This window comes from Cebidichthys violaceus, unplaced genomic scaffold (genome assembly GCF_023349555.1).
Source record: "Cebidichthys violaceus isolate CVI_PGR_0920_01 unplaced genomic scaffold, fCebVio1.0.p SCAF_6, whole genome shotgun sequence".
Lineage (NCBI taxonomy): Eukaryota > Metazoa > Chordata > Actinopteri > Perciformes > Stichaeidae > Cebidichthys > Cebidichthys violaceus.
In genome coordinates this window covers 17,708,219-17,852,397 of record NW_027176816.1, presented here as the reverse complement: position 1 = coordinate 17,852,397, position 144,179 = coordinate 17,708,219, and the positions used below count along the sequence as shown (strand labels likewise).

At 41.4% G+C, this 144,179-nt stretch overlaps 5 protein-coding genes across 7 annotated transcripts in view; 2 read left to right on the top strand and 3 right to left on the bottom strand.

The window, feature by feature from the left end:
• The window catches only part of ntsr1 (neurotensin receptor 1 (high affinity)), a 34,360-nt gene extending 11,761 nt beyond the window's left edge, over positions 1-22,599 (top strand). Inside the window, exons 2-4 of the mRNA XM_068733844.1 lie at positions 7,390-7,591; positions 15,333-15,417; positions 22,309-22,599. Of these exons, the coding sequence (XP_068589945.1) occupies positions 7,390-7,591; positions 15,333-15,417; positions 22,309-22,564 (543 nt within the window). The 3' untranslated portion in view covers positions 22,565-22,599. The remainder of the gene's footprint in view (positions 1-7,389; positions 7,592-15,332; positions 15,418-22,308) is intronic.
• A 50,677-nt stretch (positions 22,600-73,276) lies between these two features.
• On the top strand, positions 73,277-100,995 carry snphb (syntaphilin b). 3 transcript variants are annotated; one of them, XM_068733764.1, is made up of 6 exons: positions 73,277-73,421; positions 83,747-83,866; positions 89,887-90,066; positions 90,658-90,765; positions 91,191-91,337; positions 91,514-100,995. In XM_068733764.1, the coding sequence occupies exons 2-6, from the start codon at positions 83,817-83,819 to the stop codon at positions 93,753-93,755; spliced, it is 2,727 nt and encodes a 908-aa protein (XP_068589865.1). In that variant the 5' UTR covers positions 73,277-73,421; positions 83,747-83,816; the 3' UTR covers positions 93,756-100,995. The 3 variants fall into 3 exon arrangements, with proteins under 3 accessions (XP_068589865.1, XP_068589867.1, XP_068589868.1); XM_068733766.1 differs by having other exon boundaries at positions 73,277-73,547; XM_068733767.1 differs by lacking the exon at positions 73,277-73,421 and adding an exon at positions 73,819-73,869.
• On the bottom strand, positions 99,559-115,106 carry sdcbp2 (syndecan binding protein (syntenin) 2). The gene is made up of 9 exons (XM_068733768.1): positions 114,940-115,106; positions 112,285-112,336; positions 110,909-111,005; positions 106,394-106,494; positions 105,311-105,475; positions 103,991-104,166; positions 103,426-103,597; positions 102,250-102,341; positions 99,559-101,452 (listed from the first exon to the last, which is right to left on the bottom strand). Exons 2-9 carry the CDS (start codon positions 112,333-112,335, stop codon positions 101,398-101,400), a joined length of 909 nt encoding a protein of 302 aa, XP_068589869.1. The 5' UTR covers position 112,336; positions 114,940-115,106; the 3' UTR covers positions 99,559-101,397.
• A 2,335-nt stretch (positions 115,107-117,441) lies between these two features.
• On the bottom strand, positions 117,442-124,611 carry fkbp1ab (FKBP prolyl isomerase 1Ab). The gene is made up of 5 exons (XM_068733230.1): positions 124,394-124,611; positions 124,150-124,197; positions 121,126-121,238; positions 120,307-120,491; positions 117,442-118,841 (listed from the first exon to the last, which is right to left on the bottom strand). Exons 1-4 carry the CDS (start codon positions 124,428-124,430, stop codon positions 120,363-120,365), a joined length of 327 nt encoding a protein of 108 aa, XP_068589331.1. The 5' UTR covers positions 124,431-124,611; the 3' UTR covers positions 117,442-118,841; positions 120,307-120,362.
• A 2,856-nt stretch (positions 124,612-127,467) lies between these two features.
• On the bottom strand, positions 127,468-135,238 carry nsfl1c (NSFL1 (p97) cofactor (p47)). Its single transcript, XM_068733431.1, has 9 exons — positions 135,041-135,238; positions 134,169-134,269; positions 133,912-133,989; positions 131,936-132,101; positions 131,706-131,801; positions 130,836-130,945; positions 130,422-130,559; positions 129,314-129,484; positions 127,468-128,762 (listed from the first exon to the last, which is right to left on the bottom strand). The coding sequence occupies exons 1-9, from the start codon at positions 135,140-135,142 to the stop codon at positions 128,600-128,602; spliced, it is 1,125 nt and encodes a 374-aa protein (XP_068589532.1). The 5' UTR covers positions 135,143-135,238; the 3' UTR covers positions 127,468-128,599.
• Between the last annotated feature and the right edge of the window lie 8,941 nt (positions 135,239-144,179).

The window sequence follows — 144,179 nt, the reverse complement described above, 5'->3', positions numbered from 1 at the left end:
TTCTCTGGAAGACAATAATACTCTCACTGCTGCCAACATGCATCTGGAAATGCTCTTCTCTCCAATTGTTTCCCAATAGAATCTCAGCTCTATGGGTCAAGGATTTTGAGCTCCAATGTTGCTCGCCCGACCAAGTGTATATCTGTGTATTCAGCTTTGTAACTGCAAAGGACTGTTTCAGATTTGTGTAATCCCAAAAAGTTCACTATAGATGAGATTGAATGTGTATACATGAAGAAAAGTGTGATTTATCTAGCAATCATCATTAACTCAGTGTATATGAGTAAGACATGTAAGACTTCACCCATGATTGTGAAATCAAATGTTTTGAATCAAGTGAGGTTTTGATAAAATTGATATATTTTATCAATATATATATTTTAATAATATATATTTTAATATAATTAATATTAATGGTTGTTATAATGAAATGTTTAGGAATAAGACATGAAAGAGTATACAAGTTGACCAAGATAAATGTAAGGATTTATCACTCTGTGAATTTATGTTTGTGAAATGAGGAAATGAAGGAGCTGATTGAAAGTCCGCAGAGGTCCAAGCGGCCGCAGATGGCTGGTAAAAAGGGAAGTACCAGAATTAAAGTAGTTGTTTTTAATTAACAGATCAGGAGAGCATTAGTTCATGACCGAGGTCCTGAGCAGATGACCTAAGGCTGGTGTATTCAATTAAATGCATTGAGGACCAGTTAGAGAGAATTTCCTCACGCAAAGGTCTGAACATCACAATAATGTCTAACTTGAGTTTTAATTTAGTCCCATATATATTGATGTACAGTTGTATCAACGTCTGTATGTAGTCAACAACTGACTGTCAAATCAAATAAAGAAAGTCAATAATCCGTCAACCATATTTGTTGTCAGATTTCAAATTGAACTGGATGAATTATAAATAATAAATAATACATAATCTAACAATAGATACATATTCTTCTCTCTTAATTAATTAATTTAACTCAATTATCTTTGCCCTGCAGCTTTAAATTCAGTTAATTCAGGGTGAAGTGATGTCAATCAAAAAAGCCACAATATTATATTCTCATCTTCTAAAAAGAGAAATTTGTGTTCAGGGACTTTATCTGGGGTTAAAACCATTCTTTTCAGCCTCATTCCTCTCTCTGTTAATGCCATTGTTGGGCAGTGAATTAATGTGTTAGGATTCTGATCATTTTTGGCTCGTAGGTTTATTTTCTGGATGTGAGTGGTGACGTTTGCTCAAAAGAGTTGTGTTTTGTCTCTTAGCGGTGCTTCACCTTGCTGCTTTTAATAATCGCCACAGTCTCTGAACATGAGACATACTGGTTTTCAACTGCTTTTGTTAAGAATGAAGATATAATAGTCTATCATTATTAGTTAAAGGCTGTAATTAAGCTGTCCACATTTCTCTTTTTGAAATAACTTTTCTGACTCACATATTTCTCCTGTTGGGTCTCTCTCCAGTTTGTGAGAATATCTCCCTGGAGTTGTGACGCTTATCAGAATGCACATATCTGATTGGCTGAGTATCATCATGTGATGTGATGTGATTTACAACCCATGTAATTGGTCGGTGTGTTTCCTGGACTGCTGAACGAATGCCGTAAAGACTAGAAAAGCTGCGCCGGTTTAAATAGAAGCGCTCCGTCAAAATTAAGTAATTCTCAATCATCTATCGGTTGTAGGTCCAGGTCCAGATACAATGGCGTCTGGGGCCGGACCTGGACCGCGGTCCACCTATTACTGAACCCTGACCTAAGGCATGAACTTGTGAGAAATGGGGTTGATGTTCAGGTCAAGTGTTTTGTTTGTTTTAGGCAATCATGTCACCTGGTCTGCCTCATGCTTACTGATGAGCTATTGTAGGATGACCAAATAGAAATAGTAAGAGATGAATAAGAGCCCTAGATTTTAGATTAGTAACCGAGACCTCAAGTGCTGGGGGACACTATGTTTCTTTGAACTGTGATTGAAGATTAAATTTGGGGATTTTTGGACTTTTTGCTTGCAGCCTTGTTCTTTATAATCCGATGAGGTTGTGAGGAGAACAGCAATAGGAAAATAACAGAGTTTAATTCAGTTGAATCAATTCTGAATTGATTGCATTTACAACATCTGATTGATGTCACTGTTTTGGTGCTGGAAGGCTCTGGATTTCTGAAAAAAAGTAATCCATCTGCATTGAAGGAAACGCTTCTTTGTATTCATTATAATTAAAGTGAAACGGGTTTCATTAAAGTGTCAACTCGTCTCTCTGCAGTAATGTGAAAACACAGATTATGTGGCTAAATCAGGTTCCTAGACCAAAGCTCTTGTCGGATGTTCTAAACTCAAAAAGTAAATTACCCTGCTGCAAAATTATCCCTGGAGCTTAAATAAGGAAGCTGTCATTAGCTTAAGTGTTTCACATCAAGTCACTTCAGGTTCTACTGGAAAGGATGAATCACATTTGCACTGGTCTATTTTGATTAGAAACTGTGACTAAGTAGGCATACCAATTATATGTGGGGGCTGGTCCAAAGTCTTGAGTGTGAGTTTCAGGGTAACGACAGAAATAATAACGCTACCGTATCCAAACGGACAGCTCACAGGCGTGGAAGCGAGTCTGTTGACACTGACCAAACATCCACCACCGTCTCCCCTGAGAGTTGTCAAACCGATAGAAACTGAAATCTGAGCTGTGCAGGGAAAGAAATCCAAAGGGTGTGAAGCACAGTGATCAAAACACACCGTACCAGGGGCAGATGGAGCTATACATAGGTGTGTGTGTGTGTGTGTGTGTGTGTGTGTGTGTGTGTGTGTGTGTGTGTGTGTATAGCACATGCAAGTTTACCAGCTAACAATTGAGTGAGATATGTCAGCCAGACATAACAACGAAAACAAGGCGTGCACAAGGAAACACATACAAAATAAACAGACTCGTCTGTCTCCCTCCTCCAAACTAACAAGACTGAAACGGTTCCCAATTAAAAAGTTTAACAGCGATTCGATAAAAAACCCGCGGTGCATGAAGGCTGAGGAGACAGACGCTTGCAAACATGTAGACTTTGTTTGCCCTCATCTCCAGTAACTGTTTGGCCGAGTGCTGCGTCATTATGTGACATCTCATCAAAAGAGCTGACATGCCTTTGCCAGCACTGTGTGCTTCATTCATTGTTCAAACGGAATCAGCAGTGTGTACCTTACGTCTCCATCTGTGTTGAGTTCAGGGCCGTCCAGGTTGTGAAGGTGGCGGTGATGAAAACAAAATGAAGATAATTAATTATTGCTTCCAGTGTTTCAATTTATGGCACACGTTGCTGTTTACCGAGTAAATGAGTGGAGAGTTGGATTTCAGTTCCAGTTACCTGCTCTAATGGATTTTCCGGCTGGACATTTTTTTGCCCAAAGGCAGATGATGTGAGCCGCTCAACATGTGAGGTACTAAATTTGTACCAGCCGTCTTGTTTGTTATGAGCTGCAGCTCCCTCAACCCCCCGTTCAGCAGGCAAATCACGTTTCCGGTTGCAGCATCTCAGGTTTTACACCTACACATTAAAATGTGAGCAGAGCGTGTTATAGCTCCTGCTGTTGTGATAGCGCATAATAATCACATCGACATTGAAAACAGCATTCAGCAAGCTTTCTAACTTGACTGACAGTATTGGACAAGTAACTTGAAAAATGTCAAGAATTTCTTATTACATATTACTCACTGAACAAGATTCATAGAAATTCCGTTTAATACAGAGCCATGTTTTTCAAAAATTTTTACAGTTGGAAATACATAAAAAATCTGCCATCCTTCACTTTGCTCCTTTAGGCCCTCTCCTCACTGCTGCTTATCAGTCCAAATCACTGGTGCCTTCAGCAAATCTAAGCTGCTGTCATATTTCTCGGCACAGCACAGTAATCAATGAAGAACTTTGACAAGTGTTTCTTTTCAAGGTGGACTGAAACATTATTGTCACTCAGAAAGCTCCATTTACAGATCTATTGGAACAGAAGGTATGCTGTCGTGGGTCAAGGATAGTGGGGATGTTACATCTAATGTATGATGTGACCAGGTCAAAGAATCTGGACGATAGTCATCAAGGCTGACTGAAACATGGTTCCTTCCTAAGATCCCCAACAATGTCATTACTATAAATGGGTGCAATGTTTTTTAGATGTGATCGAAAAAGTAAGGGAGGCAGAGTTCTGATCTGTGTAAAACACCTCATGCTCAAAGCTCTAGAAATATGTATATATTGTTTTGGACCTCACACACTAAAATCCAAAATTATAACAACAAGGATTTGCCAATCTCTGGAATTGATCATATTTTCTCCATTACCAATCCTGTACTGGAAAGCGTCTCACAATTTTGTAATGTTATTGCTGAGAGACATGCCCATTATGAAAAACACAGAATACAAGTAACAGATACAGTCCCCACAACTCTCCAATGCCATCCACAACAGAGACAAAGGCTAGATCAGATGCCTCCCTTGAGGACAGATGAACCTTTTGTTAACAAAGAAACATCTGCACCAGCATGATTAGGTAGTCAGCTCTGTGCCCGCGATGGTTCCGCTAAATTTAATATAGCATGGTCACACCTCCCACCTCAAGTTAAACAAGCATCTGGTCACATAACCTGTAGATCATGTCGTTGTCTTATTTTCAGTTTGAGGTGTCCGGTTTTACAGTTTTACAGATGTCTCAATTGTTTTTTTTTAACAATGGTGGTCTATAGCAGCGGCCCCCAACCTTTTTTTGCGCCATGGACCGGTTTCATGTAAGACAATGTTTTCACGGACCAGCCTTCAAGGTGTGGCGGATAAACACGACGAAATAAAATGATACGACCGGCATGAAAACAAATATAAAATGCATAAAAAATACAGCTCACCATAACGCCGAATCAGTGCAAAGAAGCTCTTCAAAGACATTTGTTTTTTACTCATTTTCGCTAGCTTGTGGGCTTAATTTTTGAGGTAACGTATCACGTGACCGAGACAAGCATCTTGACATGTGACAAGAGGCACAGGCGGATGTAACCGGGAGAGAATCCGGTCATTTTTCAAAATAAAACAATCTTTCAGACTCTGATAATCAATAAAATGGAAATAATATAAGTTATTTATTCTTTCTGTGCGGCCCGGTACCGAAGGACCCACGGACCGGTACCTTAATAAGTCAAATTAGTTTTTGAAGACAAACTTGAATCATCAGGGAACGATGATACATTTGCACAAAAAAAAGCAGTCTGCATAGAGTAATAAAGGAGTGTGTGATAAAGTACATGGGATTGATGTTTGAGAATTGTGGGATTTCACTGGTATCGTGACATCCCCATTCTACACTGTAACAATCTAAGACAGAGATTCTTTTTTCTCTGATCCCAGCTTGCGTTGATTTCCTTCTCTGACAGCATCGATTCTCCTTTGTGTCATATCCCTGAACCCCACCAATCCAGATGTGAAAATGAAATAAAGATTGGTTGCCAAAAAACAAATGCACCCCTATAGCACAAACGCTTACCTGCACAAACCTCATTCCCAGCAAGTGATGCCCAACCCCTGATTTACCACATTCTGTTTGCTTTAAAATGTATTGGTGTTCTTATCAGGGGGGGAACCTGCCAGCCTCTCTGTCACATCCCAGAGGAAAGACAAGTGCAACAACCGTTAGTCGTAAATCTCTGGTGGCAGGGAGGTGAATGAGAAAAATGGGTTCTTAACACTCGATAAGAGTTATATATTGGACACAATCAATGCTCTGGCAGCGGTCAGCAAAGTCCTGTCGTCTTTGTGACCCTCCAACATTAATTTTCAAGATTGTGTAACCTTACACCCCTTTGTATTTTCCTTCTGTATACATAAAAGTTATCGTTAAAATTTTCACACTTTCTCCTCCAATCATTCTTGCAAAATATCTCTATTTCCTTGCACTTCAGTCCCAATTATCCACAATAGCTTTGCCAGTTTCTTTGGCTGCTTCTTGTGTTTTATTATATTTTCCTTTCCACCCAAGCTGAGGTTTCGCCTCACTCTGAAGCCGGGGTTTGCCTCGCTGCGTCTCTTCTGCTCTTCTTTTCAGCTTTAATCAGTCAACAATGTCTAGGAGGCAGGGGACCCTCAGGAGTCAGCCAGCCTGTTCGTTAAAGCCATTAACATTTTTCATCTGTGATTATCCCTTGGAAAAACGACGGCACTGCGTGTGTGTGTGTGTGTGTGTGTGTGTGTGTGTGTGTGTGTGTGTGTGTGTGTGTGTGTGTGTGTGTGTGTGTGTGTGTGTGTGTGTGTGTGTGTGTGTGTGTGTGTGTGTGTGTGTGTGTGTGTGTGTAGTAGGAGGAGAGGGAATGCTGCAGGGATGAACTGATGTAAGAGCCGTTGGTTACATTGATTAAGCAAGTATCTACACAAATGAACACCCCACACATCCCTCCACGTTTCCTCTCTTCATTGTCCTCTCACGCTGGCTCCACACAGTCACACGGTAGCTCCACTGGGAAGTCAGCTGTCATAACGGATGTCTAACAGCACCTCCTCGCTTCTTTTCTTTTTTGTTTCCCCCTCCCGGCTCTCGCTCCATTCTTCTCTCTCATTAATCTTCGCTGCTCACTTTATCGTCCCTCTTTTATGTTCCAGCAGCGACGCAGCTGAGTGTGACGGAAATTGTTTGAGCAAAACTTTCCATGCTGAATTTGATCAAAGCACTCATGAAATGCAATTTCATCTAGTGTTTTCTCTGTGTTTCTCAAAGGAACTCTTGAATTGTCGAATTGCTTAAAAAAAATGTGTGGGAAGCCAAAATGTTTTTATCGTTCTTTTGCCGGGGAAAACAAAGCGAGGGCACTATTGATGTGTTCATACGCCTGCTAAATTGATTTAATCAAAGGAGGACTACAGTGGTTGCAAAAAGGTTTCGAAAAGCACAAAAAGTGGCCAGCTCAATTAGTTTTGGTGCACCTCAGATTTTGAGTGTAATTGATTCATCCGACTTTCACCAAGTTCGCCTTCACCTCTCATGCCCTTTCATCCTAAACCGTTGTCCTCCACCACTCTATAAATATTTTCGAATAGATTTGTCATGATTGGACAAATCAGCTGCTTTCATGTAATCAGAATTATTTGCATATAATATGTTTGTTTACTCCTTCCCACTTCTTCAAAAAGCTAAAGTTAAAAAGAGCTTGGGTTTTCTGTTGTTGTGGCCACTTAAAAATGAAGCTGTGCACACATGTGAGTATAGCATACACGAAGCAAGCAGAAATTTCATTTTTTGGAAAATAAAAACAAATCTTAGAATGTGATGTGCTTTTTCTGCTTTGTCTGTCAAAGCACTTTGTAATCTCTGTTTTTAAAGCTGCTATATCAATAAAGTTATTATTATCATTATGTTTTAAATTCTATCTGTCCTCCCCTAACAGGTAAACGCGTTTCTGTCCTTTGTGATACCGATGGTGGCCATATCTGCACTGAACGGGGTCATAGCCAATCAGCTGCTGCGGATGTTCCGCGAGGCAGAGCAGGAAAACCGTGTCTGCGTCGTTGGGGGAAATCCCACCATGCTGAATGTCACCGTGGAGCCCAACCGCGCTCAGTCGCTGCGCCATGGGGTTCTCGTTCTCCGTAAGTGCACACCCTCCCACTTTACACACAAACATACATACATGTGCTTCCATATTTCCATACACAGAAGGAGAAATGGTTATTTGAGTTGAACTTTATGCCAAAGATCTGCATGGGCGGCTGGTTCTGAAAGGTGACAATGAGAAAGTGCCTTAAACTTGCATTCCTGGTAGCAAATAAAGTCGTATTGTTTTGAAGTCAATGAAAAAATGAAGCTACTTGTGGCTTGATTTATTACCTCAGGAAACGTTGTAAACATGAGTTGTCGAGACAAATTAAGACAGCGAAGGCCAAAATGCAGAAACTCAAGGCTACATAACGGCAGTACACAAACCAATGGGTGATGTCACGGTGACTAGGTCCACTTCTTATATACAGTCTATGGTTAATAAGTACATCCACAATCTATAGGTACTAAGGGCCACTGTCACTCATGAGAATTAGATCTAATTATTACAAAAAGAAAGTTGATATTTTGAGAAAAAAGTCATAATACAATAGATTGCTTTGGGTCATTATGATGCGTATAGGTTGATTGTATCAAAGAAAGATATAGCCATGTATAGTTACATTTTCCTTTATTTCTTTAGACTGTTATCAATGTATTGTGTTCGTGACTCATCTATTCAATATTTAAGTAACTTTTGTAATTGTTACAGTTCTCAGTTTCACCCTTTCTGTGTCAATAAAGTGAGGTACGACGATCTACGACGATCCCAGTCCCTTTTGCCTGATGGTGGAAGCTCAGATTGCACAGGGTTACATGCATGCAGGAAAAGACATTAGGTGATCCATCATGGTGTCAGTGATCCTCACTTCACTTACTCCAACTGAGTGAATGCATCGTATCCCTCACTGCTATCTAGCCAGTGATGTAGTGGTACATCAAACCAACCAACACTATTATTTAAAATGCTGATTTATTTTGCTTAAAACCAATATATACACAAAGCTGACTGCCAACCTCCCTCTCAAATTTTGACTCAAATCATACCGCTACAATGTTTAAAATTACTAGATTTTCGTACATATAGATATATATCAATGGCATATACCATTAATATGAACGGCATACCACTTTGATTCAATGGCATATACCACTAATATGAACGGCATACCACTTTGATTCAATGGCATATACCACTGATATGAACTTTCAAGCGGCCCCTGCCTTTAGGAAACGCTATATGCCGTTAGAAAAGGAGTGGCATACCACTCCAGGCATCAGTATATACCGCTGAACCACAGTGGTATACCATCGATCTCGGCGTCACTCCAAATCTCTGCTGCTGGCAGCACAGATTTTCCTGTACAGTCTCACAGAGTCACTAGTGTGGCTGTCGGCATGTACCAAATACATCCATAGCAAGTAGGAGTTTTAGTGTAGGCCTGTGGCATAATCAGCCTAATTGATGCGCCTGAGCAATCAGCTTGCACACCTGGTATTAATGACTGCTGTTGTCCTAATAAACGTTTTAAAGTAAACCAACAGCTTGAAAGTGCACAACCTAATACTCTGTCCGTTTGGGAGAATAACTCTACTTTTAGTATGTGATGGTATGATGTAAATATTGTATACTGTTTCTTTTCAACTGTGAGAATCACAGCAAATGCACGTCTCCGTATTTTAGCCCCCGTCTCTTGTTTAACCAAGGGCATGTGTAATAAACTCTCGCAGAGCTCAGTTTGACATTTCTGCCATTTCATTAGGGACTTGTAATGAAATGGGTAACGTCTTTCTTTAATGGTTCTGCTGTCATTGATCTGAACTATGTAGCATATCACATTGATTGAATTGAAAGCATAAATGGGTCAAAATGAATGTGGTGGCCAGATGGGTCCAGTTATGTCTCTCATACTCCCAGTCACAGCAATCGATGCTGAAATCTGTCCTGATGCCTGAGGAGCTGTGTTGCACTTCAGTGTCAATCTGATTAGATTGATAATGCCATGCAATTTCAATTACGGGAACAGGATTCTTGAAATGATTTCTCATACTCTCGCTGTGATTGCCATCTTTATCACACAGATGTAATGTAGAGACTGACTAATCCTCACTGTCATGTGCTTCACATTATGTACTCAACAATTATGAAAGCTGACTGAGACATTGACCAGAATGGGGCACAGATCACCCCTCTCGACAGGCCATCCCTCTCTTTCGCTGTCCTTCTTTAACTCAATTAGACCGGCTCTTTAATGTGTGTGTGTGTGTGTGTGTGTGTGTGTGTGTGTGTGTGTGTGTGTGTGTGTGTGTGTGTGTGTGTGTGTGTGTGTGTGTGTGTGTGTGTGTTTTCCTAACTTTTAAGTTTGGGGACACGTTGCAGCCTAAAAAACTATTTATTGGGGATGGCTTGTCCAGTTTGGGACAAAAACTGTGTCCCCATTTGGGAAAAGCTGATTTTGAGGTCATTGGTAGGGTTAGGGTTAGGCAAGTGGTGGTTATTGTTAGGGTAAGTTTTCACGAAATGAATGGAACTCAAAGTTATACCCAAAGGTGACCTAAGTAAATGTGTGTGTGTGTGTGTGTGTGTGTGTGTGTGTGTGTGTGTAACTTCAAAATGTTTTATATGATTATAGATTAGATAAAGTAAACTTGTTGCTAATACTGCAGTCTGTGATATAAGTGCATGCAGCCAATTTACTTTTGATTGTAGTTAAAACATAATTCTCATTTAAAGTTGCATGCCTATTTTTTATAATATTGGTATCACAGATACATGTCTAAATACTAATAACATTAAAGTTTAACTATCCATTTTTGAAAGAAACAAAGTTTTGTGGTTAAAAAAAGACTCATTAGGTGAAATAATAGGTGCATGCAGCTCCATTATATAGAGAAGTCCCCTTTTTGATAGGTAGACTTCACTCAAAGAAGTTCCCTCTTTGATAGGTAGACGTCACTCAAAGATGCAAGTCCCCTCTTGGCAATTCCTTTAAAAAAAATTAAAAAGCACATTTGAAGTAATATACTTTTTAAAGACCTTAAAAGTAAATTTTCTATTCCATTTTAGTATTTTTAAAATGACCAGAAACACAAGTTCCCTCTTGGTTAGTATACTGCAACGGTGCACTGTTGGCAAGGTAGACGTGTATGTGTGTGTGTGTGTGTGTGTGTGTGTGTGTGTGTGTGTGTGCATGCACTTGTGCACCTATCCAAAAGTGGACCAGAGGACATTTGGAGGACATTTGGAGACACTGTTGATCATGTTTTAATATAAAGGTGTAAAACCTCAACTGTAGTGAATGTCCTTCCTAGATTTAAACTTGACATTGAAATGAAAAGAAGAGCTAACCAGAAGACAAGGGAATGTCAAACATTCATCTATGAAAGTAAGGATCTAACAGCAGACTTTTACCAGACCTTTTTAAAATGATAAAACAAAAGAAGTCCCCCAAACAATTTTCACAAGCACTGTATTTCAATCATATTTGAAATGTACAGAATGAAAGCCAATAAGCACATTTCCCAAAATGTAGAACCAATCCTGTTAATTTTTGCCTTGGAAATTGTCATTTCTGTTAATAGAGTTGAACAAGTTGGCCTCACTCAAATCCGTAAATGGACAATTCAATTGTCTTATTAAGCTTGAATTCCAAAGCATCTATATTACAATATGCATGTTCATTTTCAATTTTTCATTCAGTGTTACTCACCCAAACACTTTGTGCATCCTTGAGGTCAGAGACCGATCTTTTGAATCCCACATTGTTTACTACGATGCCACTGTCCATCGCCGATGGCTGACACTCATCGATCCACTGAGCCCAGCGCTGACTTTCCATCGGGACTTACTTCTTAATTTGTGTTTTAGAACAAAGGTAAAACATTTTAGAGTTGAAGTTGTGGGAGTGTCATGTTTCAGTCATCACTAGCAGTCCATGGTTCCATGACTCATACGTAAGAATATTCAAAAAAGGATGGATTGCCAGGGTTTCGGAAATACTGTCTGATAAATGGCGTGTGTGTGTGTGTGTGAGTGTAATGAACGACTGACAATGACAAATCACGATGGCCAGAGCCGTAAGGACAGAGCTGCCACGCTGGAATTGACTCTGGTCAAATGAGATGTCTGGCTGCCGCTGACCTTTTGATGGACGGAATGCGTGCAGCGCAAAGACACACGCATTATTGGAACTGGCTCCATCCTCTTCCACTGCTTTCACAGCTTGAGTGCGTCTGGGTATTTAAGCATTCCTTTACTGTACAATGCGTGTAAAATTAAAAAGTCCTTGTAACGTGGAGTTTGTTTGCTTTGAATTCTGGGAATGACAACAGGGTTCTTTTAAGAAGCTGCTATGAAACCAGCAGCCAAAAATGACAGCAGCAGCCTTTTCCAACATGGACTTCCAACGCATATTCAAAAAGTTTGTGACTGAAGCACTACTCTACATGTTTAACGTGCTGCAGCAAGGATGTGCAGCTTGACAAATGGAACCGATGCAACACATAATGTACATATTTTGAATAAGCCTCACCCCAATTTAAAAAATAAATAACCAAGTCCTATCGACTGCCGCAGGAGAGCGGGCCGTGTTGTGGAGCAAGATGGACAAAGAGAAGATGTTTTAAAATGTTTCTTTTGGTGCCATTACTAGTCGATCATCAAATTACAGCCCAGATGTGTCGGGACACGTTGATGTGGTCCAACAAACTAACCACCGATGGAGAGCATTCTTCTTGCTTAAGACTTAATGGGGGAGCAACACCTATCTAAATGTCAGTTCTGTTATACTAGTGGCATATACATATGTTCTACAGTATGAAATGGTATGACTATACTAATGTTATATGATTAATATAGTTATTTATATATTATTCTAACACAAAATGATTATGTTAATATTAACATTATACATCTTATTTGATGTTATAATGTACAAGTAAACTAATTTGGTCAAGCCAAATACTTTACAGCAGGTCAAAGTGGCACTGAGGATAAATAAGTGCATCATCATAAACTCAATTTATGTGATGAAATCAATATAAGTATATAAATCCTCCAAGAGAGAATCTTTCAAGCTCTCTCTGTCTTCTTTGTCCATCTCTGTCCTCTGTGGCTTGTTCCATTCAAACTAGACTAAACATATCCTATGGTTTTAATGACTTTATAGATTGCCTTTGGATATTTCCTGGCTAGGTGTTTTCAAGACTGTGGCCAGGAAGCAGTTTATTTATTCAGAGCCTCTGTCTTTATCTGGGAGATCCCTGGTTTTATGCTACCGGATCTTTCCAGTGAGTAATAGGCAAGGTATTTAAAGTCCACAGGTCAAAGTTGTGGCGGGTCATTTACCACGTTTCTACTGAAGTTTCCGTCAATATGAAGATCAATTTGGTATCACAAATAAATAAACATTCAATCAATGTCCAGTTAGTTTGCAATCATGAGAATACAATTTTTATTGTCCTTTATTCTAACTTGCTTTGTGAGGTGATTAATGCTACCACAGTACAAGCAAATAATCTCCATGGAAACTATAATTTTATAGCATTTTTCCAAAACTAAGAAAACCTTCTAAGGCAGTGATTCTAAACTGGTGGGTCGCGACCCACTTGTGGGACCCGTTTTCAGTGGGTCGTGGACCTTTGCCTGAAAAAAAAAAAAAGGGCTTTTATTTTGAAGGGGATTTTTTATGCAGCGGAGTTATTCACACTCCTTAACAGTATTTGGCATTAATGCCTTGTAATGCTAATAGACACCCACCATTTCACAGTATAGAAGAACACCCACAAAGTTTGTTTTCATGCTAATTGAGCAAAACGCAAGTACAATACCGACTACATGAGATATGGATTTTCTTACATTGAGGACAAAAGAGGACAAAAACCTCAGTGTGTTTTGTGCAGCGAGGTTCTGGCACAAGAAAGCATGAAGCCGTCAAAACTGAAGCGCCGTTTGCGGATGAACTGAAAACTCTATGTCTGTCAAATGACACTATAAGTAGGTGAATTAAAGACATGTCGGATGACATCAAACAACAGACCACAGCTCGAATTAAGGCAAGCGGTCATTTTGCATTACAAATAGACGAATCTACAGACAAACAAACAAAGCAGTTTTACTGGTTTACGTGAAACATGTTGGACGGGGACTGACAGGAACAAGAGAGCTCTCTACTACTACGACTGCAGAGGACATCTTCAGCTCAGGTTCAAACTGCACCATCTTTTCATTGAATAAATTTGAGAAGTTGAAAATTTGGGTCGCGGCTTGTCATTAACGGGTGATGGTGGGTTCCACAGCCAGACCAGTTGAGAACCACTGTTCTAAGGGATTCTGTGCAACACCCTTGAGTAAGTCTCTCAGCTATGGAGAGAGTAAAAACCCGTCCTCCAACGCAGTTTACCACGTTGTCATCCAATAACACGAGTATGGTAGATTTATATGAAAGAAAAGAAAAGAAAAAATCAGAGAACCCACAAAGAAACCCAACAGTGCTGCTTGAATAAACTATTGATTTGTGCCAACTCAAATGGCTTATTTATGAACCTTTTGAAACTCTCTGATGCTTGTTTTGTACTATTTTTGATGTGTTTTCATTTTTGTGTAAATCTGGTTCTGTTTGAGTGATATATTATTCATATTCGAACGATAAAAAATCACACATATGATCGAAGCTCAGTATGTTCAGTGGCGGCAAGATCTCCAGAAATCTTTTTAAAGATCCTTTAAGAAAAATATAAACAGGTGCTCTTTATAACTTCAGATCATGTCTAATGTTTTCTTCAGTATCAATTGTCTGGGTCCAGAATCCAACCTCTCCACTGAGTTCGAGTCCACTTTAACAAGTTGACAATTCTGTCTGATATACAGTTTAGTAATTTGGGTGATTGTTGTCAAACGGAACACAAACAGAAAGATTTTCCCGATGCAGATCGATGATTACAACCATTAACATTTACCCGGCTTTTATTTCGGGTTAAAGTGAGTCTAATGGCACACATATTATGGAAGATATCAAGGTACTTTAAAACCCATAGCAACCCAATTGCTGCAATTTGTGTCAAAACATCACACGCCTTCGTATTGGAGTTATAAGACAGACAAATGTGAGCGCACAGACATGATAGAGATATTATTAGATTCAGTGTGAGGTTTCTCTGCATCAAAGCAATCAGTTGGATGTCTGTACATCCATGGGTACATTGCTACTGTGCATACTTTTATACACCAATTTGCTGGTGGGTTCTCAGTTTTGTCTGATTTAGTAACATGGTTAAGATATAATGTTATTTATTATGGTATGTTGGCGGTTGAATCTGTACATATGAGTACAGATGGCTGTGGAAAAACATTTAACAAAATTGAAGGAATCTAGACTAACTTACTTCTGGTATTAATGCATTTTGTTGTGACACAAACAGATATCTACAATTTCACTGTTTTCAGCCTTCACATTTCAAATGCAATTAAATAATCATTTTAAAATGATTTCCCTGTGATTTGCTGGGGTAATTTATCCACATTGTCACTGGGTTGTTGAGCATGATTGCATGGTGCCACATACTTTCCATCAAACACTTAAAGCTGTCATTATTGTGTATGTCCTTGTGTCCGCAATACAAATCTACATGTCTGTTATTTGTTCAAGCCGGGTTCTTAAATATGCACATCATAACCTGCGTGCACAATTTTGCAAATGTTCCCTTTCTGTATGTTTCTGTGTTTTATTGCTCTATCTGTAGCACTATATCCATCCTCTTGGCCTCTGACGCTGTCTCTCTCCCTTGTGTGTTTAGGAGCGGTGGTTATAGCCTTTGTGGTCTGCTGGCTGCCCTATCACGCTCGCCGCCTCATGTTTTGCTACGTCTCCGACTGGTCAGAGTGAGTAACGATCCTCCTCCGCCTCTCACGCGAGGGAACCTCCAGGAGTTTTGGTTGCTCTGTGCAGAAACACACCAATGCTGCATACACAGTGCACGTACACCAACACAGACTTTCACATGCATGCACATTACTTTGACATATGCAGAGACTGTAGCACGCACACACGCTAATATTGGCTATAGTCGTCATTTACAGGGTCATTAGTTAAGAGCGTCTGACAAAGAGGAGCAGGACAGATACATCTTCCTGATTAGATTGCCTTCATTAACATTCTCATCCTCTCTCTCTCTCTGACACACACACACACACACACACACACACACACACACACACACACACACACACACACACACACACACACACACACACACACACACCTGTCTCCCTCTCTTTTCTTTTTTCCTAAAACAATTAGTTCTTCCAAACTACATATTGTTGTCCCTAATTAAATCAAACACACCATTTCAGTAAATGAGTGTTAGTGCTGGGAAAGCCTCGTATTCTCCTCTATATGAAGGATGAACAAATGTGGCAAAATGACGAGAAGAGACGTTGACTTGGATTTGCAACCCAGCGGGAAGTGTTTTAATGAGCACATGGCACCATTCAACAAAATCCAACACTTATAGTCTAAATTCATCCCCCTTAAGTCACTTTCCACCAATCAAACCAGTCGGTTGAACCACGAACAAAGCACATCTGGTTTCCTCATCATGTCATGTTCTCATGTCTTCGTCTGGGTCAAGATAACCTTTTGGCGGAACACACGATTCCTGTACGGGAATGTTTGGAAACAAATTGGAGATCACAATTTGTCTGGCGCGCCTTTATCACTCTCTAAGAATGTTTTTATGAAACCAACTGTGTTCAACATAAGTTATAGAAACTGTTTTCTTATGAGACCAAATGTGTTCAGTTCAATCCTAAGTTATATAATGATTTTCTTCAACACAAACAGCAGTTTTTAAGGTTTCCACAGTTCCTCTCTGTCATTGTGGCTTATGGGCAGAAGCATTGTATGGTTTTTTTAATCATATTTAGTCAACCTCTTCCTGTTTTGTTTTGCTTTTTTATTAAGTCAAGTACATATTGGATTTTTCTTCACTTTATCGCTGAGTAATATTCATGTCCTCGTGACAAAACCAACATCTAAAAAGAAATGCATTGCTGTGCAAAGTAAATGTTAAATTAATATAAAAGAAAAATGCCCCCAATGTCAAAACGTTTGTTTGTCGTCGAAAGTTTGCCAATTCTTTCTCAAAAGCCCCACAAGCGTTGTGTCATGCATAATTATATGCATGTTAATAATAAAAACATTCAGTCTCATTTACCTTGAGGCAACCAAACTGTAATATGACTCAAATTAGTGTCTTATTCATAATCAATTGGTATGATTGCTGTTTCACATCATTAAGCAACTAGTTGCCATCCCCTGATATCACACACAAGCATCCGTTTGTCTTCAATATAAGCAGATTATGCTAATACTCTGTTGGTGTGTGTTTTCTGCATCATGCCTGCAGTGGAGGCATTATTTAGAGGCAAGCGCTGTTATTATTCAGTGTACAGCATCAGCACGGCTTTTAAAATGGCACGAGTCAAATCGACAGCTGTATAAAAACCTTCTTCAGATGTAAAAGTTACCAGCCGCGACAGCGACGCTGCTATTGTTTTCACCGTGTGAGCGAGTGTGTCATAATGTGGTCCTGGAGACACCTACTGTAGCGGGAACTACCAGAGAAGTGGTTTTGTGTAATTTTCCAGTTGTTTATATGTCTGACTGCCTGTGTGTCAGTCACAAAACTTAACAGGCGTGTAGTTGAGATCAAGATGAAGGCTGGGTTTGAAGCTTGGCTTGATGCGAGGGCGCTGGAAGTAGAAAGGGAGTAGAAAGCTCGGCAGGGGGCATTTTGCTTCAAGGCTGGTGTGAATCTATCGGATGGTCTCTAGTTTTAGAAAAAAAAAAATTTGGCCTGGTAAAAAGTAGCAGGGACATCCAGATTATTGTGCTCGTCTGTTTGAGATGTCCTCAGTTATAAATTCAGTTAGACCTAAGACAGGCAGAGACAGCGAAGGAGTGGATGTGGTGTGGGACTAAAGCGGCGTCCTGTGCACCTGTACCCGTTTCCCTCCCCCAACAAGGAGACAGGACACCAGAGATAGGTTTCCCTTCATTGAGTAGTGACGTATTAACAATTAAAAAGTCCTGCAATGTGTCACTTCCGTCACTGTGTGTGTGTGTGTGTGTGTGTGTGTGTGTGTGTGTTTTGTGTGAAGACTGGCCCCTAACTACAAATAGCAGATACTGATTGCAGGATTGACAGACACAGGGCTCCCATTTCCTAAATCAGTGGTGCAATGCGCAAATATCAGCGAAAAAATAAGTATTTTGTGGGGGTCTCAGGGCACATTGACAGACTTTAGCTGGTTTTGTGCCAAGAAGCACCCAGTGCAGATGAATGTGGATTGGAAGTAGGAGGTATCTGTTAGTGTTGAAGGGACTTGAAGCAGTCCTGACCAGTGAAAATATTTGTCTTTTCTTTCCTGGTAAGAGCAGTTCTCTCTGATAAATCGGCCCTTAGTGGATCTGCCTCAAGAGGAAATTGACTTATGTGCAGGAAGCACAAACTCAGAATGTACAAATGCTGCACGTGTCGTGTCATTATAATGAAAAATGTAGGGTTTTACTATCACAATAAAAAATGTACCAGAGCAAAGACTAGCATCTTCGTCATCATCTGTCATCCAGCATAAGCAGAGCTCACAGAATTACCTTAGTATATGTAATGAAAAGGTCAACTATTTCTGTTGGCCCTTTCAGGCCTACCCCTCATTCATCTTTGATGGTGTCTCTATGTACAGACAGACACGCACATCATTGACTTTCCGCACACTTCAGTGAACCTTGTCCACTGCAACAGCAGAACAGATCGATACACCAGATTCTAGTAACTGAGATGCTGCTTGGGAGTATCTACACTATGTGTGAGGACATTAATGTGTTATGACTTAGAACCTTTCATTTTCCCCTCAGTGTGCATTGTTTCCAGGTTTTAAGTTGTCTTATCTTAGCCGCTTGTTTCTGTGCTAAATACCCAATATATTTAGTATCCATTCATCCTTACTTTGCCAGTACACATAAATAAAAACAACACAGTAAGATCTCATAAGAACCATTTTGTTTGCTCTGGTGATCCAGCAATGCAACACTTAAAGTGGAACTGAAATTACTATATACCTCATATCATGTGTACATGTTATTTGTTTTGCATTGCTGTTTGAACGGCAGATTGGGCAAACCGGAGAAACGATTGGTGTTCTGCAGTGAAACTGTTGTTTTTTTAAAAGGTTGCACTGCAAGAATTATAGATTGAAGCAGAAATATTTTGTTGGATGAAAACATGTGAATTTTAGAGATGATTACATCTATCTTTTTTCAATAAAATTTGACTTTTGGACTTTACCACACTGTAGGTATAGGAAGTGTTTGGACAGAAACAGTCCTACACAGTCACCACTGAAATCTTATTCTACAAATCTTATTATACTAATAATATTAGTGAAACCTAATCTTTATCTACAATTGTGCAGAAATTCCGGTATTAAAACAGAATAAAGAGACATGCAAAAAAAAATATTTTTTTTAATAGCTGCTCAGCTTTTAAATGTTGATTTGAAATTTGAATGTCAACATTATGAATGAAGTTTCAAAGCTTCCAACTATTTGGTGCAGTCCTTATCTTTTATGATGAGTCTCATATTCTGTTGAAGGATTAGGAGAGCACTCCGTTTACTATTTGTCGCTGTCCATTGACAGGGGGTGCTGAATTAATGTTGCCTTCACGTATTGGGAAGGGAAGGGACAGTTCCTGACAGTGCCATGTGGTCCTTGGCCGGTGGACCCTCTGCCTGTGTGCGTGACTTTAGACCAGGTTGTTGTTGGTCAATGGAGAAGTGACTGTCTGCTGACTTGCTGAATTTGGAAATGACAATTGCGTTGCTTTGAAACTTGAATAAAAATGTTATTGCGCCATGCACTGCTTTGCGCTGGATGTAATATCGAGCCCTGTGTGTTTGTGTCATTGTGGCAAATTGTGTTCCTGGATACACCCTCTGGAGCTGAAACTACCACAGAATATGATGTGCTCCAGTTAGCACACCCCGGAAGTTGACAGCATGACTCCTTGAAATGCCAGTTCTAAAATGTCAGTCAACCATTGCCATTGGAAAAATGCACTCTAATGCCAAACGTGATTAATGACATCATTCGCCGCGTTCACTCGCCGGGGACCATTTGTGGTCATTCGCTTGAATCGCACCAAACGTGCAGGAGAGGGGGCGTGGCTTATCGCCCTGGAAGTCATTCAACTGTCCGCTATTTATTTCCGCCATCAACCATTGAAAAAATAACCTATTTCTGCTTAGTACTTGTTGTGGAAGTCCCAGATATCCCGGGAAACTAAACGCCGTCTTGTCTGGTTCATAACATAGTCCGGAGGAGCTGTATTCACTGTGTCTAGCAAGCCACAGGTCGGCTGGTTTACTACAGATGTATGAACACAAAATAACAGATTTTGCTGTGATTTAACTGCAATAAACAGACAAAAAGAGATGCCGAAATAATTACATACTGATGGCGATTTGTAAAAAACTTGAAGTTTGAAAAATTTCAACTCACGTGAATCGCACATTTCACTCGTGTGGAATGGTTCAAAATGGTTTCTTTTGAATGATAGATGTCTGCATTTCTTTGTGTTTTCCAACTTTAGTATCTCTATCACACTGACTTGCTTGATTATATATGTATACATGTTGTAGTCTCTTTAATTTTCCACCATGTGTTTCTTAGTCAATTATTTAGTGACTATCAGGTGTTTAGACCATATTGCTTTAACAACTCCACAAGTATCCGATATCCTTATCGCGTGTCTTCTATGCCTCCAAGACAAAATCATGTTTTCTCTGAAACCGACAGATTTTTCATATTCACAAAAAGAGAAGCGGATGCGCGTCCTTTCCAGCATCCTTTTTCAGAGCACTCAGAGCTTCCGACTTATTTGTGCTGCCGCCCTGAGTTCTGTTAGTTGAAAATATCTGAACTTTTCATATAGTCAGCGCTGTCTGCCAGAAAAGAAAAAAAACTCATGGACACTGTGTGGTCTAAAAGCAGTACTTTTGCTGTGTGGGCCTAACAGCTGAGCAGAAACACCGCTGAGCTTGTGAAGGCTAAGAAAAAATGACCCAGCCCCAATTTCTACATCAGGGGTCACTATTAGCCGGGCCGCGCTCCAAGTCTGGACCCAGATGCCGTTGCCTTAGGTCCCGGACCTATGACCAATAGATAATTAAGAATTATTACATTTTTACGGAGCGCTCCTGAATCCTAATTGACTACCCCTGCTCTACATCAACCCGCACAGGCAGCAGCAAGGGTCAGGGTGGTCTGGAATTGAATTATTTATATTTTATGATGATTGTATTTTTTAGACAAAAAAACATTCCCCGCTAAAGCCCCGGAAGCCCGACGCTGACGATGTCACTGATCTCAAATTGTGTTTAATGCATTCCAATTCCTTAATGGATTGAAATTGAAATCAATATGCTCCCTTTTTACTCTCCAGTATATGTTCATCTAATTGAGGCATAGAAAATGTTTATTCTTCCTTTCATCTTGCTTTCAGATGAGCTATGCATGCTCATGCATAGCTTAGAGGGTATATGATTTAAATTTTGTTTCATATTTATTCTCATTATTATTCAGCCAAGATCGTCCTAGTTGTAAAAAGAAAGAAAAGCAACAGTAAAGAGGTAAAAATGAAACACCAAAGTATGCTTTACATAATGTGCTACCTTGTCATTTGCAAGTGCCTTGATCATTTCAAGTGTTGATTGTAAAAAGAAGTTTTACAAGTTTATTCACACCATGTGTTCATGAGCTTGCTTGCCCGTAGTAGCCTAGCCTTGTAGCCGCAGCATCTAGTGTTTGTTTATGAGGCATCCTTTTTGTCCGTTTATTGCAGTTAAATCGCAGCAAAATCGGTTTGTTTTGTGTTCATACAGCTGTAGTAAACCAGCCGACGGGTGGCTTGCTAGACATAGTGAATACAGCTCGATAAAATCCACGGAGCTCCTCCTGACTATGTTATGAACCCAGACATGACGGTGTTTAGTTTCCCGGGATATCTGGGACTTCCATAACAAGTACTAATCTGAAATAGAGGTTATTTCTTCCATGGTTGATGGCGGTAATAAATGGTGAACAGTTGAACGGCTTCCAGGGCGATAAACCACGCCTCCTCTCAGGCGCGAATGAGGCGATTCACGCGAATTACCACAAATGGTCCCCGGCAAGTGAACGCGACGCAAATGATGCGATATGACGCATCATGTGAACGCACCATTACAAAGCATTTATTAAGTATTTTGTGTGACCTCATCTAAAGTGAGGACTATACAGTTTATGCCTTACAAAGCATTTATAAATGACATTGAAAGGCCATCAGTGCCTCAAAACCCACAAAAGTCTCAGTTATCTTCTCAACAGAAAAGGCAAATAGACAAAACACAAAGTGATCAAGAACATATCAATATTTATTGCAAGATGCAAACAATGTACTCATAAATACATACTTCTCAGCAATCCATTCATGTAAAAAACCAGAACAAACAGATTCTCCTTCAGGAGAACATGGCTGAGCCCTGAATGTTTACAGTGCCTCGCTCTGCCTCTGAATCCACAGTACAAGTGATGAATTACAGCCAATATATCCATTATTAAAGCTGCATACAGCTAGAAGGAAGCTGAAAGATATGATGTTTAATATATCTATTTAAACGCATAAATATGTCACATTTAACAATGGCTTCCTGTCTTCTGTTTTCTCACAGTGACTTATACGACTTCTACCACTATTTCTACATGCTGACCAACGTCCTGTTTTACGTCAGCTCCGCCATCAACCCAATCCTCTACAACCTGGTGTCGGCCAACTACCGCCAGATATTCTTCTCCACGCTGCGCTACTTCTGCATGCCCTGCCGTCGTACACCCAGGAGGCAACCCCACCCCTTTACCCGCCACTCCATCAGCATCTCCAGCAACCACACCCTCTCCACCAACATCATCAAAGAGACTGCGTACTGATTAGGCTGCAACGGAATACACTTCCTCATGCTATGAACCCATCTGTGCCACATTGTGAATACTTGTCCAACTTCATCCAGGACATTCTGGAACTGGTTTGGAGACTGTTGGCACAGGCTGATCCAGTACTGAGATCGCTATCATTTGACATGTGGCACCAAGTGCTCACTATGAGATTTCATTTCAGATGCACATTTATTCTGTGTGATTCTATGTTGTATCTTTGTTCATTGAACATGAGTTTGGGAAATGAAAAAAAACCCGACATATGACGATGGAAGTATGAAAAGGGGAAGGAAACGGGCGAAAGAGCATCTTTTAAATGGAAACTGATATGTAAATGTTATATGGAGTATAGGTGTTTGTATTGTACTAATGATTCACACTGGCTTAGTGCTGTACAGTGCACATGACTCATTGTTTTCAATAATCAACTTAAAAACCTCTTGAAAGTGCTCTATAACTATGGCCTCTGGCAATACGTTCACCACTACTAAAGTGCTGATGCAACCGTCCTTTGTGCTACATTGGATGAGCATCTGTGGATAAACTCAGCTTTGATGTTGGGGGAAAAAAAGTTGCACAGGGTTGGTATTTCTCTTTCTTGAATCCAAGTTGCATTGACTGCTGTGTGGGAAGAATCCCTTGTGTCATTACCACTTACCTCACTTGCCTTTCCTGGCTTTGTTCCTAGCAGCTTTTAACCACAACTTTAGTCGAACAGAAGGCGAGTTCAAATAGCTGGTCCTTAGACTTAGGTTTACATTCAACGTGCGTCTGCACAAGGCAGTAAAGTGTATCATGTCCCCATGTGTACGTGTGCATCTTTAAGGGCATGCATGTAAGATATAAGAAGAATATGCTACTGCAAATAACATATTATCTATAATTTGGTTCAAATCAATGGCTGACTTGAATTTCTTTACCTTTTGGTTACATGTATATGAGAAAAGGGTTAGAAGAAGAGAAGAGAGATAGAAGAGAGTCCCCTGCTTTCCATATTAACCAGCTTTTCTCACATCTGACCTTCAGTATAGATTCCTCCTGGCTCTGTGGAATTCATCAGTACTGGGGGAAGATTACACAAATAAGGAAACATGGATCACAGATTTGGGGTGCTGGGAATAGCCTGCTTATAGGTTAGATAGGAGGAACCAAAATCCCTCCATTCTTAGTTTTCTCACTTGCATGGCTAGTCCTCCTCACATAGCTCTGAGGAACATCTTAACCCATTCCTACAACCCATTGATGTAGACACCAGTGTTAGGAGTGTTGGACACAATGAATGGCATGCCAGTTTATAAAGCAGCCGGTGAGCAGTGAGTCTTATTTTATATTGCTGTGAAAAGATGTACTTTAGACAACTATATTTTTTCAGGTTTCTGGCCAAACATGTCATGACAACGTTATAATTTACCTTCGCCTAAAACCCATTTTTGCAAGCTTCGCAGGACTGTTCTGCCATCTGCTAACAGCTAACGTTAGCTTTCCTTCTGCTGATTTCAACATGTTCTTGTTGTTCAATCGACTGGAGTCTGAAGGCGTTGATAGTTAGTTTAATGCCTCCTATTGGATTTTAGACTCCATTAGTCTAGTACCTGGTGCTTGTGGTACTGTGGAGAAACGAGCACCGTCACATTTTTAGAATTCTGGCATCGACTGGACCGATGGCATTGGTTCTCTTGACATCCCTACAGATGACAAGTTGCTGCGATTGATTTTTTTTAAGTATTTGTACATTAGTTAAAGGCACAAGCATGCTTACCTGAAACGTAAAGTCGAACGGAGCAAGGAGCACTTCAACAGATACAGAGAGAGCCCACTCGATTGCCTCCCCACCAGCTGCTGCTGGAGCAATCGGAGGCGATCTGGAAGAAATCTCGTTGCTCCGACTATTCTATTAGGAGCAGCGCCAAGATGTGAAACAATCTGGACTCTCCCTCAGTTAAGGCACACAAGAAGTGTTACAGAAAGATTGCAGAAATGCCATAGCCATCATTTATCCATGATTTAGCAACAGCATTCTGAAAGGCCAAGAGAATGGAGCTAGCACAATGGGCCACTCTTCTTCTGAATGATGTTGGGTAGCAGAAGAATGCCTTGATTGCATCTTTATTGTAGTCTAATTCTGGAATACATTTTTAACCAGAAGGGTAATTATTCACCCAGTGCACCAGCTCAGTACCCCTAGAAATTACATCCATACTGGGCGATTCCGCACCTCATGATTTATGTCCAGCTACACATTTCGGTGCCAATACAAGAAGTATTGTTTGTTTGTAATTATTAACTGTATCCATGATCCTACCTCAACCTTAAGCTATTGCTGTTAAGGCATAACCCTCAACAAAACGTTTGATCTTTCCCCAACCGAAACAACACCCTAACCTCAAGCTTAACTGTTTTAATTGATCCTTTTGGCTACTATGCTTGAAACAAACTATTTTGTACTTTGTGTCATTCGAACACATCTGAACGCAAAAAGTGTTTATAACTGTTAAAAACAGCGAGACTCAAAGTCTGGGTGAGACGCCAGGTGTCATATGGGATCGGCCTGATAATTGTTAAAATGAGAGTAATCAATTCTGGACAATTTTTTTCTTCCACTTGTTCGTAAGTACAAAAAGTGGCATGTATAAATAACGAGAAAAAAAAGTGCTTGATAGAGAACTTCAAACCCTACTATGGACTAACCTCTGCATACTTGGCCAATTGTTGCGCAAAGTGGGCATAATTGTCAGATTTTGGAAAGGGGTGGGGTTTCATTCATTTTCCAAGAAAGAACCTCAATTCAATAAGTATACTTTCACCTTAACATTTCAACTCAACCAGAGTAAATTACCTCAGAATACTGAAAACATAAGCAATGGACCTAAACCGTATTGTTGCTGAATGTAATCAGTGGTTTGCAGGTATGCCCAATATCAACATTCTTGTCTGGCGATGCACAGAACAGGAAACACAATTGTTGTCAACTAATTTCCTATCCAGGTAAATCAAATATTAATTCAGGACCAAGAGTAAGAGGGGTCATTGTAATCATATTAGTTAAACGTTTTCCTCTGGACTACCTGTGGCTTGTTGCTTGTGTCAGTATTATGAGGCATATAGGTGTGTACAGTATGTGAGGGTAATGCTTTCTCCATGCGTGCACTTGTATGTTCCCCAAAGAGTACATGTAACTTACAATGTATGGTACTAGTTTATGTGTTTTTGAACAAATTACAGATTCTATGGTATGTTTATATTTTTGCTTTAAAAACATCTTTGAATCAGCAGCACTGGAGATTTTTTTTATTCACAAGAGGTTATTTTCAGTCTCTGAGAGAACCCAGCCTGATACTTCATCTGAAGAGAAGCCTCTCAACACTGATTTCAGTTTACTACAAATGGATATAAATTGATTGCATTATAAGAGGCTATAGTAATGATCAGGGTCACATCAGCTGAGTCCTTCAATGTTTGCAGTTTGCACTGCTTATGTTACTGAAGTCCCACATGTTATGTTTGCCAGGTTCAAAACCAAATGAGGTGATGTACAAAGCTTCAAGTCTTGTCATCTCAACCGTCTGCAGCCATACTAGCGGCTCTGTGAGGCTGCGCTTGTGCACAGAGGTGCTTAGCGCTGAATGCTAACATCAACATCAGCATAGTGACAGTACTAACATGTTGATGCACAGCAGGTAGCATTTGCTAATTCGCACCAAACACAAAGTATAGCCGAGACTGACAAAAAAGGCGTTCAATTTGCAATTATTCAGTCATAAACCAAAGTATGATGATGGCGCTAGAGAAAAATTCAGAAGATCACAAAAGTGATTGGGATTCATCCTGAGGGGTATAAAAATCTATCCAATACCTGTTGAGACATTTCTACAAAAGAAACAAATGTAAACTCTATGGTAGAGCTAGAGGAAAAGTGAAGGACCACCAAATTTATTAAGATACGATGTCTGGAAACCAAGAATATCTGTCCAAAGGTTCATGGCAATCCATCCAACAGCCATCCATGGAGCCATGTCGCTAGTGTGGCTGAAAATACAAAAACAATATTTACAAAATATTCTACAGCAATTTGACTTCTGTGTATTCAGTATTTACCACCTTGATGCTTCAGGTCCTGATCAGATCAAGCAGCCTGGGGCGACTTTCTGTAATTGTTGTCAATGACAGTGAAGCGTTTTGCGCTCTGTGCACCTCGCGTTTTTGCAGGAGCATTCTGATAGTCTTAAGTTGGGAAAAAAAAATGAACGTGGAGCGTAAAAGCGCCCAACATCCCCACGTTTCTTTTCAAATGGTGGTGAGTTTTGCTGGATAGCCAGAGCTATGTGACTTCACCAACTGTATAGCTAACATGATCTGAACAGAAAACATAACATTAGTGCTTTACTTGAGATTTGGGGTAGTTTTCAGCCATTTAAACTGTACTATTAGCTAGCCTACGCTTCATGGTTTGTGTTAAGCAGACATCACTCTTTCGGTGGTTGTCTTGCAAAAAGTAAAAAATAAAAGCAGCAAAAAAAACGCACTGATCAGGAACTTACACTTCCTTTTGCCCACTAAACCCACAATGTGACCCGGCGCTGCTACCATTTACTCAATGCATATCTTAGCAGTACATTGACAAAAAAAAGCTCAACCTCTGTGTACTATTTTTATTACGCAATGGCTGGTCGTTTTAATATAATGGACTTTCTTATTGTAGGTGACAGTTACAGTATTAGCTGTGCTTTGTATCGGTTGATCTGTGTTCCTGTGCGGTATCTGTGTTCCTGTTGAATCAATGGAGGCTTTAGCCACCTTATATACGTTCCATCAAAACTTAATTCGGCCAAACATCAGCTTCCCTGACCCAAAGATCCACCAGACATACTGAATGAAATATATGAAAAAGATACTGTATATCCCTTTAATTTTTGCAAACCATACACATGCAGTGAATAACCGGTTCACTGTACCCTTCTACACAGACCTGTACATGGATATTACAAGCTGAAGTGTTCGTTGTATTTAAATCGAATAGTTTGCTTATTTTAACTGATGATTCCAATCAGCCATGTTTAACTGTATATGACACATTTCTCTGACAGAATGTTATTTCATTTCATATTAAAAACAAATAATAAAGGAATGGAGATATATATTATGCTGATGTACTGACTTTGCTGTTATGTCTCTCCTCTGTCTCCTCCCACATGTATGCAAGCATGTGCAAACAATGAGATGTGCACACAATTGCACATACACACTCACTGGTTGATCTTTTTTTCACACTTTATTTCTGCCTTTTCACCGCAGACAGAACACATACATACAGAAAAAAAAACAACAACAAAGAAACAAAAAAATAAAAAAATAAATAAAAAAGGATCTGGATTGCTCTGTATAATACATCCTGAGAAATATTCAGGTGTTTTTATCTTGTGTTATCGTTGACATGTAAACATTTCTCATGACATCGCTCCTCTTGAGCTCTTATTCTGTGAGTTAACAGTTCCATGTCATACATTTCATTCACAATTTTCAGCCATCCATCTTGTGATGGTGGTTCTACCTTGTGCCATTTCTTCTGACAAGCCTTCCTACAAGCTGCTAGCAATATTTTCAGCAGATACCTTTCTTCGCCACAGTATCTGCTGTCACAATACCAAAGTAGAGAAACATAAATGACTTATGTATATCATAGCCCAGAATTTTGACAATAACCATATGGACATTTCCCCAAAATTGTACAATTTCCGGACACAGCCAAAATATATGGGAGTGGTCTACATTTACTGCCCCACATTTCCTCCAACATGGTTGAACAATAGACAAACATTTGTTTGTAATTTGGGGAGTAATAAAGAATCTGATTCCATTCTTCCAACAATGTTCTCTCCAAGTACGCGAGGATGTTGAAGACTGTTGTGTCCTCCAAATATTCAACCCTTCATCCTTTGTAATATTCACACCAAGTTCTTGTTCCCATTTCAGTTTTACATAAAATGTTGTATTTTTTCAAATTTTTCTATCAGATGTTGATATAAAGTCAATATGATTCTATAGTTCTTTGAGTTGTAAACTCCTATTATATTTATAATTATTCCATTTTTATCCAAGTTAATTTTGTGCTTTATTTCTCTGTCAAAAAAGTCCCTTAATTGCAGATATCTGAAGTGGTTATTTAGTGAGTATTTGTCTTTCAGCTGCTGGAAACTCACAACATTCCCATCTTTAATAACTGTGCATATTGCTGTTATTCCATATGAAATCCATTGTTTGAACCTCAGATTGAGAGTACTACCTGGGATAAAATGCCTATCATAGGCTATCCATCGTAGAAGCCTGAGCTCTTCTTCTAATCTGTATTTTCGTACCAATTCAAACCACATCTCTAACGTGACTCAGGTAACAACATCCATCTGTTCAAGTAAATTCATTTTGCTATATTTCTGTCACCAATAAGGCTTTGAATTTCCCTTCCTTCTACATATTGTTCTAGGTTTTTCCATTTTGCTTCATAATCATTGGTACACCAATAAATTACTGGTCTAATTTGAGCTGCATGGAAATATGCCCTAAGGTTTGGTAATGACATGCCCCCTTTATGTTTTCCAATCTGTAATGTTTCGTATTTGACTCTTGGCCTTTTACCATTCCATATAAACCTCTCAATAACCTCTAAATAAAAGATCACGTCATCTGCAAAAAGCTCAATGACGTGTTCTTCGTTTCCGACCTTTATCCCTTTAAGGTCTTTATTCTGCCTAATTGCTTGTGCCAGAGGCTCTATAAAAATTGCAAATAAAGTCGATGAAAGACAACATCCCTGCCTGGTAGACCGATCTAATGCTATACTATCAGTCAGACTGCCATTTATTTGTATCCTTGCTGTTGGATTTTGGTAAATTGTTTTAACACATTGAATAGTTTGATGAAGCCTGTCTGGTCTTCATCTATAATATCATTCATAAAGTGCTCATACCTTTTTGCAATAATCGAGGAGTATCATTTTTAGTCTACATTAAGTATTGATATGTGTCTGTAACCAGAGCAGGTATCACTGCTCTTTCCCTTTGGAATCACTGTAATTACAGCCTCCTTCCAGGATGGTGGGAGTTCACCATGGGCAAGCGTATCGTTAGATGACAGCTCAAGTATTCATATTTTTTTATGAAGTCAAAAAGTCATTCTGGTCTTTCCCAATTACTGGTAGGTCCAGTGTCTCTAGGAAAGTTATAATTTACTGCACAATGCAGTAAAGTGAATCATGGCCCCATGCGTATGTGTGCATCCTTAAGGGCATGCTGTTGTAAGATATAAGAAGAATATGCTACTGAAAAAAATGTATTATCTATAATTTGGTTTAAATCAATGGCTGACTTGAATTTCTTTACCTTTTGGTTACATGTTTTACCTGAGAAAAGGGTTAGAAGAAGAGAAGAGAGGTAGAAGAGAGTCCACTGCTTCCCATATTAACCAGCTTTTCTCACATCTGACCTTCAGTATAGATTCCTCCTGGCTCTGTGGAATTCATCAGTACTGGGGGAAGATTACACAAATAAGGAAACATGGATCACAGATTTGGGGTGCTGGGAATAGCCTGCTTATAGGTTAGATAGGAGGAACCAAAATCCCTCCATTCTTAGTTTTCTCACTTGTATGGCTAGTCCTCCTCACATAGCTCTGAGGAACATCTTAACCCATTCCTACAACCCATTGATGTAGACACCAGTGTTAGGAGTGTTGGACACAATGAATGGCATGCCAGTTTATAAAGCAGCCGGTGAGCAGTGATACGCTGCTGTTTGTAGCTGGCCGACACCGAGGCGTGACACTCATGATGATGCATTGCAGCCTGCTAGTGTTGTCACGCAGAGATGCTAATCACCACATATCACAGTGAATTCACATTAACTAAAAAAGAACTGTATAGCACAAGCTTTATTTTCCTCTCTATCATTATTTAATGCATCTCCAGCTGTTGATCAGTAAATGTTCTGCTCACATATATTTCTGTTTTCTTTCCACATTGCACATAACCCATCCAACTACACCTTCCTCCAACTTGAGTGCTTCAGCTCTGCTAAAGCTCTATTCAAACTGAGTGACCATTGATTTCATTATCTAATCCAAACTTGTCCTTGGTTTTGCTTATTGTTAAGTCTTCATTAGTACCTGTCAATGCAGCAAAATCTTTTACAATTTAGCACTGCATTGTTTTTTTCCAGCCAGATGAGTTAAGGGAAGGAGGATGAGGGATGTAGGGATGAGGGGATGAAGAGTGAGGTATGAAGAGTTTGGGGCAGAGGGATGGAGGTATAAGGGGTAAGGGATAAAAGGATGAGGGGAGGAATCAGGGTCATGGAGGAGAACGATGTTGTACGGGTGTCAGCTGGAGGCAAGAGGGAGCCAGGGGAGTTGAAACTCAAAGCGAGTCAGCCATCTCTTTGTGAGCTCTGAGGGGTTCCAGGGGTTCCTGTAGAAGGGGAGGGATGTGGAAACTGAGTAAAGGTGACGTGAACAAATCAGATGTGCATAAATACTTTTCTGCAGAAATGGAATATGTTTGAGGCATGGTCTTTTTTCCCAGAACCTATTAAAAAACTTGATTTCACTAACAAAAAACACACCAATGACAATATGGTTTTAGAATAATTTATTATATATGGAAGATGGAGGGGAGCCATGATTATGAATGATTAAGGGTCCAGGATCCGGACAAGATTTTGCAGAAGTTGTGGTGACACCAGAAGCTTGTGGCCACTTTGCCTGTCACTGAGATGAACAGAAGGTCTTGAGCAAAAGCTTGACTTAGGTTGGGTTCATTTAGACTTAGGTACAAATTTAGTCGAAAGAGGTAGACCGGACTGGTTGCTCTTGCTGCACTGGAGGTGGTAGATGAAAGTGTTGAATGGAACTGTCAGACATGCTTGGGTGTCAAAATGGATAGAAGCTCTGGGTAGTAGTAGTGAACTTTGAGCAGCACAGAAAGCAGAAGAATGCCAGTAGGAACATAGATTCCAAGACAGATCATTTGAAACAAATAAGGTAATCCAGTGGATTTTTTTGTTAGGCAGCAATGCTTGAAGTGAGACGGAGTAGAAGATGATGTCAAGAAATTTCAGGGATATGCTGGGACCTTCTGTTTTCTCTCAGGAGAGAGGAACTCCAAGTCCATGAAATACGCAAGTCAGAGTTTGGAGCTGGGGGTGAAGAAGGTGGTGTGATGGTTTGCTCACGATGGGATGGTGAGCTTGCAAGTCAGGGAACGGCAAGCTGCAAAAATGTGCCAATACAGCTCAGGATCTAGTGTTCCCCAGTAAGTTCCCTGGTTGTATTTGTGCAGGCAAATTACAGCTTGGGATAAGAGAAGAGAAAAGAATGCTAGGATGGAGGGTTAGTTACCACTGGAACAGAGAGAGCTATGAGAGGATGACTTACAACCTGGCCGTCTGAAAGGGCTGATGTGGAGGGCTGGGCTTGAAAAAGTTTTGCTCTCTTGTGTGATGGAAAGGGATGTTTCGCTGGATGTGTGCGTTCTTAAAACTAATTACTGTCAAACAAACACATGTCTTTTGGCCAGGAGTCTACTGGTCAAGTCCCGTGCGAAACCTTTACATATTAATGTGAGGCGTTTTTCACGTGGGGCGTAAGTCACTCAGAAGTCACGTGAGTCGTTAATCAGTCAAGTTAAAGTCATAAAACTTATAAAACTTATGGCAACAAGTCACCCCTCGGGGGATTTTAGAACGAGACTTCACCTTGAGTGAAACACATTGACAGTGCAGAATTGTGCGAGGGAATACATTGCAGCCAGTTTCACGACTGCCATCTTTGGTACTCTTGTTCAATAGTGGACCAATATCAAAAATGGTTGTCCCCACAAAAAACATCGGAAAATAAGGTCCAGGTTGAAAAATACCAAAGCTTATCTTCAAGAAAGTCCTGAATCCTAAATAACAAGATATATTTTCAACTAAGGGTGTCCTTTACAACTTTGATACTCCTGGTCACAATATTTTCTTCAATGCATTAGCTTATCACATTCCCAAATAACATGTACTGTCAGTCTTAAGTAGTTACTCAGTGTTTTTGAAAACATTGTGGAAGATTGGTGGTTTGATTTAGACAGTTGAGGTGAGTAAATTGATGACATCATTAGTATGGATCCAGTTCAACTATTCTTAGTATTTTGCCATTAATTGCATTTAGGATAAGGAGAGCCAGCGACATGCCATAAATCTTAATTTCCTTTTCGTTTTGACTAGCTCTGTGAATAAGCATGACTCTTCTCCTTCTCATCCCCACTGCAGGACTAATAAAGGATTATCTTATCTTCATCTCCCGGAATAGAGTTCTTCACAGTGAAGAAATGACACAGCCCATCAGAAAACTGTCTCTAAACACTCAAACAAAAAGATTAATTCATGCAGAAAAACTGAAAAAAGTGTTTGAAGAAGTTATCAGGGAAATAAAAGGAGGCATGAAGTAGGGTGTAAAGAGAGAGACCGGTCAAGTCTGGGAAAAGGGAAAGATAAACTGAGAGAAAGAAAAGACAGACAAGCAGAGGGAGAGATTCGGTCAAGCGTATGAACAGCATGTTACTGCCCAGTCACTGGAAGTAGGTAAACCAACACAGGAGGGATCCAAATCCAACCTCTGGAAATTTGCACAACAAAGTTTTTAGAGCCAACACAGGAGCTTAGAGATGTATTTCCCACAGGTTGTCATGAGGGAGCCGTCGCTCTCATTAGCTGCAGTCGAACAGAGGAGGGAACGCAGTCAGATAGAACAGCCGGGTCACGGACAAAAAACTTCATTCAACATTCCTTACTTACTCACTTTCTTGCTTTTCTTTCAATAATTTTTTTTGTTAGCCTGCAGGTTTTTCTACAAAAACTATACCAAACATTGGAAAGTAATTTACATTTGATACTGAATGTACAGAAGAATTTTACAAAATTACAAAGAATATACCAAATATCTGTATTAATATTGTTAAGCATTGTACAAAATGGTCACGTCATTTGATTATGAATACAATAGAAGAGCACATGATCACATGGTCATTTAAGTGCATGGTCAAAACAAGACTGAATGTGTGTATGCTTGGATTTGTCAGCAGAACTTTTTCATTGCTAATACAACATTTTGTATGTTTCAATGCCGATGTTTCTGTTTTCAGTTCAGGTTTGGTTTACAATGCAACTGGACTCTCCCAGTGGTTTTAACAGTAGTATTCAATCTTAGTCCGGCAGCTTTTTGGGCTGTTTAGGCACATTAGCTGCCTCCTTCTCTGGCAACTCCTCGTAGCTGGAGAAACAGTACTGTACGTCGCGTCATGCACTTTTTATCGTCGGTTCTAAGTCCGCCAGCAAAGGAGAATGAAATGCTCTGAAGCAGGACGTGACTTCTTCAATTGACTCCCCTCTCTGAACCCCACACCCCTCTCCTTGGAACCTACCTCCTCACTTTTTTTCACCAAAGTATAACCATTTTATTAAATGGTCAGAAATAACAGGAAAATGTATGGATTTCTGACAAATAAGGCAACACAGACTGGTTGCCTTTACTGTACAAGTGTGGATCATGCTTACTGTCGTATGAAGTCCCTCCTAAAGGCCAATTCTACTTACTTTAGGCACATTTTCTGTAATTCCTTTAATCATAAATGTTCTTTTGTTTGTTTTTAAGGTATGCACAGTTTCATGATCCATTTCAATAATTCTACCAATTAAAACGTAGCTCTTGATGCACTTACATTTTCTTTGATTTGTTCCAGCACCATGATTTTACCATATCAAAGAAGAAGAATAAATAACTAAATCACTAAAGAGATAAAGAGAAGAGGAGAGACAGTGTGTGGGTTGCAAAATATGGTTACACAGTTGGCAAGAATAAATGATGGGAGTGGAACAAAATCCAACAGGACATCTGAGCAGTACAGACTGATCTGTTGTTTAATGTGACATTTATGAAACATCACCGTCTGAAATGTTTTCCTCTATATTTATTTTTCTTTTTTTAAGTTTTTTAGAAAAAACGAAAAAGACAGGAAAAATTAACAGACCAGCTTTGTGGTTATAAAACATGTTATCACATCTACCCTGCAAGGTGTATGTCATATTTATTATAAGGCAGAATTAGGGGCAATTGTTGCAACATGACTAATCAGTCGATCTCTTTAAATGTAGACAGACATTTGTGGTGTTAACATGGAAGGAATGAGAGCTGTCACCACAGGTGAATATAATCTGACACCTAGTCAATAGTAAACACAGGAATTTCACACAGGAGGTGTCCCGTGTGAAATTAAGTCAATGTTGACTTTTTTTAACTTAGTCCTTAAATTACATCTTAACTAATGGCAGTTATGTAACAAACATAGTTATTTCATGTAACAAACCTACTTGTTTTCACCCAAACCACAATCGTAACCAATAACACGTTGCCTAAACCCAACCGAGTACTTTTGTTTGGACGTTTTATTTTGAAAAGAGACTGTAGGCTACGTTTCCTGAACACAGAAGTTTATTTTGAAATAACACTATAGATGTAATATGTGAATACTGACATGCTTTCCCTGACAAGTCTAAAACTGACACTAGAAGGTGATCTAGAGCGTCATAGTTTGAAGCGTAGTGCCACTGACCAAGCGTCCATATTGGATGAGTTGGGAGTGAGAATGTGTTGGATGTGGCAATCCTGTTGGATACCGAGTTACACAAGACTGTCGTGACCAATGTATTTGTCTGTGGCATCCCGGTTGGAGCACATCCTGTCCTGTCACCACAACTAATGACGGTAACATGACCCGCTGATCCCAGAGCTGTGATGGAGAACTGATCCAATTAACGGTCAATGTTCGTCAGACTGAGAAAGAACACCTTTCTGCAGTCATGAATAGAAAACCACTGAGTCACCAATCAAAGTCAAGCAAATGGGTTGTTCTGACCCAGTGCTGGTGTTATTTATTTTTCTTCATATTACCGTTTTGGTAACCAAACTTAAACATGGTTACTTAAACCCAATGTTAGACATAACCTCAAGTTTTACTTTAAAACTCTCACTTATGTATTGTCGTGTAAAACTATGTGCATATAAACAGACTGTATTTATAGATTGCCTTTCTGGTCTTCCTACTACTCAAAGGGTTTTATTCTACATGTCCAAATTCACAGACACGCTCACTGATGGCTCAGCCTTCTAATGTGGATTAGACTTGGGAGCTAATAAAAAAATAAAAAACATAATTCAAAAGGGCTAAGCAGGCTTACTTTCACGCCTTATAATCACCCACAGCATAAACAAAAGAAGTGATTGTGGGCTGCAGAGACCGCAATCAGAGAATAAATAAATAAAAGAGAATAAATACTGATTTTGTGTTCTTGTACATATAAATGTATGTAATTTATGGTGCTGCTAAATTGCTGTAACACCACCCAGTTTATATAGGTGCGTCATCCCTTTGCATGCGGGATACCAAACTGGTTTTTTTTTGTGCCTCAGTAAAAATATTATTTTTTTAAAAGCTTAACGCCAATGGAATATGGATTGAGGCAGAGTAATTCACAAGCTGCAAATATGTTGTGAATTTTGGAAATGATTAGAAATGTCGACTTTTGGACACACCAGTCGGTAACAATCCTATCTGCAGCCAACACTAATCTAAGTCTACTACAATACTAATATCAATGTTGCCTTATCTTTATCAAATTTGGATGTCAACTTTTTGAATGATGCTTTTCACTATTTGGTACAGTGCTACATGAAAGTAAGCCCACTTACCACTTTGAATACTGTTCTTTTATTTCTTATTTATTTGATCTCAAGTCCCTTTCACATTCCCGGGGTTGCAGCTAAATGCTGATTAAGGGCACCTGTGTGAAGCTGTGGGCCGGGTTTATATGGGTGGCTCGTTAATCTGCTCACTATCTCCCTCAACTCCTTGACACAAGACACACTTTATACGTTTCTTTATTTCATCCTATTTTTTTTCTTGATGCATTTAACCTGACGTTGTGCCCCTTTTTTTGTATTTTAGTTTGTATAAATAACCCAAAACTAATACAAAAACAATACTACCGGGCTATTGTCACGGATTTCTACCTGTGGGTTGTTTGTAAAGTTAACGCAGCATTGTGTCAATCCTATATTGACCCAAGGTCGATGAGTTTTCACACTCTTTTTGTGTGTGAAGTTAAAGCTGCAGAACGAGAGAGGAAAATTCATAGATAATGAACAGACAGACACGAAGGCAGTATGAGGATGAAATAAATCAAAATCAAGTGCAGTAATTCTGAGCAACAACAGGTAGAGATGGGAACAATGCAAAGGATGGTTAGACGATGAAACAGATGGAAGAAGCCCGATGAAGCAATGGCCCATCAATCAATTACAGAGGCCCATTCATGCCAAGTCTTGTCTAATCATTGGATATGAAATTCCTGGTTGACCTTCACTATGGCAGTCTAGCTCAAATTCATATGGCACTTATGAGACCGCGACCGGGTGTGATGAATTGCATGGCTTGGCGTTGTGTTTACAAACCATCTTTTCGGATAGACTAACAAAAAAATGATCTCTCGCTGAGCAAAAACACGCAGTAAGAAACAACGAGAGCAAATTCCCAAATGAGAGAATTGAGGGAGATAAACGGCACGCAGTGTGGCATGAGTCAAACCGATGAATGAAAAATGAATGTTTTGTATGATTGCTGTGTACACAAGCAGCTGTGGAGAGTCAATAATGGGACTTGTGTGGAATTCCTGGGGGTTCCGTGTCACATTCCTTTAGGTCAACAACAAACACTCGCTGAGTAAATTTGTTGAATACTTTATGCTGTAGATTCAGGATGCCTCCAGTTACTCTGGGGAAAAGTCATTAAAGATGTCAGTCATAAAATGGTCACAGGCCTTTTGAATACAATATTTGTTATTTGGTTTTAATGGAAGTAGAAATCATTATCATGAGAATTTCAGCATGTTTCTACTCTGCTTATTGAAGCTTAGCTCTTGTCCTTGTTTGAAGGAGCCCATCACAAGCAGAGCTGTGTGATTTGAATATTTCATTGTCATAGATGTGGACATGTGTATCACTAAGCAAGGACACAGCAACTTCTTCTTTGGTTAGTCTAAAAAGCAGAGTATTGTACAAGCTGGAGACGCTGGAGGTCACTGTAATCAGGACTTGATGACATTTTCCGAATCCTACGGCTCTGATCATTTAATTTTGTCAAGGTCCAGAATTTTCACATGGAGCTTAAAGTCACGGTTGGTAAGTGCGCATAAGAGGAATTTTATCACTGTGATTTCATAGAAAACAGTGAGATACTCAGCTAGACGCAACTTAGCAAACATGATTACTGCTGTGACCTTACATACATGACCACAATACCCACTCCAGCTAAAATAGTGAGTGTATTGCCTACTTCTCTGTCCTCATTTTTAATGCATGTTTGTACTGCAAATTGTTATGAGATGTCAATAGACTTAAAAAAAAAACTTAATTGAGCATTACAGTCACCAAATTGATCATTGCTGAACCATTATTATGAAATAAATCTGTTTCCTGTACATTTTAAATGTTCTTTAGTTCTTTATAAATGTAGATGTTATGTTAATTCATGATGTATTTTTTTATGTTTTGGTTCACGGGGAGACACCAAATCTTCTCATTTGGGTCTCGAGCTGAGAAATTTTGAGTTGCGTACATAATTAAATTAAAATAAGTCAATGCTTACTTTTGCTTTCACACCTGACATGATCAGTCTCTTGAGTGAAAGTCCTGTTGAGTGTTTTTTAGGCAACAAAACCACTTGGTACTCCCACTACTGGGTTTAGGAAAATATTTTGGTTTTGGTTCAAATAAGTACATTTGTTAAGTGGGTAAAAGTCCTGTGTTTTTGTGATCTATCCATCACGACATGCTTAATTAAACACTGGCTTTATTGCTTTATACTTCACCTGACTTCCTCCTTTACTCTCGGCATAACCACGGCCACGGGAGTGAGACTGGGCTGTATTTCACATGAATTGTTCCAACGCTCGACTCTGAGACCAACAAAAGTAAACACAGAAAGCAACTTCTTAATAGAGATCTACATCGAGTTCATCGAGCAAAATCATGACTTTTTCTCCCAGCTAGCATAGTCATTTTGCACAACGGTATTAAACAACGTATGAAAGCAACTGTTCCGATTCTCTTTACCTCTGATTCCTAATCACATTCACTTTCAACCCTTCCTTTCCTCATTTTCTCCAAGTACCCTAATAGGGTAGTCGATTGTGAGGAAGTCTTTGGTTTTTCTGTCCTCCACCAATAATGACCTCGAGCTTTCATTGAACTTGCAAAATAAAATCCCCTGCTTGGCTCTCAGCCCAGACAAATGCAGAAATTCCCACACCTCCAAGAGGCACTGTGGATTTTCCACCAAGAAAAGGTCTCATACATTTTGTCACCCGGTTCCGACTCTCCGGTCGCCTGCTTATTAACAGATAACATATTTAAGAAGTACATCACCAACGACAGCAGTGACATTTAAAGCCGCACAGCTGTACACCCACAGTATAAAACCAATACGAGATGTATGCAAACATCCATTCACACTAACACGAGCAAGCTGTTGTGTTGCGTCCCAGTCATCTCCCATGGCGCGTCAATCATGCAGACAATTCAATTATCTTTATCAGCAAGCTCTGTGGCTTCAATCACTTTTAAAGACTTGGCTGGTAGTATGTCAAGATTTTTTTTTTTTTATTTACATATTCATGATAAAGTGGAATAATTATTTATAGCAATTTTCTTTTCAAGCACACTTGAGAATGTTGTTGGTGACCAGGAAAAAACACCAGAGTAAGGAAACTAATACTTTGCACTATTAAAGGTGAAGTGTGTTGCATTTCAGTGGATAAATGATGAATTACTGTTTGATCACCCGAAACAAAAAATCGTTGCGTTTCTATTAGCTTAGAATGAGCACTTTATACCCACTGTTTCTACAGTAGCCCAGAACGGACATACCAAACACCCGCTCTAGAGAGCCTTTCACATTTTTTTGTTACCTGCAGGCCACCGTAGTTCTCCGACATGCTTGTGAAACTGAGGTAACGTGAGCTGCAGAGTGCAAAACTGTCAATCAACGGCGTTACCACGAATTTTGCAGCTCACGCTACTGCAGTCTTGGTGAGGGAGGAGTGAGCAAAGGGGTATTCAGTTGGTGGCAATCTGCAACATTCGTTTAGAATGGATTTGCTATTTAAAGTGACTAGGAGGAGCTTAGCCGATGTAGTGAAGTGGAAGTGTTGCTCTGCTCTCACACTCCGAAAATACATCACAAGTGGCTTTTAAGGGTATTCGTTAGCGTGTACGCACTTGAATGTAATTATCTAGCATTAACATTCATCGCTACTTAGAATAATACTGCATTTGAATATCTCTATATTGAAACGAATTAAAATTAAATGAAGGTGTGGGTGGAGAACAAGAGAGACCGAAAGATGAGAAACTGCACCAATCAGAAACACATTTAAATATCAATACATTTTCTTAATTTGTTCCATAAGGACATTTTGAAATATATGGAGAATGTGCTTTGCTGTTTTATTATTATGGCTGTTCAGAAGGTGGGTTGAAATGGAGAAGAATGAAATCAGGTGCTAAAAGATATTGGCCATGATTACCCCCTGAAATGTATCTTAAAAATAACTTCTCTGGTCTCATTACCCCTTCTAAGATTTAGATTGCATTCAAGTTTAAATGTTCCATACAGAATAACATGACAGTTCACTATGTGCAACTAATGTAGTATCTTAAAGGCAACTTGAGAAAAGCATGCCTCCAGGTTTTAGACAGATAAATGTGTTTGAACGTGGGGACATTTATCAGGCTTCACACTGATCCCTCAGGAGCCACAAAAGGCTTTATTTGAACTTTTCACATATGCAGTACAACTCGCCAACACTTGTAAACAAACTTTGATGTGTAAAATCGATGGATTCTATAAGGCCGTTGTTACACTTTTCAACGCAACGTTTGTCATCCGATCGTGCCAGGACACATTTACTGTCAGGTCTGTAGGCTCCAAGATCGGATCTGGATCCGCATTGCCCCGCAGTGAGTGCGGATAAGGTATGGACAACATGCGGGCACAATCAGGGATTACTCCACTATGTCTTTACAAAGCTGATATTAGTGCTCTGAATATCGTATAGAGAACCTTTTAACTTCTGTCTTTCCCAGTATTTGGGTGGGTCCTCCAATCGTCCAATATTCGGTTCTCCTAGACTGCATCACGCTGTTGTCCAGGTGACGCCACAGTTTGTTCAAATAAAGGACAAATAATTACCTGGTGTTACAAGTTCACTACAAGTGTGATGTTGAGGGCTATTCTGATGGTGATTGGAGGGTTTGAGCAGACCCAATTTTGACACGACAATCAGATGTTAGCCTTTTTATTGCTTCAATGGCACTTATACGACTGGAAGCTTTGAACCTAGAGTCAAGTGGCGTAGGGACATGATGCTCATCAACTGCAGTGTGTGTGTGTGTGTGTGTGTGTGTGTGTGTGTGTGTGTGTGTGTGTGTGTGTGTGTGTGTGTGTGTAGCCTCTCCCTCAGCTGCATTATGGCATGTTCTCCCTTTTCCCTTGCCACGTGTTTTTACATTTCTTCCAGCAGCATTCCTTCCTGCATTTTAAGCTGTGGCACTACCTTTGAGCCAGAAATCTATCTATCTTACCTCCTCTGTGGCATCGTTAAAGCTGCCCAAACAGGCTCTCTGAGCTCCACCAGACGGTGCAGCATGTGGTAGGCGCTGTTCCAGCGAATCTCTACTCCTTAAGCAGTTTAATTTTGGGCCTCCTCATTTGCTGTTGCACCTGTGCAGGCTTTAAAACAAATTAAACAGAATAGCAATTAATTTCATTGTCACAGCAGCAATAACACCAAAATATAGCTAACCATAAATGTGATAAAGTCGAGGAACATACCTTAGCAGGGGTGCTGCTTCTAAATTATCCCACCAGCGTCTTTACTTTGGTCCAAATGTCAGAGAGCACAGGGGTCAGGTCAAGAGCCTTTTCCCACAATCGGGTTCAATGTATATGCAAAGCAGACTGTGTGATGGAGCCTCTGTTCCCTGCTACAGGCAATCATATAAGAGGCGCGATTTGTAACATTTAACCTTATTAGTTATTCCCAACACACTATAAATAAGGAATGGACGTAGTCAAAGTGATGTCACCCATTGGTTTGAACACTGCAGTTCCAAGCCTCAAGTTGGGCATTTCGGTTGTCACCATCTTAGTTTTCTTTGGAACATATTTGGATAAAAGCACAATAAGAGTACATAGGCCTACCAATGCCTTACAAAGAGACAGTTGTACCAATGTCTCCACAGCTGGGCTTGGTAGCGTCAGTGGTGGGCCGTCAGGGCCAGCAAGGCCTTCTCTGCTGGCCTAGACAGAATCACAAAGTTATAGCTATTTTATTATTTTTCATAAATACACAACATATATTCTAAATATTGTTTCCCATTAGCGTATTATCTCATTGCATAGCTACTGTCTTCCTCAGTTGCGCAGCATGTTTTAAGTAGAGCTTTTATCCAATCAGATTTTGCCCCTATGTTGTCTCTAAATAAAAAAATCTGCCCGGAGGCCTTCAGAATTACAAGTAAGTAGTTTGAATAAATGAGGACGATATTGTTGATTGTCATAGTCTTCAACCAATCAGATTTTTAGTACGTCAGCATTAACGTGCGTCTTGATTGGTCAGTGGGCTAGCGTGACTGTTGTGAAACTAGCTTGCAGAACTTTGTAGTAGTAAGAGTTAACGTTTAAAGATATGTAGACGTTTTTACGTGACATTACAATTTGGCATGTTTGGCGGTGACAATCCCAATATCTACTGCCTCTGTCGAGCAGACATTTTCAGCCCTCAAATGCATTAAATGGCACAATCTGCAAGAGACATCTTCACTCCTTCAGCACACATACTAAACTTGCATGAGAGAATGTTTGCTTGTGCATACATCCTACGACATTGCCTGTAAATATCATCATCATCGGTCATCTGTTCTGTAATAAAATGACCAGGATATTTTACCTTATCGCAGACACAATTGTTATGAGACAATTTGAAGTCAGGAAATTTTGGTTCAACAGATCAAGACAGCACTATTACTGGCATTGTATTTGATATCATGTTCTACACCATACACGTACATATAGTTAGGAGCTGCTGAAGACCAGCGCTACATGGACTAAGAATCACAAGATCATCTGCATACATAATACCATAGTATCTTTTGATGATCTGTCATTTTGCCTTCAATGGAAGCGTGTCTATGTTCTCTCAGCCCTATGTTCCCTCAGATCAGTACAACTGTCAGTGCCATGCCATTTTTCCAACAGCCCGTTATTCTGAAACCTCAATAGTCAGAAAAATGTCCCATTGAACCGAAAGCTCATTTGTCTGTTGTCCTGAAAACCATTGCCCATTGTGCCGAAGACCCATTGCTCAGAAAATACAACAAACGGAATCAAATAGATAACTATTGTGCAGAATGGTGTCACCGGATGTTCCCGGGGCCAATATTATTTTCCTACTATGGGAAGGCATGACCATGGCCATACTCTGTCTATGGCTTACGATGATATCCTTACCCTGACCCTTACCTCATGTCTAAACCTAAGCAACCCAACCAACGAATGCAACGAGTACTTGCGTGTATACGAGTACTGTCTGTCTGTTATTGGTTATTGTTTGCTTGATATCTCTATTATAGACAGATATCAACATGGACCAGCTTATATGATGCTTATAGGGAACATGGGGCTGAGGGAGTATAGGCCTGACCCCCCTTTTTACTATGGCATATCAGGGCTTTCACCAAAGCGCACCTTATTATCAGAGATGAAGCGAGTTACAGAATTTACTGTATGAGTTAACAGCTGGGAGCAGCACAGCGGGGACTTGGTTTCATCTAGACAGTTGAACCAAAGGGAGCAAGGGAGTCGTGGCTGCGTCAAAAAATAATGAAAGCTCAGTGGACTTTATGAGAGTAATATAAGACAGCCAGGATCCATAGTCTGCTATGCAATACATCACTGCTCTACTGGTTTCCCATTCAGACTAACACAGTAACATGAACATCAAAAATATTTCAACATAGGGTTGTGTGTTTCTCTTCATCCTGGTTAACACAACCATCCAATAGCATAAGTTTTTCCCTTCATCCCTGAAGCCTCTTCTCCCGTACAACCCAAACACACAGTTTGAAAAACTTTAAAATAAGGGACTAATTGCCCCTTAAATCTGACCTTTGTTAACCTCCCGACCTTTGTTAAAATAGAGTACCAGGCTGCCGCCTCCGGCTCTGCCAAGTGAAACTTGCATTCTCTCTACTGACCATCAGGGTCTGAGGTCTGATTGTATGGAAGTCTATAAGAAAATGACTTGTTTACCTCAGTAAACATTGTAAACATGAGTTTAGGGCCGTAATCACTAGTTTCAAGTCTTCTTCAATACAGCATGATGTTCATTTAGTAAATTATGGTCTCATTTAGAGTCAAACAGACCATAAAGCAGAGTATGCTTTAGGGCAGGTTTACTGTGATTGACAGGTCGCTGCAGCTACCAAAGACATATACGGTGTCTCTATGTCACTCCTCCGCATTCCAAATATGGTAACTTTTGTTCACCGGTAATCCAAGAAAGCGACGGCCAAATCGTCAATAAAGGCAGTCCACAAACCAATGGCTGACGTCACGATGACTACATCCACTTATTTACAGTCTATATGCAGTACACAGCCATTTCCCTAATCTTTTCAATGGGAATCATCCAGGACTGGATGGAGCTAGCTGCCTGTTTCCAGATAGAGCTTAGTCCATGTGCTGGGCTGCCGTGCACCTCTGGAAAAGCCAAGCATTAAGGGGGACTAGAGGTGTCATTGCAGTACAAGTATTTTACAAGCTGCTTAATTAGCTAGTTAGCTACACCTGATGAAATCTGAAACAACAGTTGTTATTTAATTCCTATATGAAATCAAGAAAGAATTACATTTGTGCTAGAATGGAAGGCATGAAAGGTGGTGCAAAAGTAACTAAGGGGTGGGGGGATCTTTCGCTCCAGCACCCACCCACTAAAAAATTAATGAATAAAAACACATTTATGTATTTCAATCAGGAGAGACTTACATTAGAATCTAACAATAATTAATTATACAAGCATAACATTTTAATAGTGCAAATTTTTGGCTCTTGGACTCATGAAGTAGGATACCTGAGGAGTAGGGATGCTGAAGTGCGATCCGCTGATGAATGAGGAGCATGACTCTGATGCTGACTGGAGGTGACTGGGGTGGAGGAGCGTTGCTGTTTTGAGCTGAAATGACAACTGACAGCAGCAGAGAAGAGAACACTTTTTAAAGTTTGGCAGCAACAATGTAATTGGCTTAAGAAAAAACTGTGCAGAATCTGGATGAATACTTTAAAGTGAACGCCCCCCAATCAGCTGATTGTGATTATGAATGAAAAGGTGTGTAAAGATAGTCTTCCTGACTGAACTTGCGCTTAAGCTTCATATAATGCCCACACAGCTAAGGGCTGAAGAAAGTATCAATGGCTCTTTATCATTGTCTGTTATAATAGCTTAACCTGACTTGGAAGGAACCACATCTCTTCTCCGCACCAGCGGTGCTCCAAGCATGCCAATGTTGCTTCCAATGCATGCTGCTACAGCAGGAAATAGATTGCACCATGGTGTCCTTAGGGCCTAACGGGAACAAAGAAAATTGGGTTTACGCTTTCAAATCTTCAAGTCTTCTCCCAAAACGAAAATCATGAATGATACAAGGGGGTGCATTTGATCGGAAATGTGAGATATAATGAGCAACGGATGAAAATGAAAAGGTTTTGAGAGCCACATGGAGAGTAAAAGCTAAAATCTCTGCCAGGAATTCTGCCACGCTCCATCTCAGCTTCTCTAATCTCATTACTCTCAGACATGGAAAGGGATTAAGATTGCATCCTGTTGTCGAATCAAGGAGCTTAACATTCGCCATCTACTTTACTCCCTGCAGATAAAGTTCATTCTTTAGCTATCAGCTCCCAGCAAAAGCGCTGAGCTCCACTGCTCTCAAGAGTGCCTTTTTGCACTGGGCCAATGAGCCATACATATTACAACACAATCATCAAAGAACAAACCACATTTGTAGTGTCTTTTATATTAACATCTCTGTGCTTCTCTGGACTCATATCATTTTATATTTGACATGTTACATAATAAACGCAACTGCCGTTTGAATCCCGATGAGTTGTTCAATGGAGCGGATTTAATGAAACATTCTACTATTCATAAGGTGTTGTTTGCCCATTCAGTCTGATTGGCTAAAGACACATAATTATGTTGAAAATAGAAAATATTTCTTTGTCAATTGCTTATTCGGAACAGGGGTCATTCTTTCATACTTTTGCTTATCTTTTCCTATTATTATTTCACTTTATGTTGAGATGACTTTATTACCAGGTAATGTAGATTTAGTGAATGTACAGTACTTGAGAAATCCAAAGCAAACCTTACAAAGCTCTTGTCTTAGAAAATGTTAAGTTTCAAAATAGATAAACAAATGTAGCATTATAAGTATAGAAGAGCCTGCACTGCAAAAAAGAATATATTCTTAGCATTGGTTTGAAGTAAATGTAAGAAAAGATAGCAGCAGTTCAAAAGTTGCTGTAATTCTATTCCCAATGATTGCCATCCCGCTGACTTTACATTTTACTGCACATGTATCATTCTCAGTTATAATTAAATGAATGTCACTCCTGAAAAGATGTCATTATTTACTGTTATTAGTTAATAAACAAATGTGTTGTACGTGCTTTCACAAATACAGCGGTTTCATACCTCATTAGCTGCTCAAACTACTTACTGTAGGCACATATTTGGCAGGTCATGTAGAGCATGTATCTCATTGTAGGTCAACAACACAGCAATTACTAAAAGTGAGGCAGAAGCAAATATTTTACCATGAAACATGTAGCACCCCAATTGTGAAATGTTTACAGCAAATGTCTGTTTTAACTGTAACACTTATAAACAAACACATTTGTAACTGAAATCTATGACTGACATGCTGCATGTCTCTGTTCCCTCAGCCCTATGTTCTTTGCTCCATTACCTCCGCTGGTGCCATGCCAATGTTTCGACAGCCAATTATTAAGAAACCCCAATAGTTCGAAAAATAAGAATGAGAGATCTACTTCCCAAAATCCCTACAAGCTTGTGTGTCTATTGTTAAGATGGACATACCACCACGGATCCATTTCTTCTTCTCCATGATACCTTTACCTCCCCCAACTGATCACTGGGATGAAATTCACACTTTGGTATCTAAATTTATTTGGGGTGGGAAACGGCCTCGCATAGAGCAGACAACTCTCCAATGGCACTGCCACTTTAAGCAGTAGCTAATATAGTGAAGTGATAAATGGCCAATTAATAAATGAATCCATCATTGTTCAAAGTAAAAGAAGAACATACTTTATGATGGCATTTCTGCTTTTTTGCTGTATTGAACTGTGCCGTACCGAAACCGTGGCACCACTGTTTCGTATTGAACCTAACTGAGAATTTTGTGAACCGTTAAACCCTTAATTCATACCCATTCATTCACACCCAGCAATTTGGGGTTAAGTGTCTTGCCCGAGGACACATCAACATGGACTAGCAGAGCCGATGGAGTCGAACCGGCGATCCTCTGATTGAAGGACGACCCTGCTCTACCACTGAGTCACAGTCGTGGTGGCCTTTTACATTGTAATTGCTGCTGCACAAAACAGAGGGTGGACTTTCAGTTCCTATTATTAAAGATTATTTTTGGCCTTTACCAAATTGGCTTAATCCTGTTGGAGCTTCTACTTGTTGGAAACCTTTAGAGAGTAATTAAGCACACCCATATATATTGTAAGATCGGATTTACTCCTCTGCCCCTTTGAAACATCTCAACTACGCCTTGGCGCCATAATGACTTTTCTTCTGCAAGTGTGGTGTCTTGCTGAGAAGGAATCTAATAGTACATGTAATATGCATCTTAATATCCCCAATCTTTAATAAGTATTCTCTTTTCACTGTGGGGGGGGTCCTATTATTGTGCCCAGAGTTCTAGAGATGTCCATACTTTTGCCAACATTTATAATGAGAAAAGGGCTTCACAGCTGTAATGATTTGAGACTGTCTTACAGTTTACCTGGCTCTTCCAATTTTCTGTCTCTCCAACTGTGATCATCCATGAAAGCAGAGTGCCACTGAACACTCCACTAATAAGCCTGAGGCCAGAAAGGGCACAAAAAAAAAGTGGATTAGTTTCTAAAATATATTTACTCTTCCAGATTACTTCCAATAATAAAACTGCCACCATTATATATGTAGGACTTAGGAGCTGAAGTATTACATTGGATAGAATACACGGTCTTTGCATTTCTAAAACCATAAGGTCTCATCTCATGGTGTTTTACTTCTGGATTTTTGCTTTACTTTTGTTTTAAAAGAGGTATGAATTGAAATAGCTGTATCAATGAACATTCATCGTTTTAGCGTAGGTTTGGACAACTTTGCCTGTGAAAACACAATAAACCATAGTGTTGGCGACGACTTGCCTATAGATCGAGCTCAGCACTCATTGGGTGTTTGTATCCTGTGCTTTGAATGAGACTCTCCAATTGGCTCCACAAAAGTTGAATGTCACCACTCAAAATGAAATGACGACACTTCTGTTACCATTTTTCAGCAGTGGTTATCTACATGAACTTAAAGTGGCAACTACTTACACCTCCACCCCCAAGTGATGCGTGATGCAGTGTAAATGCTTAGGGCTTTTATTGCGAAACGGTGGGACCGGAGTCGGCAGAGGGTCGGAGGCTGGTGCCAATTGTCTGAATTTCTGGAGAGTGAAACAGGAAACAAGAAGTTTTTGTGACCTGGAATGTGAGAGGCTCCGATGCTGGGTTGTTCCCAAACCTAGTTATTAAAAGTCATTATACATACTCAAACCATCTTATCAAGCTCAGTTTTTGGACCTCAGTATTTCTAAAACCCTGCACACTGCCCAGGTTGTGCACAATTATCCCCATATGAGCAAGGAATGGTGAAGCAGCAGGGTGAGTATTTAGACTGAAGAGCACCTCACTAGAAGGTATATGAGGCAACAGAAAAAAAACAATTGCATTAGTTTTGAACATACACGTGGAAATCCATGCTTCCCACAGAGACTCTCACTATTTACAAGGAAAACATACTGAAGTGACTTTGATTTACCATGGAGCAGTGTGTCTGTTTGTGTGTGTATCTGTGAATTCCAGACAAAATATGGTACGAGAAAATATTTGTACATACCTCCCTTTAAGGCTTCTTTGAGGCTTCAGTTCACGTAAACAAACATATAACAGCAGAAAGCTATTATGTGGATGTCAGCTATATGTAATGAAAGGGAGGAGGGGGTTGTGGGGTTCTTGACAGAGCTTGATGTATATTGTATGTTTGCTTCGTGGAGCCCCTACTATAGATCATGATGACCTTCACTACCATCAAATGGGAGTATGTGTGGGGTGAGAGGCATTTATGCTCTGCAACTGCATACCTCAAGAACTGTGTGATCCCAGCTGAGATGTTTAGTATAAAACCCCAGACCGTAGTGATGAGAGAATAGGGGAAAGCCTGCATTGTAGGGAATGCAATGAATAAACTTTACAGTTCAGCTGAGATCCAGAGAGAAACAATATAGCTTGGACCCAAAATATACACAAGGGTTCTCAATTCCTTTCCATTTGGAATGGGCTTTGATCCCAGAATTGAAGAATCAACGTCATTTTACCCGGAGCTGTTTTCCGCTTGGCTGACAGCTTTGCTTTAACGGTCCCCGTCAGAAAAAGAGCAAGCTTAGCAAGTTGTTTTATCTCTTAATCTGTATTTTTCAAAGTTCTTTCCTAATCATTTTTAATTTAACTTACTGCATTGGCCAATCTTTTTGTTGCTTATAAGAGAATTAAATTGCCAACCGAATGTATATTTTAATTTATGAAATAGAATTAAAAAGGGCAGGAGTGTAAAGATTGTACATGCAATGAAATAAATTGGACTAGGTCAGGGTAAAACACTTTATTAAACTCAGCATATTTTATGATGCAGGCATTCTGTTTCAAAACCTTTCAACTTAGGTTCTACTGTACATAGATAGATAGGTAGATAGATACTGCAGCACAAATACGTTTAAATGTGTAATTTAATAGGCAAGACGAGGCAGTTGATTTTTGCAGTACATTTCCTACACAGTGGCAGGCCACGTATTGCTGCCATGCCAGAAAAAGAAAAAGAAAAACAGATTAGTATCAAGTCATAACGTAAAACGCTCATACGCAATGTTAAACTTAAAACCATATTACCAGTTAATCAATGAGGCCATTTCTCCATCTTTGCTAAACACCACGGGGGGGGGGGGGGGCGTCTAAAAACTTTAACAAATGCCTCACTGTACTTTGGGTTTCAACAGACCCCGCTTGGATGCAGCTGAGATGGTGCAGCATGTATGCAAGGAGCCTTCCGTGCCGCTCTGTCTGCTCAATGACAAATGATCCTCCAGAGGGGCGGTCTCGCTGTGTCTTGAAATGAGCCATATTCCTTCATTTATCTGTTCGCTGCAAACCGTTTTATCAAGCATGAGTTTCAAAGTATTGCAAAATATGCTAAGTTATCACTTATAAAGTCAAACTTTTCACTGTTATATTTTGTCTTTCCTTGCTTTGCATTATTTCTTTTGGCTGTTTATATGTCCGTGCCACTTGTCTTCACTCACTTTGTAATCACAAATGTAATGCACAATAAAAGGCCTCTGATATATATTTCCTTGTATTGTTTATTGAATCACCTTCAACTACTTTGAAGCAGTTGAAGCGATTGCAAGATGAATGTAGTTCACTGGAGAATGTGTACTTTGACTACAGCGGCCCTCTCCACTTTACTCAATGATTTGATAACATTAAATAAATTAATTTAAAAGAAATTGCAATTCCATGCAAGCATATAGAGATCCTCAAGTTTAAAAAAACAATCAGTGATTATTATTATTATTATTATTATTATAAAAGATGGCTCTGAATTAGTCATTGAATCATTATCTGTACTTTATCCGGATAGTATGCTTTATAGCAATAAAGTGATATGTTGAGAAAAAGAAAAATATAAGTAAAGGAACACTATTTGGCTATGTGTTGGAACGTTGAAAATGACAATGACAATCAGGCAAAATCCAGCTCTATTGTGAGAAATGTCAATGTCATTTTGCCATCTAGGCAGCCTTAAATGTCCAGCCATTTGAAAGTGCACTGGAGAAAGCTGTGAGCGATTGTGTTCATTGTTTGCGCTGAGAAGATTCTGTCTGCTTGTCATGCAATGTCATCCCTCCCGACAGACATTTGGAAACAGCACAGGTGAATGGGGAGAATGAGATGTAACCAGTGATAATAAAGTGTCAGGGCATTTATCATAAATCCATTATCCGTCTCTAAATCCATTGTCTGCTGTGAATAAGTCGTAGTCCTATCTGTTATATGCTGGGTCACAACGTCTCATAGGACCCTTACCGGGGGCCTGCTACTGTCAAGTGGGCTGACTGGTGGCGATCGCCCTCATCTCTCATCTATCTCCCTGCCTCCCGTATTGTTTATCCAGAAGTATCTTTCAATATCGTTTTGTCACTCAGGGTACTTCATTCTTGATTTACATGAATACCACAGCTAGAGTGCTTAAAGACAAGGCTGAAAAAGAAAATAACTTAAAAGAGTACTCCACTCATTTTGCAACGTAAAGGACGAAAAAAAAACAAAAAAAAGGTTAGACTTGCAGCAGGACCAGAAATTGTCTTTTTTATTCCAGGCATTCTTTTCCTTGTCAACACCTGGCAGCTACATTACCCACAACGTTACTGACTGCGGCAGTTTGCTCAAAGATTTGCGGCGTGTAGTGGCGACAGAGCTGCTAGGCTGGCTACAGCGGTTTAAAGTTTGACATGGGTTGTATGGGTGGTGCTGTGCCTCCGTGTGGGTTTTGGTCTGCCGTTCTGACGTTGTTCTCACTGCACAACCTGGTTAAAAAATATGATTTGTCTGCCTTCTTAAAAGAGAGCGGAATAATGCAATGGGGCAAAGGAGAGCAGGCAGAGAATTGCAAGTAACCGAGCTGAGAGACGGATGGATCTATGACGGAGAAGGGAGGCAGAAGAAACAAACAAACCAAGCTGAGGTTCAAGGTGTCAAACATAGCTATCAGAGAAAATCATAGAAATAGTAATACATATTGGTAGATGAAAACACCTCCATTTCTGCTTTATGGAATATAGAGACAGCAGCAAGATGACAACAGCGATGGAAATTTATACCCCATCGTCTGTCTGGATGAGGAGTGAATGAATGAAGAATTACAGCTCAGCGATTTAAAACAAGCCCCAAGCAAAGGGCTAGACTCTGAAACTGAAGAGAGGGGACAGCACATAGATCATCGCTACAGCCCAGACTGCACTACTGACAGATCCATGGAAGAATTAATGCTCTTTTGTCTGATCTTCTGGCCCTCAGCTGACTAATACAAACTGGGGAGAGAAAAATACGCAGAGAGTTGGTGTGCTTTCTATCTATGTCTTAGCCTTTAGGCCTACTTTATGTCCATAATTTCACGCGTGTGTGTGTGTGTGTGTGTGTGTGTGTGTGTGTGTGTGTGTGTGTGTGTGTGTGTGTGTGTGTGTGTGTGTGTGTCTGTGATTATGATTTAGAACTTGAAATCATTGGCCATTATCATCAATCAAATCTCACACATTCATTTAGTATTTATTTTACATTTCTGTGTATGATTGGACCTCAAACCAAAAGGCTAAACATATAACTTTGTCAACCAAACAAATAATGTATAACAACACAACAAACCACAAGAACCTGGGTATAGAGCACACTTGAATGGCCACTAACTGGCCCCTTTTTGCAATGACACATTTGAAATGCCACTTTGGTGAGCTTTTACAATACCACTCAAGGGTCTCGTAGTGTGCCTTTCTTTGATTAGAAAGCAGATCTCGGCACTATATAAATACTGTGGCGGTATCAAAATGCTCAATCTTGGGAGAAATGCACACAGCCCTCACAAGCTGTGCCCCCGGGCTTTTGCAGGAGGGGGGCCTTAAAGAGACAGGCGCTAAAACTGAGTGTTTCAGACAGAAGGTAAATAGATATATTCAGACAGAAAGTATGAACAAATTATAGTGTTTATAGAGCATTAAAGCATGTAAACATGTTCTTGTAGAAATCCAAAATGCAAGTATGAATCTGGAAATTAGATTTTTAAAGAACATTGCCAAAGTCACACCATTTCTTAAGGACAAAGATTAATTTTCATTTTCTGGTAACTTCACAGCTTCACTCATCACAGTTTATTTTCCCTAACAGATCACTCCAGGCTACTGACATCAACTGTTCCTCAGTCCAGGACTAAAGCCTAATATATAGGTGGTGCGACATTTAGTTCATACACGGCCAGACTTTCCCTTTATAGTTGAGAATGTGCACCTTTTAAAAATTGGAACTCAAAATTGCTTTTATAGAAACCTTTACTATATTTTAACCTCTTCTACAGTTGTCATTTTCATTTATTGTACTATTCATTTTAATAATATTAATCAGTTTTTCTGTTTATTTTTATTTTACTATTTCTTGCAACTGTCTTCATACGTTTGTTTTTTTTCCATCTTTGGTGAAGCACATTGTGTTGCATCTATTTGTGGGTAATGCGCTATGTAAAGTGTCATTATTATTTAACAACCTGTATTTTATAGATTTAAATTTGTAAAAATAACGTTTATGAATATGACTGTGTGGAAATTGCAATAAACAGCCAGGGAAACAAAAAAAGTATAAAATCGGAACCTGGAATAACTGCCTTCCTTAATTGTTGAACGTTATTTCACTTGTAAATGTCAGAGGCACTAAAAGTCCGCTCTCAGCCTCTGCTGCTTTGATTGTGAGTATTCTTCATAAAAATCTCTCGCAAGACCCCCGACTTAATGCAGGTGCAACATGAACCTTTTTAATCACCTGCCAGCCACACTGCGACAAGGAAAGGGGTTTGCTGGTTAGCTCAGTTTGTATCATCTGTATCCAATTGATCAATTCAGTGTACTCTCTTCACAAACTGTAGTTACTTCATTACTTCATTGAGCTGTTTGCATGAGTATGTCCACAGACGGATGAGCAACCTTCCAGGTGACCCTTTGGTAATGCATCTCCGAATATTTCCAATTACATAATAGCAGCAATGTCATTTTTCTTTTTACCTGCAGCAGGTCAGGCACAGGTCAAATGACCGATCACTGTTAACGCTCCTCCCGTTAACAGTGATTGTGTAATCATAGCTTAGCAACCGTAACTATGGGCACAGCAGGTCTGTCAAGCTTTTGCTTTCTCCCATAAGAGATCTGTTATTTCTCCACACGTTGAAGCGGGCAACATGGAGGAATGGGTAGACCAATACTTGGGTAACTTAACACCAGGCTGAAAAGCAGTGTTTTGCTGCCCTTTGTGGTTGGATGTGGTCATAAATGTGCACCTGTAACCACCCAACAGTGACATCATAGGGTCCTGGAGCACACCTGTGCATCACTGCACCATGTTTTTCTTTTTTGTGTTTGCCGCCAAGGGAGGCATGTACTAGAAGGTCTTTAATATTTTTGTTCCTTCTAAATGCTGCTATAATTTTGAAATCCAAAAACGATTCCATGCGGTCCTGCACCCTCTTAAAATTGCTTTTGATCTTAAAATTCAATGTCCTAGAGGCAGGAGAAAAGGTAGAGACAAAGGGGACCAGATGGTGATAATTGTCCTCTCTCCTAGGTCTCAGCCCTTGTTGGTAGCCTCGCTGGACATCCACCTTAATGCCCCGGAGAAAGGTCCTGCTGTAACCCCGACGTCTAAGTGCCTGAAAGAGGGTCCTTGTTGCCGACTCGACATCCCCCGCTATTGTGCAAATCCTATGATACCTTATTAACTGTGATTTCACAATCCCACGGTAGGTGTGCTTTGGGTGGTAACTGGATTTATGCAACAGTGCGTGGGTGTCGGTCGGCTTAAAATAGACCCTCGTACGCAGACTACTCTCTCCGTTTTCCTTCCTATCCAGAAACACCTCGGTGTCGAGGAATTCAATTTTCTCTGGTTGTAAGTTGTATTTCACCGAGATCGAGGGGTGGTGATCATTCAGGACCGCAATGAAATTGCAAAAGTCGGCATTGGAATAGTTCCAAATCCCGAAGATATCATCCAGGTATCGTACATAAAAGTTTGGTAATTTGCTGCATTTAGGGAAGACAGTCCGCTCCCAGTCGGCCATATAGATGTTGGCATAGGCCGGAGCAAACTTCTTACCCATCGCAGTTCCATGGACCTGGAGGTAAACCTCAAAATCATTTTTAGTAAGGCTTAATTCCAACAATGTGAGGAGGGCCTCGCCCGGCCTAGTGGGGTCAGGGTACTTCCCGAAGATGTCCCGCACCGTTCTAAGACCTCTAAGGGTCTCTATGTTGGTGTAGAGAGTGTCAATATCAACCGAAAAAAGCATCCCACTGGGGTGGAAACTACTGAAGGTCGGCAAAGATGAGATTTCCAGGGGATGATACATCAATTTTTAAAGATATCAGAAGATAGAAGTATCAGAAAGTATCAAAAGCAAAACTAAAATAAAGAGTAAGCGCTAATGTACACCTAATTAGCTGACAGCGAAAGGTGTTTCCCTGTTTAAAATAAAGAACACAATGTTTGAAAACATGTATTTGACGAATCAGCTACCCATATAAAGAATGAAGTTTTAAATGTAAACATGGCATACCCTATTGGCGATATTAGATAAATACAGGCAAATTTCTACAATTTGTATGTGTTTTATTGATTTCTTCAAAGCTTTTGACCCCTCAAATATGATCAAAGAGGGTTCTTAGTTTTCTATTGATGGTATGCTCATCAGACGATGCGAGTTAAACTGTATCTGCTCTGCTGCATGTGAATAAGGGAGTTTGACAGGACGGTCATTTTGTCTCTTCGTTTTTTATATTTTTACGGATGATCTATCACTGTAGTTAAATAGATGTGGAACCGGGTGCATTGTCGGTAATTCAGTCACTAACCACCTCACTTACTATTGATAATGTGAGTGAACATCAATTTTGAGACTTTAATCCACAGTTTTGTTATTGGTCCCTGATCCCAGGTTGGTGCCTTGTTATTGGTAATATATGTTGATAATCCTATTGATATTAACACTTTTATTGATATCAATGATTTAGTTTTCATACTTGCTAATAACCAAACAGGCTCCTGCCAAATCCCAACACCGTTACGGTTTGGTGTTTTTGTTTCTGTAAAAGTCACAGAGGTGGCAAATAGAAGTGTGAGAAAACCATGTGTTCAGTCTGTCCAGGTGACGTAAACACCCAGCACAGCACACAGGCCCTGGCCTCACATTTACAATATGATTACTGTCAAAAAGACTGTAATACACAGGACTACAATATGCTCAGCGGTGCTTGAAAACAGCTATCACATCTGGCTCGGTTGGCGAAGAAAAGAAGAGACAGGCAGACGCACACATGCACACCAGAAAACTTGAGACGGATGAACTTCTGTGCCGCCCAAGTGAGAAACCCCAGAGGGTGATTATCACTTTGCTGGGACTATAGACATAACCCGGTCTCCTGAATGAGGCCTTTATGCTGACTTGACCCCGCTGTTTAAGCATAGGAGGGAAGATTAACACACGCAGCTGTTCGCCATTAAGCTCTACTTTCACTCATTAGCAATTCAGCCCTATGGTTAGGTGTGTTCAGGGACACAGGCAAATAAAACCGGGGGTTTTTTTTGGATGTTGCCATGGAAACTGACCCGTGGATCAAAATGAACATGATTTTCTGTGACAAGACACTAAAGATGGAGAGTCAGACGGAAGGCCACACATTGATCACAATCATCTTGAAGGTTAGCATGGTTACAGCATCGCATAATGTTTTATTTTTCATCTTCAATTTCTATTTTCCTGTTGGGTCACAGTAATTTGTTTTGCTGTCCCTGTTTTATTCTTTGGAATGGTGCACCGTCACGGTTTTGTAAAAGTTATCTGGTAGGCAGCAATAACAACCTGTTTCAATTTTCCTTTTTTGGGGTGTTTTTTTGTGTATATTTCCATTGAAAAACACGTTACAACTTTCATGTACATTACAAATTTATACCTATTCATGAGGTATTTATAATTCTGTGATGACTTAGAGATGGACATTCATGTATTTATAAAATGTAGATGTCTGGAGCTTGCTGACTTGTCTGAAATGTATTGTGTCTTTTAGCGACATCAGAATAGGTGATGCGGACAGTATCCCATCACCTGTAGGCTTTCTTAGCTGCAAAATAAATGTAGGAACAATTGTGTTATGCCCTTGGCTAAATCACGGCCCTTTGAAAATCTGTTGAACTGAAAGGTTTCCTGGGATCCTCGGGCAGATTAACTCACGCTGTTACAAAGTCTGCACTTAAAATAAAATGTTAACAGGCTCTTTTCATCGGAGCCTCTGGGCTGTGCAACATAGTATGCGCTTCATGGACTGAAGGCAGTTACATCTAAAACCTCAGTTAAAAACAGTTTGTCTTTTTCCTCCAAACAATGTTGATTTTTGGTAAAATCTTTGACTGTGTAGCTTCCTGACTCAGATAACAAACCAAAAGATTGATTTTCTTACTCAACCCTGTGTGCTCCTTCTTAATTGAGATTCCATCCATGTTTCATGAAACAATGCCCTGTTTCAGGAAGTGTTTTAATGAAAACATATTTGCATTTTTAACATATTTTCCACGTCACAAAATGTTGATACTAAACGCATCTGCGAAACGTGCTCCGGCAATGTATTTGGTTTTTCTACCATAACGGCTCCAAGCAACTAAAACATGTAACGACAATGTTGGTGTCACTACTGAAACCAAAAGTCAACACTGACTTATTTCATGTAATGCTTCAGTTACGTAGCCTACGTATTACGTTGCATACTGAACGTAGCCTACATATTTTAAGTAAGAAACATGCTTTTTTAACCCAAATCCCAATCTTTTCTTTAAAGTAACCAAGTAGTTTCCAGTAAGAAATGTAACACTTCCACCAACAATGTTTCCAGTGAACGTTAGCCAGGCAGCGTGTCCCTTCAATGCAATTAGCAAATCAGAAAAGTATCTAAATGTAATTTCTAGGAGACAGGATTGGAATTTGTAAGCGTACAATTTTTGCACTATAAAGTGTTTTTTATTGACGTAGCTACTCAATCATGCAAAAATCCTAAAGGATATTGTTTTGTTTGTTTGGTTAAAAAAAAACATCTGTGCGATTGAACTCGTGCGCCACCGCATTTCACACCTCTTCAATATAGAGGAAATGTGTTCCGACAATATACAGGATGTTTTATTCTTGATGTCACACACATTCTCTCCCTCTCTCTTTCTCCATAAACAGTGACTCCGAAAGGGGTCATCCAATACCAACTACAGTTATTGGAACAAAAAAACACATCTCAAAGGTCATCTGGATGCTTGCAAAGTGCAGTTAACTTGCACCCATTTTGTCTTGCTGCTTGTTAGTATTGCAAAGTCAATCATTTTCTTATACCCATTTTAGCCTGTTGCCAGCAGAGACTGCCACATGGAGAGTTGACAGCGCAAACGCGATGAGAGATGGCTTCTGTTAGCGGCTTGACCTCAGATTACTCAACTGAGTCTTTTCATTTTGTCTGAAGTTGACGGACGTCTTCGGGGCTGAATTTCAGAAGATTGTTTTATAAAATACAACAAACCCAAACATGGTTTGTTAGTCAACTGACTTCATTTTTTTTAATTCAGAGCTGAAATCATATATTTTCCTACAGCCCCTTTCTGTACAAACAAGCAGTCTTTCAAAATTAGACAAGCAAAGGATGGTTTGATGTTTATCTACCCACTTTAATTAGGAGCTTGTTTGCCTTCTCTTAAACCTACGAAAGCTCCTCCGGTGATATAAACCTGCATCCCCCCGATAAGTCCCCATTGGCCTTATGCTGCCATAATGTTGTAGTAGGGTTAATTAGTCCGAATGGATGGAAGTTGAGTTCCTGTTAAACCCCCAGTGTAAACGCTGTTGAACCAGTGTGCCAATCGAATGCTTGAACGCTTCAATTGATTTGGGTTAAATGAGTAAAAGAAGAAAATAAATGGAGCAAAGTAACTACTCGAAAGTTCATTTACTTGAGTACTGGACTTTGAGGTACTTGTACTTTACAGGGCTGCCCATGAGTCAGACATATTTCCTGTTAGACTGAAAGCCCATTGGTCCGGCCTGATTTTCTGAAAACTTCTCCGTGCAGCAAACAGAAGCACTTGTCTTATTATTATGCAGAATGACATCATCAGACCTCATCGATTTCATTTTGTTTCCTACTGGAAATAGCAGAACCCAGCACTATGCCTCTTAGTACTCGTTGCCTTCGTTGGTTATGTTTGGGCATGTGGAGTGAGATCACACAGGCTTTCGGTTTAATGCGTCATTTTCCGAACTATTGGGGTTTAGGAATAATCGGCCGTTGGATCAGTGATGGGGCACCGTTCTTTACTTGAGTAATTCCATTTTATGTTTTATACTTGTACTTTAAAGCTCTACTTATTTTACAGATTCTGTTTGAGCTACAGTCCTATAAGTAATTTGAATGAGCCCCACCTTTACCAGGTGCAACATTAAAGTGATACTCATCAAACAATAGTTCAGTAACATCATCTACATATATTTTGAAATTATTGGCCATTCTGCATAATGACAGCTTCTATTTTTTGTACTTTCAGTACATCTAATGATATGTTTGTACTTAAGTAACACGGTAGTTTTGCAATTTTTAATTGACCGAGGTTTAGTCTGAAGGGCTCAGATTTTGTTAGACGTCCTTTCTTTGATAAATGCCTACTGTTTTCTAACTCTGCATGGTAACTATAGCAATCTCTCACCACTCTCTATTCAGCGTCCGACTCAAACATCATCTAGCCTTTTTTTTAGTTGATCAAATAGTGGGTCTAAAAACATTTAGTCACACCACACATTATCTTATAACAAAACACATTGTTGTTTATTTGATAGCGGCTCTTTTTATCTTTAACTACAGTTTTTTTTTCAAATATTTACTTTGACAACCTCATGAAAGAGATGTCCTTGTACATCCCTTTTTAAAATGATGTTCTTACTTTTGAACTCTTGTTGTAGAATTCTAGTTGATAATTCCTCTGCACTTGATTTGCTCAAGTTTCTCAAAACACAGTTGCAATAGTTTGTATGTAAAGCCTACTTAACCTGCAGTTCAAATAAATTGCTTTGGAATACATTTTAATGTAATGCAAAATGTGATGCAAAAAGAGCTCTGATATCAGAATTATGTTGGTATCAGAAGATATTCAAATTTAGGCATTGGGATCGAAAACCCTGTGTCAGGGTATATCTGATCTCTATAAAGGAATGTACCTAAGCCAGGTAACAGAATAAATAACTGATCTCTATTCTGACAGTATTTCAGCAACAATAAAGCCAATGATAACAAAAATACAGGAAAATTAAGAAATTGGTTGAATGAAGTGAAACTAGGCTTCCTTGTTCCTTTTTGCTGCCACAGCTCAGTTCTCTTACGCAGTTCCTTAAGGACCCATATGACTTCCTAAGGAAGTGAATAACCTCTCTGTGTAGGAGAACCTGTGTCTATCTGTTGTAATGGTTTTTCTGTTTCCATCACGCCTTTGATAGCCCCCTTTAACGCACATACACTAAAGGTATGAACACAGAATTGTTCCTCGGACTATTATCCAACAGCCATCAGCCATGAAATTGAATCCCACCATCACATGCGGGACGTATCTAAAGGTTGTGCCGGAATGAAAAGAAACCTCAACCTTTTTCCAGCCTGAATGAACACAACCAAACACTGATGCGCTAACGTTATAGATTATCTTATCAAACCCTAAATGATTCGACGAGAGGCGATAGGGTGCTGCAATAAAGATACATCAAAAACACTCAACCTCAAAGGGGAACGCGGGCTAAAACTGCTGTTTCCTCTTATTTACCTGAATTCCTGTTTAAAACATCTTCTCAACTAATTCATACTCAGACTACTATCAGACATACGTTGCAGTGGAATCATTGATATTTCTCTGGTTTCCAACCTTTTTGGTGTGATGAGACAGTTCCCTCTTAGATATAAAGGGATGTAGCAGGTTGAGAGGTTCTTACGATTGAGATGAGAGGCTGGATGGATCCACGTGTCAGAGGTGCAATGTGCAAGATCTGGCCACATGCTCCAAACAAATAGGGAAGGTCAGACCAAAATGCTAAAGTAGTACGGTAGCGTCCACACAAGCTGCACACGCATTTCTGAAGCTCAAGCACAGCTGAGCTTTCTGCTGCGGCCTAAAATAAAACTTCCAGGGACCAGTAAGTAATGCCACTGCCATTCACAGATGGACGTGAATGTGTAGCCGACAGAAGCACTTCCGTATGACGGTGACATTAAGTACCAATCCCGTGTCTCTGCTGCAGATAATACAGACACGGAGCTTGTGATTACTTGATAGAAAGGGGGGCAGTAGGTTAATTAATGTAGAGTAACTGGTAGCTTAGCTCACTTCATTTTCCAAGTAGCTTCCCCAACACTGCTAACAGCTTTATTTGAAGGATGGCTTTTGTGTGGCTCAAGTCCACTAGCAGCTAGGCTAATTTATGCAGTGTAAATTGCAATGGGTAGTTAAACAAAACTTGATTCACCCTAAACCAAAAGTAAGGTCATTCCTTGTTCTTGACCTGTAGTATTTTCAGGGCCTACTGCTTCACATTCATTGCCATCAATATCTTCACAATCCTCCTTTTGCTGCCCTTCACCCCTACTTCAGTTGTCTCCATTTCCTTTCTAGAGCCCCAAATGCCCTTTCAATCACAACTCTGGTTGGCCTTTTGTTTTGGTATGGTGTGAGTATCTATGTGCTGAGTGAGTATGTCGTCTACAAGCAGGTGTTATATCACTGTATGGGCAGTTTCAAAGCACCCTGGCTTTGTGCCACACATCATCATCTCTGATGTAGACACTGTCTATGGAGTACGGGTGCTGGCATGGGAATGTGCAATTCCAAATGACTGAAGGAAAGCCAGTTTGGTGTAGAAAGCTATTTGCCAGTTTGGCAGGCTCATCCTCTGTGGACCATCGTTTATACATTTTCAGTCCACAGAGGACCTTGCAAATGTTCCAGAAAACATAAAGCAGGGTTCCTTTTGAGACGTCAAACCAGTCTGCAACAACACTGAAGCTCTATGAAACAGCAAATTTATACAGGGTGTCCAAGGTTAAGCTGATCAAGAATAGCTTGTGGAAAAGTACTTAGAGCATTAATCTTATAGCCCACACATCGACAGGTATTTTTAAAAATAGGTTTTCTTTTGAGGACAAAAGGACAAAAAAACTGACACAAACTCTGTTCATACACATAAACATATGAAAACACAAAAACATAATTAAAGCACTGTCAAGGTCCAGTGGGAAGCTTGGGCCACACAACCTGCGATGTTGGCAGCAAGGTCTGTGTCGAGGCAGTGTTGGATAATACAGAGTTCTGAAGCATCTCGTCATCAATATAGCAGAAGAGTAACTGTACATGTATGTGTAAACATGTAGACAGCCCTGTTGGCAAGGTAACAACCAGCATTATTTTTGCCATGACTGCTATTGCAAAATGTCACCTCATCTGCACACTCTGACATTACAAGCCCAAAACTTGGCCCATTCAAGTTTCAATAAATGTTTTGCTACGTTTTGTCGGGGCAGAATGTGCTCCACGTTTCAGGGCTTTATTTGTTGTTAGGCTGCGATCAACAAAACTCTTTCCAAACCAAAAAGGAAATTGGAGGATAGACAGTTTCAAGAAAGGTGAACATTGAGGTATCTTTTGTGGAGTTCAATGAGAATGCTGCCTGTCTGATAAGCAAGGAAAAAGTCACCGTTCTAATTATCTTGAGCTCTGTGAGTTAATCGCCAAAGCCATTCACCGTAGGGCAGTTTTGGAAAGATTGCATGTTGTAAGTTTCTGATATATGTCCAGAAAAGAAGAGCTTTTCCAACAATATCTCCCTATCAGCAAACACAGTGGCAGAGCGGATTAGCAAGTTATCAAGTGACATTTATCATCAGTTACACGCAGCATTCCAAATTGAAGATGTCTCGGGGACAATAAAAATAGCACCTGGGACATAAAGATAGTATCTGGGGACAGTAGAGAAACGTATTGTTACAAATGAAATGATCTCAAATGAGCTCAAATTAACTCGGCATGAGGAGTAAATGATCTTTGTGCTGAGTGAAGTGACTGAGAAAGCTGTCTTGTACACGAGACAGAGAGGAGCAGGAAAACACTCCTTTTGTGAAAGTACAAGAACAGCTGTCATTGCTGTGAAACTGTAAAGATTATTAAATTTAATGAAAAAAAATCAATCTGGGACATTGGTTGTTAAGTCTGGGACAGCTGAAAGCAGAATTTTGTCGAAAATCAAATTTCGAGCCCTGGTTACATGATGAAACGCAGGTGTGGCGTCTGACGAAAGCACAGACTACACCGACAATGCTCAGCTCGATTTTTTTCACCAAGGGTTTAAATTACCCGTTCGAAGTGACGGAAGAGTTGCTGAGTTTGTGTCTAACGCTCTGCCTTACCACAGCTATGAATATATTTCAACGCGTTTGTTAGAGCACGAGTTCTGGGCCTTTTTAGGATAATAGAAGTCATTATATGGTAATGTACTTTACTAAGTTGCGCTGGCTCAGCAGGGGAAAATGCCTAGAGAGATTTTCGGAGTTGAGAGCAGAAGTGAAAAGATTCATAGAAAATGGCAGAGTGGATGTTTCTGAAATTGATGATCGAAAATGGGTCATGGACTTTGCATTTCTATTGGACATAACACAGGAGCCGAACATCCTCAACCCCAAGTTCCAGGTCTGTTCATCACAGCAGCTTACGAAAGTGTGAAAGCCTCAAAACTGACATTGTGGAAAACTCAGCTTTTTGCAACAAAAAAATGTCTGGCGTCTCACTGCATGCAGATTTTCTGTGCAGGAGAGCAAAGCATTCATTGGTGATGAATATGCCTCTGCTGGTGAAAACCTACTGCAGGAGTTTGTAGAGCATTTTGCTGACTTCCAGGCATGCCATGACACTTTCCAGCTGGCTTCTCAGAGAAAGAGTGCCAGATGTGTTGCAAATGGAACTTAATGACTTGCTGTGTTACAGTGAGCTAAAAAAACTAAATCCGGTGAGCCACAGGGAAAAGCAGACATGACTGGACGTTTTCTTAGAGTATTACCTCCATCAATCCCAGAGCTGTCCAAAGTGTTCAGTCTGGAGTTGGGCCATTTTGGAAGCACATATCTGTGTGAGAAACTTTTCTTCGACTGTGAACTTTAATAAATGCAAGTACAGGTCCAGGCTCAGTGGTGCCCATCTTAAAGCTGTACTCTGTGTTTCAACCATTTGGGAAAATATGGCTCAGCTGCGTGAGCGGAAGTGTTGCCAGATGTCTGGCAAGAATTAGAATAAAGTAACAAGTGCATTCAGTGATTGCATTTGGTAGTTCAGTGGTTTCTTAAGTTATTTAAGAAAAAAATAAACTAAGGAAAACAGATTTGTACTAACTGGTGAAAATACAGTTCGCATTTTTTTGTGTGACGAATGGCAATAGGTTAAATTTTAAGGAGTAAATGACAAAATATGGCAACAGTTAGTGACAATCGAATCACATACAAGGTTACAAGGTTCATTAAATATCATTGTATGAAAGGATTGTGCAACAAAATGTAGTTTGTATTCCCATTTTGCTACGAGAAAAACACAGAAAAACAACTAGGTTGTATGGGGGAGGATGAATGTTGGAGTCTCACCGCCTGAAGAAAAGAAGCTGCGAGTAGAAGAGGTCTGGCTGCCAATCCGAACTACCTGGGGTCTGTTTGTGAGGCACTCTAACCAGTTGCAGAGGGCTGAAATCAACAAATCACATTGTGATGTAGGAGTTGTTATTTTGAAGATGTGGAGGATTGAGACGGCATCCTCAGTGGAACTTTTCGGCTCTGTATGCAAACTTGTGAGGGTCCAGGCTGGCTGGGATGTTGTTTTTGATGGGATGGAAACCAGTTTCTTAAAGCACTTCATCTCGATGGGGGTGAGTGCCACAGAGCGGCAGTCATTCAGACGTTTTAGACACAGGGATGATGGTGGCTGTCTCGAAGCAGGTGGGAACACTCTCCTGTGACAGTGATTTGTTGAGAATGTCAGTGATGACATCAGTTAACTGGTTGGTTCTTGTCCTAAGTACACGACCAGGGATGTTATCAGGTTCAGCAGCTTTACTCATATTTATTCTCATCAGGGTTTGATCGGTCCTTCGGAGTTGGGGCAGACTTGACAGTTGACTCTTTGTTGAGGAGATAAAAGCGAGCTCATCTGGCAACGTGACCTCACACATGATGGGGGCACTCTTGCTTTTGAAGCCTGTGACATTCTGGTTGAGGTTACTCTCCAGGCTCTCATGACACGTCCACTTTGCCTCTTTTATTGCCAGCTTTCAGTCTTGCTGAAGCGATGCTTTATTTCACCTAAGGCAGCTTCTTTTGACTCTGGATGGAGCCGTCACCTCTCCATTCATCCTGGCTTTCTGGTTAGTGGATGATTTTATTGTCTTTGTGATCACCAGGTCATCAATTGCTGATGATGTCACTATTGATGTATGTTCCTCAAGATTGACGTTGTCCACCTGGGTGGGTGGCAGCATTCCTGAACATGTGTCAGTATGGACATTCAAAACAAACAGAGCGATTGTATTCTCATCTGTCCACACTGGAAATCTTACCCGTCACTAAGGTGAAAAAGACTCTCATTGCTGGAGTTGTGATGCTCGCATCTTCAAAAGAAATTCAACATCTCCTTTCAGAATTAGTGCCCAAAACAATGGAGTTGAACAGATAATCTACATAATTAACTGTATTCAATTTATATGGGAATATTTTATATATTATATACTGAAGAAACAGTAGGTATGAAACATGTCCACAGTGAAGTCCGTAGAACTTTGCATCTCCATTGCCAAAATAACAGACAAAAAATAGTCTGCTGTAATTGAAAGTTGTCAGTCTACTGCTCACAGCTTGACCCAAATACTGCATACTCATTCCAAGCAGGTGTTTTAGGACATGGTGCGTTCACAGTGGGAAAGTGACAAAATGAAGTATACTCAAACCAGATATCATGCATATTAAATGACTGACTGACTTGAATGGGCTGTTGATGTATGTCTTTCTCCCACAGTGTAATATCCAAAGGAAATGGAGGAGCTCTGACAGCGGGAAAAACATATACAAATAAATTGGTGGGTGGTGAAACTGCTCCAGAAAGATTATGGAAAACTAAATAAGGTAATCAATCTTAAGAAAAGACTATTTGCTTTCTGTTTGGGAAGTAGCTTGCCGTGACCTTTCAAAATCGCAATTTAATTAGATGGCGGCGGTCACGATGGGTCGGGCCCCTCCAGCCCACTGTAACTGTGGTGAATATGTTTGCACATTTCTGACCTCACGTGTATCCCCAGAGATGTGAATCTGTGATCATTCATAGGCAGTGATACATATAAATGTATGCTAACACTGAATGAGTATTCATGAAAATATACTGTATATGTGCATCGTTAGTCTTTTGGAGAGCCAAACCTATGGTGGTATGTAGCCATTGTGCTCAATGTGTTTGGTTCCCCTAAAATCACATTTGTTCCCCGCCTGACCCAATCATGATCTCAAATATAACTAGTATGTTGTAGTACTTTGTGCTGCTGCTGTAACCAATAAGGAATTGTCTATCTCTTTATACAATTATATACTTTACAATTGCAGCAGATCTTTAAATAATTTTATTTCCATGTATATGTTAGGTGTCTCGTGTAAACAAATACAGGTTTGCTCTGTTACCTTTTGTGACCTTTTCTTACCTGTTGGCAGATTAAATATTGATCGGGTCCATTATTCTCTCTGCAAGTGACTCTGTGCTGCATGAGATATATAATAAATAGAATAACAGCAAATACAAGTCTATTCATTGCTTGAACGGTTGAGTGATACAAAAGACTGTTCTCCTCAGTGTGCTCCCCAATGATCCAAGCAGCAGTGGGGGGCAAATATAATCAGGCAGTATAGTGAGGAAGAGTGAAAACGTACCACCTTATTGTCTTTATCAAACATAAAAATACTTCCGTAAATGAATCCATTTTAATGTATTATTGCCAATTATGAATTTTTCAATGCAGGAGTTACATGGGATGTTTCCTTTCCTTTTAGTGACTTGCCAGACAGAGGATGAAAATGTATTTTGAAATCAGGTGTAAAACTGCGTCAATGATTGACAAGTGTTGATGGTACAATCATAAAACCAATATACCTCAACAGGAGATGATATAAAAGCGTAATTTAAAAAATAAATCAAAATGGGCTGTTTCAGTAGCCATTTTCCAGTCTTCATACGTTTAGAATTCCCATTTATGCATTTTAATAAGAATGATTTTACTGTTTTGCTTCAGATAACAAAAGCCCTTTCCAATACTGGTTGAGTGGTTCACTATAGTTCATTCTTGGAACGTCAGTTTTTTGTTTGCGTACTTTTTAACTTCATCTTGTTGTAGGTCCAAAATTTAAGATTGCAAAATGTAAGTTATTAAGGAGTTGTAGATGATTAATAAGAAAATTTATAAAGTGTAAGTAAATAATTAAGAAATGATTTAGATGTACATTCATGTATTTATATATATATAAGGATTTAGATATGCACTAATGGTTAGGGACTATGTTACTATGCTTTATAAACACGTATTAATACTGCAATTCTGATTAATTCAGGTAGTTACTAGTCATTAGTTAAGTATTTTGTGTGACCGCATCTAAACTGAGGACTAGCTATGCCTTACAAAGCATTTTGTCAGGATCCCTGTCTGACCTGTTGTGTGTTAACCTCTGTTTCCCCCGATCTCCTCTCCTCATGTGTCTGTTGTCGGGTTTTTTTTCTCGGGCCTGCCTCCAGACACCTCCCATGGCCACACCCCAATCTGGCTTGTTACCACCGGCAGTTGGACACACGGGATCCTGATCCCACTGAGCACCGCCTGGCAGTATATCAACCCTGGTCCTGCAGGCCTGGGTTGTCAGTCCGTACCGTCTTCTGCCTCGGTATTCCGCTACCGCAGTTCCGTAAATTCCCGTTGACGATTCGTGATTCTAATCTCTCTCCTCTCTGCTACGGGTGTAGAGTCAATCTGCCTGTCTCTGGTGTCGGACCACAGGTTCCACACAGTCATTCCTGTCATCTCCGGTAGAAATAAAAATCTGTTCGTACCGTATTCTGTGTCCTGTGGTTGCTGTTGGGTCCTGATCCTGAACTACCGTGACACAAAACCCAGTTTTTCAACAGAAAAGGCCATTTTTCTAATGGCCATCAGGGGGCGACTCCCCTGGTTGCAAAAAGAAGTCTGATTGTATAGAAGTCTATGAGAAAATGACTCTACTTCTCACTTGATTTATTACCTCAGTAAACATTGTAAACATGAGTTTATGGTCTCAATCTCTAGTTTCAAGTCTTCTTCAAAACACCATGATTTAGGCTTCAAAACGACAAACCAATGGGTGACGTCACAACAACTACTTCCACTTCCTATATACAGTCTGTTTCAAATGCACCAGCGCGGTGCCCGTTCGGGGTGTGGCCATTCGGAATGGCACGCCTGTTCGGAATGAGTCGATTGCTTTTCCATTGGGATTGCTCAATGACTCCAGGGAAGTGAAAAAGGGCTCCGTTGTGATGTTGGTATATCTAGCATCCAGCAGCATGTCAGAAGGGCTAGACCAAAGTAGGCTTTGCATTCAGCATCCTAGCTGTATTTGGCAACAACAACAAAATACTTGCTGTACACATTTGTGGTGGCACTTACTTGTCTACAGAGCCTCCTCAAGGGTGGAAGCTCAAAGTGCAAAGGAGGGTGGGAAAGGATCTGGAAAGCTTCACTCTTTGCATGTAATTCATATTTCTCTCTTGGTTACATCTGGAGCTTCACAGAAAATTACAGTAGCTATATCTGCTGTTTTCTGTTAATAATTGGTGCCTTGTAGTACATCTGTGTTTAGAGTGCTCATCTCTGACAGCCCACCTTTTAGATTATTTTAAATGCAAAGCAGATGTTAAATGCCTAAACTCTCTCAATATATTTGCAAAGAATAAATAGAAGAGCTATTGCTCTTAAAATCCTTTAACTGATTGGCTCTGGACTTTTTTTTAAATTACTTATATGAGTTATGCTTTGACACCAAAAAGCATCTCATAGCCAATAAAGTGGACATGATGCAGACCTTTTAGAGAAAGTAATGATTGAGTGAACTCTGCTGGTTAAAGGTTAGTATTACACTCAATGACTTTGAAGAACGGAGTGAAGAGTATCTTTGATCTACAGTACATGTTATCTCCAACCCATCCATTTGGATGCAGGATCCCACTGTCAAAGATATTTCTTTTTTCTTTTTTTTTCTTTCTGTAAATTCGTACTCATCATTTTTGTTTCACATTGACATTAGTATGTTAATTCACTCGCAGTCATTTAAACGTGTTTACACATATTTCACCACATGTACTGGCAGAGTACCTCTGTAATATTTCCACTAGAGAGCAGCATCGAGGAGAACAAGAACACGTCCTGGAATGAGTATGACGTCTCACAGTGATATAGTAACTGCATAGTAAATGCACCAATCACAGGGCCCTTTTAAATAAATGAATTAAGTTAGTATTACTGTGTCATGCATACATTTCTGCCCACACAGGTTTGGAAGACCTCAAACAAGCCAGGATCAGGATGGGACAGGACAGGAGACCTAGCCTGTCCATGCACCAGCAGTGGAACTCTGACCACTTTGTCTTGCTCAAGAGTTGAACCCGCTGTGTGGTCTGCATAACCTGAACAAACCATTCAGACCACACATTGCCACCATATATAGGCAATGATATAGGCCACCATGGAACACAGCCCATTCTCTGGACTTGAACATATTCATGTCATCATCAGACCCAAAACATCAGCATGTTGTAGTGGTAGAGCAAGGCCACATGGTTAGGACCAAGCCAGAGATGACACTCGCACCAAGATTGTTAGCAGCTGCAGTCATCCGCTGTATTTTTATTTTTGTATTATTGTTTAGTTTTTTAATTTATACAGAAAAAGTAGACTTTCAGCAATCTGCATGGATTTGTCTCAGTTAATGTGAAATAAAAGTGTGCAATACAAATTTTAAATTACACATCTTGTTAAGTACAAATACGTCAAACGACCCAAATACAACAAGGTAATATAAAAACAACACAGACATGATATGCCATTTATTCTTAATTAAGAAGTAAAGCAGATGTGCTCATCCATGCGGTAATGCAACAGCTCGACAGCTGTTTGGACAACTCATCCTCTCTTTATGGAATTGCTTTTGATTTTGTTAGGCCCAATCCCAATCTCCTCCCTTATGGACTCACAGACTTTGAGGTGCGCTCCCGCAAAGTCCGTGAGGGTTTAGGGCTGTCCCACTGTCGAGTGTTTGAGGGCTCTCTGGCAGACATTTTGAGCCCTTTATGAACCCTTTCCATAAGTAGGCATTAGATGTAGACTTTGCCCAAGGGAATTACCCACAATTCATTGCAATGGGGCATTAAACAAGGGGTAACCAGTGGAAGCGTGGAGACGTAAAAAAGGTAAACACCGGAGGACGGCACCGGTGTGTTCTGTCTGTCATATTAAATGTACACAGAAACATTAAGGAGTAGAGATGGAACAAAAAAACGCATGAAGTCAGGATATTTATTAATTTATTCATTAAACGTTTAATTTTGTCATTGAAGCTGTTTTGACAAAAACGGGTAAATAGATTATCTAAAATTACCTCTCATCTTGTGAGGAAAGAGCCTGGAAGACGTTCAAATCAGGGATTAAAAAGTATAAAATAAATACCCACAATTCCACATCGTATTTTTGATGTCACGGTAACATGATATGCTGCTCGTTGTTGTGATAATGTGCTGTCCCATTCGTATTTACACCATTTCAAGCCCTTACAGTCTCTCACACTCAACCATTTAACAGTCCCTGAGGGTTCAGGGTTTGAGGCTTTAGGGAGGACATTGAGATTGGGCCTTAGAGTTAGAAAGCTTTTCCTCGTAACCCCTCTCTTTTATACCATTCTGTTTGTAAGGTTTGTTTGGATTTAGCTGGCTAGCTTCCTAATTTCAGCTAAAAAGAGCATTGACGCTAGGTGGCTAGCTTAGCTATCAAGCTATGCTAGCATGCAGACAGGACACAGCGTCATCAGAGGGAATCTTCCCATGAAATGCCTCACGCAGTTTGAGTAGCAGGTTATGGGCGGGTCTATTTGAAAAGTAATGTGACACTTAGCTTGAGCAAAAAAGTGAATTAACAACAAAGTCAGTAATTACAAATCTGAACTGAACACAGTGATTCCAATCAGCAAAGAGATTTTCACCAAAGTTGCATTCAGTGGAATTTTTGTTAATAGGCTATGTAACAATTCCATAGAATATGATATTATTCATATCATTCACCATTAGTGGGCATTATAGCGCAGAGCATCACAGTCACAAAAAACAACAGGTTATAGTTTGTTTTGTTTTTTCTGGCTGTGACATTTCTAAAGAGATTGAGATTAGTGTTATTGTCCACAAATGAAGATGAAGGGCTGAAAGGTCCTGTTATACATTTACTGTCATCCACTGGACCCTGAACCTGAAAACATGGTTTAAAAACGTTTTAAATATTCATGTCTTCATAAAGTAGGACACTTGCATCTTTGAATACACCTGCTTTAGGGCACCATGTGTGACTTTTAAAGGCAGCATCAATACCAGCACACCTGCAGTATGTTACCTGTCCACTAGAGCAGCCATACTGTCCATGACAGTGAGCGCCTTGTTGACCAGTTTGTCCCCTATAGCCTCAGACGCTCCCTGCTCCTGCGCCGTCTTCTGAAGGAGACTCTCGGCCATCTGCAGCCTGCAACAAACCTCCTGCAAAACACAGAAGTGACACTTTGAGATTTCTGTGTTTAACACTTTTCTCGTAACGGGCTGTTAACAAGGCAAGGGAAACACATTTCCATGTTGCAAGTGAAATGGGATGGACGGGGCCTCGAGTACAGTACATTTTCTTGTAAGTCCCTGTGACTCTTTGGTGAGAGGAGTTGGCTCTTCTGCTCAGCACTGATGTAATTGAAGTGTTTGAATCAGTCACCTGGAACAGAGAACTCCCTTTCATCCTGACAAAAGTCATTACCCTGTTCTCTAAAGTCAGACCTTTTTCTTGCATTCTCATCATTCACCAGTTACAAAGCACAATGGCACTGAGCCAGACAGCCGCCAGCCAAATTATCTTAAAGTTCTGTAAAAGTCTGCATACATTTTCTGGAAAGAACAATTTAATTCAATGCCAATTAAAGATAATCTAGGAGTTTCCTTGAAACAAAGAGTTGTATTCAAACATAAGCATGCAATAAAGATTCATTAATATAAATGTATTAACAGGAACGTTATACGTTTGTCAAATTGTGAGCTTGCATGTTGATAAATGGTCGGCATGTTCACCTGACATGCTCTGCACTGACTAAAGAAATCTGTGAGTTATTAGTTTGTTTTAATTTCCCTATAATGAGTTATTTTTTGAAAATTATTCCAAAATTTGACCGTAAAATAGAACATTACCGTGTCTTTTACTTTATCACCAGTTCACAATATTATATATGACATTAGCAAAACTAATGTTACATTATCACAGTCGGAAATATGTCACACAAGTGGAGAACACACAAAGTATTTTTACGCTCTGTAATTGTGGTAAAATTCCCAATAGTGTTGGTTCGACACTGATTAAATTTGAAAGTGATCAACATAGATGTGATGTCTAGTATGAGGTTGCCTTCCTCTGAAAGTAGAACCTATTCTCATTGCAACGTTTGATTTGTGTTATTGTTTTTGTGTTGTTTTATCAAGCTGGTAGTCACATGCAAACGTCGACAACAGAAACAATTCTAATGTTGACAAGTCACAATCAGATTTTCTTGACGAGCACTGACATTTGAAGACGAGTGTCCTGTCCTGTGTGGTGATACAGTTATAACTTAAGTCAGGTTACATGGAAGCTGGGAAATAAATCATGAAATAAAAAGGGTAATATAAAATAGAAGAAGTATTACAATCCAATATGAAGCTGTGTGCTTCATGAGAAAACAATCTATTTAAAATATTGTGCAAGCATGAAGTATTAGAAAAAACATTGGTTTTGTGTCGTTTCAACAGTAATACAATGCTGATCCCGCAGTCAGCCCCCAACACAGAACTAACTTCACCGCGGTGTGTTTCCCTTTAACATAATCCGACGTAACGTGACGCAGATGCCTCCATCCACACACCCTTGTGCCCATCCTCACGCGGCAGCCACCCAGCGTAACTCTTGCGTCCCCCTCCCCTGGCCCAGCCCACCTCTCCTCTCCTCTCCTCCCGTCCTCCCTCTGGTGTGTGAGCCAGGATCGCCGCTCCATCCAGCGGAGCTCTTGGCGAAGAAGCCGCAGGGGAAACGATGAAAACCGATGGATCCGCGACAGGACTAACGGGGTTACGGGAAAGGGGTCTTAGGTAAGCGAGGCCGGAGCGTTGCCATTGAAACCATCAGTGGCACCGGCCGCGGCAGAGCTGTCTTCTGTTTTTTGTTGCGGAGGATGCGCCTGCGGCGTGGAGAGATCTCCACCAAGGAAACAGAATGTAAATATGACATAAATGGTGTACATGTGAGGAGGAAACGAGCCGAGAGCAATTCTGCAAGGGCTCGAGCTGTTTTCTGCTGTGTCTGTTTTGTTTTGGTGCAGCTGATGGAGGGATGCTGCGCAGTGCGCTCCGGCAGATGTTTACGCGTCTTGTCACCCTGTGGTGCGCCCATGGTGGGGGGGGGGCGACGGATCCATGCTGTCCACCAGTGTGAACGTCATAACATGATAGATGTATATATTTTTCTTGGTGTAATAGAAGCCCGACTGCGTCCCCCTTCTCTGCACGGAGAAACAGCTCACTGTGTCTTAACCCCAAAGTAAGTGACATCCATGTTTGCAGGCAGGGAAGTCGTGACGAGTTGCCCGGCGCTGCAGTTTGACCTTGCAGCATTTGTGCTTTTCCAAGAACGCAGGTCCCACCTGACGGATAGCAGAGGAACAGCTCTTCTTTTTGTATGGCTTTGAAATGTTGCCACTGAATCACTGAAATATCAAACGCTTTATCCAATTTCCAGGAGGCTGTAGGGGGGTTAGCTCAGCGTTCATTGGCTCTACTAGCATGTTGCTCCTTCATGCAACAACACAGCGCGCACACAGAAATGAATGGAATGTGGTGTGGTGCTGAGTTTGGTTATTTTGGGAGATCTTCCTGAGTAACCTTGGCACAAAAACACATGTTTTATTATGAGGCAAATGCTGACTGATGGTCTTGTAATCTCATTTTCCTATAGCCAAAAAAAGATCAAATTAAGTGTTTGGATACAGTAGTAGCACCACAATTCAAGCAGCAAGCACAAACGGACTATGAGACAATACAGACATTCAAATAGGCTCCTCACCTCATTCCTGATTGGAGCGAGACGCCCAGAAAAGAGGCGCTTTGTGGTCGTTTTCCCTCTTTTTGTAATAATTTTGTGCATCTTTTTCTGTTGTTCTGAATCACTTTCTAGTCGTTTTGATCTCTTTGGCCCTCCTTATCCCTCATGCCTGTTCAGAAATCCTCCCATGCATACAAACCTGTATTTATTTACATAAATGCTGCCCACATGCTGTCTGCACAGTGTCTGAAATGCAAGAGTGTGGAGAGCAGAAGCACGACAGGCCTCGGCCTTAAAGGGACGAAGCTCAGTGTTGTTTCCTGTCCTTTTGGTACAGGTCACTTTTTGTCCTTTGCAGCATGGCCGTCTTGCCAGCAGCATTCTCCTCCATCCTGTTCCTCAGCGCTCTCCGCCAATGGCAGCTCTCCTCCAGCTCACGTTCCACACGAGAGGCGGACTGACCGTCACCATGGTGACATGGCTTTCACAGCTTTCAAATTTCAAGCCTTTTTTTTCTGTTATAATTCTACCAAACTAAATGATTGATCCTTAATAAGACTGTAACTCCACAGCAGTGGTCTCACAGGACTGTATGCAAGAGTTTATTTCAGCTCCTTTTATTCTCCACATTCTCCTGCTTGTTGGTTTTCATTTCTTTTGCGTGTGGTGCATGTAATAATGTAACGTAAAGTAGTCACCTCTGAGCTATTGGTTATAATGCTAATCACGCCATTTATTAACTCCACGGCTGTTCATGCTGCAGGGGAGGAAACAGCATTTCCATGAAAGAGGTTTTGCCTTTCTGTGTGGAGTTTGCATGGTTTCCCCGTGCCTTTGTGCATTTCCCCCAGGTGCTCTGGTATACCCACATATTCCAAAGACATCAGGTCAATTCTCACCAGAATCACCGTAGGTGTGAGTGTGAATAGTTGTCTCTCTCTAAAGCGTCTCACAGGACATAAAAACCCTTCTATCATTTTGCTTTTGTCTTTAGAGGGAAACATTACAATCAGCATTCAAGGACCCTGCAGTAGTTCACAGTTATATATTGGCTCCAACTCCGATCAGTAGTGATGGAGACATGACACCCAGGAGGACGCGCACATTTTTTCGCCTCTTTTCCGGTGCCATTGTACTCTACTATGACAAACTCTTTGTCATTTCTGCCACAAATTCTGTCTGTCTCTGTCCGAGCAGTGCTCGAACGTCGTTCCAAATGAGTTGGCACCGAGTTTGAAATGGAGATTAAATATGTGATTGATATTTTCAAAAAGGGGGTAATGGCTTTGTACTACTTACTAACTGTGACGCAGTTGTGACTCTGAACTGCGATATTCGATACTTTTATGTTAACATAAATGTGATGGGGGTCACTTGCGTGACTTTAGTGTCTTTAAGCTTAGTATTTTGGTTCTACTGTCCGCCACTTTACTATTTTCTCAGTAGTTGGTCGAGATCAAAACAAAGCTAAAAGAGATTGAACATTTGTTTTCTTTGTTTCTGTCCAAAGGACATAACTGTAAATGTGATACTGCTCCGTGTCTGCTGAATGTGTAAACAGGCACCTGTTGGCTAACGTTCCCTATATCACAAGAAGGATAAAGTACTATTTTTAACAAAAGAAAATGATTAACAAAGATTCTCTGATATCATAGTCTGTCATTGCAGCTTCCTCCTGAATGGAGCCTGATGTATCCTTAGCATGTAGTCCTCAGTCTCCTCCTACCTAAAAGGTGATTGTGAATATTGATTTCCTGTTTACCTCAATGCTCTTTGCTCGTCTTGCCTCTGAGAAAAATAGTTCACACAGACTATTAGCACGATCACTTAGGCCGCAGTGCCCTGGCCTGATTTTAAATGCTGCTGCTTGGCCCACTAATGACATGTAAGATATTTTGAGCATTTGACCTGATTTGGAGAAACGCCTTGTGCATTTTACTCAGATCTTACGGCTGAATGTTGTTCAAATCCTGTGAGACCATGGTGGGAGAAATCTGTGAAATAAACCCTTTGCTGGGCTTAATGTCAAACCAATTACAAGAAAAAATCTAGACCGACCGGTTTATAATTGAAGACATTCTCCTCTCTCTTTTCTCCTTCACCCTCTGTGTTAAGTGTTGATTGATGGCCCGGAAAGAGCCGTGCTGTAGTTTTAGTGCTGTGCTCTGCTGGATCTCAGCTAAGCTAGTCTTGCATCCGCTGCAGCAGTAGGGTGACTCTGCAGGATTGACCTGATCTGTGTACACTGTGAAAACAGAAAGTCACTGCTCTTCACTGAATGTTGTTCCCATCCTGCGTTTCCTGGGAGCGGCTCGATGAACACATGAGTACATGCTTGACTCTTTTCCACCTCACACTTCTGCACTTTCACTGTTGAACTACGTACATGTTCACGGAGCAACGGAGGCTTGAAGGAAAGTGTAGCTGCTAAGTGTGTTGGCTCTCCAGTCTGCTCTTGTGGTTTGGAATAGTAGCCTCTTTTGTGGCTTTAACAATTGGCGGTAATTGTGATGAAGGCTGTCCTAATGTCAGTGTATACCAGAATGAACTGCTCAAAAGCAGAATAGCCTAGTGTGGGGATGTTTATCTGAGTTCTTTATGATAACTACTCAAAGCTGGTGTTTTTGGTTACTTGACGAATGTGCAAACATGCAACATGTAGTGCCTATACTGTACATCCACAGTGAAAATCATGAAATGATGTGACCGAGTGGACGACCGGAGCTCTACTACCTCCAGTCGGCTCCACTCGGCAGCTGTTTCTGTCACTGGCAGGGGACCCTGCTGTCCTGGGTGGCGCTGCAGATGGCTGATGGGAGATAAATGCCCACTACACAGTGGTTCTTAGTAACCATAGTAGTGCGGTGGGTGTTTCATGCCCTCCAGCCTCAGGGGGCAACAATGAGCCCATTCTTGCTCTTTGTAGATCACAACGAGGAGCAGAAGACGAAAAACGTACCTCGACAAACGACACAGAATAAAAATGGCTGCTTTTTTTGGGAAGCGTTTTCAAATTGTTTTGATTTGAAGGCCTCAAAGATGAGGACTAGGCGGTTGGTTTGACTTCTCCCGTGACAGATAGCAGCGCACCGAGTCTCTCTGGGCTAGCTACATACTACGTGTTAGCAGAGCTGATCCTTGGTCATATTCATAAAGGCTGCGTCTGCAGTTACTACACGGAAAAGGTTGTGAGTAGTGGACACAATAAGTCTTTTTCATATTGACATGTCACGGTGGGAGAAATATAGCTGTCAATAGTGGTGCAACACACAATTCAAATGATAAGGAAATAAAAGATTATATTTTTATGGATTCAAACAAATCTTGTCATTAGTAGTTTTCATGATGTATTATAAGCGGTTTAGAGTTAGTGTAAACGGCTCATAATTCATCTCTAATATCTACTTATGTTGCTGTGAAAACATCTCCTTCAAACTACTGGATTTATTCAAGTTTCTCACCAACACTACATTTTACGAGATTGTGAACACACCATGATAACGTTATAATTCACCTTCGCCTAGCTTAGCGCTACGCCTGTCATTTTAATCACAGATTAGTTGTTTACAACATAACATTATCCGAGATCGGCGACTAGAAGAGCATAAATGCTGATGATCACATATTTTACTGAATATTGGCGGGTAAAGATGGTCAGTAAAACTTTAGCTGTCGATATTCAAATGAATGCTGAATTCCATTTAGCTGCTTTGGTTTCAGGGTGCTGGTATTGAACATGCCGGCTCACGGTCGCGCTGTCATGGTTTACTGGGACGCCTGAATATAGCAGAGCCATCGTTAATGTTATTAGTAACACCTGCGCTGTATGTTTGTTTTATCTTCAAATCAGCAGCATAAATCTAGTGGTAACACATCTCACTAGAATGGACATTTTTACCATTTTTCATTGGCTGATTCCTATTTCTTGTTGTATATGCTACTTACGTAGCATATATCTTAGTTATTTCTTAAAGAGAAAGCTATATGCTACAAATGAGAGGCATTAAATCCATGTAGACAGGGCTTTAATCTGTAACTTACTGACTTCTGTGTTTGATATGAAACAGAGTCCCACGTGTCTTGCTGTGGACTACAGGGGCCAAACCTGGCAACAGCTAACAAACACACAGGGCCGTCAACACAGGCTCCAAAGCTGAATTTTATTAATTTAATGATCTAATTTCACCTAAACTGCTCGCAAAACAATATATTATTTTACCAGATTAAACATCTTTTATGACAGAAAATGTCTTTTTCACAATTATGCTTTTCCCCTCATCTTGTTCTTGCACATTTACAGCACAGAGAGTACCACAAAGTGTGCAGATAGAAGCTGCTGACTGTGCAGCATGTCCAGATGAGAGAATGAGTCGTCATCATCATCCTCATCTAGTCGGATAGAGACCCTTTGCCTTGGAGAGATGCAGCGCTTCATTCAGCCCACTATGCATTATTTAGCTTAAATGAAAGCTTCTTAACTTTTGCAGTTTAGGAGATGTGTACAGGGATGGAAATGCTACCAGCTTGCAGTAGCAGTTTCATTAGCTAACCTTTCTCACGCAAATGGAAATAGAAAAACTGTTCTGGATTGCAGTTCTTTGCAAAAACACTAAAACCAAGTAAGGCACAACATCTCACTTCTGAGATGTTTATTTTACTGATGTACTTTAAGAAAACACTGCCGTCCGCAGTACTTTGTATACCTTGTAAATTTGTCATATGGCTTTTGTGAACGATTATTGCAGTACAGTACATCTACTTACATTTCAATGAACACAAAGATAGAATGGCTGTAGAAATAAATGGGGTTTTTTTGTGCGATTGTGTTTACAAAAAATAACTACGGTAAAGTTATGGTGCAATAGGTTAACAAAAAAAGATATGGGAAGGGATGCAGGATGTTTTGGATCCCGCCCTCTGTTAGAGTCTGGCCACAGACCTTATTTAATTTCATTTTACATTTAGGATAGTCTCATTGAGATTTAAAATGTGTTGTCCTCATCGTCCTCCTCTTCCTCTTCCTCTTCCTCTTCCTCTCGCTCTCACTGCCTCTGTGTTTTCACAGATCTCACAAAAAGAGCTGAGCTTACCTGAGGTCTGTTTGTAGTGCTAAGGCTCAGATTGATTGCTGTTCAATTCGTGAGGGTGTGTGTGGGTGTTGCCAATTCCAGTTTTATTGTGCATTGGCGTTAAATGAAGGGATTTACATTTTGGGAAATATGCTAATTCACTTTCTTGTCAAGAGTTTGATGAGAAGATTGATTCTTCTTAAGCAGCCGCTTAGCTTAGAATGAAGACAGAAACGGAGGCAGACTGCTTGTCTGGCTCTGTTCAATGGTACATATATTTGGGTTAAACGAAAATAAATGTGACATGTTAATCAGTCAGTTTTAAAATAGCTGGTACACTGTCAAAATGTCGTCTGAGAAAACTCAAAAACTAAGTCTTTTTGAGTTTACTCAACTTTAGGGCCAGCCAGTTGGGTCAACTCATTTTAAGTTTTACTGTTTAGCTGTAAAAGTAACACAAAAAAGGATTTAATAACTGTATTTTTTGTTTTATATTAGCAAACCCGTGACAGTTGTTTTTGTGATGATAAAATGTCAAAGGCTCAGTAAGTGAGCTGAGGAGGAACGCCACCCCCTTGTTAATAAATTGACTAAAATGCATTCTCCTTTTTAACCTGCGATCCCCCTCTCTTAGTAGCAAAGTGCAGGAGAAGAGAGGTTTAGTTGAATATGTTAATCTACTCTGCCTGACTACCTGTCTGAGGGTTGTGTGAGTTAGAATCTATGGCCCCCAACATGGCTCTGGATTATCAGCAGCCTAACTGAGCTGTGTATTGATGAATCCACGGTGCTGTCTGTGGTGCTGAAGTAGCAGAACTAATTAAAAGTGCAGTGAGTGGTTAAAGCATAGTTAAAGCACACATAACAAACCTCCATCAGAACTTTCCTCAAATTAGTAAAAAAGCAGTCTGGAGATTTTCAACCTAAACATAATGCATGCTGGGAAGTATGGCATCAGTCTGACAGTCTTTCTAAACAACCTGATTTGATAAGTCGAGTGAGTAAATTGGACATTTATTAAACTACAACAGAATATTTTACTGCTGGTGATTTGTATGTCATTATGTTAGTTCTTTATGGCAAGGAACATAAATTGCTGTTTTTGCCGTTCAAGCATTTTGATTTTGGATACAGAGCCAGGCTAGCTGTTTCCACCCTGCTATAGCTTAGCATATTTAGCTTACAGACATGACAGTGGTATAGATCTCCTCATCTTACTCTAAGCAAGAAAGTGAAAAAGCGTTTTCTAAAATGGCAAACTGTTCCTTAACACAATGCACAGTATTCTCTCTCAGCCCTGCTGCAGGTTAACTTATAATGGAAAACACACGTGACTGTGCACATGAACACACTGTTACGCAAAACCGCAAACAATGACCGGTGACAGCAAACGGTCAGCAAGGTACACGGTGACAGGTCGCTGACGGGCCACTCACCACAGTACCCTGACTCGGCACAATGTTGATCTCGGCATGACACGACAAGAACACAAACACGGAGGCATAGACCCAAAGGTGTTGGGAAAGGACCAGAGGGGCTTTGAATGAACAACCCTGAGCACACAAACAAAGTTTGTCGGATGTGAGCGCACGAAATATTCAAGGAGAAACGTGATCTCGCAGAAAAAAATACGGCAAATGACCGCAGCCTCTTAACGTGGCATTACATGGTGGTGGCGTGTAATGTGTAAAGTTTACATGACGCCACCACGGAAATAATGTAACGTTAGGTTTAGGAAAAACATCGTGGTTGGGTTTAAAATAAGTATGTAAACTAAACGAAATACATAAAGACGTCACGAACACAACGTCACAAAAACTGGACTGAGTGAGTCACACACAGGTACACTGTGTACCTTCCCCACCCTGTACAACCTACGTACACGTGGTGAGTTTTATTACCGCTGCAGTCTGCTCCGTCCGGAGCGGCATTACCTCTTTTTACATGTTCTGTGCGGTTGTTTCAGATATACAGAGATTAGTCAAAGTCATATCATCATAGAATGCACGGACAGCGTCTCCTCTGCTGCTGACACAGAGGGAGATGAACTGTGTGTGTGTGTGTGTGTGTGTGTGTGTGTGTGTGTGTGTGTGTGTGTCCAGATTAAACGGCGCTGTCTATCCTCTGCCTATCTAGCAACCCTTCCTCATCTACTCCACCTGTCTTTCTCCACTTTCTCACCTTCACAAGGTCGGTGACACAGCCCGCCTCTTCCTCCTCTCATCTCATTGGCTCCCCTCTCTCCAACACTTTCTCCCTTTTAAACTCCCTTTTCTCCTCCTCCCTCAGCCTCTTTTTCTCCACCTCTGTGTTTCCTTTACGTCAGCACAGAGGCTGCTTGTGTGTGTCTGTCTCTCTCGGGCTGCCCGTGGCTGGGGACGGTGTTGCATAACAGGCCTAACTTAATAAATCCTGTATGATGTGCTCTGATGTGGTTTCATCGGTTGTGACAACAGCTAGAGCCGGAGAACACGCTGCCTTCCCCGGTCCTAAGTCCCACTGGAGTACACTTGTAAAATCGCAATTCATTGAAGGAAAAAAAAAAAATCTAATAATATAACTATGTAACACAGTAGACAATAAATATTCATGCACTGTATTTCCAAGTCATGCTTTTGAAATGGATATGACCGTGATTTGAATTGTGTCTTTGTCTGTGTGTGCGCTCATATGTGTGTCTCTGACAGGTTTCCATTTGTTTCTTAATTGTCGCCAAACCCCTCGTATTCCCTGTAGCTTTTATCTAAACAGTACCAGCAGCAGAATAATGGCTGCAGGATTGTCCCCATTCATGTTCCCTGCTCCCTTTCTTCTTCATCTCTTTGATTCACAATTGACCTATTTTGTTACATAACCTTATTATAGACTGATTAAGCAGATTGATAACTGATTGAAGTGACATCTGCACTGCCAATGAAAAAAAAAAAGAGGCACATTTTTGCTTTAAAAGTTGTATAAATGCACTGGTTTGTCAGCTTTAAAAGCACAGTGAGAGAAACCGTCAATTAATGAATCGGGGTACTGAGGATGCAGAATTCTGATCATCTGCCCCCAACAAACATATCCGGCCCCTTGACTTTTATAGTTTACATCAAACCTTACACATTTTACATATAAATCTGTAGATAGCAACATAAATACATGGCTCTCATGCATCTCTATAATTATGACCTGCTCCTGAGGAGAGGCAAGCAAACAATGGATACTGTGTGTCGTTCTATGCTGGGCTATTTAAACAACAAGTTTATTCACTCTAATGAATGTCACTGACAATAGAATTCACGACACTGAAATGAAACACAGTTTAAATTCCACAGCTTTAGCCTGTTTGGCAAAGGAACAGATTTGTACTTTAGTTGAACCACAAATGAAGCTGGCAGCACGGAAGATACTTATACTTCATATATAATACATCCTAGAACAAACAGTTTAATCAAAAGAAGTTTATTCCCACAGACAACAATTTACAACTTGGTGTTTGAGTCAGTGGTGGCCGGCACAGAGACAACGCAGCATGTCGAGGAGTTACAGCAGGAAGGTGACTTACAGCAGGTGCCTTGCCTTTACACACATACACAAACCTGGCACTCAAGAGCCCACTGAGTTGTGTGTGATGTATTATTGATGGGAATAATCCTCCTCTCTCTTCCCTCTATCTCTGTCTCTCACTTTCACCGTGCCTCTCTACCTCGCATGAACCGCCGACACCACGGCTGTTGGTGGAACACATTTGCATTTGGCCTTTTCAGCAACATAATGGCTGGGTGAGCTTTGCTCGGTCACTGACGGGGGATAATGATGAAATGTTTATGTCCTCGTCTCCCTGCATCCAGACAGCCGTGTGTGTGTGTGTGTGTGTGTGTGTGTGTGTGTGTGTGTGTGTGTGTGTGAGAGAGAGGCAAATGGGTCGCATAAGGTCACACACTTGAACAAACTTAGCATGAACGGATCTGCTTGCAAATTTCAGTTCCCTTTGCTCACTTCTGTCACTCTCACCGGTATTCGTCCTGAGACAAATGAGCGATGATGATGATGATGATGATGATGATGATGGTTAGGTCTCCCACATGGCTAGGAGGTGATTGGCTGCTGAACCCTGATGTCCCGCCTTTGCCAGATAAGTGTCAGCTTGAGTCAGCAGCACTGTGCTGCATGCTGCTGAGGCATCCAGAGCCAAACGCAGAGGCAGTCAGCAAATTACATTTTTAATTCTTTTAATTATTAATTTGTGTGTGTGTGTGTGTGTGTGTGTGTGTGTGTGTGTGTGTATGTGGTCACTCACTGGTCACGTCTGTGCTTCCCTCCAGGCTCTCAGTGTTGTGCTGAAGAACAGAGAGACACGGTGAGGACGGAAGACGCTAAAGGTTGTCTGGACCCATGTCTGCACCTGCTCCAGCCAATCGGAGGTCTGGGTTGTGCTCTCGCAGGTAGGTGGCCAATGAGGACCTGCACCTGTTTTGTGACGCCAGTGTGAGGGTATTCAGTAAGATAGCCGCAGTTTAAAAGAAGCGTCTCCAGGGAAGGAACCTTTTAATCTCAGTCATTGCATATTGCAGAGGACCTTGTTTATCAAGTGTCTCAGAGTAGGATATCAACTCTTACTGGCAAAAAGTACATTCCTAAATTTGAAAATGACTCCTATCTCTACCAGACTGCAATCTCTGGGTCTGAAAAGTAAAGCCAGTGCAGAAGTGCCTTAAACTTGCAAAGAGAAATCCGATTGAATAGAAGTCTTTGACAAAATGACTCTACTTCTCACTTGATTTATTAACTCATTAAACATTGTCAACATGAGTTTATGTTCTTAATCTAAGTTGTCAATACACCTGCTGTTGTCTGTTCTGGGAGTTGTCCATGTTTTCATCTTAGAACTTTCACCGTGTGTTTTCAGTTCATGAAAGATTGTAACCTTTTTGGTCACTTAAATGCATATCATCTTTGTTTGTTTTTATGACAATGATATCTTGACAACAGATCCCCACTTTAACCACCTTTGTATGACAGACTATCACTGCCCCTTTGCTTTTAATTGGGCTATTATATATTTGTTTGACTTTGTTTTTTCACCATGAGCACCAACCGGAGGTTACTTCATACTTTGTATAGATGAGCTGAACCTGACAGCCGTAACGTTAGAGCAAGAAGCACAAACCGTTGAAAACGAGGTGTAAGTCGCTCAAAGCACCCAGCAGCAACATTCAGTGTCCAGCCGGTCCATCTGCTCCTACAAATGTACTTTTCGGTCTTGAGTTACTGTCTGACATGTAAAGCTCAGGACAAGCAGACATGGAAAAAAAACAAGCCTGTCCTCCATTTTCTACAGCTTTTTTACATTTTGTCTTCCTTTCATAAGCCTTTGTTGAGTGTTGATTTTTTTTCTGCTTAGTTATGTTGATCATTGTCAAATGAACAAACTAAACCGTTTCACATGACTTTTTTAAGCATGACTGTCGTATACTTTTGTGAGTAAATGCATACTATGTGTGTTCTGTGGATGTGTGTGTGCCGCATAATTATTTCTAAACTTAACACTTCCTGAGTACAGCTTACCCCCAATAGGACCAACTCATTACCACTTTCTAATTATGTGCCAGTTATAAAGCGTTAATGAGTTGTAGCCAATTTCCTGATTATTGGTTAACGAATCCTCCTCTAAAGATTGGTAGATAACCATTTATAAGGGCAAACTTTGGGTTGCGTGGTTGTGAAAAATGTCTTTGGCTGGTGTTTATCACCCTCCTCCAGGACGCTTGCTTTGTCTTTTTACCTTTCTAGTTCATCAGGTAGACTGCTCAAATGGACAGTCTGACGTTTCAGAAAAGTGGTGCAGAGCATGTGGAACAAAGTTATTAACGGCTATAAATAGCCAAAAATAAAAAATGTCATAGCGTATGTCGAAAAAAGTCATAAGAAAGTCATAGTATAGTAAATAAAAAAAAATAGTAATGTAGAGTATATAGTATGTCGTAAAAAGTCATAGTATAGTATGTCGAAAAAATCAGAAGGTCATAGTATAATTTGTCAAAAAAAGTTTTAAAAAGTCGTATTATAGTATTTCAAAGAAAGTCAAAGTATATTATGTCGAAAATATCCATTAAAAAGTCATAGTATGGTATGTTGAAAAAAGTCATGAGAATGTTGTTGTATAGTATAGCCCTCGTATATATGTCTAAAAAATCTGAAGAAGGTCATAGTATAGTATCGTATGTCGAAAAATTTCATAAAAAAGTGGTATAGTAATGTCGAAAAAAATTGAAAAAGTCACAACAAAGTATGTTATAAAATAGTATAGTATGTTAAAAAAGTCATTAATTAGAAATGTCTTAGTATAATAGCATGTCGAAAGAAAATATACAAAAGCCATAGTAGAGTATATTGAAAACAGTATTTCAGTATTTTGAAAAAATCTTTGAAAAAAGCCACAGTTTTGTTATGGTGTGTCAAAAAAAAACTAGGTCCAGCAGTATGCGAGATTAGCCATGGATAACAATAATAACTTTATTAATGGCTTTACTATGATTTAACCTAGCAGCCTAAAAGTTTGTCTTATTAAAGCATTCGTAAATTATTTATTTTAAACATCAATTCAACAATGATTTACAAGTTAAACCCTGTCTGTCATGGATGGGTCTGCATTTTATGCCAATTTGTTTCTGTACTTTTGTTCACTTAGCTCGTATCATCCTGATGGGGGAGCTGTGGTATCATTGAATAAACTCGGTGTCATCAGCCACCTCTTTCACGCTGAAGTGAACAGCCAGTTCACTGCAACCTGGGAACAGTTTTATTGAGTATATTGATGTGTTTTCTCCTACAGCGACTGGACTTCCGTGGCCTGTTTAATGGACACAGGTTAAATGCATAAGGCCATGTAACTGAGGTTTTGTTGTCTGTAGAGACCGCTGATGCCTTTTTCTACATCAATTAAGCCTCGGTCTAAATGTTTTCACTTTGCAATGCAAATGCTGCAATAAAGTTGTTGTACAGAATGTATGTTTTCCACTTATACTAATTGTGTGTCATGTGATTTGTAAGTGTTTAAATGTTAAATCCTCCCAACACTGAAGCCAAGACGTCTGATTAGTGGTTGTAGTTTTTTTTGGTATGGTGATACTGTACGTAGCTACAGACAGTTCAATCTGTAGCTGTGGTGTCCTCCTCTCTCTGGTCTCTTTTCCTCAGATTCAACCCTCTGAAGGCGTTGCAGCCCAAACGCCGCTTGCAGCAAATACTGGCGTCCTCACCCGTCCCGGTGCCAAAGCCGGCGTCTGGGTCTGGGTCGGGGACGGCTGCGCCAGCGGCGTCGGTGGCCATTCCTGTGCCAGCGCCTCCTGCGTGAGACACACTTCAGTTACAGTCTCAGAGAGCATGCTCAGTAGCTGTAGCTCCAGCATGCATCGTAGCCACTAAAACAAGACCAAGCACACAGGCAACATTTATGCTACCTGTCTCACTTGGACACGGTTTTCCTGAACATGACAATAACGCTGAGATCCCAACTGGAGCTCTCAGTGTTCATATTTAGCTTCGAAGTTGGCATCAACAACAGCAAAAAGCACACACTTTTGTGTGTGTGTTGTTGTTTTTGTGTCACATCACCTCTGAGTCTATTGATAAAACAAGGGAAACCCTGATGTACAGGTGTGCACTTGAACGCACCACTAACATGTACATTAGTAGAGTTACAAGGTCAATTTGTACATTAGAATTGAAGAAGTTGTGTTTAGAGGCTACATGCACAGTAGAAATGGCACCATTGTGCTGTGGAAGCATACTGTGATCACAAGTGATCACTGGTTCGCCACAGCCGCTCAATCAGCCGCACCATGTTTGTTATGAACACTATCCACTTCCACAGCGGAGAGTTGGTGAGACACCGGCATTGCCTGAAATGAGAATGTGCATCTTGGTTTATTTAAAAAATCAGAGATGGTTGATCTAAAATGAATTCAGCGTCTCGAGCAAAGTCTCTGTCTCTACCAGAAACGACCCACAGCGTTAAGGATTATGTCTGTACTCCACCCACTCACACTAACCGACACCTGACTCCGCTCGGCTCCTACGGCCTTTCCACAGCTGCCACCCACACCCCACAGTCCAGACACAGGTTCCATCCCAGCAGATGGACGCCATAGACTGTCGGACCTGTTGTACTGTGAATTCCACCCACTCCAGGCTCACTGCTTTAGCTGCTTCCCTCTGCCGGTTTCTGTTCTGTCTTGGCTTTTGTCACATATTGATCTTCAAAGAACTACAAAGTAGTCAATATCTGGCCTCCTCCCTTATGGTATCACACAGGACACGTTTACTCGGCACAACTCTTGCTAGAAGCTTGAGAAAGTTGGGTTAGGCCAAAAAAAATAAATTAGAAGTACATGTTTTCACAAAGAAGTGAGAATTACACACCATAGTGTGAGTGTGTCAAATATAGTCATTGCATGGTGAAAACGGTCGTAAGTGTAGAGGCACTGAGTCCATGTTTTGGATTTCAGTGCGGTGGTGTGGAGTTATTGGGTCCTGTGTGAAAATCCCCCATGGCTGCTCCGAGTGGTCGCGCTTGTCCCCTTCCCCCTTCTGTGGAGGCCAGTGATTGGGCAACAGTCAGTTTAAAGAAACAGATCATTACAACATTCACTATGTGTCATACAATATCACTGATTATCTAACATTTGCAATATATTCTCAGCACAGAATGCCTTGACAGAAGTTGCCCATCACAGATCACCCCTCCTCCTCCTCCTGGCTACCACTGATACACTATACTGTGATACTCAACAACTTTATTTTCTGTAGCAGGACGGTTAAAGGCATAAATATGTTTTCTTTACTTTTGTGCAACATTATTATTTTGATGATACATGTGGTTACATGGTCTCTAAGATGATTAGTTAGGCATTTTAGGAAATGCACGTAGTCACGCTCTTGTCAAGAGTTAAATGAGAAGATCTATACCACTCTCCACTTTTGTTTGAACGTTAAGCATTAAGCTAGAGTCAGGGAGCTACTTAGCTTAGCATAAATACCAGAAGCAGAGGGAACCAGCGCAATCAAAAGCTAAATAATCCACCTACCAGCACCTTTCAAAGTTCTTGAGCACAACTTTCCTCAGGTTTTTTAATCTGCCAAAATAAATGGTGGATTTATGTGTTGGAATTATAGAGAGACAAAGTGTTGACATCACATTCGGGTTAGCCTCCATTCCACTAGCTTCTGTATCTCGGTATAATCTCTCATTGAGCATTTCTGACAGACAAACTGGCAACCACTACAGCACTTTATTTAGATGTTAAAACCCTTGTTATTTTAACAGTTATCAATAATAATCCATGGTAACTTTTTAGCTGGAATCTCTGTTGTCTACAAACTTCTGCATTGTTTGGTCTTTCTATTTCAGGCTAGCAGGCTAGCTGTTTCCTCCTGCTTCCAGTCTATACGCTAAGCTAATCACGTCCTGCCTCTAGCATCACGTTTAACGGACAGAGTTGTACAGATCCTCTCTGACTCTGGGCACGAAAGCGAATAAGTCCATTTCCCAAATTGGTCTTTTAAATTATAAATTGTAATCTGGCCTCATAGTGCAGGATCAGGTTGTCTGTATTATCGGCTGAGGGGGGAGCAAAGAGCAAGTTATTTTCAGCAGTGGTTACTCTACAGAAGAAGAAGAATGACATCTTCCTTGGCAGTGTGTGGAGAGAAAGCAGGGATTTTTGATAGTCCGAAGGGTTGGATTGGTCTTTATCATTTCACAGCAGGCTAAATCTGACACTATTTTGACAATTTAATTGACTTGTGTCTCCTTAAATAGTCAATCCACAAACTGGCAAAGAGAATAAAATTTGTCCTGTCATGTTCTGACAATCTTTTGGGATGTATTGGATGTGTTGAAGGTTGAATTTATGTTTGATCATGTCTTTGATGTCTACCCAATGAGGTCTGCTGTTGAGACATTTGTGTGTGAAAGCTTGTTTGGAGTGAAAGGCTTTGGATGAAGAAGCTCTTATGGTTAAATGCTAATGCTGTTGCCGCTGCTCCTATCAGAACATTTTATCTCTCTTGTTTTAGGATGCAGAGCGCTAGCTTTTCTTCTGTGCCAGTAAAAGGCCTCATGGCTGCAAATGTCTTCACATAGATTTGTGTTTCCTACATCAAAAGCCAAAGAGAGCAGCCTAAACAATTAAAGCGAAGCAATCTATCTTTACTTTTGCAAAGCTTTTAGAGAGCTTCCTCTCTTGGGCCCCATCAGTGTTCGAGTGCTTGTTGATATTTAGCATCTGCCTCCATCTCAGGCTCTGAATGACTTAGGTGAATCCTAAGACATGCTATACACCAGACCGCTTCTCCTCACCTCAATAGAGAGCATACATCTGTAGCATGCACATTGTATCAGTCTGGTGTGGTACTCTGCTGTCCTCTGTCATTTAACACCCTGTTGTCTCTGCCTGGTCAGGTTTGACTACTGCAGGTTCATAGAGCTAGACTACGTTCCTATGGAGACGGGCTATATGGTCTCAATGCGTCCGACTAAAGGCTATGCATCGACCAAGTCGCCGACGAAAGGATACGCTTCCACAAAGTCTCCGGATCGCCACAGCCGTTCAGCAAACTCTCCCTCGACCCCTCGTACTCGGTCTGTCCTGAGTCCTCTCTTCTTTCCTCAAAAATCGGTGTTGACTTTCTGAAGCATGGGAATGATGACTCCTTTGGCACTGCTGTGAATGTCTCATGGTGTTACAATAATCTTGTTCACACAGCATTATGTCTAGGCTGACCTGTTACTTCCTCCTTCTTTTCTCTTTGTTTGTTCTATTTTCTTTTTTTTTCATACTCTTTTCTTTTGAGGAATGATTCTTGTGATATCTCTCAGTTTGTAATTTCTTTGGATTTGTAGTTTGTTTTTTATTTTTGCAGAACACATTCCATTTGTTTAAAAAAACTGCGACATCACTGTCAGTGCCCAAATGACTATGTCCTTGTTTCTAACTGTTGTCTGTTAACTGTGACTTTAGCCTCTATATTTGTAATGTGTCTGTGTGTATAAGTGCATTTCGGTGTTGTATTGGCATGTTAGTGGACCTGGATTGCTCCATTTGTGTCTTTTTTGATCTGTGGTTTTGAAAGATGGTTTTGCTCGGCGGCTAGCAGAATTCACTGTCACCTCGTTGTTTGGAGTTTGGTTTCATGGCATTAATGCCTAATGTGTCCTCTTACTTTGGACCAGGCGGACACCAGCCGCACCCAGTAACAGAGATCCCCATGGCAACACATCCCTTAGCAGCAGCAGCAACTCAGGCTCTTGTAAAGGCAGCGACTGCAGCCCCACCAAAGGGTAAGACATCAGAAAACCAACTAATCTTCTAATTGCCTAAACTTCATGGGTCTTTAGACCGCAGTGGAAACGCAGACAACAATGGGCTGAAGGAACCTCTTAGTTCCTTGAAAAGTAGTTTCTGGGACTAAAAGTTTGTGGAAACCTGGCTTTGCTCTGTGTTTGACTTATTTACACATTCAGCAACGTTATCTAACAGTTAGCAAAAGTAGATTACCAACCTAAACAGACCTTCAAAGCCAGCTTTTGGAACTTGACAGTTTTTGAGAGTCAGTGCTAAGGATACATTTTGGTCGCCACCGAAAAAGTATTGGGATTCAATACCCAGCCCTGTATACTAAACATATTAAAAAAAAATAAAAAGTGTCACTGAAGTGAAATCTGTTCTAAAGAACTCGGGATACATCTTTCATTTTGTGTCCTAGACGTCATCAGAAGTACTCATGTACGGAAAACCATGGGATCCGGCCCCCTCCACCAGAGCAGTACCTCACACCCCTGCAGCAGAAAGAGGTGTGCATCCGACACCTGCGGGCCAGGCTAAACGAAACCATCAACACTCTCCAAGACAGGTGAGATACGGAGATAGAAATAGAGATTATCAATATTGGCCAGAGTCAGTTCTTAAATTGTCTGACTTGTTGTTAGGTTTTTCCTACCAGGTTCTAATCCTAACCCTAAACCTAATATCTTGATTCTCATTGTTCTTTCTTTCTCCCCTTTCTCCTCTCCATTTGTACCCTCTTAGGGACACAGAGATAGATGAGCTGAGAGGCCAGCTGTACAGGATGCAGGAGGACTGGGTTGAGGAGGAATGTCACCGCGTGGAAGCTCAGCTGGCCCTGAAGGACGCGCGCCAGGAGATCCAGCAGCTCAAACATGCTGTGGACACTGTTCGCGCCACACTCAGTGATGCAGGGGGGCTCAGTGGCGATGTAGGGGTCCAGAAGTACTTTCAGGACATCAACACTCAGAACCACAAGCTTGAGAACCTTTTGCTCAGCATGGAGCTAGCCCAGGCTGGATTAGCCAAGGAGGGGGAAGCCATACCAGGCTGTCGGACCCGTGTTGGAGGTTCGGCACCAGCATCGGTATCAGGGGAAAGTCCAGGGGGAATACCCAAACCAGCAGTAGGAGGGAGGGGCTCTTGCTCCTGCGACGGTAGCCCAGCCCGTTCTCTGACCAGGAGCTCCACCTACACTAAGCTGAGCGATCAGGCGCTTGCGGACCGGAACGTAAATGGCTCGGACTTTGCTTGTCTGTCAGGTGACGGCACCCAGGATAGCGGTTTTGTGTGCTGTGGGGAGAGCAGCGTCCCCAGTCAAGCCGACCTGCTGTTAGAGGCCGCATTCCTCTCTGAGGAAACAGCATCTTTACTCAACTCCTACGCACAAACCTTTTCCCAATCTCTGCCCCACTCTCTACCTCAATCTTTGCCCCACTCTCTGCCCAACTCTCTGCCCCATTCTCTGCCCCATTCTCTGCCCAACTCTCTGCCCCATTCTCTGCCCCATTCTCTGCCCCATTCTCTGCCCCATTCTCTGCCCAACTCTCTGCCCCATTCTCTGCCCCATTCTCTGCCCCATTCTCTGCCCAACTCTCTGCCCCATTCTCTGCCCAACTCTCTGCCCCATTCTCTGCCCCATTCTCTGCCCCATTCTCTGCCCAACTCTCTGCCCCATTCTCTGCCGCACACCTTCTCCCATACCTTACCTCGCTCTTTCCCTCACAATTTGTCCCACTCTGTGGCCCACACTATGCAGCACTCCGCCACCTGTGAGAAGCTGTGCACAGGTGAGCGGCTGGCTCCCATTCGCTGCGGTCTTGGTGGAGTGGGTTGTATGAGCCATCCTTGCCTGTCCCATCACCACCTCTACCTGCACCCCCTGCGGGAGACAGGCATTCAAACTGAAAGCTGCCCCATCCCTGCAACAGCAGGTTACCCCTCTGATCTGGATACCATTGCGGAGCAACGCACCTTCCGCTCCCAGGCCTGCAGCCCCACCTCCACCTGGATGTCTGACGAGGGGGAGGAGGAGCTGGACTCCATCACCACCACAGCTTCGATAACCTCAGCGACGATCATGAGCACGGCCACAGAGCCGATCCCGGCCTCCAAAACCCGGATGGTCCCTCACTTACCACGATCTGCTACAGTGGCGTGTTCCATGGAAAGTCCTTTGTGTGAGGGGGAAGAGGGAGTTGAGGAAGTGGAAAAGCAGGAGAATGAGAAGAGAGAGAAGGACTCTGAAGCAACGGAGTGGCAGGAGGACACAACAGTGATCAACCTAGCAGAAAAAGGGCATCAAACGCAAATAGGCTCAGAGGGAGGGAATGAGGTGGAAGTTCAGGGTGCAGTGGAGGAGGCAGCACCAGGTAAGCTGTGTAATTTAACAGAGACATCAGCAGGGACGTTGGGTGAGCTTAGTTTTGGAAGATGCTGTGGAGAAGGCACACAGGTTGGGACAACACTGGAAAACCTTAGCATGGAAGACGGGCTGCAAGAAGTTGGTTCATCAGCAGGAACAACCAAGGTAGAGACAGAAGAGTTGAGTCCAGGTCGCCAAGGGTTATCACCAGATGTAGAACAGCCTCACACTTCGCAGCCAAGGAGATCTACTTCCCATGAGGAGATAGCTGGCGTCACTGTAGTGGAGTTGAATGATGAGGATGACGATGAAGATGAAACTAAAGAACAAGGTGCCACAGGGGGTGCCACAGCAGAGGTAGAAAATCCATCGAGCTCGGGGACAATTGAGAAAAGCTACTGGAGTCGTCACTTCCTGGTTGATCTGCTGGCAGTGGCCATTCCTGTGGTGCCAACAGTAGCGTGGCTGTGCCGCGGCCCAGTCCGTAGCGGACAGCCCATGTATCATATAGGGTCGCTGCTGCGAGGCTGTTGCACTGTGGCACTGCACTCGCTTCGCAGGGGAGGTGGGTTAAGGCATTACCCTGCAGGCGGGGGAGACCTGGGCGGATCGCAGATATGAGGAGTCTATAAGAGGGTCTGGGTCCTTACCTTGTTGGAAGATACCTGTAGTGTAAGAGGAAGAAGAGAAGAAACTTAATGTTTTGCATTCCTCATCAAGGATAATAGCTGAGGGAGCATCAGGAACAAGAAATGTGCATTTATGACTAAGATCTCTGACTGGTAAAGTCTGTTCTGTTTGGTCGTGCTCTTTATTGTCTCTCACCCACTGGTCCTTGCTGTTGCTACCAAGATGTCCGCTAACACTACTGACTTGTGCAAAACTGAATGAGCTGGTTGAAATGAATGATCTATGCTTGGATGTTAAACGCTGATTGTTTTCTTTTTAAAATGCAGGGAAATGTTACAGGTTCATTGATTTGTCAACCTACCAGGCTGTCTCAATTCTGGCATGTTCTAATGATCTTGGTGAGTAAGTATATGAAATATGGTATGTGTATGTATTAGATTGTGTCTCTGTATAACCAAATGGCCTCGTTGTCTGCAGTGCATGAGCTACACTCTGCACACTGACCTGCAGCAGCGACTAAGGGAAGATCCACCCTAATTCGGATTTCTGAAAACATGGACTTTATCTACTACCAAGAAACAATGATGTAGACACAGAACTCAGGTTGATTCTAAGGGAAGAACACACCGAAACACCCCGCAGCAAGGCTGACAAGAACCGTAGACGCTAACAACACTTTTTGCTGTTGGAGGGCAGATCAATCGTGCTGTCAAGCCAAACACAGTTTGGTTGTTTCTGATTATGCCAGGCAGGCACTGTGCAAATTGAGCCAGATTTCAACATAAAACTGATTGTCTCTGATTGAAGTCGGGACAAATTTCTGCGATAATTTGTTGTTGTTCGTTTGAGGGGCCATGAAGTGGGGATTTAGGTCTAAAACAGCCCTGCAATTCAACAAAGGATGGAGCTGTGTTGTTTCATACATCGGTGAGACATGAAATACAATCCAGAAAATCTGGATCCATTAAAAACAGATCCATGACTTTGTTGTCTTGCGGTTTGAGCAGTTTCCGCATGGCTACTGTCAAAACATCTGTTCTAACCTGTTGCTCGTTCAGAGCTGGAGTCAGCAGGCGATTAGCTTAGCTTAGCATGAAGACTGGAAGCAGGTGGACACAGCTTGTATACAGTTTATACCACCAAAGTATCAGCACCTCAAAAATTTTACAAAAATGAACATGCTATATCTTGACTGTATAACACAAACAGAAATGTAGGTTAGGTGCTTGAACTATTTCTTTTTAGTAAAATTGAGAGGTGCTGGTAGGCAGTTTTTTCTTTTACTTCGAACTTTGGACGTTTTGTTCTTGGCAAGAAAGTAAAAAAGTGCATTTCCCAAAACAATTCTTTTATTGACTGTGCTGGGATAGAAATAAAACTGAACTTTGCTGCAAATCAGACAGGATGAAAAGTGAATTACTTCAATCACAGTCGATACTCTTGGATATAGACCTGTATTGGGAAAGAAATTAATAAGTGTCTTAGCAATCAGTTGGTGGTTTTCATATAGGCCACAGAAGCTTTGATAGAAAAACAAAAATCTCCTAAATCTCTTGACTTAGCCATCTATTTTTTCTTTCTTTAAAGATGATTTTGCAGGCTACTCTTTCGTTTCTCTCACCCCGACATGGAGCCCAGGATAGCCTGACGTCACAGCTCATCTTCACAAATCTAAACAAAATAGTCAAAATCTAATTACTAAGGTCAGGTCTTTTGAGGGATTTGTCTCCTCCCATAGAAAATGAATAGGAGTTCACTGTGTTCGGTGTGTTTTTACCTTGAGAGTTTACGATTTCATCTCCTGAGATCAATGAAAGCTGATTCAGAAGCAAAATCTCAAGCTCAAGTTCAATGAATCCACAAACTTGGTCCCCAGTTATTTATTCTGCAAACCTACACATTTATTCAACTGAGCAGAAAATACCACTTATTTTATGACTGCTAGCAAACTTCATAATGCGTTGTCCTTTTCACTTCTCCATGCACAGCATTCGTCTGGGTTTTTGACTGTGCAGGTACATCCAGGACCGAGATATTTTTTACTGCTTTGCATGGACAGTATAAAAGAAGTTGACGTAGCCACCATGACGTCACCCATTGGTTTGTGGACTACCATTTTGTTTACCGCGAGGTAGCCGAGCCCTAAAGAATGGGACCATAATTTACTAAATTACATCACGCTCCATTGGAGAAGACTTGAAACTAGCAATTGAGACCATAAACTGATGGTTGCTGAGTCTATAAGTAGGGTCTCACAGACTTCTATACAACCAGATCTCTTTTTGGCACCAGAGGTGTCGCCCCCTGATGGCCATTAGAAATAAGGCACGTTTAAGGCACTTCTGCATTGGTTTCACTTTTCATACCAGGAGGTACGTCCACTTCTTTCATAAAGTCTGTGCTCCCTTATGGTTTCTCTCAACCATTAAAAGAATAGTTTGACATTTTGGGAAAAATACTTTTTGCTTTCTTGCCACGAGTTAGATGAACCTTGCATTTGAAGCAAACTCAGCTGAACTATAGACTCAAACTTGGTTTGCTTTCATTTCACACAACACACGCAAGAAATCTCTTCAATTCAACAAATTGTTTGTAGATACTTACTGGCTCAGTTTGACACGTTGATGTTGATCTGAATGGCGTGCGTAGCGCTCAGTCTGTGCTCTGTGCTGTATATTTCTGCTAACTTAATGCTCTTGTTGGTGTAGTTTAACTGTCACTCTTGTAGTGTGTATTTGAAGTCCGCTGTTCAAGAGTTCGTGAGTCACTGCGAGTAAATCAACTTTATTTGTTTAATAGATCATTCTGCGAAGCATTTCTATACACGGAGTACTCAAAGTGTAAATCAATAAGATTCCTCAGTTAGAATCGCGATTTAGGATCAGGGTCTTTACTTTGTGTGAACGTGTGTCTTTGAGGAAAGTGGTTTGCTGATCTTGTGCAAATGTTTAACTTCATGTGTAATAAGGGCAAATAAGCAGCCTGCAACTGTAAAATCTAAAATCATCTGATAGTCAGAGACTCATGAGCCAAATGTGGACACAACCAGCAAAAAATAATCTGACGCCAACTGAATTGTTTAGTTCTTTGGTGAAGAAATAAGCAGCATGACTCTTTTATTTCCTTTATTTTTCTTTTGGTTGACATATTTTGCACTATTGTTCACTTTATACATTTTAAGCAATTACTTGAAGTCGAGATTGTATGTGTATCCAAACTGTTGTATGTCTAGTGAGTTCTGATTGTTCTACAGTGTCAATTCAGTTTGACAATGTGCTGATTATGTTTAAGGCAAAGTTAAGGCAGATTCTTTCAGATAGATCCTTAAAAATACCATTACAATGCACGTCATTATTTCTGTGAATACTATAAAGCAGTTGACTTTCATTAACAATACGAGCTATTGATCTCAGCTCTTTACATTTCACCACGGTATGTATCTATGGGCCATACAAAAATAATGGAGTCTAAATGCTGTTGTAAAACTGGTAGAGAATGAGCAGTGTTTATGCTACGTGGCCAGACGTCAGTGACAATCATGAGAACCCCCGTCTGTGTTCGGTTTCCACTTCATCGACCTGAAGGAGCCACAAAAACAGTGGCCGTTATCAATGTATCGAGATCTATGAAAAGATTGACAGAATGCCTTAGAGACCCAAAGGACCGCCTCTGCTCCACTTTGTAACCACAACATCACCCTCATTATCATGAGTTGTGCAATTGTTGCGTTTGCATTTTCTGACTGTATGAGCCGCGAGCCGCTTGGCTTAAGTGTGGGAGGCTAAAACTATTTAATGTTTTACGAAAAGCCATATAATCCTGTGAGGGAACAGGTGTGAGAATGTGGGAGGCGGCCTCCTCCTCTCCATATTGATGTTTTATGAAACAAAATCTCTAATGTTGCAAGTCATGTGAATGATAACATCAGTATATCAGAATTGTACTTTGATTTAAGTCTGTCCGACTCTGCTGCTGTCATTAAAAGCAGGCTATTGTAACAAACACAGGGTGGAGGAAAGGAAAGGGTGGATATAGTGACCTCGGGATGCTGTATCAAGCGGTTCAGGTTTAGGAATCCAGGCTTGTGGGTAACAGCTTCATCCAAACCCCATTAATTTGCTTCTATGCACAGCAGGCTGCACTTAAGTTGCTTATGTTCATCTTGTTATCTTGTGCACACAAGACATAAACCTGAGGGTGTACTATCTTAGGGCAAAGAAGACTAACCTGTGTTAAAGCATACATTTTTGTTGTGTAATATATATATTAACACGACCAAACTCTATTTTAAAGTCGTCTAAACACAAAATATCGAAGATGTTTTAGCGCAAATGGCCTTCCATAATTGTTGAGTTAACCGCAAAAGAATATAGTTTTTTAACATAACCAAACTTTACGCGTTAAGACACATTTGTCTAATGTCTAACACGGAATCTCTAAAATGTTATTTGTGCAAATGAGCTTCCTTCATTTTTGTTGAGGTAACAGTGTAAAAATATAGTGTGTTAACACACATTTTAATGTCGTCTAAACACAAAATCTCTAAGATGTTATTTTTGAGCTTACCAATCTATTTTTTTTTTTTTGCGTTAACACAACCGAACCCTACCTAACGGGCCTGGTAATGTCGATCTCGCTTCGTGCTACACCCCCTCTGGTGCACACGAGTTATGTATCCTTTGTATCGTGTACACAGAAAATAAAAGCAATTGTCAGATACACAGAAGATATTATGTTGTACACACAATTTCCTAACTTGTTCGACCAAGCTGTTCAAATAATTGTGTGTGCAAGAAAAGAATGAAGACAATAAAAAACAATGTATCTCTTGTGCACAGAAATTTTAAATAATATAGGCCTCTGTATTCAATCTTTTCTTTTGATCATCTGCTTTAGTATGTTTAATGTATGCTGGTGTTTGTAAAAGGCCTCTACCATGGCCTTACGTACTTGTCTCAATAGAGTTTAGTAAACAAACTCCACGCTTGGAGGCATTCTGTCCCTTACATTTACCTGTTCAATGGGTAACAAACATGGCCTGCAGTGTCCCTGTTTCGGATTCTAACCCGTGTTTTTGAGTTGCAGTATCCCGAGTGTTCTCTGCAAGAACGTCGTCGTACCTCACCCTGTTTTCTATTTCTGTCCCATAATACACACGAACTTCCTGCTGTAGCAACGGTTGTGCCCGTGTACAGTGTGTGAGTGTGGGGGGGGTACTGAGTGATTATATACTACGTATATCCTTAAAACACATATGATGTTGAATATGTTGTGGGCAGACAGGAGGAGTTGGGGGGGGGGTGTCAATATTTGAATGTGTATTGTCAATTTATGCTTTATTCCTTGTCTGAGTATGTGTTGCATAGCCTACAGTATGTAATGATAATAAATGTATGCAGAGGTTATACCACGTCCTAACATTCTACCATTGAGGGCATTCAATGCCTTGTATAGGAATTTAGCTGACATTGATATCTACAGATAACATAATGTTAATTAACTACTTTAATGGCAATAGTAGTGTGTACAGTTAATGACATCAATGGGCTACTTCTCCATTCACACTCCCACCACGCTGTATAAAGAGAGACCAAAAGCCCCTATATTAAAACAGCATGGAGGAAATGCTTCTGTTGTCTTTCTGTGTGTGTCTGAATCTCGTATCTCTGGATGTTTCTCTTGCTCGATATTGTGGACCGTTGCATTTTCCCCGACCACACCGATTCTTAAGAATGTATGTATGTAGTAAGACGTTCAGCGGGACGTCCCGAGGAGGAGACAAACACCACCGAGCTAAGGTGAACAGAAAGACTGTTTATTTGTTTTACAATATTATCTTGGTTACATTCGTATATAAACTTTTAGATTTTCTTACAGAATGACAGTGATGTTTTTTTTCAGATTGCATACCTAGAAAATTAAAGGAATACATGCATCCAAACATGAACAGCATTAAAAGGAGCAACTTTATATAACAAGTAGAAATTCACAACTGCGAGCTCTGCTCAGTCTCATTGTGCTCATCAGTCAAGGGAGGAATATTACAGAGGGACGTCCTCCGACAACAAGCAGAGGAGAGCAACTTCACGGCCTAAACCCAATTTAGTGGAATTTAAACGCCTTCCATTTGAACGCATGATTTTCAGCATCAAATTTCAGCAGTTTCCTATGGTTAACAAACAAGTTTGTTTTAATGAGTTCTCTCATTAACATGAGGCACCACAAACACAATAATTAGAAAAAAAAAAAGAAAAGCTGTTGAAATTCACTGTTGAAATGGATACAGGAAAGACAACCTTTTAAAAAGGTAGTGGAAAGTGCACTTAGTGGGTCCGCCCAGCACAGACCCTGTCCAGACAAACACCACAAAGCCTTTCAACTGAGCTAGCCAATCACATCGGCGCACCGCGATCTCGCCGACGTGTGCCGTTCACCGCCTCACAGCGGTTAGCGGTGCTTGCGGACAGGGCCAAGTCCCAGCTGCATGGAGCAACGAACATCTGCCGCTGCCTCTTTTTTTTCCCTACACTTCTCCCCTGGAATGCGCACAGTGTTCCCCCCCAGTACCGACCGATGCGACACATCACAGCACCACCGTGACGTTTGCCCACAGAGAGAGGAAACGTCGTCTCTTGGACAAAAAGGTGGTAACCGATGCGTCGCACGTACATGTTAGAATGTTCCTTATTCACAAGTGCAAAAGAAAAATAACCTCGATGCCAGAATCAACACTAATTTTATTTACCAATATATGGTATGAACTAAAACAAAACACTTAGAACTTATTAGTTTTTACTGACCAAGTTAAAATGACACTGGAGTCTAGAATCGAGTCTTTCTTTTTTCACAGGCGAGGCCCCGGGTGTTAACTCAGATCAGATTATTTGCGTACGCACATTAGGGGCAGAGTGCAGGGACTGGGAGCACAGCCGGAATACATGATAGGGCTCTGATGACGGACCATTGGCTTTTACAGCATTCTGACAAGATGAAACGTCACGTGCCAATGATTTGTCTCCACAAAATGAGGAGGAAGCTCTGGACTCATGATGGTGTGCATGGCTTTAAAAAAAACAAAAAAACACTGCCCTTGATCTCAAATACAAAATAAAAAACTATAGACATGACTACAAGGTTAACATATAAAAAGTAATAGTCAACAGAGATAAAGGAAATGTAGAAACGGTAAAGACTATAATAAACAACGGAAGAATAGAAGAAAAAAAAAAAAGGCATTTAAACATTATGTTAAAAATGAGAAATAGCAATGGCGATGATTGTGATGCAGGAGGTGGTCTGGTATGAAGACAGGAAAAGAGAGAGAGATATGAGAAAGGAAAAGAGAGAGAGAGAGAGATATGAGAGAGGAAAAGAGAGAGAGAGAGAGATATGAGAGAGGAAAAGAGAGAGAGAGAGATATGAGAGAGGAAAAGAGAGAGAGAGAGAGAGATATGAGAGAGGAAAAGAGAGAGAGAGAGATATGAGAGAGGAAAAGAGAGAGAGAGAGAGATATGAGAGGAAAAGAGAGAGAGAGATATGAGAGAGGAAAAGAGAGAGAGAGAGATATGAGAGAGGAAAAGAGAGAGAGAGGTCTCTGTATTGTAGACATCCTGACAGTTTACAGTCCTGGTATTCACACCTCTGGGACAGAGTGATCCATGGCTGACCGCAGGAGACCGGTCGACATCCTGAAGAAAGAGATCACATCCATAAGCTGTCAGAGAACCTGTATGCTCCCCCATGTTTTGGTGTTTGAGTGACTGAAGAAAATGTTGAAACTGGTCCAGTATTTAGGGAGAACACTGCAGACGGGTTGCAATGTAATCATAGCAGGCGGGCAATTCAGCATCGTCAATGTGCGTTCACTAAAGGTGCTTGTTGTTGCCAGACGGGCTCAGATTATTATTGTACGTGTCTGACAACGTTATGGAAAGAACCCTACGGAGAAATAAAACCGTTCTCGTGCGTTTCGCTTGAACCGGTCTGTTTGATATTGTGCGTCACGCTCGGAGAAGTCTCCTTCTGAAATCGTGCGTCGCCTCCACATTGTCAAAATGGGCTCCATATTCAGGCGTGGCATTTAAATTCTTTTAGACAACACTAAGCTACGCTTTCTGTCGTCCAACCCAACAATCTCTGACAACACCGACTCTCACTGGCGTTCCCAAAGGAAAACGGCTCATTTCTATAATGTTGTCAGACACTTATAATAACAATCAGATCCTGTCAAAAATAAGCACTTTTAGTGGATGTAAATTGCCCGATATGATTACATCGTAGCCCGCTTAGAGGCTGCAGCGCACTTCCTCAGTATTGGACCAATTTTTTAAAATTGAGGGTTGCTTTGATACCTGTTCTAAGGAATAAAATGATACACTGTTGCTTTTTAGTTGTGGTCCATGTTCAAACTTCCAGAACCAACAGTAAACACATTTAAACCAACGAGACAGTTTTGGTAGAGACACTGGATTCACTGAAGTCCTACCTCTTAATCATGTGTTCATAGATGAACTTGGGCATGATGGTGATGGTCATGGCGGCCGGAGAGGTGGTCAGAATGTCCTTGATCTGAGAATCCTGGGATTTTCACACAGGAACAGTGACATGTGAGGACCTCATGTGGTCAAAGAATTACCGTCACAGTGAGGTTTCTTAACCCTTGTGCATCACCAGGGACATTTTCAGTTTTAAAATCTTCGATGATTTTAGCGGTGTTCGTGCATGTGGCATACATTTTGGTAAAAGGTGGAAAGTATTTTTGCACTTCGACTCTTTTAAAAAGAAGAAAAAGCATAAAATCATACATTCTATTATATTTGGCTTTCATCTAGAGAAAGCCAGATCTTTAAAATTGTAGTTCTTACATTTTTCCAATAGATTGAGCCTTTTACTCATGTTTGCCTTTTGCTACATGCTAATTTGCATAGGGCAATACATTTCCTATACATGCTAATTTTGGTCTTCTAAGGTGTTTTTTTTTGTTTTTTTTACCCAACACTGCACAAAAATTGCTAATCATTGACATATCCCAGACTGTGAATGCATTTAGAATACAACAAATGATTACATTTTTGTGCTTTGACATGACAAACTGGCATTTAAAGTGCTAAAATAAAAAAAAAAAATACTTGGTAGTTATGATCAGGACTGATGTTGGTTAAAGAATTTAACTCAGTGACGCGTACATTGTTGTCCTCTAAGGACACCAGAGCACTTTTTTTAAAAGTGATGCACAAGGGTCAAATATTTAGACTACGGATACATTCAAAGCCGTCATCACAGAGCAGGATGAAACTACACGCCTACCAGAGAAAACACTGGAGGACAAGGCAGACTAAAGGGCTACAATACTGATACAAACTAATGACCTTTTAACATCACATTTGTATTTGGGAGCTGCTGAATGCTGCACTTACTTAAAAACGCTGCACGTTCCCGATGTTACACTACATTCTGCAAGTATGCAAGCAGCCACCCCAACGCAAAATTCAATATTAGCCACCAAACATAGAGGCGTGTTCTGTATGTATTCCTATTTTTATAAAGCTTATTCAGTCTTATAGAACACACATTACTTCATGAGCACTCAGTAAACTGTTTGTATCCACCAATGATCCGACTATAAAAAGATTCTATATAGATATAGAGACAAGTGTCTGACCTTGAGTCCAATAACGTTTTGCCCATTGATTTCGCAGATGAAATGCTCGGTCAGCAGGCCGTTGCGGGCAGCAGAGGCATCCTTGACCAGCGAGGTGATTTTACCAGACTTGTAGATGAAGCCCACGTGGCCCGAGCTGTCTTTGTGCATGGTGACGGTGCGCTGAAATGGCCTAGAGAGAGACACACACACACACACACACACACACACACACACACACACACACACACACACACACACACACACACACACACACACACACACACACACACACACACACAGGGTTAGCGATCCACTGGTGTACAGCTTAGCTGTATTGAAAATGTCTTTTAGCATATCTGTAAATGTATAATCATAATCAAGAAAAACATTGAAAAAAACTCTGAAACAGATAGGAACATACAAGATAACAAGAAACCATTTGATATGTTTGTGAAAACAAAACTAAACTGTGCGCTGAGCAGCCAGCAGAGGGAGCCAAACCTTTGAGCATCTAATTGAATCGCTATGAAACTGTACATATGCGTGAACCATTACAGTCTGGTATGGACCAGGTAAACCTCACCTGTCCCTGACCACGAGCTCAATGCGGGTCTCGGCCGCAGCCTTCAAAGCCTTGTGGGCCTTGTCCACGTTCAAGCCAGCACAGTTCTGCCCGTTGATCTGAAGGACCTGGTCACCAAAACGCAGCCCGGCCAAGGCAGCAGGGGAGTTCGCCTGCACCAGCTGGACAAACACTCCCTGAGAGAGGAGACAGATAAAACATTCAAAACGTGTCCAAAGAATGGATGAAGAGACAGAGGTTGAGAGTGGAGACAAAACAGAGGAAGGGAGGCAAGGACACAGCGGGGAAAGAGGAGATGGAATGTCCATGAAGAGAGAAAAGACGTTGCTAGAAACCGTGAAAGAAATGAAACCAAACAGAACCAACAGAACAATTCTTTCAAAATAATTAGCGACACTCTTTAACTTGATGTAAATCAAGTGTGCCGTGTCATTTGATCCGTACGTCGATCACCAATACACTGAATCTTCTCTTCTTCAGAGGGGGTCAACTGTACTAGAGCAACTCAACACAAAGTGAATAATTAACTCCATTCATCACACGCAGGCTGGCCAAGTATCAAAATTCACCCGTTTTTGTGTTTGAGTTTCTCTTACAGAACATTCATTATTCATTGCTCTTAGCTAACTTTACCCTGTTAAATATACTGGACTGTTACTATGACCCAGGGATGCTACTTGATAATAAAAACTGGTCTGTTACTACTTATAGTTTCACCACATTTACAGTAGGTAACGTGTGAACCACTAATGCCTGCGTTACATAGTTTCTATTCTTTCTGGTGTGCTTTCAGGGCACTCCCCTGTGGATAATAGTGTCTTCTTTGTCACTCTTTACCAAAGAACGGTGACAGAAAGACTGGATATTCTGCACCAGTCCTACTGTCCAAACTGACGCAGCTCTTCCTGCATGTCTTAATGGGGAGGCAGCGGTACGCCTTTACTGCGAAACAACCCCAGGGTAATGATGCTAGCGATTTTAAGATGACAAATATTTGATTTGTCACTTTATGAAATGTATCTTGAAGGATAGAAAGTCTTGTTTCCCTGTTGGGTTGCAGGGAGGCACAGTTATTAAAAGTGATTTTTTTTTATATTCTAAAGACTTAAATACTTGAATTGACGAACCCCCATTTAAAGTTAAAATAGATTTTAACATATAAATAAACCTATAAATAACAACGCCAGCCTGAGAAGTAGTCGACTAATCGTCAGAAACTTGGCAAGACCTTGCCAAGTTTGGAAGAGTAGCAGAGGCCATCAGTATGTTGAATAATTCAGAGAACCGGTGCGTGTCAAAGAGTTAGTGATGCTGACTCACGTTGTCGATGGACCTGAGCCGGAGCCCCACCTTCCCGTCCTGGTCCTTACACAGGATAATCTCCCGCAGCCCTGGGCGGACCTCTGCCCTCCTGATGCCGACATCCGCCCCCGTCACCGGCCGCACCATCCCCCCCACACCTGAGAGGGAGGGCACCGCCACTTGCTGAGGAGGGAGAAGGGGGGAGGCAGACAGCGTGGAAGGTGCAGAAAGTATAAGGAGGTGGGTTGAGAGAGAACAAGAGGGAAATTGAGTGGGGGCGAGACAGAGGCGGGAGGAAGAAAGGATTAACGAGGCATGTTGCATTCAAATTCAGATCGACATAAAAAGGAACGCTGCGCCGAATACAGGCACGTGGGAGGATTCAAATTTCATCTCCTCCTCCACCAGTGGATGGGATCAGGAATGCTTTAAGTACTGCTTTGGGAAACTTCCTCATTAATATGCTCTGAACCAGCAATGAAAAGAATTTAAAAAACTAGACAAAGAAAAAAAAGGTAAAAGATGAAGATATCAGTAAAAGGCAGAGAACACAGATGGTTCACTGCCAGCTGCCAAGCTGGGGCGCTGTGAGAGCCTTGACATCTGCAGGATCCACAAGTACACATAGATGCGGGAGTGAAGAGCTCACACCCTCCCACACTCTGCTCCAGGCCTGCGGTGAGTCACTCAGTACTGTGGCTCTCCAGGAATAAAATACTGTTGAGCTCCGATAGATCTACAGCTCCATCACTTACTAAAAACATGTTTTATTCACCTAAGACTGATGGTTTCAAGAGACGCTTTAAATACGTAATTAGAACTTTTTATTCGTCTCATCTTTGACCCAAATAATAAAAACTATTTTTGTATGAAATGAGGATATCAATGTGGGACGCCACTGATTCTACACATCAAAGCATGTTTACAGGTGTTTGGGGAGTACTACTGAATACGTTGTACTTTCTCCAGCGGGGGCCTGTGTGAAGTCTAATAAAGTGACTCAACTCATGTCACGAAAAAAGAAAATAATAAACCTTTCTTTCATCTTTCAGATGCTTGCATGCACAGACGCACATCCACAGGATATACATAACCACTTACATTGTCAGCCACAGGCATCAAAGCCAGGTTCCTCTGGACTTCCTCGCTGTTGAGGGCCAGACCCATGTAGTCTCCTAGCTCCTCTAGGTTCGGGTACAGGCCTGTGAGAACGGAGAGAGGGGTAGAAGAGAAGGGGTCAGTAAGTCTATTCTAACACACTATTACAGACGTAAACAGGATTGGGATTCAACTTTGGCTTCCTGTTTCACGGTCTCTCTGAGCAACCTATAAAAGAAGGACGGCTCATTAAGTCATTGTGCCAGCGTTATATTCTGCACTGGTGCCAGACTTCTTGCTGACACTTCTATTTAAGTCAATGGGGCGGGCATGGCCAGTCCCACTATAACCCATCATATCTGTGTTGTCATATCTCCGGCCGTGTGTCTGTGAGTGACTGCGCACCTCTGTGTCTGTCCACGGCTAATCTCGCATTCTGCTGCAGCAAACTGCTTAATATTTTGGGTGCCCAGTTATGGCTGAATGCTTATGGACCTCTCTTGGTTTGCGCTGACTCACACTTTCTCAAGACACCTTTTATTGCCTGTTGTATACTGCCACTGACTGTCTGCTGACTCATCACTCACTGATGTCTGATGTCCCACGGCCAATAGGGGCCTCTAGTGATGACACAGCTGAGTGCATCTCAGACAGCCCCATCTGCTACCATGCGCCCACAGTGGGGGCTATATATCAGAGTAAAAGGTTTAATGCTTATAAATCATTCTCCAAGCCAACAAAAGCAAATATCAGCAAATATTTAGTGATTGTGAGGATTACTAATTCCAATATCATCAATCAGTCAGTATAAATACAAAACCAAATGTCTTGTAAACAGTCAGATCGTCAACAACACTTAATACATAAATCATTTTGGGCTTCTTACAATTCCCCGAACAAGTGTCAGCTGAACACAGATTTAACATGTAGTATTTAAGGGTTGATTAAGAATGCAAAGAGTCAAATACAAATCAACCAACAACATCTCTATAGAGCTCCAGGAAGCAGCTCAGTGATGCTAAGTCAATACTCGTATCAATATTCAGTATTTCTTTTTTTGTTCCAACTACAATGACTGTGCAATGATTGTACCAGGTGGAGTCAACCCTAAAGTCAACATGGTTTAAAGTAAGTCCCTTCAACCACATACACACTCCACCCAAGCACTCAGAAATCACCCACTGCACAGGTACAGGTGACCGCTCTGCTCATGGTGCAGAAAAGAGAAAGAGAGAGAGAGAGAGAGAGAGAGAGAGAGAGAGAGAGAGAGAGAGAGAAAAACACCCACACGCTGTTGGCCAAACATAAAAGGCACGAATGATAAGAGATCCTGATTCATCCTGTACTCCTCCACTAGGCACTGATAAAAAAATAAAAAAAAATTTCATTATTTCATAAAACATGTCTCCCACTCTCGCCTGATCTACATGCATATGCAAAGCAATGAACTTGGGGATGGACTCTGCTCTTTTATTCAATTCATACTTGTATTTCAGCGTTCTTGTCATGAACCCCTGGCCTCACACAATTCCTCTCAGAGGTCCATCTTGAGCTACAGTATTTGGGAGGGCAATATGATTTACACGATGCGCAAAAACACAATCGCGAAACTTGATGTTAAAATTTGAATCAGCGGACTGTCGTGGAATTTGTCGAAATGTATGGAAATCTGGGTTTTCCCTAACATTAAGTGTTCTATCGCAGCACCTGAGCCGCATGAAGAGAAGAATCATCACCCAGCAGGCTAAATATCTGACCAGACATGGAGCTACAGCCACAGCGCAAAAAAACATGTTGAGAGGGAAACTACAGGGAGAGGCGTTTCCTTCAGTCATCTGAAAGACTGAGGAATTCAACACTAACAGCTATATTTAAAGTAATTCATATTAAGAAAAGGATTTCATGTATTGTACTATGACTATTGAATCACTTTCTTTGATATGTATTTAAATAGTGTAATGCTGTGTAATATCAAATTCATTGACACTGATAGTATTGATACTTGAAACTGAGTATTTGGGAAAAAGCCCCTGAACCTCCATTTCCAAATTAGTCAGTAAATGAGGACCATTATAGAAACGTCCATCTCATCTCAGTTTAGGATGACATTTAGGACTTTTGAAACATGCTTCCTAACTGCATTTATCTTAGAATAGGAATTTAGCTATTACAGAACTGTCCTAATTTGGCGATTTCCAAAATTAGGAATCCTAAACTGGGATGGCATAGACGGCCTGTCCTGAATTCAAAATAACTGCCACAACTGGCAGCACCACTGTTGTTGTTGCCTGTATGGCAATGACTCTGTGCAGCAGCGGAGGCGGAGCTTCAGGACATAGCCTGCTAACGCTATATGAATGCTGGATAACATTACAACCTAACTGTTCTTCACTTCCCTTGAGACAGGTAGCCTACAGGAACAGCGCCGCTCTACCACAGCAACTCAAACTGTGAACGGTTTTGCCACACTGACCCATAATTTTACTGCTGGCAAAATACCTCCGCTTGAGTGCGAATGCTGTTAAAATGGTCTCCTTGGCCAGATTTTTGTATCGTCTTTCTTTTAGTCAATCGACCGTCATTAAGCCTTTCATATGGGGATATAAACCACCTATAAGCTAAAAAAGCCACCTTCAGATGTCAAGGGAAAAAGGAGGCCTGGGGGTCACCATGCTTTTTCCATAATTACTGGGCAGCTACCGCAAGAGTCATGGTTTACTGTGAATGTGAAAATGGAGACAGGCCTGAGTCCTGACCTGCCACCCTGGCTGGCCACTGAAAGCAGCCAAACCTTCAAGACGTCTCTCCCCTCCCTCTGTTCATCACCTAGGTCTCCTGCTGCTTTGTAGAGGGGTAGATTCACCCTGAATCAAATCAGGAACTTTGGTGAGCTTCCGAACACGTTGATGTCCAAAATTCTATCATTTCTGGGGTCTCTTATTCCAGTGGTACTCTACAGGTTTTAACTCTACTTACTTACTTACTTAACTGACCCTGAAACTGCTTTACTCGGGTATTTCACAACAGAACAAAACAATGTAGACCATAGTGCATAGTGTATGGTATGATCACTGCTAAGAGAAGAATTTTGAAACTATGAAAATGTGACTCAGCCCCCCCCACCCCCCACCTGTTTCATCAGAGACCTGGTTTTGGGAGTTGGTGGTGATTTTACATGTTGAAAGACTGAATTACAGGCTTTGTGGCAATCTTAACCAGTTCCTCACAATATGGACTCCTGTCTTAAAGCACATCGAGGATCAAACAAACTCTCTTCTTTGTATAACTACAGTAGTACTAAATGTTTTCCTCTGATATAGAAGTACGCACTAATACAGCTGAGTTGCATATTTTTTTAAGTGCTTTTGGGGCCTTTTGTAAGTTATTTCAGGAATAATAAGTGACAATAGTAACATCTTTCAATATATTTCATATCTAAACCTCATAATAAATCTGTCGGGGCCCGAGGGCAGAGAGTATTTCACCAGTGTTTTTCTGACCGTGAGTAGCCGTGACTTGGGTGTGTAACACAACTACGTCATGGCAGGTGAATTGCTCACCCATGGAAGCACAGTGTTCAGTGTTAAGTCTTTTGTATGTCGGTCCACGGGTGATGACGAGGTGATTTAAAAAATGCCGATGCAATCTACAGCGGTATCTGCCTTGGCCCGATGTGGATCAGTCCCCTTTCACCTCCCTCACTATTTCTCCTCCCATCTGTCCTCTAGCTCAGTGTCCTGGGTCCCCACCTCCTCCCTCCCTTCCTACTTTTCAAATCAACTCCTCCTCCTCCTCCTCCCTTTCTCCCATCATGCCCTGTCCCAGCACAACTGCCAGAGCCAGTCTCCATGGTGACTCATAGCTAGCTCTGCTGAGGTAAAAACAAAAGACCAAAAGCCCACAGGACTTTATATCCGAACAGAGAACCTGAATGAGTGGGAGAATGGGAAAGGGGGGAGAAGTGAGTCAAAATAAGTAGAGGAGTTGTGTTCTGTCATCTCTAACAGGGCCCCTTGCCCATCTTTGAACCACTTTTAATCTTTTGTGGACGCCTCTTTTCTCTCTCTTTCTCTTCTTTTCTTCCATCTCAGCCTGGCTTACTGCAAAGTTCATGTCTACTTTCATACAAACTCAGAAAAAAACATTTCCCCCCCCGAGCAGAATACAATGAGAGAGAAAGAAAGAAAGAGTCACAAACACAGAGAGGAAAGAGAGAGAAATCATAGCCGCTGTGGGGGACCCATTCACTCCCATTATTGTCCAAAGACCCCACAACTCCTCCTCCCACACCAGTCCTCTCACTCCACTCATCTGTATCCATTGCTAATACTACAGAGCTGTTCTTCTCCAACCAACAGCACAGGCTCAGAACCACAGACGCCAACAAATGTCCAGCATAAGAAACAAGGAAAAATTAATTGCAGATACTGGGAAAGGTGTTTTTGTTTTTTTGAAGTTAGTAACACAACGGCGGGATAAACTAGTCTGACAACTTTCAACAGCATATGTGAGACTCACTTGATCCTGGCATCCCAGCGGTGGCATGCTGAGGCTGGTAGGTTCCCTCGGTGATGGCTGGCATGGGGGTGGCAGTCTGGGCAAACTGAGCCTGGGCCTAGAAAGTGATCAGACGCACCAGTCAACTGGAAGTGTACTTGGACATGAAAAGGTAAATACTGGATGAAAGGCAGTGAAACACAAATGAGGGGGAAAAGAAAGAGAGAAATGATTGATGAAGGGTTGTTAAGGAAACATTCATCTTCATTTGAAATGCATGTCTTTAAAAAAACAAAAAAAAAAAAAAAACTCTTAAACCCTGAAGGAATGGTTTACAGCATGTGTGAGTCGAGTGTACCTCGAACACTTTACTGTGGGTCAGAGCAATACAAATATTGGTAATCAGATTGCTAGAATACTTCCACAACAATGTACCAGGGATTAAAAGGCAATAAAGGAATTCTTCAATGTTAAAAGTTATCTGGGATTTTATTTGATATACGATTTATTTTAATCTGACTTTCTATTGACTTCAATTAAGATGGGGGACTCACAAGAGTTGGACAAAAATCAAGCAGAAGAGGTCTCTAGTCTTGAGACATCCAGACTTTTAGTCCTTTACATTGATCAAGCATAAAAAAACACTGGATCCTACATTTCTTATAATCCCCCCCCCTTCAAATCCTACATCACCAGCAGGCTTTCTGTTTGAAATTTTAGAAAGCTCCAGAGCCACAGAAGACATTATGCAATCATCTTCAGAGGCTGTGTGATGCTCCTCGTGACGATTGAACTGAATGTCATGTGTAAAATCACTGCTGCGCCCCTTTAATACTGGTTAAAGTTCAGCTTTTCTGCTCCACATATCTGGAACAAAGTGCTGCTGAGACCCGCAGCTCCTTTAAATCAAGATGGATTTTCTGTTTGCTGCTGCCTTTAATTGAACCAGATTCAAGGATATGAATACATTTCCTGCATTTTACTACTGTATTTTATTTCTTACACTGCAACTATTATTCTATGTTTAGCTTATTAATGACTGTTTTTAAATCAATTTCAATCAATGTTCTTAAATCTCTTTTTCTTTTGCATTATGTTTTGATGCTTTCAATGGTTTTATGTGAAGCACTTTGAATTGCCTTGTTGTTGAAATGTGCTATACAAATAAACTGCCCTTGCTTTGCCTCGTCATTCTCTCAAATGTTTGAGTTTACAGTAATCTGTGTGTATTTTTAACCCCTCACCAATTTTTCATATTTGCTTACAAAACATATACAATCAGGAAGCTATTCAAGCTAAGGCGTAATCATGCCAATGATGTTAGACCACTACACACTACAGAGACGGTCATCTCCAGATATATCTCCGTCTACATGGATTCACCCTGACACACTTACCTTTATAACCTTGTCCACCTTGAGGTCCTCGAGGGATGGATACAGGGACATCCTGAGGGAGAAACAGAGCTGTGAGTGGAGGACCTTGAGAAAGGGAGGACGGCATAGAGTGCAGCCAGATAAGCTTCACCACACCGCGGACTGGGATAACCTCACATTAAATAAGCTATACTATATGTTAACATTGAATAAAATGTCTCTCTGTAATGTGAAAGGGTTGCTATGGGGTGCCGATGAGAATAAAAAACAACTCTGTAGCTGTATGCACCTCTCAGCAGCATCCTGTTCATTGTTTGGGTTTTGTGAAGTGACATAACCAAACTAAACGCTGCTTACCTGCCAGACCTGAAATGGCACACAGGTGACATATGTGACTGACGGATGAAAAAAAGAAAAGCAAAAATGTAGCAGGCCAAGGAGAGCCAGATGTTCTGCTCAGGATGTGGCGGCACAAACCACAGCGGAGAATGCTTGACATGCACTTTTCTCAGTGCCCCGGTGTCGTTATTTGGAAGACAAAAAAGAAAGTAGTTGCTGCTTCTAAAGCAAATGGATTACATCTAGTGTCAATACAAAATAATAATAATTCATATTCCTGTCTCCCTTTCTTGATAACCCCACCCCGCTCTTTGTTGGTCTTATCTTCTTTAAATGACTCAGAGATCCGTTCATTCTAATGTGCTGGTAAAAAAAAAAAAAAAATCAGATTTTTAAATCTGTTAAAATCTGTATACCTCACTGCATGGGACGTATTTTAACATAAGGTAACGTGAGCTCAGACTGAGTTGGTGACGTGCTATGACTGAATGAATGAGCTGATGAAGGAAAACACTGAATTCAAAAATGACAAGACGGTGTATTCAATGTGGATTGCTGATGTCATGGCCAATACAAAATACCCTTCATGAAGTCATTATTAGCTCAGATACCAATCCCATGTATTGGATTCCTTCAAATAAGAGGTAAAATTATTAAAAAGCAAAATGATTGCACTGTAGTTTTGCCAGTCATGGACGCAGTGTGACAACAGTGTGTTGCTGACTCACAATCACAAGACATGTGATCTCTTACTCAATCAAAGGAAAGGGAAATAAAGCAAGGAGGATGACAGTATAATAAAAAAAAAAACAGACATGATCATGACCAGCCAGACTACAAAAAGCCAAATACCTAATGGCAAAAAAGACAGCAATATGAAAGGTCATGTCAAAAGATCTGACTCACTTCCCTTTGTATTGATTAACCCCATCACATACGAGTTCCACAAAGAGCGAATACACCGTCCACGTTGATGTGCCATGTGCACACCGTGGTAGGATATGTGGTTAACCAATCATTTTGACAGCAGTGAGCAGGGAAAAAAAGCTGGAGTCCCTAAAATAAGCAAATCATTCTGACCACAATCACGTTACTGCCACTCTCCCGGCTACTCCAGCTACTACTCTACTCTGTTATTCTCAGTCCTCGCAGACAAGAGCATCATTGTGCAAAGGGACACAGAGGAGCATTTTAATACCTCCCAGTGTTTGTTTTAGAGTTGTGTTTGTTAGTGTGTTTGCTCTCTTTATATCCCTTCCTCTTTCGGACTAGCTGGCCGGAGGTGTATGTGAATAAGCCTGGAAAAAATTACTTTGGGCAGCTTTTGCAATGACATAACCTTGAGTCACTTCTGCAGCGGTTCAGATGAAGTGGACAATGTGACGTTCTTGGAAATGTAAAGGGACATTTCCTACATCTGTATATAAACAGGCAGAGAGAAATGGGGGTAAAAAAGCTTGGCGAGTATCTCAGAAAGTGGCTTCCCATCAATGTTGAGCTCATTGCTACTCAGCCTGAAAGGATGTAGCTAGCTAGCGAAGGAAAAAAGGCTTTCGTGGAAACTGGAAAGGAAAGAGAGGGCTAACTTCAGCGAGCCTGAACGAATTGGTTAGATAGAAGAATGTAGTCTTTCTGGCAGCTTATTCCGGTCTATTGACACGGCTGGGAAGGAGACAGAGGGAGAGGGAGGGAGGAGGACAGACAACGGTAAAAACGGAACAGACGGCTGTCCTGCTCTGAACTGACCCACGCCCTTTCTACTGGACCCCTAAAATGGGCCACATTGTATTGCACGAGGTCAGACGTTACACAGTTATATTCTTTACAAATAAGGCAGCTAACTTACCGTATTAACGCTAAAACAACACAAGCTCAGAGATAATACGCAGGGCTTAACTGGCGTTAATAGCACAATACAAAAAATTGCGTTAGCTTCATATCCTAACATTGAGGTAAACGTCTTATATACGTTTTAGAGATAGGAGTTAGTGGCGTGTCTCAATCATGTGGCTATGCAACATAATTAAACGTTGTTAATCGACGCTAACGGTGCCTCACTGCACAGCCATTAACAGTTAACCAGCCGCTGTTAGCTGGTTTAAGCAGACAGACGTTTCTAGAAGCTAGTCAACGCTAGTTGACATTGGAACACATTGAAAGATATAACAACGGAGACAAAACTAGTACTCTTTAGCTAAGTCGCATACCGTCTTTGTTCCGACATAAACAGCAAGGAAGCAAAGTGCTAGCGTTAGCTGCATCGTTAGCTTGTTAGGTAAACGAAACCGTTACCGCTAAGGAAGGGTTGGTTCAACGTTTTGGCAGAAACAGTCTCACCTTTAATTTCTTGCTCGTAAAGTTAGCGCAAAAAAACAACTTCTGAATCTCAGACAGCAGCGAACTCCTTTGTTTTTATGTTTCTTTCTTTCTTCCTCGCTTTTGCTCTTCTTCGTCGTGCTGAAGGGGAATTCTGGAAAGTGATGTCACTGCTGGCTTCCTGATCTTGCAAACCACGTCAATCAATGTTGACGTTTTAGGCCACGCCCCGTATCGGTCACATGCACCTTTCAACTCGCTTTGACCGTGTTTTACGAGAAGCATACTGTACCATATGACAATCACCATGACATGCCTAACACAGATGGCATATTGAGCCTGCTTTGTGTCTTCTGTTGTTGCACTCTGGGTTAAAGTAATGGCACGTTAGACCGGTCTGGATCTATGAGACAGCTGATTATCCCAAACCAAATATTTACAAGGCCCTTATGATACAGCCTGTTCCCCGGGAATAGTTTTTTTTTTTATTGTATTTTTTTGACTGCCTGATAAAACTAGGACTTTTTTTTCCGAGAAGAATGGATCCTAATCAACTCCTTCATTGATTGATGTCAGTGTCCACCATATAACACCCGGCCCATGTGGCTTTACAAGACACAAGGACACAAGCAGCATCCACAACAAACAAGATCCACAAAAATCTTATTTCAGATATCCCTTCTTCCATTGTCCCTTATTTTTGTTTGACTATATATTTAGCCTGTATAACACTTGAAATAAAATGCAAGTCATAGCGGGAAAAATGTGTAGCACCATCCCTCAACCACATGATTGTGTTGTTTGGATATAATTACCAGAGAAACCCCTTAAAACCCTATACTCCGGCAGCATACATTAAATGTGATCCCATGGAAAAGCATAGATCAGGGCACCATTTCGTTTTATTTATCACAGAGTTTTCTTTCTAAGGTATAGAAGGGCACTGACTTAGAGCTACCAATTGTATAAGTGATGACGGCACAGAATTCAAATCTGTCCTTTTCCCATTATGGAAATCATGCAGCCTACAGTGGAACCTTTCCAGTGTGGCTTATTAGGAATGTTTAAACCCTTTGATCATTTGTTTGAACTGAAATCTCCGGATTTAGAGTTACTTATTAAAAACCAAATAATTGTTGAGTTTTCATTTTAAAAGGGCACTGCAGTGATTCAGTAATGAACTTCCATAAAGTTGGGGGACTCACAGGACAGAATAAAAGAAAAAATTTGGTGCCACACAAGCCTACATATATACTGTATATATATATGAATTATGGGGAAGGCAGTATCCAGTATTTTTAGCTTTACTTTAGGTACTAAAAATCAGGATATATATATATTTGATATATATATATATATATATATATATATATATATAAATACTGGATACTGCCTTCCCCATAATGCAGCCAATGGCTAATGACATCATCGGTGTTATTTCCTGAGACTTGGCAAAGCTCCCTCGGAGTCACAGAAGACATTACCTAACTGTTTTGACGGGCTGAGTAAGCTGACCTGCATGTGTGAAATTGGAGCCCCTTTTAAGCAATATTGGCTTTCATTCATGTTGAAAGAAAAAACAGAGATGACTGTTTAGTGTTTTGTAAACCACTCAATGTGCGGAGTCATACATGCAAGGAGCAAGGCTGCAAATCCGACCTTCTGGGGGCCCTTTGAGTAGGAAGAGTACTTAGATTCTTTACTTAATTGTAAGAAAAAGTTTTGCACGACAAGAAAAAATAATAACAATACAGAAATATCATCAGCAAAGCATCAAGAGTTAAAGTACTCATTTTGCAGAATGATCTTTCAGTCTTAATTACTTAATTAGGGATATAAATGTATCTATGTATTAAAAGTATATTACCATATAACAATAATAATATCACATTCTTATGTAATGTACAATTCATATACAATATATATTAATATTAAAATGGATATTAATAATAATGCCAACAGAATTAGGGAGTATTGAGAAATGGACTATAGGTTTAACCTGATGTTAAGGTGTGGTCTGATACCTTTGAATCTGCTAATAAAATATTTACACGTTATAGACTCAAGAGAGCCAATACAGAATATTACAGACAGCAGCGCCCTCCTCACTTCTTAAACAAAATGAATTTCCGGATCTCTCCACTCCGTGTGAAAGTGTAAAAAAAGAAGTTGGAGCTTACTATCATTTTATCTTTTATCTGGCAATGTGGAAAAATGTTGCCATGGAGCTTAGCTCAGTTTTGCTCAATTCTCAGACGGCTGACTTTAAAGGATAAACGAATTATCTTCCTGGGGATGTTGTTGGCCTACTGCTGTTTTTGTTTTTTTTGTTGGGGTGTGTACAAATATGAATATAATGCAATCCATATGCATGTTAATGCAATCCATGTATGCTAACTATTTAGTTTATTCTTGTTTTGCAATTTGGCGATATCTGCGCTGTCTGACTTTGTTGCTGTGGAAAAAGAAAATAATAAAATATCATTTAAACATGAACAAAGAAAAGCAAAAACAAAATGCAAGTGGAGAGCACTTATTTTATTTTAAATATGTCATCATTGGTTTAGTCTGCATACAGTAACGTATCAGCAAATAACTACACAGTACAGAGGTGGACTGCTGCCGCACCACCTGCAGCTTGGCCAATATGTAACATCGACAGCCACGGTCAATATCTGACAGCCAGGCCAGCGTATTCCTTCATTAAACTCCATTTAAAACTATTTATTTGAGATACAAAACCACTGGGATGCCCATGTGTCAGCTTCTTTGTCTACCACAACACTGATTTTTCAGTTAGGCAGTGTGGTACTTCACTGACACTGGGGACAAAAAAACTAAAAGGAAAAAACAATATCTATCATCACATGTTATACATTAGCTTTGTTGTTTCTCAGAGATAGAAAGTTGGCATCTGAAAAATACATGATTGAAGTTGTTACACAAAATAACGGGGGAGGTCACAATTTGATTGTCTCCTCAACCCCCTGTCAATTTCAAGCATTTCCCATTTCTTTATTTTTATTTTTACTAAGAAAAAAATTAATCCAATTGATGTGCGTCAACGCAAATCCTGTCCTTGCACTGTTCGACCTGTGTATGGCTTTAAATGGGGTTTAAAGACTTGGTGAGATAAGAAGGCAATAACAACGCAAATCGGATGCAAAGCTTTCAACGTGTACATACTACTAAGGGTTTCCGGTCGGGCCTTGAACATGCAGAGGGGTCTAGGTAGTAACCATGTGTCTGGTGAAGAGATGTGGGCACACAGAACTATCTACAACCGCGATTGGTTCGCCTTTACAGCAATTACGCCTCTCTAGCTCACACTTCAAACGGCCATTTCATGTAGCAAACTCAGTTTCTGTGTTGCACCACGAAGGCCTCCCATGACCTGACGCTTCACTACAGGCAGCCACCGAACTCAACGCTAAGTCTCATCTCTCTCTAACAGAAACTCGTTCCATTTGTTCTGATTTTCAGCAGGATAGGGATACAAATGTGTGCTTTTCGTTTTATTTTTGGACACTTTTTTTCCTTTCCTGTAATACGACAAAGCGCCAGCTCTCGAACACTGTTATGCTAGTGACCCGTGAGAGATGAATGTCACCGCTAGAGGTTATTTGGTGTTTTTGTACTTCTCAGCGTAACCATGCAAGACCAACACTTGGAAAGAACATTAAGAAAATCAAAGCGCAAAATTCGAAAGAATTCAAGACATGGAGGTTTGTAAAGTTATGGCCCATGTGTCTTACGGAGGAAGGACATGATAGAAAATAGAATTCACTCAGTCACAGAGACAAAATAACATAAACTGTCTGTAGTTTGATGAAATAAGTAGTGGAACTATAGACTCAAGCCTCATATAGAATCAAGTGCAGACTCTCCTAGTTTCTCTCCGGGTCACCCAGGTAGGAAGTCACCTGTGAAGACAACAAGAGGGGACAATTAGGATTAGAGCACAAATGACAGTGTGCCTGAACTACAAACGTTACAGATGTAAAACAACGCTTCATGCTTCGGTTGAAAACACACTGACACTAGATCAGTTTGAGGCAGATCTAACATTAGTACAAAGCTCGTCTCGACCGCTGTCCAGAGTGCTGATCTTGAGACACTCTGGGGGCTAATCTATTACCAAACGAGGACAGTCAATCACAAAAAGACAGCAGTGATCTACAATATTAACTTAACATTATTAGACTGGTTTCACACCTTTCAAGCAGCTACTGATTTCCATATATTTTTCCTTACACAATGGAAAATTAGCTTGGAGAGAATTGCTAACTTGCTCGAAACAGGCAATCGATTACTGTTTCAATTGCAATTGCACCGTATAGAAGATGTGAGCAGGGATTGTTTCAAACGCTCACCCTCAAAGACATCAGCCAAATGGCATCATTTCTAATGCTAGAAACATCTATTTAATTTTGGGCTTGTGTATTGGATTTTTCCAACAGCACGGCTCATGAATACACTGTATTTAAACAGCTTTCTCGCAGATCTCAGTCGTTTAAACTTTCATTCAATGCACCACCAAGGACAGTTCTCAAATGGCCCCTGCTTGTCATGGATTGCCACTCTATACAAGTCTCTGCAAGATGATTTTCTTTGAGTAGTGAAAACCAGGGACACCATTGGCTGCCTAAAAGATAAGTGGTATACATTTTGAAGAAAAAAGGTAACAGAGAAAGAGACGAAAATGAGGAAAGCTATCATAGCTTATTTTCTGCATTGTACCACACCCTTTATTTTTGGATTCAAACCAGCTCTTGATCTAAACTTCACAAAAGAGGAATGGTTTCCATACAGCCGAGGGTCACGAGTCGATGGTACTATGTCTCTTGAACAAACTGTGTGAACTAGTTGTCCTCCTTAGCCACTGAGCTAATGAGCTAGCTAACTGATAGTTTTAGCAAGTTAGCTAGCTCGGAGAGCTTTTTCCCTCTTCAGTAACACGTCTGTATATTGTGTGATTTCTCTTGCTCTATAGTTAGTAGTGTAGGTGTAGTGGCTGATGAGTGCACTATAAATGCCACTAATGGCTGTGTAACTTAGCCAGTTAGCTGCAGTTGTGTAGAGTGCTAAGCTAAACACCCTACCTAGCGCATATACGCCCAATGTAGGTTGTTAAGCTTAGCACTCTACACAAATGTAGCTGATTCATCTCAACCAGACACTGCAGGAACATGTTAGCATTGTGACTTATTGAAATAGAGAAAATGAAAGAAAACTAAAAACTTTTGTTAAGCTATTGTGATTAGCACTAGCATATTAGCTGACGTTAGTTAATGACTTTCACCGTGCCACAGGAAGAATGTGATTTGTCGCTAACAGTTGTAAAACCAACAGTAACAAGGAGAAAGTACGTTGTTGCAGAATACTTACACAGAACTAAAAAATTAAAATAAAAATTAAAATAAAAAACAGGCCGTGAGTTTGTTTCATTCCAAACCCAGCAGCTCGACGTCAAAGATGAGGGTGGCGTTGGGAGGAATGATGCCCGGGTGGCCTTTGTTTCCGTAAGCAAAGTCGGGTGAGCAGGTCAGCTGGGCCCTTTGACCAACACTCATCTGGAGGTACGAGGAAACAGGCGACAAGAACAGAGGAGAGAGAACAACATAAAATACAGTTAATCCGATCAAAAGTCTCTGGAGGTCGAAGTTGGATAATAAACCACGGGGCACAGTGAAAGTGACGGGGGAGAAACATCTATGCTGCCTTATTTCTTAATCTACTCCTCCACTCTTTACTGCACAATAATTGATGTTGCAACCGTCATTTTTAAGCAGATGCCTTACTTAGATATTAAAGGCATTCTAACCCATATACACAGTATGCGAAGAACGTGAAGCCACACTTCCATGAAGCTACAGGACCAATCACTAGCCACCTCGTCAAAATGCTGCAGGGCTCAGCGTGTGAGATAAAGAGCTGCGTCCCGTTCTGTATTGACCCACCGTTTGCTGCGTTAATGGAAACCTTCGTCGGGGGGAAAACTCGATAATGGAACTATGTCAACAAATTAATTTATATCAGCAGTTGAACAAATAGCAAAATGTGTTTTTTTTCTCTTGCAATCAGAATTGCTTTTTGCCTCTGAATTGTGACTGTTGAAGCTGCTTAGTGACTACATTGTTAAGACTCAAAGCTTAAACGGAGGTGCATAATTGATATGTGCGGTACGCGTTCAGTTCTCCAGCCTACCTGCACTACACCCTCTTCCCAGCCTCGGATCACTTCCTGCTTGCCGATCTTGAACCTGAAAGGCTTGTCCCTGTCGCGGGACGAGTCAAACTTGCGTCCGTCTGTCAGGGAGCCTGTGGGAAAAGGGGGACGGAGAGAGAGAGGCACAGAGTCAGAGAGAGAGAGAGAGAGAGAGAGAGAGAGAGTGAGGCGGCTGCCGATGCGTGACCTCATCTTGTGAGTGAAACATCCAGCCATTATCTCTGGACAGGCACGGCATTAAGAGGGAGTCATCATCACTTCCTGCATGCAGGAAACATGAGCAGACCAGATAATGATAGAAAAATACTGGCTCTGGCAACTGTATTTATAACATTTTATAAAAGAAACGTTGGAAACAAATAGATCTCTGACATCCATCTTCCCCTGCTGTGTGTATATTGAGAACGCAAATGAAAGGATCCCAAGGATCTCCGAAATAGCCGCCGCAGCTGTCTGCAGGGTGGGTTTCAGTGTGACAGTCAGGAAAAACGCAAGCGTCGAACTGCAGAATAGCACCCCTCCAAGACTATTTACACCAGTGCTATTACTGTTATTAGCACCGGCCAGGAAGGCAGCGTGTGCGTGTGATGGTTTGGCGTGATGCGAGTTTGTGTGTGTGTGTGTAGTGTGGGCGAAGGTGCGACATTGCTTATGTTGTTGGGCACATCAGGGGGGACGGCTGGCAAGATGCAGCCTGTAATCCAGGCGGGCGGGAGTGGGCGTCCTGTCCTCTTCCTGCACATCAAGACAGCAGCCGAATGGAATTATCTGCACGAGCTGAAAAGGACCGATCCAAAGCATCAACGCCACTGTGGCCATTTCACCACCAAACCACACAGTGATGACATTTTCAAACACGGGGCCATTCCCTGCAGGCAGAGCCGCCCCCCCCCCCCCCCCCCCCCCCAAGCAAATCAAAGTTTTGATCTTCACTTTGACGTCTGCCTTTTAAGAAAAGGCTTGTGTGTAATGGAATATCCTGTTTCATGTCGCGCTTCCAGGCTGAGTTGTAGGCTGACAGGAAGGGAGGCCGCCCTGAGAGGATATCCTGCAGTTTTTCTGTGATATATAAAAACAAAAAACAAAGAAGATGCAGACTAATGCTAAAAAGAAATTAAAAAAAAATACTTCACATGTAAGAGGCCCGAATCAGAGCTTGTTACATAATCTTGGAAGCAAAGAGGCTTGTATTACAGAGAGAGTTGTGTCTGTCTTAACCAGGCAAGAGGACGCAGACCAGCACGGTGGGAAGGGAAGTCCATCTGGAATCCCATTTTGCTGCTGATGCTACGCAGTTCATTGTTTGTACTATGTTTGAATTGCAATCTCTTTTAACGGCTGTCTAGCAGTGCTAGCGGTGTGACTGTGAATGGCAACATCTGGCTGTCGGCAGACTGAAACATCCCAATAGCTACTGAATTGGTTTCCATGGGATGTTGTGCAGACATTCATGCTCACCTGAGGATGTATCATAATGACTTTGGTGATCCTCTCACCTCCATCAGGGCAATATGTGTTTTTGTTTTTACAACCTGCAAACCTTAAGAGATTGTCCTCTGCCTCAGCTGTATTTTGTGTTTAGTGCTTATTACCAATGTTATAACACACTGAACTAAGATGGTTAACATGGCGTGATAACATTACACCAGCCGAACATCGACATTGTGAGCATGTTGGCAATAGCATTTCACTCACAGCAGCGCTGTGACACGAGATTAATCGATCAGTGATCAACAGAAAACAAATCTGCAACGACTTTGATAACTGATTAATCTGTTAAATACATTTTAAAAATACTGGTTCTAGTTCCTAAAATGTGATATTTTCTGGGTTTCTAGCCTTTTACAATAGTAATCTGAATATCTTTGGCTCTTCATACGCAGACTACAGTGTTGGACTGCTTGTTGGGTAAAACAAGACATTTTAAGAAGTCTGGTCTGTTTTCTGTATTTACTGACATTCTGTAGACCTAATGATGAATTGCTACATGAGTCAATACTGAAAACAATCCTCAGCAGCCCTAGACATATAATCATGTTGGTCCCATGGCTGTATTATGGCTACGAAAAACAATTAAAAGATAAAACTGATGTTTTGGGCCCCTTTTAGCAATAAATAAGTGATGCCATGTCGTTCTTATAGGATGGGGAATGCTTCAAATGTTCAGTGTCATTTAAACATTACGCGTCTGTGGAGAAAAAAATGACAGGAATAATACAGTGAGTCGGCCAGACGGTTATAATCCGCTCAACTGAACGCCACCAACCCCCCCAGAAACTCCAACAAAGACAGAAAAGCGCTGGAAATCAGACGGGATTTAAGACCCCGCTGTCTGGTGTCTGTCTGTCTGTCTGTCTGTCTGGGCTTCTGAGTGAACCCTGCGGCGGAATCCGTCTGCGTCTCTCTCTTTTTTTCTTTTAATTCTCCAGACACACTACATTATCCGCTGATCTTGATGAGACCGTAATGGACCGGTCGGCCCAAACTAGAGCGCGCATTATTTTTACGCAGTGATGAACCCAGTGCGCTGTCCCCGGGACGTACACAGTCAACCACCGATCCCGCTGCTGTGGACACTATCACAACCGAGGAATCTTGAGCGCAGAATGTGCTTCCACGGAGTAAAAAAAATGTGGGCAAGAGGTTACATTTCCATGCAGCCCGGTCGGTGACTGACAGTCGTGCCTCTTTGCCCTACTGATAAATCACTGCCTGGAAGGTTTTGGGGGTAAAAAAAAAAAAATGTCTCGCGCTCCACAGCATTTCAAAAAAGTGCACCAGCATCGCTATAATAAGGTTATTATGGGGATTAACAGTGTCTGCGGTGATACTTACAGGATTGCCACGCGTGTCTATCTTTCATACGGGTGTAGTGAGACAGTTGCCCACAGCCGTCACTCCACTTGTACGGCCTATGTGAGTATTAATAACCAAACAGGAGCAGTGAAATGTGCAGCGTGTGTCCATGCGTGCGGAGCAATAAGTTTCTTATTTAAAACTCACCGACATAATGCACCACGCACGTCTGTCCTTTTTTGGGGAAAGTCCTTCCTGTGGAGGAAACCAAAAGAGGCGCTTAATAAAACGGGCTGAGGCGGTGTTTCTGCGATCTGCATCGGGCTGCCCATCTATCGTGCTATGCGAAACAGATTAAAGTGCAAATAGCAATGAACACAAACGCGTTTTTTTCTTCTATGCAAGTCGGCTTTTTTTTTTCTTCTTTTTTTTTTCTTTTTTTTTTTTTTACCGTCGCCCGGGGTGATAGTCTCGATTTCGACTCCCATTTCAGCGGTGTATTCTGGAGAGCTGTCCCTGCGACCGGCTCCTCTCTTCCTGCAGTCTGTCCGTCTGTCTGTCTGCTCCTCCAGCGGATGTTCTCAGCTCTCTCTCTCTCTCTCTCTCTCTCTCTCTCTCTCTCTCTCTCTCTGCAGGGAGACTAGCGTCAATGCCCTATTTTGTACCACACTACTTCCGCCCACAACCTCCAAAATAAAACCCGTAGAGCGCGAGGGGGGTTCACGTATCACACGGGCCCCCTGGCGGCCATAGTGGAGGCCCACAATAACATGACTCATCCAACTGTAAAACAAAGAATGTCTTGTTATGTTGTTCTGTTATGTCTGTGACCGCGAGTAACCCCGAGGCGAAACGCTGTCTTGCTTCGCTTTTCACCGTCTCTGAATGGAGAAGTTAATGCATTGACCGTGGCAGAAGAGGTACTCAAAATGTTCTTCAGTAAAAGTATTAGTATACGTATTAAAACTTTTTTTTATTTTGGTTAAATTTGTTTCACAGAACGTTTCGTGGTGTGTTCGCGGGATGTTGTTTTTTCTAACGTTTCACGAATGTTTAGTTATGGTTATAATGTCTTCAAGGTGGAGCTTTCAATTCTATGATGCCGGATAGTTTAATGAATAATTATGCATCATATATGAATGGTTATATTTTGTAAGTCAAATCTGAATCTGCAATGTATGTCAGGTAAATGTAGTACTACAATGTTTTCCTCTGAAGTAGTACAGCTGAGTTGCATAGTTGGGGCCTTTCGTAAGTGATAATTTGGAACGATAATAATAATTATATATATATATATATATATATATATATATATATATATATATATATATATATATATATATATAGACTATCCTGCTGAAATGAGTTTAATAATTCATTACAATAATATGTATGGGTGTCCCAGTAATCCATGACAGTGTAACCAGGACCTTGAAACTGAAGCTTCCACTTCTGCAGAGAAAATCATTTTATTTTGAAGGCACATTAAGTATTGTGTTGGTTTTCTTGTATCTGTGATTATAGTTATCCCTGGTGGACAGTGCGTACAGTGTTTCCTTTGTGTGCGTGTGTGTGTGTGTGTGTGTGTGTGTGTGTGTGTGTGTGTGTGTGTGTGTGTGTGTGTGTGTGTAGTCTAATCTCACTGATTCATACACACACTTCAGAATCCTATACTTAATGTGTATTTCAAAATAAACCAGGCTTCCCAGAGAAACACAGCTCACAGTGCTTTCACTGCAGTGTACAACTACTGGGGGAAAAAGAGCGAGAGAGAGAGAGAGAGAGAGAGAGAGAGAGAGAGAGAGAGAGAGAGAGAGAGAGAGAGAGAGAGAGAGAGACGGGGCTAATTTAGGTGAACAGCTCCGAGTCAAAGCATCGTCCTGTCCCCGCAGACACTCAGATGTTCATGTCTCTGTATCAAATTTGCATCCATAGCAATGCCCGCATCTTCCTTCCTGTAGAAAATGTATCACAAACAGCAATACAAGTAAGTGCTTCTGATACCCACTGGGACAACTTCAATGAAATTAAAACTGAGATCATAAATTGCATTACGATCTCCATTTATGAGCCTCATTCTATTCTATTCTGACAGGGAAAAAACAGTGTTAATATGTTCACGTTCTAGCTTTTTTGGATTTTCTAACATTCTCTATGACTCATTAATTTGCAGCTCAATCGTTTTTGGTGGGTGCTGTGTGCCGACGTCACAGGAACAGATAATTGGCTCTAAGTGCACGACATGGAGTGTCCATGTGGGCGTGCGCGGCAACGGAGATACATGTTGGCTCAAAATACAATAAAAGCACAACTGAAAGTGATTTGGGTTTCCTGTCTTGTGTCCAATTATCGGAAGAATGGCGGAGTTGATTACATCGCCGAACACCAATGATGCCGGTATGAGATTAGTAAAGACAACGATTTAGAGTGGATGTTTCCTTACCCACAGGCTTCTTGGAAACAAAAGCAGCAGTGAGAACCTGGTGTGATGTAGTCAACACAATTCAGGAGAACATGTACGACCTATATTCGAAGATTATTCGAGGCTTGACAGGAAACAGCTGTTAGTCACATGTAATGTACACGTAGAGATGTGGGTGTTTTTAAACGTATAGTATGCATAGAGAATCACGCACATAGAGTATATAATGTGCTACTTTGTTTCTCAGATAAAGGAAAACTACTAGGTTCTCCATCTCCTGTCATCTGGTGTGTACGTGTAAGAGTCACGTGGTCTGAGCTTTTTATGGCCACATAGAGGGCTCCAGAAGTCTAGCGTCACCATCAGATTTCTACGGAAGCCCCGAGAGTCAAGTTAGAAAAAAAACAAAAGTATGAATTTCAATGATTTCAATTCCGTTTTATGACAAAAACGTTTTTGCCAGGTCATTTTTTCAAAGATCCATAACTTTTCATGTATTCTCTGTGAAAACAGATGAAAAAGTGTACTGGCAGAGGAATATTTTTCATTCATCCAAGTGTTTGTTGTTGTGATACTCAGTTTAGCCACAAGAGGCTGAAGTTGTATTTTCGTCATGCACTCCAAACACAAGGTACATGCAGAATATTGTGTATGTGAGCGAGTTACTATCAAACCTCACCTGAAAGAAAACACTGTTGTGTCTCCTGTCCTGCCAAAACCCAGGACCATCCGACTGCACTGAACATCCACCGTTGCATTTCTTAAATGTTTTACACATACCGTTCACCCTACATTAGTACATTTCATGGCTCTCAACTGCACTCATGGAAAATGGTTAAAACGGTACTCAAGACCAAGGAGTCTGGTTTCCACTGAAGACTATCGACATTTCTGAAATGTGGCCACCGCCCAGAGGGATCCGATCAGTGTAGTTCATGTACATGCAGTGAATAATAGTGATGATGTTCTGACTGAAATACTGACGCCACGATTCTTAGACAGAACCACATCACATTTAGAGAACACTCCAGAAAGCTGACATAAATAACCCCACCCCACCCGCCCCACCCGCCCCGCCTGCAATAAAAACACGAGACCATAAGTTCTTTATACATCAACCATAAAATGGATTTATTTCACCAGAGGTCCAAACATATTTCTGTGTCGCCCCAGGATGCATAGAAGGTGTCAGTGTCGTCGCAGGAATTCAACTTCCACTTCTACAAACCAGTGTTTACAATCTAAATGTTCTTTTGCTCAACCATTGGTTTGACTATAAAGCCGTGTGTGACTGTTCGTCATGTCACGCAATATCAAAATGCCACCGTCTAACTGGGACAATCCTACAGTCTGTAAAAGGGAGGGGGGGGGGGGGGGGGGAGGGAGGAAAAGGCGGTTTAAAAAAATAATTCCATCTTCATTTGAACAAAGGGACAGGTGTGGTGATGGAGCTGGGGGACGGAGCGTAAGGCTACTGGTATAGGTTGGTTGGAGATCCCCCCCCCCCAGTGTTTTGTTACACTATTACACTTCTCACTCCACATAGAATATGTGGAGAGAGATGGAAACTTGCACCAAAGCACATTGTCAACGTGTACTTTTACCTTATTAAGACTGGTGTCCCCTATGTGGGTCTGGTTTGTGCCGTTGAGACGGACAAACAGACGGGGAGTCTGCCGCTGCATGGATCTGGTGAGGCCCCAGTACCTGATAGTAAACTAGCTGAAGGGCCAAAGTACGGTTAATAGAAGAGGAAATGTGGGGAGCGTGTTAAAAGGAGAAAGAAAAAAGAGCCGGGTTTAGTGAACATTTCTGCGGGAAGCTGGACTGCTGCTGCGTGTTTTGGGCTAAACCATCTACTGCTGTCAGGTAGACCCCCCCCCCCCCCCCCATCACAACCACAAATCAACAGCATCTGTTGGCTTTCCAACAGCTCTTAAATGATTGGAGAGTTTTTAGTTTCCCCCTCATTACTGCCTGTCACAGATCATGGAGGGCTGAGGTTAAACGTAGGGGGGGGGGGGGGGGGGGGCTCTGGGGAGCAGAATGTTATGTTTCACTTTAGAAAAAAAAAATATATATAATAAATCAGAAATTAGAAGTCCAAACATAAGTCTGTGTTTTCTCCTCCCTCAGAAGGGGCAGCAGGTTTCACAGGGCTGCAGTTACTCAGCCACACCACCGGGGGAGAGGGGGTGGAGGAGAGGGGTTGGTCTTACTTTCCCCCCCCCCCCCTCAATTTAGCCGCTGGACGATGACGGCGTTGAGGAGGTTAGCCTGCTCCAGCGTCTGGCTCTCGTCCGACAGCTCCTTGTTGGGGAAGGTGGTCATGAGGACAAACTCTCTGGCGGCCATGGCGGGCCGGGCCCCCACCACAAACTGGCGCACGTCAGACACCCTGAGGGACACGGCGACACATCAAAACGGGAAATGTGGGAATGTGACTTTGGGTCAGGCAGTTTTTCAACGATTATGAAAACAAGAGAACGGATGTTAAACGATTATTGTGCCGCATTCCGTTTCCCTATTTAGTTTTCTCCCGTGTCATAAATCCAGCGCACCCCTTTCCTTCACAGAGGTGCACTTTGGCCTCGGATATAATGCTATCCTCAGAAAGTCCCACTGAATCGGGATTTAAAGTACCTTCATTGACTACAACTGAGGGTCAAACTACAGTAACTAACTTCCCGTTGCTTTAGAACAGCAGCATACTTGTGTCCCTTACAGCTCCCGGGACACCTCGTCACTTAACGTTCAATTTCTCTGCATTTGGAATCGAAATAATCTTTTGTTTCAACATGTTCAGCACTTGGGCATTGTGGGTTCAACAACTGGGGAAACATGTACTGCAGGTCTGTTGCATTAAATTCCACAGAAACATAGAGACAACTGTAGCGGTCAGATCCAGGTTTATGTGCTACTACAAGTTAAAAAGAGCTCATCGATCACCTGTGGCTGTAGTTGAACCTTTGGACCAGCCTGCCGCCGTCGGCCAGTCTGATCTGGATGTTGGTGACGGGCTGGGAGGAGTCCAGGGCCACGGAGGTGCTCGCTTGGGCCTCGCTGGCGGCCTGGTCCTGCTGATAGGTGGCCGGAGCTACAACCAAATCTGGGGTGGCGCTAGAGGAGGAGGAGGAGGAGGAGGAGGAGGATGGAAACAGATGAGAACTCACTCACTTTGTCAAACTGTGGTCGTACTACACTGAGGCAGTGAGCTGAGGTTTGGGTTGGACGATACGGAGACAATAAATAAAACATTTTTGTCCAAATGCGCTGATATTTGGACGATATTGCAGGGCCGGTGCTTTTACTAAGTATGTACAAAATGAGATTTACCCTTTTACTTGTATATTAACTTTCTTCTTTTTTTTTTTAAGAACAAGAGGCAAGCTGGGACTTTCCATGCGTCTTCATTGTCTGCACTTTTATGTATCTGATGCCATTTCCTGCTCCAGTTTGTTTTACTATTTCTTTGCATTTCCTATTGCTGCTGGAGAGATACTAAACATTTCTAACTGAGGAAAAAAACTTTAAAAGAGAAGAAAATCACCATCGCTGTCCTGTGAAAAAGAAGCATCTGAGCTAAGAGGAGCAGCTCTGTTTGTGACTACGCTTTCTTCAGATAATGCGAAAGTTGAACATGATTTATTGAGCTTCAGACGTCTCTCCGCCTTTAAGTTGTAGTACATTCACACATCATGTTTGTTTATGACACGTATACACATTGTTTTGTTTTCTTTACCATATTTAAAAAGCACTTGGTATCACTTGGTGGTCACTATGTAAGTGAAAACTGACAATATGTTTGAGCAGATTACCATATCACTGATCGAGAGAGCAGCAGAAAATGGATGGACGGATTACTGAATTGATAATAATCAATTCAATGAGATTTCACTGTGATCTGAATTTGCTCTAACATTCATTCAGTCATTTATCTGGAGGCCCAGAAACAAAGCCAACACCCAGTCGAAAGATGATTTAAAACAAGTAAGAGCTGTTTACCAGCCTGTGTTTAGAATGTGCGTCGATTTCAGCAGCTGTTCTTTGATCTCACCTTCCCAGCTTCTGTCCTTCGCCACCGAAGGCCTTGAACGCCATCCTGGGTTTGGAGAAGTCCTCGTCCCTGTGGTCCTCCATGTCTAGGTTGACCTGGCCCCCTCGGGACCGCTGCCTCAGCTCCAGGGGAATCTCCCTGCAGGTGAACAAGGGCAATTTTGCCCACAACGCTCATTTACCAAGGTTGGCAGGGTTACTTTAAAAACATATTCCTATACACTTACTGACTACTAACTAACTAACGAATACACAGTTCACCTGTTTCTGTATCCGAATTACGCAACCCTGTTCCATGTATTCCGTTTCTCCCCAAGCCTGGTATTTACATGTAAACATTAAGGACACAGTGTGTCCTCATGCATCTATAATCAATCTAAATATAACTTTGAATAACTTAACAGAATATTCTCACCCCCTTCTGATTGCCTCAAGGAAGTTGGAATTTCCAGGATCGCTGTAGTTTCTGAGCTCACCATTATCCAGACTGAAACCGGTCTTCCAAAGCTTCAGCACCACGTGGACCTACAACACACACACACACACACACACACACACACACACACACACACACACACACACACACACACACACACACACACACACACTTCATGTGACCGAGGTCATACTTCAATATGGATGTTATTTCCCTGTAAATAGAGATGGTAAAAACTGAATGAAAGCATCTTTTCTCATGAGACTTTTTCTAATGTGTGCCGTGCACCGGGTCTGTACTGATACTTCGAGCTTCCAGGAAGTAGCCGCAGCTCCACACTTGCTCACTGCCATCGACACTTCCTGTACATGTCGAAACCATCGCCTGCACACTACGTGGTTTGATATGCTAGCAGCTTAATGTAGAATACAAGTATCAGGGAATAAAATGCCTAACTTCCACTCGATAGCAGCACATCTTGTGGCCTTAAAGGTGAACAAGGCTTCCTAATGTTCAACCTGATATATGGACACATGAAGAGGTCCAGACCCAGAATATAGCAAGGAAACACAACACCCCAAAATAGGATGCAGTCACACAATAGACAATATAAAGAACAACGTGACACTTGTAGCTGCCTGAGCTATCACAATGTTTCATAAAAATAATGCTATTCCTTGGTATGTGTGTGTACAGAAATACACATTTGAACAATTAGCAGTGAATTAGGTGGACTGATCGTTTGCTCTATTGGCTGAAATCCTCCTAGAGGGCTTGACTACTACCAATGATGCAAGAACCAAAAGCAACAACTGAAAAAAAAGAGGACCCATCAGGATCTGTACTCACATCCTGCTGGCTTTTGGAGCCGTGCCTCTCTCCAGCCACATAGGCCGACTCCTCCTCGGGAGCTGCGCCTAGCCTGTAGCCTCCTCCAATGAAGGCCTTCGTGGCGAGAGGAGACATTAAAAAGAGAAGCAGGTGAAATAGCTGATCCAGCTATTTGAGCAATAACAAACTGATGACGATGAAGAGACAGAGCAGATAAACAACAGACGCAGCGCGAAGCTTCACCTCACCTTGGCTTTGCTGGTCTCCCCTGGGCCTCTCCCAGGCTTGTCCAGCGGCACAGCCCCGTGTTCCCTCGCCCCCTTGAACAAATCCTCCACCACTTCATTGGAGCTCTTCTTCTTGGGAGGCCCGACGATCTGCTGCCCGCTGCGCTCTGAGCCCCCCGCGAAAAACCTGGCAGGGTGAGAATTAAGATGGTGAGGAACTCTTAAACAATACGAGCAAAACAAGCAGACGCAGAAAGAGCGACCCATGAAGGTGCAACAAGCTTAACAACAAAAAGCCCCCCTGAACGTCACACTGGTTGAGACTGGTCTAATAAAATCTATGTTGAGGTATAATGGTTGGATGAATGTCTAGGGTACCATAGCGCTAAGACGTAAAGTCATCAACTTGTGTCATCTCACGAAAATGTGTCAAAACAAAAAACAAGCTCACATGCTAGGCATCAAAACGCCTAAAAAGAAGAGGACAAGGAGAATTTTAGGTCGGTCAGTCAGTCAGTCAGTCAGTCTGTCTGTCTGTCTATCTATCTATCTATCTATCTATCTATCTGCGTGCGTTGGCTCTGCGTTGACGCAGCGGGTGATGCGTCCCCCCTCTATCTGATGCTGGTAGAGATTATTGATAATGAATAAAACATTAAGAAGGCGTCAAAAAGGCTCAGAAATCAGTCCAATATAGATCGGTTATAAATTTCCAAGAGCATCGCCTGGCCCCTCCCCTGAAACAAGACTTCCAAGTCTATTCTTATTGGACAGATTTTGATTTTAAAACCGAGCAATAGCAATAAACGGCTAAAACACATTCAATGAAAGCATCTCATTAAAGATGGCAGCATGAACAGGATTCAAAGCTAGTTTGTCATCAAGACAACACCCAAGTATTTGTAGTTATAGTAGTCCTCTAGGTCAACGTCATCACCTTCACAACAGCTGGCTGTCATGACTAACTTACAGAAACACTGGGTGCAATAGACCACCTTCTCAAACACACAGTTATGACTGAGAATTCGCAGTCAAACTTTATTGAGAAAAATGAGACATTTAATCATTTCCACAATATGTTTTCAGCCAAGAAAATCTGCTTCAATCCATATTTGTTGCCGTATTGCCATTAATAATAAAAAAAACATCGTCACAGTGGTCAAAACGGTTTACTCTACAGTACACACCTGTACAAAACGTGGAGGTCTAGCAGCAATCCAACAGCACCATAGATTACATTTACATAACCACAATAACACTGAATCATATTCTCCCCATATTTGTCAGGGTGATAACGTCATAAAATATGACGAAAGACATTCGAAGCTTTGAACATCAAAAGAAAAATGACATTCGATTCAGCCCTACTGAGAGTTACCTGGCAGGAGGAGATGTGAAAACACACAAAGAAATATGACCTCAATGCCACTCGCATGTCAGGTGAAAATAAGTAAATATTAAAGCCATCAGGCACCGCGGAACAGAACTGTAGGAAAAGTAAATAATGCATGGAAATATAACTGACTCTAGATAACACGTGTACTATTCTTTACCTCAGCTTGCTTACTGATTAGCAACCCAACACATCCCCTTAACAACCAGTCCACTGCACCGCCCCGGCAGCAGAATCTGTTGACGCTGCAGGAAAGCACGGCCGACCGGCTCACAGTGAATGAAGAGAGACCAAAAATAGCTTGGTGCATTCTGGAATCACCCCTGCTAGGTGTGCCTTGTACCATCCAAACACCGTGAGGATGTACAGCTCAGACAGACAGACAAGTCTACAGCTTTGATCAACAGCCACAAACACCTGGATGAGCATGACACTCAACCTCTACCAGGCCCATGATCGATTTTCTATAACTTATCCAACTCTGATCTGTGAGTTTCTCGAGGAGGGCAAAGCAGACACATAAGCTTGCCGTATTCCTTCTCCTGTAAAAGCAAAGTGACACATTTGCTAAAGACGGACACACAGGCAACACGATTCAACTCACCTTTGACCTTCCTCCTCGTCACTCTCCTCCTCTGCCTCATGCATCAGATCTCTGAAGGACGTCACTCTGGGCTGAGCGCTGATGATATAGGGGGAAAAAAAGTAGGTTTGTAGCACTGAATCTGTGGGTTACCAAATTAAAATTCATGAACAAAGACTCTTTCCACCAGGAGGTTTTGCTAAACTCGACTGGACAATGCACATTGTGTGCCCAATACATTTTCTTCACACTGGAGTTTAGCCGGCTGTAAACGGTACCTGGGCCCGGCAGACCGGGACACCGAGGAGCCGATCTCAGGTTGAGGAAGAGTCACTATGTCGTCATCAGCTCCATCCTCATAGAAACTGGCGAGAGCAAGCTGGGAGGAGGCAAAACAAATAAAAAATCAATGTCACCAAGAAATCCTGACAGACAGCTTACCAGCATAACGAGTGTCACGTGTTACTGATGACCTTTTAAACATCTCAGTCAAGAGCTAGAACACTCAACTCCATCTGGGGTTGATGTGTCTTTAAGTATGAAATCCCTGTTTCCACCAAAGTATCCCAGCTGATAGGTGTATAGTCTCTTTAACTGTTGTAACAATGATGGCGCTCGTCGAGTGAGAAAACTCGTAACAGTCAATCACTTTCACTTTACTATTTATATTTGACTCCACAAAAAGAGCGGATGAGCGTTCGTCTTCCTAAACACAATCACGTGATTCAGCGTGACAGCGGATGTCGCAGCTTCAGAAGCTATCCAATGATCTTTACATGGTTATAAGTATCGCTAATATCTAGCGATAACGTTACGTCGTTTCGGGCTAACGCTAGCTAGCACGGCTCAATGGACTCACGCAGACTGGCGCTAGCCAAAACTTAATAGCAACCTGCTTTGCAATGAGACGTCATCAAAGGAGCTTTAAGGGCTCGTGGCCGGGCCCGCTGCCGAACTGTACAACACCCCAGTTGGTTGGTGACAAAGCGCTCGGGCCATTGTCAAATGGTGACTTGCACAAATTACCGGCAACACAGGCTAATGTTAGCCGTCAAGCTATTCGTCTGACACATGTATCAGCGCTGTTTCCTATTGACTTCATGTCGTACAGTCCACCGCAACGCAACGGAAGAACGCAGGAAAGACGTACCTGCAAACTCCAGCCGGCGGACTCCAGGAAAAACCGGGCCCTCTCCTCATCCACATCGGTAACGGCGACGAACTCCCTCACAGACTCCTCTTGGCTCGCCATTTTGATTTGCTCCTCCAGCGACTCGTCCGCCTCCACCAGGGGAAACAAGCAACAGATGATGGTTCCTATGTGGCTCCGAACCCAAGGACTGCAACGACAGAGACGACGGACAAACGTATTGGAATAAAATAAACAGGCTAACTTCTAGAAATAAATTTGTATATCTGTCAAGATGAAGCAGAACTATATATTTAACCTAATCTCAATGGTCTACAGTCAGTTTCATTTTGATAATCACACTTTCACACGGTTTGTACCGCGCTGTGACGCTGACATTGTTTTGACCAGTAGGTGGCAATGTCTCCACAGGTTAGAACAAGACTACAGTAGCTCGAGAGCGCCATAGACTCCATGGTTTGGAACAAAGGTCTTAAGTACTGACCCGAGACCAGAGAAGAAGACTTGCCAGAATGTCTGTATGCGGATGACTACACAAGACTTACTTTCCTGTATGTTTTGTATATGTTTTAAACAAGGGTTGGTGAAGGGCCAATAATGTATGGCTTTTTATTACAACTAAATTATGTAATAAATGACACCTTGGCGCCTTTCATAGGGGTCCAGTTGATAATGGCTAGTATTCTTGATGGTAAATGATGCTGCTATACCACTTGATCAAAAATATGATTACTTTATTTAGCGTTATATCATCTACTTTATTTTCTCTCATGATTTCTAGGTTATTTTTTTCTTTTGAGTCTGAGGCTGCTTATAGACATTATGTTTTATTTCATCTCATCTCGCCTCGTTAATCTGAGCCCATCTCATACAGACGAGACGCCTCCGTGTGAAATCACAGAGCTTTGAATACAGCAATCGGATCTTAATCTGCATCTTATCACACTTTACCTCTCCCATCTCTAGTTGGTCTTCTTGTGCAAGACCACAGACACCGAGAAACGGATGCTGAGTGAAGTGCGGGTACACTTCACCTCTGACAAACCAGTTCAAGTAAACATGTGCCTCTGATTTCAGTATGATGAGCAGATGGAGAGAATACTCCCAAGGGAGACACCTTTGTACCCCCTCTAAGGTGTCTGATGGCGAGCAGGTTGGATGGCACAAAGCAATAAGTCCCAGACAGATTGGGAGTATCTTAATTGTTTCTGGGGGGGGGGGGGTCGTTGGGTTTTTTCATGCATTTGCTGTTGGTTGTTTGATCTTCAAGGCTCATTAGCAAAGTGAGAAAACCAGGTTGTCACCTCACCTCGTGACGCGCAACCCCCCATACACACGCACCTCTCCTCAGATGCGCACAAAGACCAAGATAAAAACAGAAAAATACAGTGCGTTGCGCCGAGGAGGTCACATATTGTTTTCCACTTCAGATGTTTTCAGCTTCAGGGTCCGTATGATGAGGCAACTGCACCCAGATACGTGGCAAGAGGGTGAAAGAGACGAGGAAGACAATGGCTGGAAGAGAAACACGCCTTTAATCTTTACAGTGACACGCTAAGAGCAAGAAGAGGTGTGTGTGTGTGTGTGTGTGTGTGTGTGTGTGTGTGTGTGTGTGTGTGTGTGTGTGTGTGTGTGTGTGTATGAGAGAAATTGAGACAGAAACAAGACAAATCAAACACTGAAAGGCAACGGTGACACACCAGAAATATGTATTGTTGTGCAGCAATTGTGTACCTGAAGCCTGTCACACGCAAATATTGTTAGTAAGGACAAATAACACCACCGTCACAATAAGTCGGCCCTAACCCAGGCGACGGGTTGATATCATTGAATGTCGCCTCAGGAAACCCTGAAGGCATGTGTGTGTTGAGGTATGCACATATGTTCTTTATCGTCCCACGAGGCTGGAGTTGTTGTAGTGTCATGTCACCACCAGTGTATAAATGTCAAAGACATTAAAAGACAAGGACTGATTCAATGAACCTGATGCAAAGAAAGTCATGGTGTATGAATGTGATTAAAGATATAGTTTGCTGGTTGAGACTGATCAGCACAGGCTTTGGCATTAACATAAATCAAATGCACCCAGGGAGCAACTTTCACAGTAATGAATGGGGGGCCATGTTTGAAAGCGGGATCCAGTTCTCCTTAAAATAACTGAGTCATGTTTCTGCCTGGCTGCTAATTGGTCGTCTAAATGTGCTGCAGCACTTAACTTGTCGTTTTTACTATGAAGTTTGTATAGATTACACAAACGGGACACAAAGTGTTAATTTGTCATCGTATCGGCATATTTTTGAAACTCAGTAAGGTTAGTTATCTTCATGCTACGCTAATCGGTTCCAGCCCCATAGTTAGCGCACACATGCCAAACTAGAAAAGTGCACTCAGCGGAGTGCAGATCTCCACTAGGTGTGTCTTCCTCTCCCCTCCAAAAACGAGAGAAGAGTTGAATCTTGCTCGATTGTCCCGACGGGCTCCTTTTAGATTCCAGATGGCGGCGAAGATAACAACACATTGTGCCGAAGTTCAAGGGATCAAAACCGATCGGATACGGAATTACACAAAGGTCAAAATGTGGCCTGCAAACTACGAAAGGCTTGTTTTTAGCCTAGCCGACTGCCGGAAATGCCTTTTGCTACAAATGCACTTGCGGCACGAACGGGACAGTTAATAAAATAGGTCTTTCAAAAACATTACATTACAGTCATTTAGCAGACGCTTTTATCCAAAGCGAATTACAATAAGTGCATTCAACATTGGTAATCAAAAGAACTACATCTCCTTTTCCAAACAAGCATCTAAGAGCATGAAGCAGAGCATAACTCAGAGCCAAAGTACAGGGCAGAAACAAAGAAAAACAGTAAGTGCAAAAAAAGTAATACGAATACAATAAGTGCAACAAGCTAGTATGAACACAATAAGTGCTGAGTGGAAGGCTCAGGGTAGCACTTCCTGAAGAGGTGAGTTTTCAGCCTGTGCCGAAAGATGGGCAGCGACTCCACTGTTCTGACATCAGTGGGAAGTTCATTCCACCACTGTGGGGCCAGGACAGAAAACAGCCGTGACCGGGTCGATCGGCCGCAGGGACCTCTGAGCAACGGGGCGACCGATCGCCCCGAGGCAGCAGAGCGAAGTGATCGGGCGGGGGTGTAAGGCTTGACCATGGCCTTGAGATAGGAAGGAGCTGTTCCTTTCACTGCCCTGTAGGCTAGCACCAGAGTCTTAAACTGGATGCGAGCTCTTACAGGGAGCCAAAACGTGTGAATCACTGTCACCACAAGAGGTCCTTGAGCATACAGTCATAAATGAGCACAGAAAATATTATGCCGATCTGTCGGGCAGGGTGCGAGATTAGCCGTGGACAGACAGACACGCTCGCACGCAAACACATACACGATGGAACGCATGATCTCCCCCATAGAGCGAAAATAATAAGCGTCATCCCCAAAATGACAAAAAATATTCCTTTGAATATTTAAGGCTTTTAAACTCGAGTAGTTTAAATATATTATTATGTTTTCAAATGTAAGAACAGGAGAGCTTGTTTGAGGATTCAGATGATCTAACCTCTTTGCCGTTAGAAGAAGAACACACTCCTTGTTGAAAGACACTTCGCAGACGAGCACGGTTACCCTTGAGCAACCTGCCGGAGGTCAATGACCGCCAGAGCGCCGTGAAAGTCTGGTGAAATGACTGCTCATAAAAGTGTAGCTGTTGGAGAAGGTTGATTAGGACAAGCATCCGTAAACTCCTCAGACCTGAGAGCATCTCCACCACCTCTCTGACCCCCCCCTTCCCCACCCCCTCTAAATCACATACACACAAGTCGCGCAATTATCTTGCTCTTCAGTCCCCCCCCCCCCCCGGGCAGTAGTGACACGTCGTAAAGAGGAACACAGCATTGTTTATGACTCCCGACAGTTAGCTAGTGAAGGCTGGGTCTAACCCCACCCAGATTATGGCTTGTCAGTTTCAGGAAAGCACCTAACCTTTTGACCAAAGGACACTTTGGATTAATACTTTGTGGAAAGTAAAGGGGAAGCGAGAGCGCGTAGGAGCCTCGTTACAATAAGATAAGTTTGTCTCCCTTATACTCGCTCTTCCTTTGAACCTTGCTGTTGTCCTCCTTCTCTCGCTCGTCTTCCTCTTGCTGCAGGAGTGTCGAGCAGAACAATGAATCTCCCTTGTCTCCTGGCAGACAGTAGCTAATAGTGGCAATGCTGTCTGAGGGGGCCAAGGCCGTGCGTTAACTTAACTGCCCTGCTAAAGGTCAACGGTTTCACAAACCATTGGTACTTTAGAGAAGAATCCCAAAACAGGGCCGCGCGTGATGTATGGACGGCAGCAGACCTGGGTGATGCTGTTTGGCATTGACCCCTGATCCAAATGGTTTTCTTCAAAAGTAGATCAGATTACCACAGAATTTGTAGACCACGGGCTGTTGTGATCTCTTTGTTGTATTTTGTCACGAGGTGCCAAGGGATTTTAAGAGCCCTGTGCTATGATACTCATTCTGCTTGTATCAATGTCATCACCAACGGTGGTTCAGTCCGTTGAAAGCGCTTGCGGGACAACCTTTGAGGCCACCAGACAAACACCAGGTGAAGTCAGCTCCAACAATGACTGGCCCGAGGGTCACTGCCAACACGGGGCTTTGTTCCCACCCATCAAAACCCAAACCATAATTACAAACTGTCAGAACTGTTTCTTAGGACATAATACTTACATCATTTCAAAGTAATTTAGTGTAAGCGAACCTGGAAGAGGCATTTCTGGTGGCTCACCCTTTGTAAGATGCTGTGATATGTGCAGTAACAAAAGTGCTGCCATAGAGTCTTGAAAGCAGATTAGAAACCAGATGGGAGAACCAAATAGCTGCTGTTCATGATTGTTTACCGACTTAGATTAATTAAGATTAATTCCTAAATAGATTCACACACTCGACTAGCTGAGCCGTAGCCATTTGCACTTGTCTTCGAAAGGATAATACCAACATTCAGTTCATGAAAGTTAATTGAAACATTTTGGTAGCCTTATAATGTCTTATTCAGCATTCGGTTGTACTTAGCTCCACCCCCTCGCGTAAGTTGTGGTTCCGAAAACCAAGATGGCGACGGACAAAATGCTAAACCCGAGGCTTTAAAACCGTAGACCACAAACCAATGGGTGATGTCATAGTGATGTCCACTTCTTACATACAGTCTACGGTGCAGGCTCAATGGACTTTTGGATTTGTACAGTTCATTCCTGTCGCCTTTGGACTTCTTTGAATATAAATTAATAATTAAATCCAATCAATGCCTTTCCAGGCTGCAACTTTACTCTTTTGGTTCACTCTCACAGCTCTCATCTGTGTTGTTTCAGCAGGCCGCTGCTTTCAGTTATTAAGCTCCAGAAACCCAGTTATGAACACCCAGATATTTCCCTCAGAAAATTTGGTAGAGACCAAAACAGAGCTAAAAAAGAGAGTACATATCGGACTGACAGTTGCTGTTGTTGTTGTTGTTGTTGTTGTTGTTGTGGCCAGAAAAATGACTCCAAAGATATTCTAATGTACTAAAGTGGCCAAAAAAGAATGCAGGTGTAAGTACAGTACTTTGAGCAAACACACTATTTACTTTCCAACACAAAACCCCGACCCCATCTACATTCTCAGTCGAGGCTGTGCAGAGAAACAGTCTGGTATCAACAGGAAGAAGGAAAGAGGAAGCCGCTTATTAACTCTGTTGCCATTATACTGTTAAACTAGCCCATTACGTTCGCCTGTATCTCAATAGGTGTTTTTCGGCACGTGTACGTACTCAGAATACTGTCTGTCTGTCTGTCTGTCTGTCTGCCTCTCTCTCTCTCTCTCTCTCTCTCTCTCTCTCTCTCTCTCTCTCTCTCTCTCTCCAAAAAACCAAAACCAGAGCCAGCTCCATTTCTATCTCCATGGCAGCAGACAATCATCTGATACAGTTGGCAGAACCCGGGTCTGCGGGGACCAGACAAGAGCCACTGACCTACATATGACACGAGTGTGTCCACTGTAAATCACCTCGCATTAAATGTTCCGCATATTGTTGCAGATGGTGGAGTAGATCGTCATATAGCGGCAGTGAGGTTGCTCTCACATTGGCTGCAGGCACTACAAGGCTGTGAAGGGGGGGTCGATTGAAAAGGATCCAATCCATTCTCTTATTGCCCCAGCAGGCAAGCCGTAAATCTGGACATGGCCCTCTCCTCTCTCCACTGCCACAGAGAGAGATTTACTAGGAGCAGCACACTGGCCCCCGCTCCTCTCTGTCTCCTCTTCCTTTATTTTCACACCTTTGTCCCTTCCTTTCTCACTCTTTCCTTACTACATTTCCTCTTTTTTTAATCTGTGCATGCTCTCCCTCCACATCCCGGTGTCACCGGGGGTCACTCCCCCATTGATACCAAGGGACACACCCCGAGTCAGCAGCGAGCGTGCTTTAATTAAACCCACAAAGATTTACAGCTGACAGACCGGCAGCAAATAAAGGCAGTGGATGATGTAAGGAAAAATCAATGCAGTTTATTAAATAGAAAATATACAGAATCAGCATTTTCTAAATTCAGGTCTAGATATAATAGGATAGAATAGATCAATTACTCTATGTAATTTGTGTGATTTGGTTAATTTAACTGTTGAATCAAGAATTTGAATCTATTCGGCTCATGTGCATCAAAAGGGTTTAATCCGATTTTAACAACATCTTCATGTGCAAGTAGCTGCTGAAACCTAACAAATAATAGAACATACTCAACATTTGAGACAATATGTTTTATTTATGTGTTGTATAAATAATCAACACAAGGTATGAACCTATGGAATTCACATGAAGACAGACGACAAAATTGTGCACTAACTTTTTGGTCGCCTAGAAACGTCTTAACTGCGTTCGGCCGTGCTTAGCTCCATCATTCTCAAGTCATTTTTGGCTGCAAAAAAAACAAGATGGCGACGGCCAAAAAACAAAATGGTGACCACAAAGATGGCGAACTCGAGGCTTCAAAACGGCAGTACACAAACCAAAGGTGTATGTGAATACGTGCACGTTTCATATACAGTCTATGCAAAGCACAGAGAAGCTCGGATTACAACACACACACACACACACACACACACACACACACACACACACACACACACACAGTGACATAACGTTGACATTCCTCCTGTATATCTTTACATTGCAAATAGTAGTGCTGATATGTTTATGCTCTGAATATTGAATTTAGTCCCTTTAAAATAATAGAAGGTCCTCTCTCACCCTGACGGAGAGGTCAACAGACCTGATGAGAGAACCACATTGGACAGAATGGAGCAAAGAGAATACACAAGACTGACCCTAGACCAGCTCCCACCCCGCCAACCAGCTCTCCGGGTGTGTGTCACAGGACAGGTTGGCTGCTCAGAAGGACAGGAAGGATGTTTTTTTTATTGAAATGTCTTGACAACAATATAAAATATACTATTATAATACGATGTCATGTTAATTATTGAGCTTTAGAGGCGCTGGTAGGCAAACTTTGTTACATTTGGACAAAGCCAGGCTAGCTGTTTCCCCCTGTTTCCAGTCTTTGTGCTAAGCTAAGCTAACCGCCTGTTGGCCATAGCTTCATATCTCACAAGGTGAGGCACAGAAAGCGAATAAGCATATACCCCCAAATGGCAAATTGTTCCTTTAATGGCATTTGCCGGACAGAATTTAAAAAAAATGGAATCTTGGAATGTACAGAGAGGAAATTAAATGTGGGAAACATACAAAAAGTGCAAAATGAAAATTCAGCACTTTTTTTCAGCTTAAATAGGAATATTTGAATGCACGTCATGTTATGACGCTTTTGTGCTTTGGTGCAATTACCAGCAGTGACAGTCGACAGAGGAAACATAGTAAATGTGGTAAGGGCCGCATGTGTCCATTTCAGTAGCACATAATAACCCTCAATCCATCCACACTTGATTCAATGAGCCAGTGTAATCAGCAGGGCAATAAAGCCCCCGGGCGCTGCGAGCGTCCGTTAATGGCTACTAAACCTAAATCAAGCTCAGATTTAAAAAAAAAAAACAGCCTCTAAACGGACATTAAACAACCCGGTCTCTTTGTGTGTGTTTTATTACCACACCAGAGCATCCAGACAACCTCCAAGGCCCTTATTCAAACCCTTTAAATGTCCAACACTGCACACACACACACACACACACACACACACACACACACACACACATACGACAGCAGTACACACTCTGTTTGGGGTAATACCACATGACATTCCACTAAATGCCTCCCAGACAACCCCCCCCGCCCCTTCTGCAGCGTTTTCATTGGCAGCGATGGAGGGGTCACCGTGGTAACCGCATGCTCGGCTGGATGCGGGACCTCATCTGGCTGCATAGAGGCGTGTGCGCCATGCCTGCGAGGAAACTGCCCCAGATCTCAGTTGACATTTGGCAGTCTTTAGTGTCTGTGTGTCTGAGTTAGTGTACAGTTTGTGGTGGGGGAGGGGCTCTGACTCTGGTCTAGGGTGAATATGAATATATGTCTTCCTTTCACGGCTTCAGAACGTTTGGATGCATCTTGGGAAAATGCCTTTCATGCATGTTCTTGCAACATCTTTGTGTGTTTTTGCCTTTGCTTTTGTTCGTTTTTCATCATATCTAAAGCTGCGTGTGCAGACTTGAAGAGTCAGGGTGAAATATTGATTTGCCTCATCCAAAGTAGGACTTTTAACACACAACGCTGATGCTCTCAAGTGTCCTCCTTTCATCAGAATTTAAGATTCTCTTTTCTTTTTTCCGTCTTTTCATCTTCCCTGTTTCTTTAATTTTTTTTATTTAATTCTTTTTTTGGGGGAGTCTTTGAATTTCTGGTTCAGTCATCACGCATTAAAAAGGCTTAGCTTCTCCCCGTCTACGTATGTGCTTATGTAAGCCGCTGACATTGCGTTGTTGCAGAAGAAAGGAAGATGGAGAGCAAGGGAGAGAAAGACAGAGAGAAAGGAGAGACAAAGCAATGAGTCGGAAAGACTGAGAGCGATTAACTGGATTATACTGATGCATGACGGTTGCTAAAGCCTCACAAATCACTGTCCTGGCTGATAAATAAAAGTCTAATAACTGAATCAATTA

Excerpts from the sequence above, each read along its gene's own strand:
- snphb (XM_068733764.1), top strand. The coding sequence starts at position 83,817 with ATGTCTGCACCTGCTCCAGCCAATCGGAGGTCTGGGTTGTGCTCTCGC. Across the intron at positions 90,766-91,190 it reads GACTGCAGCCCCACCAAAGG|ACGTCATCAGAAGTACTCAT; the intron begins GTAAGACATCAG and ends TTTGTGTCCTAG. Across the intron at positions 91,338-91,513 it reads ATCAACACTCTCCAAGACAG|GGACACAGAGATAGATGAGC; the intron begins GTGAGATACGGA and ends GTACCCTCTTAG.
- sdcbp2 (XM_068733768.1), bottom strand. The coding sequence starts at position 112,335 with ATGTCCCTGTATCCATCCCTCGAGGACCTCAAGGTGGACAAGGTTATA. Across the intron at positions 106,495-110,908 it reads CGCTGGGATGCCAGGATCAA|GCCTGTACCCGAACCTAGAG; the intron begins GTGAGTCTCACA and ends CCGTTCTCACAG. Across the intron at positions 102,342-103,425 it reads AAAACGTTATTGGACTCAAG|GATTCTCAGATCAAGGACAT; the intron begins GTCAGACACTTG and ends TGAAAATCCCAG.
- fkbp1ab (XM_068733230.1), bottom strand. The coding sequence starts at position 124,430 with ATGGGAGTCGAAATCGAGACTATCACCCCGGGCGACG. Across the intron at positions 124,198-124,393 it reads GACTATCACCCCGGGCGACG|GAAGGACTTTCCCCAAAAAA; the intron begins GTAAAAAAAAAA and ends TTTCCTCCACAG. Across the intron at positions 120,492-121,125 it reads GGGAAGAGGGTGTAGTGCAG|ATGAGTGTTGGTCAAAGGGC; the intron begins GTAGGCTGGAGA and ends TCGTACCTCCAG.
- nsfl1c (XM_068733431.1), bottom strand. The coding sequence starts at position 135,142 with ATGGCGAGCCAAGAGGAGTCTGTGAGGGAGTTCGTCGCCGTTACCGAT. Across the intron at positions 134,270-135,040 it reads CCGCCGGCTGGAGTTTGCAG|CTTGCTCTCGCCAGTTTCTA; the intron begins GTACGTCTTTCC and ends GCCTCCTCCCAG. Across the intron at positions 131,802-131,935 it reads GGGAGACCAGCAAAGCCAAG|GCCTTCATTGGAGGAGGCTA; the intron begins GTGAGGTGAAGC and ends CTCGCCACGAAG.